The sequence below is a fragment of the Oncorhynchus mykiss genome, chromosome 18 (genome assembly GCF_013265735.2).
Source record: "Oncorhynchus mykiss isolate Arlee chromosome 18, USDA_OmykA_1.1, whole genome shotgun sequence".
Classification (NCBI taxonomy): domain Eukaryota; kingdom Metazoa; phylum Chordata; class Actinopteri; order Salmoniformes; family Salmonidae; genus Oncorhynchus; species Oncorhynchus mykiss.
In genome coordinates this window covers 19,319,954-19,448,325 of record NC_048582.1, presented here as the reverse complement: position 1 = coordinate 19,448,325, position 128,372 = coordinate 19,319,954, and the positions used below count along the sequence as shown (strand labels likewise).

At 41.7% G+C, this 128,372-nt stretch overlaps 6 protein-coding genes across 15 annotated transcripts in view; 2 read left to right on the top strand and 4 right to left on the bottom strand.

Annotated features, from left to right (window-relative positions):
- Positions 1-3,892: 3,892 nt before the first annotated feature.
- On the bottom strand, positions 3,893-11,627 carry LOC110495755 (transcription factor Sp3). Of its 3 annotated transcripts, none has more exons than XM_021571165.2 (9): positions 11,446-11,627; positions 11,088-11,185; positions 9,362-9,595; positions 7,534-8,100; positions 7,106-7,267; positions 6,807-7,008; positions 6,501-6,690; positions 6,097-6,293; positions 3,893-5,984 (listed from the first exon to the last, which is right to left on the bottom strand). In XM_021571165.2, the coding sequence occupies exons 2-9, from the start codon at positions 11,154-11,156 to the stop codon at positions 5,728-5,730; spliced, it is 1,878 nt and encodes a 625-aa protein (XP_021426840.2). In that variant the 5' UTR covers positions 11,157-11,185; positions 11,446-11,627; the 3' UTR covers positions 3,893-5,727. The 3 variants fall into 3 exon arrangements, with proteins under 3 accessions (XP_021426840.2, XP_021426839.2, XP_036808083.1); XM_021571164.2 differs by having other exon boundaries at positions 7,106-7,300; positions 11,446-11,625; XM_036952188.1 differs by lacking the exons at positions 11,088-11,185; positions 11,446-11,627 and adding an exon at positions 10,819-10,930 and having other exon boundaries at positions 7,106-7,300.
- A 1,842-nt stretch (positions 11,628-13,469) lies between these two features.
- LOC110495754 (obg-like ATPase 1) lies at positions 13,470-24,077 on the bottom strand. The gene is made up of 11 exons (XM_021571163.2): positions 23,732-24,077; positions 22,899-22,996; positions 17,621-17,764; positions 17,350-17,477; positions 16,933-17,108; positions 16,575-16,655; positions 16,367-16,464; positions 15,961-16,101; positions 15,778-15,874; positions 15,565-15,687; positions 13,470-14,323 (listed from the first exon to the last, which is right to left on the bottom strand). Exons 2-11 carry the CDS (start codon positions 22,994-22,996, stop codon positions 14,216-14,218), a joined length of 1,194 nt encoding a protein of 397 aa, XP_021426838.1. The 5' UTR covers positions 23,732-24,077; the 3' UTR covers positions 13,470-14,215.
- A 10,206-nt stretch (positions 24,078-34,283) lies between these two features.
- LOC110495753 (zinc finger protein 708) lies at positions 34,284-40,682 on the bottom strand. Of its 2 annotated transcripts, none has more exons than XM_021571161.2 (5): positions 40,250-40,682; positions 37,871-38,105; positions 37,584-37,690; positions 37,398-37,485; positions 34,284-36,343 (listed from the first exon to the last, which is right to left on the bottom strand). In XM_021571161.2, exons 1-5 carry the CDS (start codon positions 40,421-40,423, stop codon positions 34,758-34,760), a joined length of 2,190 nt encoding a protein of 729 aa, XP_021426836.2. In that variant the 5' UTR covers positions 40,424-40,682; the 3' UTR covers positions 34,284-34,757. The 2 variants fall into 2 exon arrangements, with proteins under 2 accessions (XP_021426836.2, XP_021426837.2); XM_021571162.2 differs by having other exon boundaries at positions 37,871-38,099.
- Positions 40,683-63,824: 23,142 nt separating this feature from the next.
- On the top strand, positions 63,825-125,670 carry LOC110495751 (gastrula zinc finger protein XlCGF26.1). Of its 6 annotated transcripts, XM_021571154.2 has the most exons (3): positions 108,472-108,729; positions 108,878-109,313; positions 120,218-125,670. In XM_021571154.2, exons 2-3 carry the CDS (start codon positions 108,894-108,896, stop codon positions 122,828-122,830), a joined length of 3,033 nt encoding a protein of 1,010 aa, XP_021426829.2. In that variant the 5' UTR covers positions 108,472-108,729; positions 108,878-108,893; the 3' UTR covers positions 122,831-125,670. The 6 variants fall into 6 exon arrangements, 5 of the variants coding, with proteins under 5 accessions (XP_021426830.2, XP_021426834.1, XP_021426829.2 ...); XM_021571155.2 differs by lacking the exons at positions 108,472-108,729; positions 108,878-109,313 and adding an exon at positions 63,825-64,106; XM_021571159.2 differs by lacking the exons at positions 108,472-108,729; positions 108,878-109,313; positions 120,218-125,670 and adding exons at positions 63,825-64,106; positions 67,128-71,651.
- On the top strand, positions 74,993-94,450 carry LOC118936284 (zinc finger protein 436-like). Its single transcript, XM_021571158.2, has 2 exons — positions 74,993-75,400; positions 92,335-94,450. The coding sequence occupies exons 1-2, from the start codon at positions 75,323-75,325 to the stop codon at positions 94,357-94,359; spliced, it is 2,103 nt and encodes a 700-aa protein (XP_021426833.2). The 5' UTR covers positions 74,993-75,322; the 3' UTR covers positions 94,360-94,450.
- Positions 125,671-127,154: 1,484 nt separating the features above from the next.
- LOC110495750 (UDP-glucose:glycoprotein glucosyltransferase 1) overlaps positions 127,155-128,372 on the bottom strand; it is a 25,653-nt gene continuing 24,435 nt past the window's right edge. For both annotated transcript variants that reach the window (XM_036952184.1, XM_036952185.1), the window contains one exon: positions 127,155-128,312. In XM_036952184.1, coding sequence (XP_036808079.1) covers positions 128,290-128,312 — 23 coding nt within the window. In that variant the 3' untranslated portion in view covers positions 127,155-128,289. The remainder of the gene's footprint in view (positions 128,313-128,372) is intronic.

The following is a 128,372-nucleotide window of genomic DNA, read 5'->3' as shown; positions in this document are numbered from 1 at the left end:
GCCTGTACATTGTGCTGTTGCCCTGCTCAGTGTGTCTCTGGTCCTGGCTGGTAGACGACCTTCAGGCTGTAGTTTTGCAGCATCAGGAGCATGCTTTGAAGCCTCGTGGGCACATTGAGTAGAGGTTTACTGAATATGGCAATGAGTGGTTTGTGGTCAGTTTCAGCCGTGACCAGCTCTCAACCATTTTTATTGATCCTTTATTTTACCAGGTAAGTTGACTGAGAACACATTCTCATTTGCAGCAACAACCTGGGGAATAGTTACAGGGGAGAGGAGGGGGATGAATGAGCCAATTGTAAACTGGGGATTATTAGGTGACCGTGATGGTTTGAGGGCCAGATTGGGAATTTAGCCAGGACACCGGGGTTAACACCCCTACTCTTAGGATAAGTGCCATGAGATATTTAATGACCTCAGAGAGTCAGGACACCGGTTTAACATCCCATCCGAAGGACAGCACCCTACACAGGGCAGTTTCCCCAATCACTGCCCTGGGGAATTGGGATATTTTTGTAGACCAGAGGAAAGAGTGCCTCCTATTGGCACTCCAACACCATTTCCAGCAGCATCTGGTCTCCCATCCAAGAACTGACCAGGACCAACCCTGCTTAGCTTCAGAAGCAAGCCAGCAGTGGTATGCAGGGTAGTATGCTGCTGGCCACAATATAGGTAGTGATGAAAGTGCTGGCAGGAGAAGATGATGCTGAGGCACTCTTTCTCTTTAAAACATTTTTTTTAATAATATGTTTATTCTTTTCCAATAAAAAAATAAATAAAAAAAAGACAGCAATACAAACAATGACATTCATTGTACTGTTGAATGGGACGGCCAATTTAGAGGACAAAACAAAACTGTATGTAGCCTACTGTAAGTAGTGCAACATAAAAACTATAGTAAACACAGCTACACAGTAGTGTAATAGAGCTGTCAGTTTCAAATGAAGGAATAGTTACTTATGTACTGTAAAGTAGTGCAACAGAACTATAGTAAACACAGCTACAAACTGAACCCCTCAGTGTAATTGAGCTGAGATGTGTTTCCACGGGAAACTACATTGGACAAAAATATTAACACAACATGTAGTGTTGGTCCCATGTTGATATAAAAGATCCCAGAAGAAATGTTCACTAACAGGGACACAACATTTGAGAGAAATAAGCTTTTTGTGCATATGGAAAATTCTTGGGATATTTTATTTCAGCACATGACACATGGGAACAACACTGTACATGTTGCGTTTATATTTTTGTTCAGTATTATTAAGCCAACGCGTGTTAACTGCCTGACGGTGAAGGGCATTCTACCTCACACACGTGTATAGTTTATTTCTTGCTTTATGCGTGTAGGTCGAATGTAACTCACGCCATGTTTATAGCTTATCTCGTTATAAGCGTGTGAGTTCAAGTTGGCAGGATTTAAGGGAATGTGCTTTGTCATCATGCATGGTCACCTCTCGTTAAATTAGCTACTTTGCATAGCTCGTTCACCGTTGAACACACGATAGTTTCGGCAAGATGGCTGCGCCCTGTGAGATGAAACCACAGATAGAACAATGAGATTTCAATTTCATTGGATGTACATGTATAAATGTTTAGCATCCGCTTGATATGGTAGTGAGAGGAAGCTCACTGGTGTGCAGTGGGAGAACATGGATGTTGGAAAACATTCTGCAAAATTTCTCATCGATGAAACATTTGATCTCAATACAGTTTTCTGTCCCCAAACTAGAATATGTTATGAACAGTGGACTAAGATTTGAACACTTTACCCTTTGCAAAAGTTTCTAAAAATCGCGTTGTTTAGGAGTGCAAAGGCGAAATTAGTTATTAAAACAAGGAAGAACCCCAAACGAGATGGCACAAACCAAACCGAATGGGGTGACAGCAGAGCACCCTGTTGAAGAGGCTAGTTAGCTGCTTTAAACTATTGGAAAGCTGCGGGACTGCGTGTATACACTCAGAGATTTTACAAAGCGAATCCGCTCTGGATTGAGCCGATAAAAGGACGAAGTGGTGCGGCGGCAGCTACGGAATGTATCCTGCCGCGTGGAATGATACCATTATTGGAGAGATCCTGTATAGTGCTACATAACACTCTATGGGGACACCTATAGGCCTACATCTGGCAACCGAGCACGAGTTATCAGTGTTGCCTATTATCGTCTGGATATGGCGTTGCAATATATCCACGACCTCAATAAAAACATCCAGGCTTCCATCATAAATAAATTCAACTAAAAATATAGAAATAAATTAGAATTACAGGGAGCAGTTTGGAGAAACTAATCATTTGTGAATCGACCACTGGAACAAAGCACATGTTTGGATAATGATGACAAAACCAACGGTTTTAATAATACCCGTCCGAATAGGGCAATAGCATAGTAAATAATAGGCGTGAGGCTCCCGAGTGGCGCAGCGGTCTAAGGCACTGCATCTCAGTGCTACAGACACCCTGGTTCGTATCCAGGCTGTATCACATTAAGCTGCGCACAATTGGCCGTAATTGTAAATAATCATTTGTTCTTAACTAACTTGCCTAGTTAAATAAAAGTTCAAATTTAAAAAAATGTTAAAACATCTGTAGAGTGCGCCGCATCATCTCATGGGATCCGTGAAGTCTGAACACAGCACACATCACCTATTTTCAAACTAAATAAGCCTTTCATAGTAAAAAAAAAAAAAAAAAAAAGCCTTTCATAGTGGGCAGCATCATACTCATGTCAGTCCTCTAGAACGGAAATGTAGTCTTCCTAGTAGGACTCTAATAATGAAGCGGTATGTACGTATCTGACGGTAGGCTGTCATTGTAAATAAGAATTTGTTATTAACTGACTTGCCTATTTTTAAATAAAGGTTAAATAAAATAAATACAATCTGTTTCAGTGTTTTGAGAGCCCGATATTGCATGGGTGCTAGATCTGCACTATCGTCTACCTAGGCCATCGAAAAGCGAAATGCGAACTGAACGATTTTCAGCCCAGTCTTGAAATCAATTATTCGATTTTAACCAACTCGGGGGAAAAAAAAAGACGACACTACTACTAGGTAGCAACTTGGAAAAAAACAATAGTCAAAGATTATGATAACTAAACCCCTTCCATCGGTTGTTCTGTCACAGACAGAACAATGAGACAGATATTTAACCGGATGTATAAAAAGTGAAGCCCAAATGCCAGCAGTGGGAGATTTTGACCGGAATTCAGCTAATTATGTAATTCATCTCCATACAGTTTTCTGTTTCCAAAACTATAATCTCTAACAGAGTGGAGTTTTTGTAGACTTTGCCCTTTGCCTGTTTAGAACAAAGGCAAATTGAGTTATTGCACACGCGCACTTCAGAGTAGGTGTTTTCTAACGGAAATATGCAAATATATGCGACAACATTTAGCACACTAGCTCGTGCTTGGCTCTGCCCCCCTTCATGCTTGTTCTGTCCTCTATGATTCATTTGCTACCATTGGAAACGACAGGCTCTGGTCTATCTTGGGTTAGTTATAAAAATATGTGGTTTAGTCATATACATGGCTAGGATACTTACTAACTCTTACTATTGCAATGAAGTGACAGATGTTTCAGTTTTCTAAATTTACTGTCTTTGCCTCTTATTTAAATTTCCTATCAAGAACATAATGCAACGAACAGCTAAAGACACAATAACATAATTATTACAACAAACCTGCAGTTTCTTCTTCGTAAAAACCATTGTTGAAAACAAACCGTTCTTCTTCGTGGATGTCAATTAACGTAATCCTGCCACACATGGCTTTGCTGCCACCTATTGTTTTCAGAAGTTCTGCAACCAAAGATTGCTGTAACCAGAGAGGAAACATCTTTGCTGTTATCATACAATAACTAGTATGACACAAACAGGCACGCACGCACAGTCTGTCATTGGAAGGATTCAGGCTTTAATTATGATCCATTTGAAAAAAGGTTTTACAAAAAGTAACATTAAAATTTGACACTTTCTTAAAAAAAAAAAAATTAAAATAAGCTTTTGATACAAGAAAATTATTTATCTAAAGAAAATGGCTTCTATAAACAATGTGAATAGAAGATAATATACAGGTAAGTGGACGCTAAGACATGCACATACTGACAAGGAAAGATTACAATAACAGTTAGAAATAATAATGGCATGATTGTTTCCTTTACAATGAGTAGCAACTAGCAAGAGAGTGGGAACATTATAGAATTCGAATGAGTAGAATTGAATATTGCGATTCAGATTCTACACCTCACCCAGATGTGTGCATTGGATTGGTAGAAAAATGTCTGGAGGAAGTTTCCACCCTAATCCACTCCCAATAAGTTCCATTTAAATCCATGAGGGTGAGTGAACGAGTACACACTTCAGGAGAAGGGTAGAAAATTGGACTCCACTAAATGTCTTGCAGTGGGTGCGTGCTCCAGCAGCCATATTTGATGTACCATTTGAAATGTTAAATATACTGGTCAGTGAACCTCAGCTGTTCCAGAAATGCAAAAATGGCAAGTTCAAAATGTTGCCACCATTTTGGGTGGGCGATTGAGAAATCGAGTTGATTTTCAGACCTGTGTCATTTTAACTCATTTTAATTCCATGGGTAAAAACCGATATGAGACGCTTCCTTCTGACAAGTCCCAGACTAAGCTAGTCATAGAAACAGAATATAAAATGTGACTATACAACACAAATGTGAAAAAAAACCGTTCAAACATTCTGCTGTGGGTCAAAGTTTCCTTCAGGCAGATCTAGGATCAGGTTACCCTCTCCAAATCCTAACCTCAAACATTAAGGGGGTAAACGCTAAACTGACCCTAGATCAGCATGTCAGGCCAACTTATCACCAAATCAATCCAACCACTAATAACGCTTCACCTGAAACTACAGGGCATGCCACAAGCTTTAATAGCATGAGGTCACATCACTTTCATGGGGTACAGGGCTGGAAAAAAATCTACATGGAAATAAAATATATATATAAAATAAAAAGTGTCCACACAGACATAACTTTATTGGTTAGCAAAGTTTCAATCAATCCAAACATTAATTGATCAGAACATTGTTAACAAATAAAAGGTATGTGTTGGAGAATCAATGTGCAAGCCCAACTCTACCACTACATTAAAGGTCTAACATTATGCAGATATTGGTTGTTATAAACTCCGTCAGTGTTTTATAATTTAAAGAAAGAAAGTGTTATATCATGGCTATGACAGCGTTCACAAGGTCTTAAAAGGGTGTTATGCCTGTCGTTTCAGGTGAAGAGTTAATGAAGCCACATGTAGTCTCTCAATACACAAACACCCACTCTAGAGAAAGCGATTGATGATTCAATATAGTCAATCGCTCTAGAGAGAGGGCTACTACACTTTTCCTATTCCTTGCGTCCTAACACAATTACATGATCTGCAAAAGCTTAAAAAACACATGCATCTCCAGCATTTTATACAACAGTATGATACAAAATAAGGCATTTCGTAGTGAGTATTCATGTTTGCGAGAGTGTGTGTGCATCTTTGTTTGTGTGTACATAGAGACAACATTGAATGTCATTTGTTTGCCTGCCTATAAAAAGACTGCAAATAAAAAACATAAAGTCATGATAACTCTTACTTAAAATATATATATATTTGTCATATATATTTACGTATATATATATATTCATATATAAAAAAAAAATGGGAGAGAAAAGCCCACACGGTCCCTGTTTATTGGCCAGTCTATAAGCCACGCCCTCATTCCATGACCTCACCGGGCGCCACGGTGACCAGCTGCAGTGGGATCTCCTGATTGCCTAGGAGGTCATGGGCACCAGCAGCTGATTGAAGGATGAGGGTGGTTCCGTCTGCGGTGATGATGGTGTCGCTGGGGGGCGGAGACAATGAGGAGGAAGCCACACCTTTTTTATTCTGGTGAGTCTTTATATGTTTGGCCAGATGGTCGCTACGCATGAATCTCTTTGAACACTGTGCGCACACAAACTTCTTCTCTCCTGGACAGAGAAATGAAAGGGAGAAAAAGAGGTAGAGAGTGATGAAAGAATAAGTGTGGTGAGCGTTAAGCTGGTGTTATGTAGTGAAGATGGTGTTCGTGTGTATTCCTACCCGTGTGTGTCCGTCTGTGTCTCTGTAGCTCGTCACTCCGGGTAAACCGCTTGCCACAGAACATCCAGTTGCAGACGAAGGGCCGTTCTCCGCTGTGCCATCTGAGGTGAGCCCTGAGGTGAGAAGTCTTACCGTACACCTTCCCACAGCCCACGATGTGACAGATATGCTGCTTCTTCTTACCAAGACTCAACCCTCTGGGGAAGGGGTGACAAGAGAGAGGGTTGGGGTCAACACAAAGTCAACTTCTTGCAGTCATTTGAATTTCAATTGTCTTGGTAGAAACGGAACCTACTGAGTATGGAATGCGGTTTGACCACATTAACCCACTGAGCTAAAAGCTAGGATCCACCTTTTTATATATATATTTGTGTTAATATGTTGTGTGTGTCTTTCTAACCCACCTCCCTCCAGCCTCTTTACAGTTGGGACAGGTGCAGGCGACTCTCCTCAACCTCTTGCCCTCCCCAGTGGACATGTCCATGTCTTCGTCATCCATCTGGACACGCAGGTTGTTGATGTCACTGGGGTTGAGGGTGGAGTCACCACTCAGCTGCCACTCTTCAGAGTCTGGCTCCTCCTTTATCTGGATGTCTGTGGGGAGAGATAGTTGTGTGTGTGTGAGAGAGAGACAAAGGAAGAAAGAAATAGAAAGATGGAGAGTTTGTATGTATGTGTGTGTGTGTGTGTATACATATGCATGTTCCTACCTGCAGGACTGCCGGCCTCCTCTCCCTGTGTGTATTGTATCCCTGGCTGTCCTATAGAGTTGACTGTAACAGTCTGGAGGTTAGGCAGGGTGATGGATCCTCCCTGACCCATAGAGAGGCCCTGGACTGGGGCCAGAGTCAGCTGCTGGCCCCCCTGGACCTGGGGGAGCTGGAGGCCCTGCAGAGACTGGACCCCTTGGACCTGAGAGGGAGTGCGTTAGAAAGAGTTACACACATGCATGATCCCACACACCTACGTACGGTAGTGAAACAGATAAACACACACCCACACAACCTACCTGGAAGGTCTGCCACTGTATCTGTCCCGAAGCAGTGACTGTCTGGGCCTGGATGAGGAAGGTTCCAGGGTTGACGAGCTGGACACTCTGGAGCGTCTGCCCAGACTGGGATAGATCCTGTCCCTGAGCCCCCTGGTTGTCCCCCGACAGCTGTAGGATGGGCTGCGAGAGGGACGAGGCATGAGAGGTGGACACCTGGATGAAACAGACTTAATTCAGTCATGGTATTTTTTTTCAGCCATGCTCTTAGAACAGTGTCCCGAGGAGGACCTACAGCAACATACATAGTAATATGATATGACCTGCTGAAGACAAGTTAAACAAGACTAGTAACTTTTTTCCTGTATGATGGCTCACTGTAATATGACTGTTATATGTGGTGTAGGGCACTGGGAATAAAGCCTAGGGAATTATGTCATATGACTGACCTGTATTTGCTGCAGGTGGTTGTGTGAGTTGTAGTTCTCTGAGGATGGGTCTGAAACCCCGGCAGACACGGCAGTAGCTTGGGTCAGAACCCCGGTCCCGTCGATGGTCTCAGGCAGCTGGGATGATGAGGTTGTTGGCACATAGAGGTCTGTGTTACCGTTAGCTTCACTAACTAGGGTCGCTAGCTGTTTGGCTGCACCTTCCTGCCCCTCCAGCGCTTGGGAGCCCATGATCAGCTGACCGTCGGTCGTCGTTGCTATGGGAACCGTCTGAGCGCCGGCAAGCCCTAGTGATTCGAGGTCTATGCTGTTGATAGGGAGGAAAGTTATGTTACCCCCCGACAGCCCCATGGGAACCGCGCCGCTATAGGTCGTGCCCCCGGCCAATGACACGCCCTGAATCTGCTGCATATGCCCGGCCTGCGTTAGGAGGTCAGAGGTTGTCGTCGTGGCGATGCTGATTCCGATATTGCCGTGGCTACCGTCCTGGATGAGCTGGATTTGGCCCGAGCCATCGTCCAATCCCTGCGCAGAGAAGCCTGCCAGAGTTCCATCTGAGTTGTGGATCTGAGGGATGACATGGGAGAGTTCGGCATTTGTCTGTAGAGAATATTGTGTGTAAGGGCTAACATGATAATCGACCTGGTACTGGACATTCTGCTAACAGAGGTGCGTGTGTGCAAGTGCATGTGTGTGTATGTATGTATATACACACACTACCTGGCCAAAGGTATGTGGACACCTGCTCGTCAAACATCTCATTCCAAAATCATGGGCATTAATATGGAGTGGGTTCCCCCTTTCTGCTACAACAGCCTCCACTCTTCTGGAAAGGCTTTCTACTAGATTTTGTAACTTTGCTGCAGTTTCAGCCATAAGACCATTAGTGAGTTCGGGCACTGATGTTAGGCGATTAGGCCTGGCTCGCAGTCGGCGTTCCAATTCATCCCAAAGGTGTTTGTGGGGGGGTTGAGGTCAGGGCTCTGTGCAGGCCAGTCAAGTTCTTCCACACCAATCTCGACAAACCATTTCTGTATGGACCTCGCTTTGTGCACGGGGGCTTTGTCATGCTGAAACAGGAAAGGGCCTTCCCCAAACTTACCGCAAAGCTGGAAGCACAGAATTGTCTAGAATGTCATCATATGCTGCAGCGTTGATTTCCCTTCACTGGAACTAAGGGGCCTAGTCCGAACCATGAAAAACAGCCCCAGACCATTATTCCTCCTCCAAACTTTACAGTTGGCACTATGTATTTGGGCAGGTAACGCTCTCCTGGCATCAGTCAAACCCTGATTCGTCCGTCAGACTGCCAGATGGTGAAGCGTGATTCATCACTCCAGAGAACCCGCTTCCATTGCTCCAAGGTCCAACAGCGGCGAGCTTTACACCACTCCAGCAGACGCTTGGCATTGCGCATGGTGATCTTAGGCATGTGTGCGGCTGCTCGGACATGGAAACCCATTTCATGAAGCTCCCGACGAACAGATCTTGTGCCGACGTTGCTTCCAAAGGTAGTTAGGAACTCGGTAGTGGGTGTTGCAACCGAAGACAGACGACTTTTACAGTTGACTGGGGCAACTCTAGCAGGGCAGAAATTTGACAAACTGACTTGTTGGAAAGATGGCATCCTATGACGGTGCCACGTTAAAAGTCACTGAGCTCTTCAGTACGGGCCAATGTTTGTCTATGGAGATTGCATGGCCGTGTGCTCGATTTTATACACCTGTCAGCGACGGGTGTGGCTGAAATAGCCAAATTCACTCATTTGAAGGCATGTCCACATACTTTTGGCCCTGTAGTGTATATGCATGTGTGTACAGTACACTACCTGGTATTGTATGCTGGACACTCCGTTGGCTGAGCCGTCGTTGCCAGATGCTGTGACGTAGATGGGCTGACTGTCCATGTTCCCGATAGGGAGAACATACTGGCCGTTAGAGGTCATCATGCCAGAGTTAGGAATGTGGACGACTCCCTGCTGCGCATCCTTCCCGGTCGAGACCGGGGTTAACAACTCCCAACGGTCTGAACTTGTTAGCTGGATGGCGGTCATGTCTGTGGTCTGACAGAGAGAAGACACACATTCATAAATTGTTACTCAGATTCAATGTTGCGGAATGCAAAAAAGTTGGTCTAGTTACAGACGGCATTGGCCATAAGTCTTACGCCGTTGCATTGTAGTTCACAAAGAATATGAAGCAAAAATATTGATTTGGAAATGACATTTCTGTACTATCTGAGATGAGAGCTAGAGGTACAGAGATAGATACCAGAGTGCAGGCTCCACGCTGTGAATAGGGCAAAATGACATGCAGTATGGTTTGATATCACAATACAGTGTCAGCAGACAAGACAATTATTGTGGATATTGTTAAAATAGATATCCAATCCTATATTATAGGTATCTACAACATTGGACTAGTAATAATACAGTAGTATCAAGACATTTCCCTTTGGCAAAAATGAGAAATCAACCATGAACCTAAATATTTCTGAATCCGCTATACAGGCTATGGCGTAGCTAAGTGGTTTGATAAGAAAGGATCCAAACTTCCTCAAGCATGTAATATCTATCCAATTGAGCGCCTATTGACGAGTACATTATATTCTGACAGGAGAGTTTTGGTAAGAGCCCCGACGATAGTCTAAACATTAACACGCATCGCTTGCTGTACGTTTTTTCATATCAGGAATACTTTTAAAATGTTTTTAAACAAATGGTTAAAATTACTACACAACTTTTATAGGATTTGTGTTCCACACGGCCATATCTCCATGTTACATCGCTTATTTACAAAGACAGAAGAGACATAGGCGGCCACGAACACGTGTGTATGCAAGACTGGAGATGAAGTGTAGTTCATCAACTGGAGACACACAGCTTGTCGATCTGTGCAAAACTGCTACAGTTAGTATATTTTTTTATTTTAAATACAATTTCTCGCTGATATGAAAGATAAGGCGGATATTAGCATATGTTTTGAAAACCACTTTGAACGCAATGATTGGCGTTTCTAAATGTTATAACACAGCTTCGGAATTGTAATTCACATGGAGCCAAATGTGGGCGAAAGTAACAGCTGAACAGTCTACATAGGGAGAATCGTTTTCGAGAGCTAGTCACCACAACTAGACAAAAAACATCTAAGAGTCCCTTATTTCATCCAACGAATAGAACTAGAATGGCTAGACAAAATACGTAATCGCTACAACATGGGCGTGGGGGAGATATTTTGTAGTCCGGTGCACAGATTCCCACGTTCTCTGTTCGGTTTCCCCACTCACCCCTCCTTTCCCCACTGTACCCCTTTAGCCCCAGGTAGGCGAGCTAAATATCAGCGACCTGACCAAGTGACGGGCTGTGTCCTACCCACTATGGGCGGGTTCTAGAGGGGTAAAGTGGGTGGCCGTTATAGCGGGGAACACAGCGGCGGAAGTATACTAGCTTTACACCCCCTGCAACATTTAAAACGTGTGAACTTCTAGCTAGCTAAAAACACCACACAGTAGTAGCTCGGAGGAGTCGAAATACGAGATAGAAAACGTTGGGGTACCTGGTTTTCCGAGGCTCCGCCGTGCTGTAGGAATTCGCTTTGACTGCCTTCCACGTCCGCGGTAGCCATTTCCTCTTGTTTCAAACGTTGCTCTGGCGCTAGCATGGAGAGATAGGAAAATTGAGCAAAACACTACATTTCTCACAGCTTGCCGCTCCTAAAATGCTGCAAAGAGACAACAAACTTCAGTCGATGAAGAATAAACTGCAAACCCTAACTTTGCGACAATGTTTCAATGCGGATTTCGACACAGATTGAATGTTTACTTTTGTTAACTAGCTAACTACCTAGCATAGGTCTCCTGCAAAAGATTAAAAGCCGTAGCTAGCCTGCTATCGGTTGTAACGTACAAACTCACCGGTTGGTTGTATGCTTCGATGGGTTAAATGTTATGTACCAGTCATATCGTGAATTGTAATAATCGAAAGATTATCTGATCAACTAAACTCCGAACATTATTATCTTTTATCAAAGGCGGGCTTGTGTTGATCGGTGAATTCGGGTCGATTTTTTTCTATTTTGATTGACAGTGAGGGAAACACAAAAAAGGGGGGGCGCTAACAAGAACGTAACAGGAAGTCCCGCCGTTCTTCTCAAAATTGATTGGTTAGCTTTGGGGTTTGGTGAGACTTCTATGGCCAAGCGATATGTCCGTCATTTTTATGGGATATCGGCTTCCTGTTTGTTTTTAAAGAACCTCAAATATCTGGGAATCTATGGTTGAACTTAAGGAGCAGGAAGTGTTGGGAAAATGGCCAAAATGTAATTGCAACACCGTTTAAGTTCCAATATTTTTCGTATTAATGTATCCGTATATTCACCTTGTTACACTACTAGGTTAGCTGGCTAACATTGCAACTAAGCTCCGCTATCTTTAAGTCCAGTGATCGTGAACATCTTGGCTACAATGTTCTGTGAGGCTGCCAGCCAGATGTTGCTCATTGCCTCTGCTTTTTGTAAGGAACTGCTTCAGTTATGCTGAAAATGTTCAAGAATATGTGCTGGAAAATAGTCATTGCAACAAGGCATATTTTTTGCATGAACCAAGACTCGTATGCACAGAACCTGTCACTGTGCATATAATCTATTTTGCAGTATCAACATGTTCCCCCCCCAGCCTGTTACAAGCATTTTTTTTATTTTTTTCACCAGGTAGGCTAGTTGAGAAGTTCTCATTTGCAACTGCGACCTGGCCAAGATAAAGCGTTGCAATTCGACACAGAGTTACACATGGAATAAACAAAACATAGTCAATAATACAGTAGAACAAAAGAAAGTCTATATACAGTGAGTGCAAATGAGGTAAGTTAAGGAAATAAATAGGCCATGGTGGCAAAGTAATTACAATATAGCAATTAAACACTGGAATGGTAGATCGGCAGAAGATGAATGTGCAGGTAGAGAGATACTGGGGTGCAAAGGAGCAAAATAAATACCAGTATGGGGATGAGGTAGGATGGGCTGTTTACAGATAGGCTAAGTACAGGTGCAGTGATCTGTAAACTGCTCTGACAGCTGGTGCTTAAAGCTAGTGAGGGAGATGTGAGTCTCCAGCTTCAGAAATGTTTGCAATTCGATCCAGTCATGGGCAGCAGAGAACTGGAAGGAAAGACGACGAAAGGAGGAATTGGCTTTGGGGGTGACCAGTGAGATATACCTGCTGGAGCACGTGCTACGAGTGGGTGCTGCTATGGTGACCAGTGAGCTGAGATAAAGCGGGGCTTTACCTAGCAGAGACTTGTAGATAACCTGTAGCCAGTGGGTTTGGCGACGAGTATGAAGCGAGGGCCAACCAACGAGAGCGTACAGGTCGCAATGGTGGGTAGTGTATGGGGCTTTGGTGACAAAACGGATGGCACTGTGGTAGACTGCATCCAGTTTGTTGAGTAGTGTTGGAGGCTATTTTATAGATGACATCACTGAAGTCGAGGATTGGTAGGATGGTCAAGCATCCCCATCCACTTCAAAATACAACACAGCACATACACCCTGGTTCAACACGCACCTGAACATCCATCAATTAAGACACATTTGAACATAAACTGAATCTGTAGTCTTGTTTTAGTGTATTGTTGATCTATATTGTGGTTGCAGTGCATGCGTTTCCATGAAAATGCTTGTGTCAGGCCCGGGCCCAGTTGCACAAAACATCTTATAATTTCTCCTTAACTAAGGGAATTGGAGTGTTGCATAAGAGTCCCTCAAACGTTTTCCTTAGGTAAGGGCATACTTAAAGGGGTTTTATGGTAGTTTGAAGGAATGTACTGTATGGCAGAAAGTGTCTGGTTACCATGGATACCTGATTCACTGACAGTCTCAGAGATTGCATTTTTGGGAGGGAGATCAAACTAGAACTTCTACATTCAAGACAGGAAAAACGAATTGATTCAGAAGATAAAACATTTATTTTAGTAACTTGCTTCTATTAATTTCTAGCATGTCAAGCTAACTTACAGAGTAGGTAGCTAGTTCGCCAGCTAGCTTTGTAGCCATGGATTGTGCACCTTCCATTGTTTAGCTAAGTAGCTAGCTAGTTGATGTTTTCCTTTCAGGAACCAGAACAAATTAAAGCAATATTCACCTCCAAATATGAACGTGGCCAGGGGTGTCAGAAGACTGATTTATATCTTCCTCTTATTCACAATGTTGCAGCAATGTCTTGTGTGAGGTGGGCAAAGATATACATTTCATATAGTGTATGGGTAGGTGCAATAATCAGGGTCCCATGCCAACAAAAAAAAGGCACCAGGGCAGATTTTGTATGGTGGGGCAAATACGGAAGTCACGTTGGTGGTTTCTGGTCAGGCACGGTCAGAGATGCCTACTTTACTTAAAATAATAATAATGGTCCCTCCTTGTTCCAATCAGTCCTGACTAGGGCCAGGAGTTTTTCCTGACCAAATAAACTGACCAGGAAATACTTCAGGACCTGGTACTGACCTCAATGGTTGCAGTGTGCACTCGATTTTCATCCTACCATACATAGAATTAATCAATCATTCTAATTCTACCCTCACATTCATAATACCAGGAAGAGGGGAGAAAATCAGCAGACACTGCGGCCCTCGAGGACAAAATGAGACGGGACACAAGAACCCTGTGTTAATGTACTGGTCGCGTTGGTCCCATCACTTCTTCGCTGCCTTGGGTGCATTGGGTGTGTTGAATTTGAAAAATATAATGTCTCCGTCCTCCACGATGTAGTTCCTGCCCAGCTGCCTGTACTTCCCAGCAGCCTACGGGACAAATCAAACCAGAAAAACTTTATTGACATTATACAAAGTAATTTAGCAAGTTTCAAGTTAATATCACATGCACAACAATGCAGTGATCAATATCAATGTAGTACAAAAAAATAACAAGGTAGAACAAACACACACAAATAAAAATAAGAACACAAGAAAGTAAGGAGCTATATACAGGTAAGTTCCAATACCATATTTACAATATGCAGGGATACTGGAACGATAGATGTAGATATGTATATGGGTAAGGTGACTAGGCATCAGGAAGTATGATAGAGTAGCAGCAGCATAAATTAAGATTGTATGTGAGTGTGTGTGTGTAGAGTCAGCATAAATGTTGTGTGTGTTGGAGTGTCAGTATGCATAGGAAAAAATACAAGGGTCAACTCAGTCTGTGTAGCCATTTTGTTAGCTATTTAGCAGTCTTATGGCTTGGGGATAGAAGCTGTTCATGACTGCGCATGTGTGTGTGGACCATTAAGTCCTTAGTAATTTGGAACGTGAAGCTCTCAACCCGCTACACTGCAGCCCTGTCGATGTGGATGGGGGCGTGCTTGCGCTCAAGTCAGAATACCATTTGTTGTTGATAGAGGCACACCCCTCCCCCTCTCCATTTCCATGAATCTACTGTCCTATCTACTCGGTGAATGGAGAATTCATTGAGTTGGATAGCCAAGGGGTGGTATCTTGTCCAAAAGCAATGTTTCAGAAAAGTAGAGAATATTGCAGTTTACAAGAGACTCGTTGGTTGCAAATCCGCAGTCAAAATGTAATTCAAGTGACTGTACATTGGCCAACGGAATGGAGGGAAATGGTGGCCAGTTTTCCCTTCGCCTTAATCTCACCAGGATTCCCCTCTGTAAAGCCAACGTTTCCCCTTGGGTACCAGGAAAATTGGGGCGAAATTACAGAAAGAGCCTACGGCAGATGAGTCAAAGTTGAAGCCGGATTTGGGATAAGTAACTGCTGATATGGTGTTATTGTTGGTTATAAGAAATTATAATGGATACACTTTGAAAATAAAGGAAAAATAAACAGCAATAGTCCCAAAATAGTCCCAAAATAGCAAAGTTGGGTCAGAGCTCGCAAAACAGAGGTCATCCACATCCAGGTTATCAGATGGTCTTATCCAGAGAAGATTAGACAAAACTTTTGACAAGTACTTATGGCATGCCATCTACACCCATGACACAGTACATCTTTCTCTCAGCCTCACACAAGTACACACACACCTTGACAGCATTCTCAGTGCCCTCTTCTTTGAAGTCCTGGAACTTCATGACCTCTGCCATGATGAAACCTTTCTCAAAGTCAGTGTGGATCTTCCCTGCCGCCTGGGGCGCCTTGCTGCCTTTCTGTAGGACAGAGAGGAGTAATACATAACACTTTGATAGTCACACCCACACCTCATTGTGGGAGAGAGATAACCAAACTGTGTCTCTTACCCTGACAGTCCACGCTCTAACCTCGTCTGGTCCCGCTGTAAAGAAATATTCCAACTGCAGAGCTGCATAGCCCGTCTTAATGATCTTAGTCAGTACACTGCAATACACACACAGTTATTAAGGTAACGGTTTGCAATATCGTAAAATGTGTTCATTGTGTATTTGATCTGTCCGTGTGTGTACCTCTGAGTCTTTGCCTCCTCACAGTATTTGTCCTTCTCCTCGTCAGTCATGTCCTGTAATTTGGCCTCAAGACCTCCACTCACTGGTATGACCATAGCTCCTGGGTCATGGGCATCGACCCACTCCTTAATCTTAATCAGCCTGGGAGAGAATGTATATTTAAGAGAAGACAATCCTATGTATATAGATAGAGAGAAACTCTATTAGAAAAACAAAGTTGAATTTTGATTTGATTTTTTGCACAAAATGCCACAATCATAAAATAAACCCCTACTGCAAGCAAAGTGCAGACCCTCAACAAGTAGCATTTCAGCTCCTCAGATAATGGTTGCCAGGCATCACAACCCATATCACGTAAGATTCAGAAAGACAGGAAATAAGGAATTAAGAAAGAGAACCCACTGACCACTTGTTCTTTTTCCTGATGTAGTCCTTCTCTGAGAGGTTGACCAGGTAGATCATGGGCTTGGACGTGAGGAACAGGTATTTGTTCAGCACATCAATCTGCATACACAGACAACACACTGGGTTATGTGCGTGTTCTGGTATACAGGCCCCTGCAACTAATGGTACTCTGCTCCCTCTCTTTTGTGAGCACACACACATAGTCATACCTCCTTCTCGTTCCAGTCATTGTAGAAGCGGACATGTTTCTTCTCCTCTGAAATCCAGTTCTTTACCTTCAACATGATGTCCTGAGTGAGGGATGAGGGAAGAAGGGAACAAGAGAAGGGAATGAAAGGAGAGAACACGAGTAAACAAATGCTGAATTCTGATTTTATCTGTGGCCCCTTCTCCCTAGGCACGCCTGTGGGTCTCAAACAATCTATGAGAGGACATGGAAAAGTGTTTCAAGCGCTTGAATCAAGCACGCACACGCAGCTTCGGACCTCAGTCTCAGACCCAATAGGCCACTCATCAACCACCCCACACACACACACACACACACACACACACACACACTCTACTCACGTATTCAGGTTTGAGTTTCTTGTCTCCTCCTCTGACAGCGGTCTTCTCCAACTTATCTATGATTGGTCCAAGAGACTCCTCATCCTTCAGCCGTAGCTCCTCATGGATGATCTCAATGTCCCTCACTGGGTCCACATTACCCTCCACATGGATGATGTCCTCATCCTCAAACGCACCTACACACATTTATGTCCAGGTTACGCAATGGTGCTGGACGTCACAAAGCTGCTAAAATAGGAATTGAGTATATTGTTCATGCACATCTGAACTGTGCTAGCATCGAGTAGGTGTGAGTGCCCCATTGATTAGAATGGAAGCTGAAAACACGCTTGCGGTTTTAATGCGGATTTGGCATTACAAATGTACACCAGGATTACAGTGTATGTGTGAGAGTTTCTGTGAGTGTGTTAAACTCACGTGTCATGTGGAAGATGCCGTCGCAGGCACTAATGTGAGACAGGAAGGCATTGCCCAGTCCTTGTCCAGCGTGAGCTCCTTTCACCAGCCCAGCTATGTCCACCACATTCAGAAACGCTGGGACTTTACTGTCCAATGAGAAAGAGATGGAGAAGTTACACACACAAACTTGATGTACAGAGTGTTTACTCATACATACATTTCCAAGGCTTGTGGAAGGTGCAGAAGTAGTAACATTCTACATGAATGTGCACTCTAAACACAACCCTACCTGAGGGGCTTGTGGAAGGTGCAGAGGTAGTCATAGCGTTCGTCAGGGATAGGTACTCTGCTCTCGTTGGGGTCGATAGTGCAGAAGGGAAAATTCTCTGCTGCGGCTTGGCTCTTGGTCAGCACATTGAAGAATGTTGACTTCCTGTAGACAAAAATGACAAGACAAAGTTTGTCACTATTCTACAGCCCAAGACATCTGCATGGTAAGGTCTTCTGAACAACCAAAGCAGATACTGTTGTCTGATTCGCACTGTACTGACATGCAGCCAGCACAGTACAGGTTGTGTTGGCCCTAGGGTTGCAAAGGGTCAGAAACTTTCCGGTAAATTTACAGGATTCTTCCATGGGAAGTTAAGCCCGAGAATTTTGGAAATTTTGCTTAAATTCATAAAAAAAAAGGTTAGCTTACAACATTGAACCTTTTTTTTGTGGGATACACAAGGCAATTATAGGTTTTGTGGCTTATTTTGGTTAAACTATCCCCAATTCAATGGAATTTCAACCCTCTGCATGCACAGTGCATTCTTCCATCACATGTACAGCTGATCTCAAGATCTTGCACACTAATGAGACGCTATTGAGCCCACACTACTACACTGTCTGAGCCAAGGACTACATGCTTTCTGGTAAGTTTTGATTACAATACTGGGTGGGGTGAATATATTTTATATGACATACATTATTTTTTTGTTAACTAGTAAATTGTAGCCTACAGCAAAGTGTGTTTAAATCATTTCTAACTATTTCTGCTAGTTAGTTTCTGCTACCATGTGGGTTTTTAGCTTGCTTGAGCCTGCTGAGGAGTGTAAATTCACCGGTTTCCATACATGTTTAATCTTAAAATATTTATCTTACAATGGAGTTGCTTAATCTAACTGCTTAACTATTGATCTGTACATGGAACTGTATTTTTTTAACTATTTTTTTCCTAATCTTTACAGGAAAATACCACGGGCAGTATCTGATGTGTGGAGACATTTCACTGCAGCTAATGTAGAAGAAAAAGCTGTGTACATTTGCAAATACTGTGCTAAATCATATGTGAAGAATGCAACAAAGATGCCAAGTGCATAAAGTTCCCTCAGCGCTCACAACAAGCAACCTCTGACAAAAGTCCCTCTACTTCTATTCGAGGTGAAAATGATGAATCAGACACTTTATCGATAGCAACAGCTCATGGTCCTCCTGGAATCAGAAGTGTTTTTGACTCAATGGAGGAACGTAGTCAGAGAAATGCTGATGAATGTCTTGCTCGAGCTGTGTATACAACTGGTTCACCTCTGATGCTCACAGGCAATGTGTATTGGAAGAGATTTCTGAATGATCTTCGCCCAGCATACACCCCTCCAAAATGACATACTTGAACTACTAATTTTCTAGATGCAGAGTTCAAGTGAAAGTCAAGCAAATCATAGAGAAAGCAGACTGTATTGTAATCATCTCTGATGGGTGGTCGAATGTTCGTGGGCAAGGAATAATTAACAACATCTCCACCCCTCAACCAGTATTCTACAAGAGTACAGACACAAGGGACAACATACACAACGGTCTCTACATTGCAGATGAGCTGAAGGCAGTCATCAACGACCTTGGACCACAGAAGGTATTTGCACTGGTGACAGACAATGCTACGAACATGAAGGCTGCTTGGTCTAAAGTGGAGGAGTCCTACCCTCATCACACCCTTTGGCTGTGCTGCTCATGCATTGACTCTGCTCCTTAAGAACATTGTGGCACTGAAAACAATGGATACACTCTACAAGAGAGCCAAGGAAATGGTTAGGTATGTGAAGGGTCATCAAGTTATAGCAGCAATCTACCTCATCAAGCAAAGTGAAAAGAATAAGAGCACCACATTGAAGCTGCCCAGCAACATCCGTTGAGGTGGTGTCGTCATTATGTTTGACAGTCTCCTAGAGGGGAAGGAGTCTCTCCAAGAAATGTCAATATCACAGTCTGCAGATATGGACAGCCCCATCAAGAGGATCCTCCTGGATGATGTATTTTGGGAGAGAGTGGTAAGCAGCCTGAAACCTACAGCAGTAACCATTGCACAGATTGAGGGAGACAATGCCATCCTGTCTGATGTTCAGACTCTGCATGCAGATGTAAGAGAATACATCTGTACTGCCCTGCCCACTTCACTGTTCCTCCATGCAGAGTGAAACTGCAGTTCTGAAATATATCAAAAAGTGTGAAGACTTCTGCCAAGTATGATGGGAAGAGCATCCTGTCTGGTGCAGAGATAAATGAGGCCTATGGTGTCATCACTACCGTGCCTTGCCACCTTGGTCTGGATGATAGCAAAGTTCTTGGCAGTCTGGCGAAGTACATTTCCAAGCAAAGGCTTTGGGATGAAGATGCAATATGGCAGTCGTGCCAACATATCTCATCAACCACCTGGTGGATGGGACTTTGTGGATCTGAGGCTCTTTCCCCTGTTGCTTCCATCATCATCATCATCCTCCTCAATCCCACCAACATCAGCCGCCTCAGAGTGCAAATGGTCCTTGTTTGGGAACACACATTAAAGCACGCAACAGGCTGACCAATACACGGGTTGAAAAATTGGTGGCCATCCAGGCAAATTTTTGGCTTTTTGAGCCTGACAACGAGCCATCCTCAACAAGGTTGGAAAGTGACAGTGAAGATGAGGCCTCAGAGTAATGTTCAAGAGGTGGACATTGAGGAGGTCCAGGGAGAAGACATGGAAGCTTGAGAGGAAGACAACCAAAGCTTTAGTTTCTAGACTATAATTTTACAGATGTATGTTGAAAATGTTTTCGGGAGATACGATGGATCATTGGGGATCATTCAATATTCTCTTCCTTTTGTTGTTCAGCGAAAACGCCCCATGTGAAGAGTCAACTCATTTAAATAAAGTTCAATTCGTAACTAAATTGTTTTTTGTTTTTTTTTCTATTGGAAGGATTTAATCATTTGCAATTAAGTATTTTTTTTTTTTTTTTTTTACATTTGACCGTTATTTAACCATGTAGGCCTGTTGAGAACAAGCTCTCATTTACAACTGCGACCTGGCCAAGATAAAGCAAAGCAGTGTGACAAAAACCACAAACAAGAAAAATCTATTTACAGTGTGTGCAAATATAGAGGAGTAGGGCAATAAATAGGCCATGAAGGCGACAATTACAATTTAGCATTAACACTGGAGTGATAGATGTGCAGATGATGTGCAAGTAGACCCCCATCAGCCCCCAGCTGTGCCCTCGATACCATATGTGAATTGATCACCCAACTTCTATCTTCAGAGTTCGCACTGTTAGGTGACCTAAACTGGGACATGCTTAACACCCCGGCCGTAAACTAGATGCCCTCAATCTCACACAAATTATCAAGGAACCTACCAGGTACAAACCTAAATCTGTTATCAGGCACCCTCTCAGATATCACCCTGATCAACTTGCCCTCAAGTCTTCAACCAGGATCTCAGCGATCACTGCCTGCGTGCGTAATGGATCCCCGGTCAAATGACCACCCCTCATCACTGTCAAACCCTCCAGCGAGCAGGCCTTTCTAACTAAAAACAGATATAGCCATTGTTTCACCCCAGACCAGCACGAAAACATCATGAGGCTTTCTGCATTAGCATCGAATATATGCATTTTTTAAGGTAAGTCAGGAATCAATATACTCAGAAATGATCGATTATCATAGATTTATCGGTGGTGACAGTGTTTCCTAGCCTCAGTGCAGTGGACAGCTGTGAAGAGGCACTCTTATTCTCCATGGACTTTAGTGTCCCTAAACTTTTGGAATTAGTGCTACAGGATGCAAATGTCTGTCTGAAAAAGCTAACCTTAGCTTTCCTGACTGACTGTGTATATTGGTTCCTGACTTCCCTGAAAAGTTGCATATCACTAGTTGATGCTAATGCAGAACGCCACAGGATGTTTTTGTGCTGGTCAAGGACAGTCAAGTCTGTTCTTAGTTTTAAAAAAATGTTTAATGGGGCATGCTTATTTAAGATGGTGAGGAAAGCACTTTTAAAAGAGCAACCAGGCATCCTCTACTGACAGGATGAGGTCAATATCCTTCCAGGACACCCACGCCAAGTCGATTAGAAAGGCCTGCTCACTGAAGTGTTTTAGGGAGCGTTTGACAGTGAGGGGTGGTTGTTTGACCGTGGACCCATTACGGACCCAGGCAATGAGGCAGTGATCGCTGAGATCCTGGTTGAAGACAGCAGAGGTGTTTTTAGAGGGCAAGTTGGTCAGGATGATATCTATTAGGGTGCCCATGGTTTCAGATTTAGGGTTGTACCTGGTAGGTTCCTTGATCATTTGTGTGAGACTGAGGGCATCTAAGTTAGATTGTAGGATGGCCGGCGTGTTAAGCATATCCCAGTTTAGGTCACCTAACTGTACGAACTCTGAAGATAGATAGGGGGCAATCAATTCACATTTGGTGTCCAGGGCACAGCTGGGGGCTGAGGGGGGTCTATAACAAGCAACAATCTTTTTAAGTAGAAGGTCGAATTGTTTGGGCACAGACCTGGATAGTATGACAAAACTCTGCAGGCTAACTCAGCCCCTTTTGACAGTTCTATCTTGTTGGGAAATGTTGTAGCTGGGGACGGAAATTTCAGGATTTTTGGTAGTCTTCCTAAGCCAGGATTCAGACACGGCTAGCGGATTGTGCTAAAGCAGTGAATAAAACAAACTTAGGGAGGAGGCTTCTGATGTTAACATGCATGAAACCAATGCTTTTACGGTTACACAAGTCAACAAATGAGAGCGCCTGGGGAATAGGATTGGTGCTGGGAGCTGCAGGGCCTGGATTAACCTCTACATCACCAGAGTAACAGAGGAGGATAAGGGTACGGCTAAAGGCTATAAGAACTGGTCGTCTAGTGCGTTCGGAATAGAGAGTAAAAGGAGCAGATTTCTGGGAGTGGAAAAATAGATTCAAGGCATAATGTACAGACAAAGATATGGTAGGATGTGAGTACAGTGGAGGTTAACCTAGGCATTGAGTGACGATGTCTACTTATGAGAAGGTAAAATATTTATGTTTCTGTCTCCATATGATAAATATATCCAATGCAAAAAGCATCTACATTTAAATGGTATTAATATTAATTTGCATATATTCCCGTTAATTCCCATATATTCCCACGTAAAGTTTCCTCCTTCCTCCTCTGAATATTCCCCAAAATATGCAACCCTGGTTGGCGCTATAGTGTGAATCATGCTAATGATTCTCCAAACCCTACTTTACAACTATGGGCAACTACTAAATTGTAGTCATGTCCATACCCAACATTCGGCAATCCCACAATCCCAATCTTCAAAGAAGTCCCGAAACGTCCAATCAGTGGTGGTTGTTTTGGTCCTTCTCCCTTCTTTGGAGGCATCTGCAACAGCAACAAAGCATTTAGCAACAGAAATTAAACAATGCACAGCTCTTGAACCAAACAACGAAATTATGGGACATGCTTAATATTAACATTATATTTGTACATGGCAGACAATTCTACCAGGCTCTCACAGCCCAGGGGTCAATTTCGGAAATCGTGTGCATATTGTTCCCTTTCACTCTGACATCAACCTGTCACTAGTTTTTGTACTTATTACAATGGCTTACTACATTAGCAAGGCTGGGTTCGCAATGCCACAACATTACCTTGAATTAGACCCCAACCTGTATTGTTGCTGGCAAAGAATACAGACAGCAATCTATACCCTGCGATGACTTGTCACATAGATACCTAGCTAATAGTAATTTATCTTGGATAGCTTCGCTGTTTCATATCGCTGGCTCAACACCTAGCTAGCTAGCTACTCAAATTGACACAAACGACAACCTAATTTGAAAAGACAGACGTGCCAGTTGGCGCAGCTAACCAACTGTATAGCTAGCTGACAGCTAACTAGCAAACAGGCTAAAACACATGTGGAGAAGCTAGCTAGCTAGTACGGAATGGTCCGGAGTCCCATTCATTATGCTTGTCAGCATGCTAACTTACCAGGCCAACTAGCTAGCTATGTCAAGTAACGTTGTTGTTTATTAAAATACAACGGACCATTTTCGCAAGGTCGAATATATAACCAAACAAGCATGTATTTAACGAGCAATAAGTTCATATTACCTTGATTTCGGTCTCTTTTTGGGCAGCTATCTACGAAAATAGATTCGTTCGGAATTTGTTCACACTGCTCACAGCTAGCGAAACTAGAAAGGGGTCGTCACTAGTTACCACAGCCACAAAGTATTTAATTTAATTTCCTTAAAATGTAATTTTCAAACTAACCTTATGCATAAACTTAAATTAAAATCCAAAATATATTTTTTGTTTTCACAATTTTTTTACGATATGTCCAATTTTTACTTTGTGCCTGTGCTATATAGTGGAAACCCTATAAAAGAGACAGCATATCGGAAGTGTTTTGTGTCTCCGCATTCTCAATGGACGAAACCTTATTAACACGTAAAGCGAAAAACGTTTGCAGTGTGACGTTTGATTCAACATCGATCAGCCCACGCGGTGGCGGTAAATGTAATATAATATTGGATGCCACCCGCAGTTAAACCCCAACGAAGAAGATCAGCCCGCGAGGTTTCCTTCATTGACACCTAAACGAGGCCAGATATACCTAACCTGTTACACTTGCTTTGGCAACGTAAACATGTTTCCAATGCCAAGAAAGCCCTTTGAATTGAGTCGATCCCTTTGAGGAGATGGGGAAATGGGACTGTTAATTTTTGTTGTTTTTCACTTTATATGTTCACTTTGTATGTTGTCTACCTCACTTGCTTTGGCAATGTTAACACATGTTTCCCATGCCAATAAAGCCATTGAATTGAAATGAAATGGGAGTGAATGGCGCTAGCTCAGAAACCCAATATTGGGTGACGTAGCATGACAACGTGAACGCGATTGGTCAATAGTCTGCTGGGTGGGGCGTTACACGTTCCCTCATGCATTGACCAATGTCTTTCCTGTCTCTTCCTTTCTCAAATATAATTTTAAATTAAATTCTAATGGCTTTATTGGCATGGGAAACATATGTTCACATTGCCAAAGCAAGTGAACTAGATAAACAAAAGTGAAATAAACAATACAAAATTAACAGTAAAAACATTATTCACAGAAGTTTAAAAGGAATATAGACATTTCAAATGTCATATTATGGCTATGTACAGTGTTGTAACGATGTGCAAATAGTTATATTTACAAAAGGGAAAATAAATCAACATATCTCTGACAAGGGTGAACAGCAAGTATTCTCTTTTCACAATGCCTGTTATTCTTGTATGTGCATTCTGAGATGAAGACCCCCCAAAAATGTCTCAATGATTTTCTTTGAACTTGGAGACCTAATTATATTGAGCCTGAGAAATCTCCCCCTCAACCCCTAAGCTGTGCCCCTTTTATAGCCATGGTTAAGGGTAAGGGTACCCTAGGTCCCTTCTAGTAATTATAATTCAAAGGTCTCTGCAATATCTGTACATACCTTTTACATTGTTGAAAAGCAACAATGAGTCAACATCAAAAGCACCCAACCGCAGCACTCTTGTAATCGCAGTGAAACTGTTTGCCTGATTGCATGGCCGCCTTCCAGATGTTCTTTGGGACCATAACATTTGAGCCTGAGTGAATTTAAAATCTTCAAAACATGAAAAATACAGCCAGATGCTGTAAAAGACTAGAAAGTACTGTAAATACATCCTCTGTATTTAAAATATTCATACTAGCTAATACAATGCCTCGTATTTAAATCTTCTCAGTATTTTATCTTAACCTCAGATGAGATAGAAGTTAACATCCACGCACTGTTTAAATAAAAAAATAAACACAAAGGAAGCTTGTTTTAAACTTTAAATGGCTAAATTAGCCAGTACAGCTGAATCAGTATCTGAGATGTCGACCGAATATGACCTGTCTCCTAGCCAAGGCCCAGGAAGCTCCGATTCAAAATCACATTAGGGATGGATTGAAATGTACATAATTGGTACCTGGAGGAAAATGGGAAGGGCTTTTTCAATTTCAGTCAAGGGGACGATTTAGTATATATTTATTTTTTAAATCTAGTCCAGGGGATGGTCATGTAATTTGTAATGGATGACATTTTCCTATTTCTCAGTGTTTTGGAATGAGTTGCTTATTAGGCTATGTATTGATGGTGTAGAACAATGGTGTAAAACAAGGCTGCATTACACACTGAAATTCATATTCCAACCCTGAGCCCCAGCCTGCTCAGCTCTTGCTGATCGAAAACTTTTTTTGTGTGCTGCCTAGACAATAGCTGTGTTGTGTAGGCCTGCGGTGGCAGTTCAGGTGGAGAGTCAGAGGCCTCTTCCCGAAAATAAACCTATGTTCTGTTCAGTTTGAGAAGGAGAGAGCGAAGATCAGGAGTACCGGAGGTTGATAGCATGATATTAAAAACTTTGTTTCTTGCTCATCTTGTATTTCAGAGTTATTGACCTCACAATAAGACAGATTTTAGTAACTTGCATAGTGGTGCTGAAACTTGAAGCAGCAGCCGCCGCACAATCAATTGGAAATGGACAGCTCATGGTGCTGAAAGTAGGCAAATTCAAGTGGGCATAATTCATTTAAGCCACGAAAGAAGAGTAGCCAGCAGTCAAAGTTGACATTTTTCTGCGTAGATAGGTCTACTCTGTCCGGGGTGGGAAGGTAGTCTTCATTTTTTAAAGTATCATCCTCAGATTCCTAATGACGTCTCAGATTGAATTATTTGCATACAGGGACAGTTTAATTGCAAACGACACATACTGATTTGGCATTGGAAAAATATGATACGATGAATACATATGTCTATCTTTCTGTCCATTCTTACCTTGTAATTTGTGTAATTTGTGTGGTATTAAAAAAGGATTCTGCTAATATGTAAAAGGAAGTACAACTGCATGAAATGTTTATATAAAAGCAATTTTTTATTCTATTTTTTAACATACAAAGCATTACATGGGCTTGCTCCTACCTATCTCTCTGATTTGGTTCTGCCGTACATACCTACACGTAGACCTCCTAATTGTCCCTAGAATTTCTAAGCAAACAGCTGGAGGCAGGGCTTTCTCCTATAGAGCTCCATTTTTATGGAACGGTCTGCCTACCCATGTCAGAGACGCAAACTCGGTCTCAACCTTTAAGTCTTTACTGAAGACTCATTTCTTCAGTGGGTCATATGATTGAGTGTAGTCTGGCCCAGGAGTGGGAAGGTGAACAGAAAGGCTCTGGAGCAACGAACCGCCCTTGCTGTCTCTGCCTGGCCGGTTCCCCTCTTTCCACTGGGATTCTCTGCCTCTAACCCTATTACAGGGGCTGAGTCACTGGCTTACTGGGGCTCTCTAATGCCGTCCCTGGAAGGGGTGCGTCACCTGAGTGGGTTGATTCACTGATGTGGTCATCCTGTCTGGGTTGGCGCCCCCCCTTGGGTTGTGCCATGGCGGAGATCTTTGTGGGCTATACTCAGCCTTGTCTCAGGATGGTAAGTTGGTGGTTGAAGATATCCCTATAGTGGTGTGGGGGCTGTGCTTTGGCAAAGTGGGTGGGGTTATATCCTTCCTGTTTGGCCCAGTCCGGGGGTGTCCTCGGATGGGGCCACAGTGTCTCCTGACCCCTCCTGTCTCAGCCTCCAGTATTTATGCTGCAGTAGTTTATGTGTCGGGGGGCTAGGGTCAGTTTGTTATATCTGGAGTACTTCTCCTGTCCTATTCGGTGTCCTGTGTGAATCTAAGTGTGCGTTCTCTAATTCTCTCCTTCTCTCTTTCTTTCTCTCTCTCGGAGGACCTGAGCCCTAGGACCATGCCCCAGGACTACCTGACATGATGACTCCTTGCTGTCCCCAGTCCACCTGACCGTGCTGCTGCTCCAGTTTCAACTGTTCAGCCTTATTATTATTCGACCATGCTGGTAATTTATGAACATTTAAACATCTTGGCCATGTTCTGTTATAATCTCCACCCGGCACAGCCAGAAGAGGACTGGCCACCCCATATAGCCTGGTTCCTCTCTAGGTTTTGGCCTTTCTAGGGAGTTTTTCCTAGCCACCGTGCTTCTACACCTGCATTGCTTGCTGTTTGGGGTTTTAGGCTGGGTTTCTGTACAGCACTTTGAGATATCAGCTGATGTACGAAGGGCTATATAAATACATTTGATTTGATATTCGGCACAGCAAATAAGACGATAGATTAATTCCACCCCTACTCTTGTCCACGTTAGTCTGCAAACTCACAACCTTCAGTATTCCTGCGTTGCCATATAATGCTTACAGGATGAAGAACAGTTTCTAAAACTGCATATCTAACTAAGGCTCTGGTCTGTCCAGGAAGTAAGGGTAAACGGTAGACATGTTCTCTGCTATCCACTTCGTTTTTTATTATTATTTGGGGTATAGGGTAGGGTCAGGGAGGGTTTAGGTAAAATATATTTTTCCGAAGGGAGAGCCAGCCATTTTCCATGTAATTCTTATTATAAATAACGTTCACTCCCTTAGACAGCTCTGAAAACGTTATCAAAATACATTTGTTTCTGACAAAATATGGATTTGCTCAGCGAAACTCTTAATTTATTCCCGTTACAGCCATAACTATGAGTTTACACAAATATTAGCGTCTTGTCCTTTATTGCAGAGCTTTGACTGAGGGAAAATCACCTTTCCAGTCACTCTATTACGTGAATTGAAGTGGGATGGTGCCCCCAATACAATTCTGAATTCAAATACATCCACAGTGCGATTTCAACAGACTTGTACTTGTTTTTGTCAAGATGACCTAATAATTGTATTTTGTTCAATTTATACAACATTCCAGGATTGTTTTGTGGGTATCACGGAGTCGGCTGATACCTCATTTCATGGGTACACAATTCATAGGTCAGGCTGTACAGTGCGATATGCATGCACAATATACTGACTGGGAAGGTGATTTCCCACAGTCAGAGTCCTGTAATAAGAGGTAGGATGCTAATATTTGTGTAAACTATACATAGTTGTGTTCAGTGGGTGTCACTGAGTTGGCTGATACCCCATTTCATGGGTGCACATTACATACCTTAGGGTGCACAGTGCATATATGTATGCCCCCAAAGCAATTCTGAATTCAAATACATTGAATACAGTAATTTCACCTCATTCAAATTAACCAATTAAATGTGTATTGAGCATTTATATGACATTTCAACCTTGTTTAGTATTATGTAGTCCAATTGTGAAATGTTTTCAAAATGTTTATCAGTTTGCATCGGTTTCAATGAGGGACTGATATTTTGAAAGCGAACCGCAGATGACACTATTGTTGCTCACGCTAATGTTGTTCACGACACACACGTGGAGAGGAATAGCTAACCAGACAGCGGATACACACGTGCAGCATCAATGCTCTTGTGAGATAGGTTTTTTTTCTCACTTTGAATACAAATCTAACCAAAAGCTTAAATTACTACCAGCAAAAACTTTTTTGTATAGATTAGCATAGCAGACTTCGGTGGTTTGCAGCCTCTGGTTTTACCCGAACCCCTTCTGTTGTCATTCAAAACACGTCAGAGAAAATGGCGGAACTTGAAAAAGACGCAGGACTACCCCAACCAATGCAGGAGAACCGAAATGAAGAGGAGTCGGGCAAATTCCATAGTAACAGAATGACGCGGAGACTTATATTTTTCACTTTAAAAGTATGCCAAACAATAACCATCGATTGCAAAGTTAAACAAACCACACAGCTCTATGGACAAAGCCTACTTTAAATCATTTCCACAAAAAATATACAAAAGCACATTTACTTGAAGAACAGTGCAGATGTAAATGTTGGTAACAAAATGGTAAAATCTCCCTGCGTTTTTTAATGTAACAACATTTCCCAAAAACTGAAATATCTACTCCAAAGTAAGATTCAAACATGTCTACAGAAAGAATACGTGTCAGCAATGATATAACACATTGAGTTTGAAAAAAAATCTATTTTGGTATTTGAACAACAGTAAGTGAAGGCGATTAACACCCAGGAACATAATGATGTCATTTGCTCCCTTTCCCTGATCTGTACTGTACAGAAATGCTGAATAGACACAAAGGTAGACAAATGTAATATCCTCCATTGCATGTTTGGGTATTATTCTACAGGCTGGGTATTATTTTAATGAGCTCGCAAACAAAACCACATTTGGTTGGTCGGGACCAAATCAATCAATTGTATTTTATAAAGTGCTTTTAAAAAAATCTGTACCAATCATAGACATCTATGTTTCACACGTATAGCACAGAAGAGTAAAATACAGTACATTTTAAATGTACTCTACTCTAGTGCAAGCTACTGTACTTAATTATTGTAGTGTACCATACCATACTGTACTGTCCTATACTTTACTTTTATTTACTGTACTGTGCTGTCCAAACTTGTGAAACAGAGTCTATGATTGGTTCAGATTTGGACTGACCAAATTTAACTACTTTTCAAATGTCCATGGACGTCCGGTGTTGGTTGGTGCTCAGTGGGTGACAGGGCTGGTTACAGTGAATTGAAAGAGGGGGCTCATGGGTAGGTGTCATTAAGAACCGGGAGCTGTGACATTAACTGGAGAGAGAAGAGAGAGGGAGAGGTTGTCCAGATTCTCACACTCTTGCTTTGACCACCAGGTGACAGAAAGAGAAAGTAAACAGTTATGAGCTGAACTTAACAGTATGTCAGCGGAAGAAAGGACAGTTTGTGGCTACTATGAATTCCCATTGTAGCTATTTCAGTCATTCTGTTCCAGATTTGGCAACAGAATGATGCACTTTAAATAACTTCATAAATTGTATAATATACAGTGCCTTGCGAAAGTATTCGGCCCCCTTGAACTTTGCGACCTTTTGCCACATTTCAGGCTTCAAACATAAAGATATAAAACTGTATTTTTTTGTGAAGAATCAACAACAAGTGGGACACAATCATGAAGTGGAACGACATTTATTGGATATTTCAAACTTTTTTAACAAATCAAAAACTGAAAAATTGGGCGTGCAAAATTATTCAGCCCCTTTACTTTCAGTGCAGCAAACTCTCTCCAGAAGTTCAGTGAGGATCTCTGAATGATCCAATGTTGACCTAAATGACTAATGATGATAAATACAATCCACCTGTGTGTAATCAAGTCTCCGTATAAATGCACCTGCACTGTGATAGTCTCAGAGGTCCGTTAAAAGCGCAGAGAGCATCATGAAGAACAAGGAACACACCAGGCAGGTCCGAGATACTGTTGTGAAGAAGTTTAAAGCCGGATTTGGATACAAAAAGATTTCCCAAGCTTTAAACATCCCAAGGAGCACTGTGCAAGCGATAATATTGAAACGGGAGGAGTATCAGACCACTGCAAATCTACCAAGACCTGGCCGTCCCTCTAAACTTTCAGCTCATACAAGGAGAAGACTGATCAGAGATGCAGCCAAGAGGCCCATGATCACTCTGGATGAACTGTAGAGATCTACAGCTGAGGTGGGAGACTCTGTCCATAGGACAACAATCAGTCGTATATTGCACAAATCTGGCCTTTATGGAAGAGTGGCAAGAAGAAAGCCATTTCTTAAAGATATCCATAAAAAGTGTTGTTTAAAGTTTGCCACAAGCCACCTGGGAGACACACCAAACATGTGGAAGAAGGTGCTCTGGTCAGATGAAACCAAAATTGAAATTTTTGGCAAGAATGCAAAACGTTATGTTTGGCGTAAAAGCAACACAGCTGAACACACCATCCCCACTGTCAAACATGGTGGTGGCAGCATCATGGTTTGGGCCTGCTTTTATTCAGCAGGGACAGGGAAGATGGTTAAAATTGAAGGGAAGATGGATGGAGCCAAATACAGGACCATTCTGGAAGAAAACCTGATGGAGTCTGCAAAAGACCTGAGACTGGGACGGAGATTTGTCTTCCAAAAAGACAATGATCTAAAACATAAAGCAAAATCTACAATGGAATGGTTAAAAAAATAAACATATCCAGGTGTTAGAATGGCCAAGTCAAAGTTCAGACCTGAATCCAATCGAGAATCTGTGGAAAGAACTGAAAACTGCTGTTCACAAATGCTCTCCATCCAACCTCACTGAGCTCGAGCTGTTTTGCAAGGAGGAATGGGAAAAAATGTCAGTCTCTCGATGTGCAAAACTGATAGAGACATACCCCAAGCGACTTACAGCTGTAATCGCAGCAAAAGGTGGCGCTACAAAGTATTAACTTAAGGGGGCTGAATAATTTTGCACGCCCAATTTTTCAGTTTTTGATTTGTTAAAAAAGTTTGAAATATCCAATAAATGTTGTTCCACTTCATGATTGTGTCCCACTTGTTGTTGATTCTTCACAAAAAAATACAGTTTTATATCTTTATGTTTGAAGCCTGAAATGTGGCAAAAGGTCGCAAAGTTCAAGGGGGCCGAATACTTTCGCAAGGCACTGTATATATATTTTTAAAGTTGGGTTTTTGGTAACAGAATGCCAAGACATTAGGCAATATTTCTTAAACTTACAGAAGGGAAATCGTTTCTGCAAGTCTAAATGTTGATATTAGTTGGCAGGGGTCTTTACTTCAACATTATTGTTTGGATGTACAGTTCCAGTCAAAAAGGTTTGGACACACCTACTTATTCAAGGTTTTCTCTTTATTTTTGACTATTTTCTACATTGTAGAATAATAGTGAAGACATCAAAACTATGAAACAACCCATATGGAATCATGTAGTAACCAAAAAATGTTAAACAAAATACATTTTATATTCTTCAAAGTAGCACCCTTTGCCTTGATGACAGCTTTGCACACTCTTGGCATTCTCTTAACCAACTTCATGAGGTAGTCATCTGGAATGCATTTCAATTAACAGGTGTGCCTTGTTTCAGGTTAATTTGTGGAATTTATTTCCTTCTTAATGCGTTTGAGTAAATCAGGTGTGTTGTGACAAGGTATGGGGGTATACAGAAGATAGCCCTATTTGTTAAAAGACCATGTTCATATTATGGCAAGAACAGCTCAAATAAGCAAAGAGAAACGATAGTCCATCATTACTTTAAAAACATGATGGTCAGTATATCCGGAAAATGTCAAGAACTTTGAAAGTTTCTTCAGGGGCAGTCACAAAAACCATCAAGCGCTATGATGAAACTGGCTCTCATGAGGACCGCCACAGGAAAGGAAGACCCAGAGTTACCTCTGCTGCAGAGGATACGTTCATTACATCCTCAGAAATTGCAGCCCAAATAAATGCTTCAGAGTTCAAGTAACAGACACATCTCAACAACTTTTCAGAGGAGACTGCATGAATCAGACCTTCATGGTCGAATTGCTGCAAAGAAACCACTACTAAAGGACATAATAAGAAGACACTTGCTTTGGCCCAAGAAACACAAGCAACGGACATTAGATCGGTGGAATCTGTACTTTGGTCTGATGAGTCCAAATTGGAAATGTTTGGTTACTCTGAGACGCATAGTAGGTGAATGGATGATCTCCGCATGTGTGGTTCCAACCGTAAAGCATGGAGGAGGAGGTGTGATGGTATTTTGCTAGTGACACAGTCTGTGATTTATTTAGAATTCAAGGCACACTTAACCAGCATGGCTACAACAGCATTCTGCAGCGATACCCCATCCCATCTGTTTTTTTTCCTTGTGGGACTATCTTTTGTTTTTCAACAGGACAATGACCCCAGGCTGTGTAAGGGCTATTTGACCAAGAATGATGGAGGGCTGCATCAGATGACTTGGCCTCCACAATGATGGAGGGCTGCATCAGATGACTTGGCCTCCACAATCACCCGACCTCAACCAATTGAGATGGTTTGGGATGAGTTGGACCGTAGAGTGAAGGAAAAGCAGCCAAAAAGTGATCAGCATATGAGGGAACTCCCTCAAGACTGTTGAAAAAGCATTCCACATGAAGCTAGTTGAGAGAATACCAAGAGTGTGCAAAGCTGTCATCAAGGCAAAGGGTGGCTATTTTGAAGAATCTAAAATATATTTTGATATGTTTTACACTATTTTGGTTACTACATGATTCTATATGTGTTATTTCAGTTTGTCTTCACTATTATTCTACAATGTAGAAAATAGTAAAAGTAAAGAAAAACCCTTGAATGAGTAAGTGTGTCCAAACTTGACTGGTACTGTATTTAAGACCCCTTTTTCTTCTGTTTGACCAGAAATCAAAGCCTTGGCTTATTCCAAATTTTAGGATGGAAAAATGGTCGAAAAATGTATATATTGGGAGAGCACCAGCGAATACACACTGTAGAGAAACCGTACTACTGCATTGATTGCGGGAAGAGTTTTGCTCTTGAAAAAACATTTAAGTGTCACAAGCAAGCACACAAGTTCAAACTCTCTGGATAAAGAGCAGCCTATCCTTGCTCAGAATGTGGAAATACTTTTTCTCGTTCATGTGATGACTCATGTGAGAAGGGTGCATAATAAAGAGAGACCTTTCCAGTGCTCCTGCTGTGGAAAAATATTTTTCCAAAAGAACTCTCACAATACACATGAGAATGCAACTGGAGAGAAACCGTACCACTGATCAGAATGTGGACAAAGCTTCTCCCAAATGAACGACAGAAAACGCCACCAGAAGAGGCAACACTCTGGAGAGGAGACTTGATCTCTGTACTACAGTATGGAAGGCACAGTCAGAGACACTCAATAAGAAAGGACTACAACAAAATACAATATTGTAATATTGTCTTTATTCCAGGTTTATTTTGGTAAAATCCTTGAAATATCTTGTTTCAACAGTAAAGTTTATTTCACAAATGACTGCAGTTTTTTGTTGTTGTCATCATCACCCTCCTAGTTTCTACCCTGCATAAATGGTATTTGTTAACCCTTCCCTGCACCGAAAGAATCCCATAAGGCCATCCAACCTAATAGTGTAGTTAATATATGGACTTGTCTATTAGAATAAAAGTCTCACTGGACAATTAATATTAGGGATGTGATCATCACAGTAAAGAAATCATTTACATGCCAAGATTATGGAATCTTTTGGGAAATCCACACAACAAAACCCAATGTCTTTCACTATTCAGACTCATACACATTTGACTCAAGTTATTTGATATCCAAGTTATTGAGATTGTAGCATCATGGCATGTAATCCTCATTTCTTACTTCTGAAAGTGCGATCAGAAGATTTGCGTTAGCTACTGACACAGTTGTGCTTTTTGAAGTGTCTTGAATCAGAAAAGCCTTTTCCACATCTCTTGCAGGAGTATGGCCTGACTCCTGTGTGCACTTGCATGTGGGTTTTGACATGATTGGCTTGTCTGAATCGTGTCCCACAGACATCACAGCTGAAAGGCTTCTCTCCCGTGTGGACTCGCTCATGCCTTTTAAGATTACCGATAAATCCGAAAGTCTTCCCACAATCACTGCACTTGTGTGGTTTCTCACCTGTATGGATCAGCTCATGTATCTTAAGAGATTGTTTTGTAATAAATCTCTTTCCACAACAACCACAAGCATTGGGCTTCTCTCCAGTGTGTAATTTCTGGTGATAGTCAAAAGTAACTTTATGGAGAAAAGTCTTTCCGCATGTGGAACAAGTGTATATGTTTTCTCCTGTGTGAATTCTTCCATGTGTTTTTAGAGAACCGATGGAGCTGAAGCCCTTCAAACATATCTCACAGCTGAAGGGTTTTGGTTGGTCGGTTTGTTTTTGTTGGTTGGCCTTGTTCTTTCTGGTTCTTGAGTGCCCCTCTCCATCAGCCACGTGTGATAGCTTGTGAATTCTCAGTTGATAATTGTAAAGGTAAGTCTTTCCACAAACGTCACACATAAATGGCTTTAATGCCCCATGAACTAGCATGTGAGCTTTTAAGTTGGTGGACTGAATGAATGTCTTTCCACACGCCTCACATGTGTGCGGCCTCTTCTTCGTGTGGATTCGATGGTGTCTCGTAAGGTTCTCCTTAAAGCTGAAAGTAGCTTGACATATTTCACATCTAAATGGCTTCTCCCCTGTGTGAACTACCTGGTGCTCCTGCAATTCGACGGGACGCCAGAAGGTCTTGTCACACTGGGAGCATGGGTGTGGCCGTTCTGTACGTTCTGTATGTACAGATCTAATATGCGTTTTCAGGTTTTGAGATATACTGAAATTCTTTCCACATGTAGTACAGCTGTATGGTTTCTCACCTGTGTGAACTCGCTGGTGTACGTCAAGCATGTACTTTGATGCGAAACCTCGTCCACAAGTGAGGCAGGTGAACGGTTTCACCTCTGCATGAACAAACTCATGTGATTTCAGATTTGTCTTACTACGGAACTTCTTTCCGCAAACTTTGCAACTGAAAGGTTTCTCTTTTGAGTGAGTTTGCATGTGTTGAGTCAGCATACAGTTCAGGCGGAAGGTTTTCGCACAAATGTCACACTTAAAGGGCCCCTTCGGTTTATTGTGAACTGCTATATGGCGTTTCAACAGACAGTTCGCGTGGAAGGTCTTCTCACATATGTCACACTTGAAGGGTTTCCTCGGCTTGGAAATGCTCTGCTGTATTCCGTGGCTGTTTTCTGTGGATTCTGTGCCATTAGCAGTACGGCTGCTTGTTTCTCTTGCATGACTGCCTCTCCCGCTGCCTGTTTCCTCTGGAACAACAGCTCTCATAGGTTCACCCTTGAATTCAGTGTCTCTAAATGAGGGCTTTGTATTCAGTCCACGTGAGTCTCCCACAGAGAGAAGAAGAGAAGAAGTCTCTGTCGGTTTACTGTAAGCCTCTGCAGCACCTACAGATGAGAGGAATATACAGGCATTATGCTACTGGTTTGACAGCCATCTTTCAATACAATCCAAAATTGTACCAGCAACAACTATACGGCTGTGTCCCAAATGGCACCCCTATATAGTGAATAGGGTGAAGGGCTCGACTTACAGGGCTGCCCACTGGTTCAGGGAGGTTTTGGAAACCCTCCGGGCCAGTCAATCATCCATATTATATAATAATGATGCCAATAATTTTCAATCTAGGCTAATTGATTAAAAAAAATATATATATATATATATATATATATATATTTTTTTTTTTTTAAGTCGAGCCCTTCACCCTATTCACGCGAGAGCGTGCAGCTTTCAAACAACTGGTTGTGGAGCAGCTCACAGAAGAGCGGTAGGCATAGGAAAGCAGTAGAAAATACATTTCAAGTTATGATATCTAGCCTACCAGTGAATGTGAAGGCAAGAATTGGTGGATATGCATACCTGGTATTTAAAATGTTTGGTCTGAAGTCTTGACTGAATGGTCCGAAATGGACAGATACAATTTTTAAAAATGTATTGAATTTAATTTTAAAAATGTGTTTAATTGCACTAGTTTCTCATAATTCATGAAAAGAAAAGAATGCATCAGTGATTTGTATTTCCTGGAACTTTCTGAAGAAGTAATGCCTGTATGTTCTTTTGCCAGTTAGCATGCCGAAACTGTCCTTTAAAGGCTTTCCCAAAAAACATTCCCAACATTCCCAATTAAATGTTGACTACAATGTTGACTACAAAGTAGGCCTACCTGGTATCAATCAGGTGGGCATTTGTTTAGCAAACTTTGCAATCACATGCACACCACAGGATGCACACTATACATTATACAGTAGGCTACAGAAACACCGCTTGCCAAACACAAAGGTCTCTTGCCAGGGTGCACAATTGAATTAAAGGGAAACTACACCCTCCCACTATAAAATATCAAATAAAAAATAAATCTGAGACCTCAAAAGTGGTCTATTGTTGTGGTTTAAGCATAGTTGTGTACTTGGAACATCCAGTTTTGTTTCTTTGGGATATTACCTTCAATGAGTGACGTTTTAGTTCCTGATTTCACCTCACTCCTCTCCTTCACAGGGTCGGTGCTAGAGCCTGTATTTCTCGCAGTAGTCTGGAATAGAGGAAAGTCATTAATTTAATATAAAACAGACATTTGTCAGATTTGCTAAAATCATACACAGAAGATGATCAGAAGTTACAAGAACATACCTCTTCCCGTACGATGACAGTGTTTACTTGACTGACATCTCCCATGCTGAGCAATGCTGAGGCCACTGTGTTTGTCTTCACATTGTTAACAGGCATCATTGGGAGATCTTAAATAACAAGCAAATAAAACTTTACATTTCCTTTGCGTTGAACGACATTGTGCTGTTGTGCATCACATCCCTTTACAAACAGGTGGAAGACAAACTATCAGTACAAGCAAACCATACAAACAAGCTTTCCTTTGCTATATTCAATAGACAGTGATGAGTTGCTGGGCCCACACTCACCAACTGGCTTAATTTTAAAGATCGTTCCATTGTGCAGAATATGGGTTGGTCTTTTCAGTTCTTCTCGCCCCTCACCCTTCTCAACCATCGCCTTCAGATCTTTATCCATCTGCTCCACCTTGATCTTCAGCTTCTCATTTTCATTTTGTAAAGCCGCAGAGACCTCTAGGAATAGTCTACAGATTTTACGAACAGCCTCCTTTGTCAAAAGGTGCATAATGGTGCCAACCTGTTTCTAGAGAGAGATTGAAGTATATTAGAACGAAGCCAACAAAGTTACACTAAATTTTTTATTTTTTTACTTTGCTACTTTCCTTAGTTATACTTCACTGGCCCAGATACTAGACTTTAAATACGACAAACATGTGTGAAACAGACAGGTGCATGTGCAAAGTGAGAACATAACATGTAAAACATTTTTGATTTTGGGAGGGGTTAGCATCTAACAACTGGATTTAATACTTTATTGTGCACTGTTCGTCACTACAAACCCTGGTTCGATCCTAGGCTGTATCACAACCGACCATGATTGGGAGTCCCGCACAATTGGCCCAACGTTGTCCAGGTTAGGGTTTGACTGGGGTAGGCCATCATTGTAAATAAGAATTTATTCTTAACTTACTGGCCTAGTTAAATAAAGGTTCATTAAAAAATGTGTTATTTCATAGTTTTGATTTATTCACTATTATCCTACAATGTAGAAAATAAATAAAATCAAATTTTATTTGTCACATACACATGGTTAGCAGATGTTAATGCGAGTGTAGCGAAATGCTTGTGCTTCTAGTTCCGACAATGCAGTAATAACCAACGAGTAATCTAGCTAACAATTCCAAAACTACTACCTTATACACACAAGTGTAAAGGGATAAAGAATATGTACATAAATAGTACAAATAAAGAAAAACCCTGGAATGAGTCCAAACTTTTGACTGGTACTGTATGTTCGTTACAACTAGAAGGAGAGAATTCCTTCTAAACTTAATGTTATGGCTTGGTTGATGGCTGACCCATTGGTCTGACCAGGTAATGCCAAGGGGTGTATTCATTAGTCGCAGACCGTAGCAACAAACGGTTTGTAATGGAAATGGTTTACCACCAGCAGTCGTGCAACAAAAACAACAGTTTCGATTGATCAAATTTGGGTAGGTCCCTCCCCGTTTGGTTATATTTGCTTCGGTTTGGCTCCTAGAGTAAACGATTTCCGACATGCTGCCGCTATGTCTTGGCCAATAGAGCGTTTGAAGTGAATCTGGGAAAAACAATATCCCTACGTTAAAATTTCAAATTAGTCAACAATGCCACGATGTGTGGATATGGATATAGCCAGCACCAATTCAAGGGATGTGGGAAGACATTTCATATGTTGTATCTAATTTATTTGTGTAGAAAATGTACTTTTTGGTTCATTTTGACAGCTTGTGGTACTGTGCAACCGCAGCAACGCATGTACGCAAATGTCTGCTTATACTAGCTGGCTTACAAAACGATAACCCATTGTTGTGGATGTTATTAAGCATGGATGAAGTGGTGATACATGTATCAAATTTAACTGCTGTTCTTATGGATTTTCTAATAGGCCTTTCACAACTGTTGAACAAATATTGTGCATTGACAATGAATGTAGTTTACATTAGCAGCCACCTAGTACTACATATACAAAAAGGCCACCACTGAACCCAGAGATTTTAACAGTCTGAGTGAACCCACTCCTAGGTTTATTGTACTAAGATACATTTACATCAGATGTAACTTAAACTGGTTAGCAATATTGAAAACATTATGGGATCATGCATTAACTACTCCAGCTTTACATTATAGTCATCAACGCTGTTTCTTTGTCCTGTAGAGAGGCGAGGTACATGTTTTCATTTCAACAGCTACATGTTGTGGAAGATAAATACGTCTTTTTTTTTCTCCATTACAGACACTGTAATACATACGTCTAAAAAAAACAAAACATAGTATTGTATGAACTGAAGAGAAGCCAATAATTCCTCAATAACAATTTAAAATATAAAAACATGATTTTTAAAATTATTTTTAAATATGTATAGTTCTTATGTTGCACTCCCCAATAAATAAATCGTTCAATGAATGTATATGTCCTTGAAACATTACATTGAAATACTGTATCATAATGGCGGACGGTGACTTCAGAACAGCACCCACTATAATATACTATTGGGCGGGACTAACCTGAATTTGTCCAATAAAAACTAGTTTTAGTCGCAAAACGTTTTCCGTTTGGAAAAATTGTAACCCCGGTTATAAGAATAATAGTCAATATTTTGCCACGGTCTTGGTCTAATGACCAACAAGATCCAAACTAACACTTGCTTATTAAACAATGACAATCTTTGTAACAACGTTGCTCACCTTTTTTCCCAGGTTACTTGGTATTGGCGCCGCGATTGATTCGTTGTCCAAAAACAGTTGGCTAATTTCTGCTACTGCCGTCTCAACGATAAAAGTCATAATCGACGTTGTTTCTTTCTCGAAAATATTGCGACTGTTAAGGCTAGACATGTTGTCCCTGTTAAGTAACTTCATGCAGTAACTTTATGCAGACATTTGGCTTCGTAATCTAGCTAACGTTAGCTACTAGCTATAATCGTACACAATCGTCGCGCGACCTTTTTTTTCGTAAATCCTTAATTAACAAAAAACCGTCTTCTGTGTGGATTCAACGGATAAACACGATACCAGTTGTCCTGTGTAAAGTTGTTTAATAAGCTTTAGCGTTTTGTAGGACAATGCTATCTGACGTGACCACGATAACAACGCGTGTGTCATGAACAACATTATTTGCGTGAGCAACACTAGTGGAATCGGCGGTTCGCCTTCAAAATAAAAGCCCTCCATTGAAACTGATAATTGTGAAAGCATGCCACAATTGGACTAGATAATGCTTAATAAGGTTGGAATGTTGTCATATAAATTCGTCGAAAGATTCATTTTATTACATTTAAATCGCACTGTGGGTGTATTATAATTCAGAACTTCATTGGGGTGGCAGGTAACCTAGTGATTAGAGTGTTTGACTAGTAACCGAAAGGTTGCAAGATTGAATCCCCGAGCTGACAAATCTGTCGTTCTGCCCCGGAACAAGGAAGTTCCTAGGCTGTTGTTGAAAATAACAGTTTGTCCTTAACTGACTTGCCTAGAATATAATGGAATATAACTAGGAAAAGAGAAGATGGTTTTTGATAGACAGTGAGCGGGAATCAGAGGTTGGGGGCATAATTATATGCATAGCCTAGCCTATGAAATGGGGTACCAGCCTACTCTCTCTCAGTGACCCCTAGAGAAAACAACTATGTGAAGTTTACACAGATATTAGCATCGTAGCTCTTTTTGCAGGACTTTGACTGTCCCCTTCCCAGTCGGTCGATTGTGTTTTGAACATTCATATTGTACTGCCTAGCTATGGATTGTGTACCCATGACATGGGGCATCAACCTACTCAATGACACCTACAGAGCACAACTATGTGGAGTTTACACATTATCTGGATTGGCACTTATGATTTCTAGCTAACATTACACAAATCAAAGCAGTGGAGCATGTAGTGAAGCAAAACTTTTGTGGTCAAAACCATTTATCTTGGTTCGACAGGGGAGCGGGTTTGCAAAATGCTTTCATATCACGCAATTATACTATTTATAATATATTTTTTATACAGACTAGCTCAAAAATAAGTTAACATTAAAAAAATTATCCAATGGATTATGAAACTTTTTTGGTAAAAAAAAAAGTGGAGGTGCAAAATCGACCTAGCCCCGGCTTTCGACTTTGACAATCACCACATTCTTATCGGCACACTCAATAGCCTTGGTTTCCCAAATGACTGCCTAGCCTGGTTTACCAACTACTTCTCAGATAGAGTTCAGTGTGTCAAATCGGAGGGCCTGTTGTCCGGACCTCTGGCAGACTCTATGGGGGTGCCACAGGGTTCAATTCTCGGGCCGACTCTTTTCTCTGTATATATTAATGATGTCGCTCTTGCTGCTGGTGATTCTCAGATCCACCTCTACACAGACGGCACCATTCTGTATACATCTGGCCCTTCTTTGGACGCTGTGTTAACAAACCTAAACTTTCCTTCCAGACTCACATTAAGCATCTCCAATCCCCCCAAAATCTAGAATTGGTTTCCTATTTCGCAACAAAGCCTCCTTCACTCATGCTGCCAAACATACCCTCGTAAAACTGACTCTCCTACTGATCCTTGACTTCGGCGATGTCATTTACAAATTAGCCTCCAACACTCTACTCAGCAAATTGGATGTAGTCTATCACAGTGCCATCCGTTTTGTCACCAATGCCCCATATATGTACTACCCACCTGCGACCTGTATGCTCTCGTTGGCTGGCCCTAACCTACATATTCATTGCCAAACCCACTGGCTCCAGTTCATCTATAAGTCTTTGCTAGCTAAAGCCCCGCCTTATTTCAGCTCACTGGTCACCATAGCAACACCCACCCATACGACACGCTCCAACTAGGTATATTTCACTGGTCATCCCCAAATCCAACACCTCCTTTGGCCGCCTTTCCTTCCAGTTCTCTGCTGCCAATGACTGAAACGAATTGCAAAAATTACTGAAGCTGGAGACTTATATCTCCCTCTCTAACTTTAAGCATCAGCTGTCAGAGCAGCTTTACCTATCACTGTACCTGTACACAGCCCATCTGTAAATCGCACACCCAACTATCTCATCCCCATATTGTTATTTATTTATTTTTGCTCTTTTGCACCCCAGTATCTCTACTTGCACATCATCTTCTGCACATCTATCACTCCAGTGTTAATGCTAAATTGTAGTTATTTCGCCTCTATGGACTATTAATTGCCTTACCTCCCTAGTTTTACTACATTTGCACACGCCGTACATACATTTTTCTATTGTGTTATTGACTGTACGTTTCTTTATCCCGTGTGTAACTCTGTGTTGTTGGTTTTGTCGCACTGCTTTGCTTTATCTTGGCCAGATCGCAGTTGTGAGAACTTGTTCTCAACTGGCCTACCTGGTTAAATTGTTGTGTTGTCTTTATTGTCGTGATATCTGTTTGTCCTATATTTCAATTTGATTTATTTATTTTTAATCCCAGCCCCCACCCAGAAAGCCTTTTGCTTTTTTGGTAGGCCGTCATTGTAAATAAGAATTTGTTCTGAACTGACTTGCCGAGTTAAATTAAATAAAATAAATAAAATAAAATATCATATTCCTCTGTATCATATTCCCATCCATCATATTCCTCTCTATCATGTTCCTCTCCACCCTCCATCCACTCCCCTCCCCTCCCTCTTTATCCTCCTCATCTCATCTCAGCGCAGCCCCTCTCCATCGGGTCGATTTGGAATTCAACATTTGAACACTCCCCAGATTTGTGAAACGTTAACATGTTGTGTTAATACAGTGTTGTACAGTATGCCTTAACAAAAATCAAACAGAGAAAACATTTTTTATTTTATTTTTAAATGCTTAGTTTTTTAATTGCATGCAAAAATACCATATCCGTCCCTCACTACTCTCTATTACCCAGTCTACTCATCCATCTTCAAGCTTTCATCCCTTCCCTGCTCTTCTATCACCGTCTCAGTTCCACCTCCAGCTGGCTCCCTCTTTTTCTTCTTCTCCAGTCTCTTCCTCTCCTCTCTCCTCATCTTTTCTCTCTTTTTCTCCTCCTTTTCTTGAATCTTTCTCTCCATTTCCAGGAACTCAGCTTGAGCTTTCTCTCTCTTTTTCAGCTCCTCAGAACACTTCTTCTCTTTCTTAATTCTGTCTTTCATCATGTCATTATGTATCTTCATCAGCCCCTCTAACCTCTTTTTCTCTGCCTTTTCCTTCTCTTTTCTTTCCTTCTCTCTCTTTTTCTGTTCGAACTTCTCCCTCTGCTTTTCAGCCTTCATGACTTTCTTCTGCTCTTTCATCTCTTTCTTCTCCCTCTTTTTTTGTTCCTCCTCCTTGTGTTTCATCTCCTTTCTCTCTTTCTCGTCATCTTTCAACTTCTTATTCAGTTTCTTATTTTTATCTTTTTCCTTCATCTTCAAAGATGGGATTTTCTGCATGTGGTTCATGAGCAGAAAGCCCACTCTTCCCAGGATGGTCTCTGCTCTCTCTGATGAAACCGTCACATTGGAGCACTTGGAATGGGCACAGTCTGCCTCTCTCTTCAATCCCTCCCTCGGGCTCACCTCCTCAGTGACGCTTCTCTCTTCACTCTCATTTTCAATGCCTATCCAATAATCCTAACAGGAAGACATTGACTCTAGATGTAAAATCGTTCCAATGTGGCACATTCAATACACAATTGAGTGATCAACATACAATGATGGCCTCATGGGGCACCCCATTAGATTTTACAATACCTATAGATGTTCCTGGGTCCATACTAAAAGTAATACAAATGCTAACCCTAGTGAGGGGTGATGTTTTATACTATGAGCAAAGAGCAGCAGGGTTGGGGTCAATTCCATTTAAATTCTGGTCAATTCAGGAAGTAGTCTAAAATTCCAATTCTCTTCAACACATTGAATTGAAATGGAACTGACCACCATCCCTGTAAAGTAGTAGGGTGAAATACGACACCTACCTTTGCCTCTTCCAGGGTCCTGGGCCTGGGTTCCTCATCCTCTGTCCTGCATATGGAGGCTCCCACTCTAACAGGCGTCTTAGTGACAACGCAGATCAGAGGGGTGGGCGGCTCATCATTGCGGGTTGCCAGAGTTAAGTTAGCATCTGAGACCAGCTGGTGAGTGTGAGAGCAGATATCCACCTCCACAGTAGTGCCCCTCCCTTTCTGATCTGGCTGCTTGTGGTCATTGTCATGGATGCATGCCAGGCTTGGAGGAAGTGCATGGACAGGGCTTTTATCACCCATCAGTTCCTCTCTCTTGACAGTGGATGCAACTGCACATGCCTCTATGTCAACTGAGCACTCTGTGGTGTTCTCAACGGTCTCCTCTGGCTGTTTGTGGTCAATGTTGTGGGTGCGGGGCAGCATTAGAGGCAGTGCTGCAGGTGCAGGAGGACTATTATCAGTCAAAAACTCCTCTTGGAGGACAGTAGACACGGAAGCGGCTGCTTCACTGGCAACTGGACACTTGTTGGTTCCCTCTACTGCCGCCCCTGGCAGTTTGTAGTCATTGTCAAAGACTGGTGGCAGGCATGGAGGCAGCACTGAAGGAAGAATTCTAGCTGCCCATCGGTTCTCTCTCTTGACAGTGGCTGTACCTGCAGTGGCCTCTTTGGCAACTCGGTACTCAGTGGCTGAAACTGCAAGCTGGGAGGTTTCCGGGACATTGAATGAATTGCCAATGAACCGCTGAGCCAGTGGTGGGAGGGAGAAAGGATAGAATCTGTCCTCTTCCTTGATATTAGATATTGCCACTGGAGCAACTGAGACCTCAGTGGTTCCCTCTACTGTCTGCTGTGGTGGAATGGAGTCATCGTTAAAGAAGTGTGGTAGGTATCGATGCAGCATTGAGGATAGATGTGTATCTGGCGACAAGTCCTCTCTTTTACCAGCAGATACATCTGCAGTGGCCTCTGTGGAAACTGGGCACTCAGCAGGGACAAAGTAGGAGAATACAATGAACCGCTGTGCATCCTGAGCGCATATGGCCAATGGAGAGGGGGGATGCAACATGGTTGGTATAGGCCTCCGATTGGTGAAAGCCAGTGGTGGGAGGGAGTCAATACAGGGAGCCATGAACTCAGTAAGTGGACGGTTGGTCACATCTCTCACATCCTGCGGGAGAAAAGAAACAGACCTGATGAAAGTGATCACATTCAGTACATACATACTTTATGAGTGAACACTATTTACTTATACATCACATATACAGTGCCTTCGGAAAGTATTCAGACCCCTTCACTTTTTCCACATTTTCTTACCTCACAGCCTTATTCTAAAATTGATTAAATCGTTTTTTTCGCTCATCAATCTACACACAATACTCCATATGGACAAAGCAAAAACAGAATAGTTTCAAATTCATTTCAAATAAAATTAATGGAAATTTACATAAGTACTTTGTTGAAGCACCTTTGGCAGTGATTACAGCATAGAATATTATTGGGTATTACTCTACAAGCTTGGCATACTTGTGTTTGGGGAGTTTCTCCCATTGTTCTCTGCAGATTCTCTCAAGCTCTGTTAGGTTGGATGGGGAGAGTTGCGGCACAACTATTTTCAGGTCTCTCCAGAGATGTTCGATCCTGTTCAAGTCCGGGCTCTGGCTGGGCCACTCAAGGACATTCAGAGACTTGTCCCAAAGTCAAGCCTGCGTTGTCTTGGCTTTGTGCTTAGGGTCGTTGTTCTGTTGTAAGGTGACCCATCGCCCCCAGTCTGAGGTCCTGAGCGCTCTGGAGCAGGTTTTCATCAAGGATCTCTCTGTGCTCCGTTCATCTTTGCCTCCTGACTAGTCTCCTAGTCCACGCCGCTGAAAAACATCCCCACCGCATGATGGTGCCACCACCGTGCTTCACCGTGCCGTAGGTGCCAGATTTCCTCCAGACGTGACGCTTGGCAATCAGGCCAAAGAGTCCAATCTTGGTTTCATCAGACCAGAGCATCTTGTTGCTCATGGTCTGAGAGTCTTTAGGTGCCTTTTAGCAAACTCCAAATGTGCCTTTTACTGAGGAGTGGCTTCCATCTGGCCACTCTACCACAAAGGCCTCATTGGTGAAGTGCTGCAGAGATGGTTGTCCTTCTGGAAGGTTCTCCTACCTCCACAGAGGAACTCTTGAGCTCTGTCAGAGTCACCATCGGGTTCTTGGTCACCTCCCTGACCAAGGCCCTTCTCCTCCGAATGCTCAGCTTGGCCGGGTGGCCAGCTCTAGGAAGAGTCTTGGTGGTTCCAAACTTCTTCAATTTAAGACTGATGGAGGCCACTGTGTTCTTGGGTACCTTCAATGCTGTAGAGATGTTTTGGTGCCCTTCCCTACATCTGTTTCTCGACACAATCCTGTCTCGGAACTCTACGGACAATTCCTTCTAACTAATGGTTTGGTATTTGCTCTGACATGCACTGTCAACTGTGGGACCTTATATAGACAGGTGTGTGCCTTTCCAAATCATATCATATCAATTTCATTTACCACCAATCAAGTTGTAGAAACATATCAAAGATGATCAATGGAAACAGGATGCACCTGAGATAAATTTCGAGACTCATAGCAAAGGGTCTGAATACTTATGTAAATAAGGTATTTCTGTTTTTAAGTTTAATACATTTTCCCCCAAAAATGTACAACAGTTTTTTTCGATTTGTCATTATGGGGTATTGTGTGTAAATTTTTTGGGATTACATTTTATTTAATCCATTTTAGAATGAGGATGTAACGTAACAACAGATGGAATAAGTAAAGGTGTCTGAATACTTTCCTAAGACACTGTATATATCTAGTGTCCTCTCAGATGCTCTTCACCAGTCTGTACCAACCCTGGGTCTTCTAGCTAACGGGTAAACTAAGTGTAAAAATAAATGCACTACACCCAGCATAACATTTGATATTTTAGACATTTAGCAGACGCTTTTGTCCAGAACGACTTACAATTAATGCATTCAACTTAAGGTAGCTAGGTGGGACAACTACATAATCCTGATATGAAGGTCTATGAGAGATCGCTTGGTCTTGTTATTTTTTTACATTTTTAAGACAAGGCAACCATAAGAACTGAGGACTATGTACATAACAATACTCAGAGACATACACAATACAACACAAGAAAAGTTACCAGACAAAATACTGTTAGCTTACGTTCAATGGCATATGGCACATTTTGCCAGTATATTGACATATATTTGATTTAATCAATATTGTTCAACAGAACTCTAGTCGAGTTTGTTAAAGTTGGTCTTGTTACCTCCTCAATTAGGCTTGGCATTTTCCTCGTCTCAAACCAAATCCTCTTCATCTCCTTCTCCTGCTCCCTCTGGATCTGTCTCACCAGAACCAACCTGGCTCCCAGCTCCATCATGTAGTCTGTCTGGATCTCCCTTTCCTTCAACTGACTCTCAGCCCTCCTCTGTGTCAGCGTTAAACCCTCCATGTCTTCCTCCTAGCTAACAATAACTCTGGAAAATACATAACGTTGTAGTAAGTGGTGTGTTACTAACCAAAGTATAATACATCTCTTTACGATGTGCTCACATTTCTTCCCCTTAACTTACAATTAAGCAAGTGACAATCCCAATCCAGAGCTGAATACGCAATAGGCCTATCTGAATTACTAGTAAATTGTTGGCTACTAGAAAAGCGACCAAGTTCAAATGAATCGATTTTGGTTGTTCCTATCATTATGTGCACAATATCCTTTATGACATCTTCATTGTGATGCAAGGCGTTGCCATTGGAGATGACAAAGCACAACATAGACTTTAAAAAATCTAACTTCATACTCTCTCTGTACCTTACTATTGAGCCTTATTCAACCCCCTCACGTAACGCCACTCCATATTGGTCCTGGTTCTCACAAACCACACTAATCACTTATATAATATCAGTCAAAAAGGTTTTTGGGGAAGAAAGTGACTCTATTTCCATCATGGACCAAACTTGTTGTACAGTTTCATCTATTTGAATCACTCCAGTCTTCTCTTTGAGTGCCTCTGAGTGCAACTCAATTTAAAAGAGGTACATATTTGGTACATATTTATTGAGATAATTGATTGCAATGTATGTTGGGGATTAACACAGAGATGGGGTTTTCTTTCATCAATAGAATGTATTTGCCATTAGGCTGGCTGACTACAACAACTGTAACATGCCATCTCAGTTGTCAGGATGAACATTTTTCTCACAAAAAATTGATTTAAGCAAACTGTCTCTCGTCAATAGTTTCACTTGTCACCATGATTGCATGTCAGGCCTACTTAAAGGGTCATGTTAGTACACAAGTCATTTGATAAGTAGTTATTTTACAGAAACATAGTTATACAGTAAGTTATATTACAACCTACCTCTCAAGTAAGCAGCGTGTTCTCTTGCTAATGAAATAGGACATTAATAATATATCAGTGGTTAATTGAATCAGTCTCTTAGCACTGTTCTGTTTGTCTGTGCAACAGCTAACCTCCCAGAATCAGAATCTTGTGATGTCACAATGAAGGCCCCATTGCCATGACTACCCACAGAAGCTCTCATGTGTAATCAAATGCTGGAAACATTCATTTTTTTAGGTTTTTTTACCCATTGAGCACAGTCATACCTAATATTTATATTGAATCCATGTAACCACATTTTTAATAAAAATAAAATGCTCTACCTCATATCTGTCACGGATCCTCTGGTACTGCTGCTCATTCCGTTCACCAGCTCCGGAGGTCTACGTCGCCTTCTAGGTGTCACTGAATTGGATTCATTACCACCAACCCCGGACTGTCTTGTCGTCCAAATGGCGGCCAAATGAAGGATTGGCTTTGGGGGTGACCAGTGAGATATACCTGCTGGAGCGAGTGCTACGGGTGGGTACTGCTATGGTGACCAGTGAGCTGAGTTTAGGCTGGGCTTTACCTAGCAGAGACTTGTAGATGACCTGGAGCCAGTAGGTTTGGTGACGAGTATGAAGCGAGGGCCAGCCAACGAGAGCATACGGGTCACAGTGGTGGGTAGTGTATGAGGCTTTGGTGGCAAAATGGATGGCACTGTGACAGACTGCATCCATTTTGTTGAGTAGAGTGTGGGAGGCTATTTTGTAAATGACACCGCCGAAGTTGAGGATCGGTAGGATATTCAGTTTTACGAGGGTATGTTTGGCAGCATGAGTGAAGGGTGCTTTTGATGCGAAATAGGAAGCCGATTCTAGATTTAAATTTGGATTGGAGATGCTTAATGTGAGTCTGGAAGGAGAGTTTACAGTATAACAAGACACCTAGGTATTTGTAGTTGTACACCTATTCTAAGTCAGAACCGTTCAGAGAAGTGACGCTGGATGGGCGGGCAGGTGCGGGCAGCAATCGGTTGAAGAGCATGCATTAAGATTTACTTGCATTTATGAGCCGTTGGAGGCCACGAAAGGAGAGTTGTATGGCATTGAAACTTGTCTGGAGGTTAGTTAACACAGTGTCCAAAGAAGGGTCAGAGGTATACGGAATGGTGTCGTCTGCGTAGAGGTGGATCAAAGAATCACCAGCAGCAAGAGCGACATCATTGATATATACAGAGGAGAGACTCTGCCTGAGAATTTAACCCTGTGGCACTCCCATAGAGACTGCCAGAGGTCCGGACAACAGGTCCTCCAATTTGACACACTCCATAAAATAACTAGTTGGTGATCCAGGCGAGGAAATCGTTTGAGAAACCAAGGCCGTTGAGTCTGCCAATAAGAATGTTGTGATTAACGGAGTCAAAAGCCTTAGCCAGGTCAATGAATACAGCTGCACAGTATTGTCTCTTATCGATGGTGGTTATGATATCATTTAGGACCTTGAGCGTGGCTGAGGTGCACCTATGGCCAGCTCGGAAACCAGATTGCATAGCGGAGAAGATACGGTGGGATTCGAAATGGTCAGTGATCTGTTAACTTGGCTTTCGAAAACCTTAGAAAGGCAGGGTAGGCGCAGTGGTTAAGGGTGCGGTACTGCAGCGCCAGCTGTGCCACCAGAGACTCTGGGTTCGCGCCCAGGCTCTGTCGTAACCGGCCGTGACCGGGAGGTCCGTGGGGCGACGCACAATTGGCCTAGCGTCGTCCGGTTTAGGGAGGGTTTGGCCGGTAGGGAAATCCTTGTCTCATCGCGCACCAGCAACTCCTGTGGCGGGCCGGGCGCAGTGTGCGCTAACCAAGGTTGCCAGGTGCACGGTGTTTCCTCCGACACATTGGTGCGGCTGGCTTCCGGGTTGGATGGTGCTGTGTTAAGAAGCAGTGCGGCTTGGTTGGGTTGTGTATCGGAGGACGCATGACTTTCAACCTTCGTCTCTCCCGAGCCGGTACGGGAGTTGTAGCGATGAGACAAGATAGTAGCTACTAAACAATTCCTCCTGGCTCGATGCCCACTCTAGCCTGGCCGATACGAGGAGCTGCGATGTAGCGCACCGGGCTATGCGTGCGCACTAGGGACACTGTGAGCCTCACCGCATAACACGGTGCCTGCCCGGTCAACCTCTCTCCACGGTAAGCACGGGGAGTTGGCTGAGGTCTCCTACCTGACTTAGCCACCCCGTGTGCCCCCCCAATAATTTTTCTGGGCTGCCTCTCGTCCCTGTTGCGCTGCCGTGCTAACTCCTCATATCGCCGCCGCTCGGCTCTAGCTGCCTCCAGCTTTTCCCTGGGGCGGCGATATTCCCCAGCCTGTGCCCAGGGACCCTTACCGTCCAAAATCCCCTCCCAAGTCCAGGAGTCCATAGTGGGAAAACAGGCTGCCTAAGTATGGTTCTCAATCAGAGACAACGATTGCCAGCTGCCTCTGATTGGGAACCATACCAGGCCAAACACATAGAAATACAAAACCTAGACTACAACGCCCTGACCAAACTAAAACAGAGACATAAAAAAGGAACTAAGGTCAGGACGTGACATAGTGATACATTTTTACATCAATTTTTCCATTATTAAAGTGGCTGGAGTTGAGTCAGTATGTTGGCAGCAGCCACTCGGCGTTAGTGGTGGCTGTTTAACAGTCTGATGGACTTAAGATAGAAGCTGTTTTTCAGTCTCTCGGTCCCTGCTTTGATGCACCTGTACTGACCTCGCCTTCTGGATGATAGCGGGGTGAACAGGCAGGGGCTCGGGTGGTTGTTGTCCTTGATGATCTTTATGGCCTTCCTGTGACATCGGGTGGTGTATGTGTCCTGGAGGGCAGGCAGTTTGCCCCCGGTGATGCGTTGTGCAGACCTCACTACCCTCTGGAGAGCTTTACAGTTGTGGGCGGAGCAGTTGCCGTACCAGGCGGTGATACAGCCCGACAGGATGCTCTCGATTGTGCATCTGTAAAATTGTGTGAATGCTTTTGGTGACAAGCCACATTTCTTCAGCCTCCTGAGGTTGAAGAGGCGCTTCTGCGCCTTCTTCACCACGCTGTCTGTGTGGGTGGACCAATTCAGTTTGTCCGTGATGTGTACGCCGAGGAACTTAAAACTTATTACCCTCTCCACTACTGTCCTGTCGATGTGGATAGGGGGTTCTCCCTCTGCTATTTCCTGAAGTCCACGATCATCTCCTTTATTTTGTTGACGTTGAGTGTGAGGTTATTTTCCTGACACCGCACTCCGAGGGTCCTCACCTCCTCCCTGTAGGCCGTCTCGTCATTGTTGGTAATCAAGCCTACCACAATAGTGTCGTCTGCAAACTTGATGATTGAGTTGGAGGCGTGCATGGCCACGCAGTCGTGGGTGAATAAGGAGTACAGGAGATGGCTCAGAACGCACCCTTGTGGGGCCCCAGTGTTGAGGATCAGCGGGGTCGAAATGTTGTTGCCTACCCTCACCACCTGGGGTGGCCCGTCAGGAAGTCCAGTACCCAGTTGCACAGGGCGGGGTCGAGACCCAGGGTCTCGAGCTTAATGATGAGTTTGGAGGGTACTATGGTGTTAAATGCTGAGCTGTAGTCGATGAACAGCATTCTCACATAGGTATTCCTCTTGTCCAGATGGGTTAGGGCAGTGTGCAGTGTGGTTGCGATTGCGTCGTCTGTGGACCTATTGGGGCGGTAAGCAAATTGGAGTGGGTCTAGGGTGTCAGGTAGGGTGGAGGTGATATGGTCATTGACTAGTCTCTCAAAGCACTTCATGATGATGGAAGTAGTCGTTTAGCTCAGTTACCATAGCGTTCTTGGGAACAGGAACAATGGTGGCCCTCTTGAAGCATGTGGGAACAGCAGACTGGGATAAGGTTTGATTGAATATGTCTGTAAACACACCAGCCAGCTGGTCTGCGCATGCTCTGAGGACGCGGCTGGGGATGCCGTCTGGACCTGCAGCCTTGCGAGGGTTAACATGTTTTAATGTTTTTCTCACGTCGGCTGCAGTGAAGGAGAGTCCACAGGTTTTGGTAGCGGGCCGTGTCAGTGGCACTGTATTGTCCTCAAAGTGAGCAACGAAGTTGTTTAGTCTGTCTGGGAGCAAGACATCCTTGTCCGCGACGGGGCTGGTTTTCTTTTTGTAATCCGTGATTGACTGTAGACCCTGCCACATACCTCTTGTGTCTTGAATTGCAACTCTACTTTGTCTCTATACTGACGCTTAGCTTGTTTGAATGCCTTGCAGAGGGAATAGCTACACTGTTTGTATTCGGTCATGTTTCCGGTCACCTTGCCCTGGTTAAAAGCAGGGGTTTGCGTTTTCAGTTTCGTGCAAATGCTGCCATCAATCCACGGTTTCTGGTTTGGGAATGTTTTAATAGTTTCTGTGGGTACAACATCGCTGATGCAGTTGCTAATAAACTCGCTTACCGAATCAGCGTATTTGTCAATGTTGTTGTTTGACGCAGTGCGGAACATATCCCAATCCACGTGATCGAAGCAATCTTGAAGCGTGGAATCAGATTGGTCGGACCAGCATTGAACAGACCTGAGCGCGGGAGCTTCCTGTTTTAGTCTCTGTCTGTAGGCTGGAAGCAACAAAATGGAGTCGTGGTCAGCTTTTCCGAAAGGAGGGCGGGAGAGGGCCTTATATGTGTCGCGGAGGTTAGAATAACAATGATCCAGGGTTTTACCAGCCCTGGTTGCACAATCGATGTGCTGATAGAATTTAGGGAGCCTTGTTTTCAGATTAGCCTTGTTAAAATCCCCAGCTACAATGAATGCAGCCTCAGGATATGTGGTTTCCAGTTTACATAGAGTCAAATAAAGTTTGTTCAGGGCCATCGATGTGTCTGCTTGGGGGGGAATATATACTGCTGTGATTATGATTGAAGCGAATTCTCTTGGTAGATAATGCGGTCAACATTTGATTGTGAGGAATTCTAAGTCAGGTGAACAGAAGGACTTGAGTTCCTGTATATTGTTATGATCACACCACGTCTCGTTAATCATAAGGCACACCCCCCCCTCTTCTTACCAGAAAGATGCTTGTTTCTGTCAGCGCGATGTGTGAAGAAACCAGCTGGCTGTACCGACTCCGATAGCGTGTCTCGAGTGAGCCCTGTTTCTGTGAAGCAAAGGACGTCACAGTCTCTGATGTCTCTCTGGAATGCTACCCTTGCTCATCAACCTTGTTGTCAAGAGACTGGACATTGGCAAGTACTATGCTAGGGAGTGGTGTGCCCGTCTACGGAGCCTGACCTGAAGACCGCTTCGTTTGCCCTTTTTACGGCGACGTTGTTTTGGTTCACCGGCCGGGATCCGATCCATTGTCCTGGCTGGTGGGCAAAACACAGGATCCGCTTCGGGAAAGTCGTATTCCTGGTCGGAATGATGGTGAGTTGACGTTGCTCTTATATTCAGTAGTTCCTCCCGACTGTATGTAATGAAACCTAAGATTACCTGGGGTACCAATGTAAGAAATAACACGTAACAAAACAAAATACTGCATAGTTTCCTAGGAACGCGAAGCAAGAAGGCCATCTCTGTCGGCCCCGGAAGTACCAGCGCAGGTGTGTAGCAGTTTGGGTCTAGAATGTCTCCCCCTTTGAAGAGGGGGATGACAGTGGCAGCTTTCCAATCTTTGGGGATCTCAGATGATACAAAAGAGATGTTGAACAGGCTAGTAATAGAGGTTGCAACAATTTCGGAGGATAATTTTAGAAAGAGTCTAGCCTGGCTGATTTGTCCAGACTTTGCAGCTCTTTCAGAACATCAGCTATCTGGATTTGGGTGAAGGAGAAATGGGGCATGCTTGGGCAAGTTGCTGTGGGGGGTGAGGGCTGTTGACCTGGGTAGGGGTAGCCAGGTAGAAAGCATGGCCAGCCGTAGAAAAATGCTTATTGAAATTCTCAATTATCGCGGATTTATCAGTGGTGACAGTGTTTCCTAGCCTCAGTGCAGTAGGCAGCTGGGAGGAGGTGCTCTTATTCGCCATGAACTTTACAGTGTCCCAGAACTTTTGGGAGTTTGTGCTACAAGATGCACATTTCTGTTTGTAAATGCTAGCCTTTGCTTTCCTAACTGCCTGTGCATATTGGTTCCTAACTTCCCTGAAAAGTTGCATATCGCGGGCACTATTCCATGCTAATGCAGTACGCCACAGTTTTTGTGCTGGTCAAGGGCAGTCAGGTCTGGAGTGAACCAAGGGTTATATGTATTCCTGGTCCTGCATTTTTTGAATGGGGCATGCTTATTTAAGATGGTGAGGAAAGTACTTTTAAAGAATAACCAGGCATCCTCTACTGACGGAATGAGGTCAATATCCTTCCAGGATACCCGGGCTAGGTCAATTAGAAAGGGCTGCTCGCTGAAGTGTTTTAGGGAGCGTTTGACAGAGATGTGGGGTGGTCGTTTGACTGCAGACCCATTACGGACGCAGGCAATTAGGCAGTGATCGCTTAGATCCTGGTTGAAGACAGCAGAGGTGTATGAGGGTGCCCGTGTTTACGGATTTGGGGTTGTACCTGGTAGGTTCATTGATCATTTGTGTGATATCGAGGGCATCAAGCATAGATTGTAGGATGGCCGGGGTGTTAAGCATGTCCCAGTTTAGGTCACCTAACAGCACGAGCTCTGAAGATAGATGGAGGGCAATCAATTCACATATGGTGTCCAGGGCACAGCTGGAGGCAGAAGGTGGTCTATAGCTAGCAGCAACGGTGAGAGACTTGTTTCTACACCACTAGTGGAGGTTCCTTAAAAGAGGTGTGATTTTTTGGTCTGATTACAGAATATGCCAGTCACAGGTGGTTGGTGGCACCTTAATTGGGGAAAACAGGCTCGTGGTAATCGCTGGAGCAGAATAAGTGGAATGGTATCAAATACATCAAACATGGTTTCCATGTGTTTGATGCCATTACATTCGCTTCGTTCCAGCCATTATTATGAACATTCCTCCCCTTAGCAGCCTCCTGTGATGCCAGTGCTTTTTCAGGATTGCTCTCATTTTCTCTGAACACTTGGTGTACTTCATGCAGAAGACTGTTGCGTTGGTTTTCTTCTTTGGTTTAGTTTGAGTAGTTCCTCTCTTAGTGTTTGGGATATTTTTATCATTGCATCATCAAGAGTTCGTTTTGAATTTGTCTGTAATTTTCTTAGCATTGGTGTCAAAATATGACAGTTGGGCACAGATTCATTTTATCTTCCACAACTGGCCATATGATAAACCATTCTTGAGGGGAAGGGGATGCATACTGTCCGCACGTAGCAGGCTGTTGCGGTCTCTGGGCTTTGTGTATAAGTCTGTGTGTAATGCATCATTCTCTTTAATGATCCAACTCTCTTGGCTAAGACTTGAGGAGAGACTGACTGCATTACTTCTTGTTTTTTCTAAGAAATATTAATGTGTTGAAAATCCCAAATCGTTTGCATAGTCAATTTACACACAGCTCTGACACACACACGTACTCCACCAGACATGCCACCAGGGGTCTTTTCACAGTCCCTAAATCTAGAACAAATTCAAGAAAGTGTACAGTATTATGTAGAGCCATTATTGCATGGAACTTGCTCAAATGAACAGCAAACCTGGTTTAAAAAAACAGACAAAGCAGCACCTCACAACACAATGCCTCTCCCCTATTTGACCTTGATCATTTGTGTGTATGTACTGATATGTAGGCTACATGTGCCTTTTAAAAAATGTATGCAGTTCTGTCCTTGAACTAATCTAGTCTATTAATGTTCTGTATTATGTCATGTTTCATGTTCTGTGTGAACCCCTGGAAGAGTAGCTGCTACTTCATCGGGATCCAAATAAAAATGTATTCAATAACTTCCTTCCCAGCTCACAAAGACATCTTTCTCTTCCATAGGAGGATTTTAGACAGGAGGGGTGTGTCTGTTTTGTAAATGAGTGCTTCCTCAAATTGTCCCACATACAGATTCACATAGTTAGGAGCAAAGGGAGAGCCCATGGCCACACCCCAAATTTGGAGGAAAAAGTCTGACTGAAAGACAAAGTAGTTGTTGGATAATATCCGTTCAGTCAGTTGCAGGATGCATTCATTGGATGGAGCAAGGGTAGGGTCTCTCTGCTGGAGAGGTGTTGCAGCTCCCACAAGCCTTCCATATGTAGGATGTTAGTGTACAAACTCTCTACATCAAAAGTGGCCAGCAGGGTGCCTTCCTGTATCCTACCTAGGCCATCTCTCAATGAGATCATGTGACTGGTGTCTTGGTCATAAGGTGGAAGATGCTCAACCATCGGTTTGATGTGGTGGTCCACAAAAATGCAATTCCTTCTCCTTTGTCACATATTTAATTCATAATAATCGAGCGATCTGATTCTAAATCCGAATCTAAGTCTACTCAGGTTATCATAGGATTTGTGATTCTGATTGTCTTTCAGGAGGTCACCGTTATCACTTTCAACAATCCTGCAGAAGGTTTCTATGATACTAACTGATGGTGTAGGGGTTTACTAACATCTGTCTGAGCTTACTGAACTAAAATCCACAAATAGCAGTTGAGCATAGGCCTTGGGGTTCTCCAGATGTTGCGGGATGAGATGCACTATAAGAGGATTGCATCATCAGTGCCACATCGGAGCTCGTTTTTTCACCGAGTTCCCAATTGACTTGAAAGCCCGGAAGTCAAACATCAGATTTTCATTGATGGGGTTTCAAGAGAAACTCGGATCCTCTGAATTAAAAATGGTGTACGTTTTTTTGCATAGAACGTCCTATAGGTTGATTTTGATACATTCCAATTTGGAAACTGGAGCTTATCTTTCTACGAGTTTCCATGTCAAAAATATCTGTGTTTCCGAGTTCCAAGTTGTCTTGAAAACGGCACAACTTCCGAGTTGTCTTGAACATATCATATACGCTATGCAAGTGACACATCATTTTCCAGGAAGAAGCCTTGTAGGTTTTATTCTATTGTAGGCTTTTTGAATGGTCTTCAGCGCAAAAAATAATAATAAAAGGCATCTGGCAGAAGTAAATTAATTCACAAACACAAATATAATTTTATATATACACTATGTATACAAAAGTATGTGGACACTACTTCATATTCGTGGATTTGGCTATTTCAGCCACACCTATTGCTGACAGGTGCATAAAATCGAGCATATACCCATACAATTTCCATAGACAAACTTTGGCAGAATATCCTTTGTGAAGAGCTCAGTGACTTTCAACGTGGCACCGTCATAGGATGCCACCTTTCCAAGAGGTCAGTTTGTAAAATGTCTGCCCTGTTAGCGCTGCTACTGTTAACTGTAAGTGCTCTTATTGTGGTTTGTCGAGATCGGTGTGGAAGAACTTGACTGGCCTGCAGAGAGCCCTGACCTCAACCCCATCGAACACCTTTGGGATGAATTGGAACACCGACTGCGAGCCAGGACTAATCGCCCAACATCAGTGTTCGACCTCACCAATGCTCTTGTGGCTGAGTGGAAGCAAGTCTCCGCAGCAATGTTCCAACATCTAGTGGAAAGCCTTCCCAGAAGAGTGCAGTCTGTTATAGCAGCAAAGGGGGTACCAACTCCATATTAATGCCCATGGTTTTGGAATGAGATGTTCGACGAGCAGCTGTCCACATACTTTTGGTGATGTTGTGTACACTCTATATACACACTCACACACACTACATTGACACGCCCACACAAAACCCACACACATTCACTACATACATACATACACACACACTCACACACACACACACACACACATAACACACACATGCATACCGACACAACATAAACACACACACACATACAAACACACACACTTTTACAGTCATTGTTTGCTGCTGCTACTCTGTTCTTTATTCTACTCTTATTATTTATCCTGATGCCTTTAAACGTTACCCTGCCTTCATATACATATCTATCTCAAATATCTCATACCACTGCACATTGATCTGGTACTGGTACTCCCTGTATATAGCTCCACATTGATCTGGTACTGGTATACCTGTATATAGCTCCACATTGATCTGGTACTCCCTGTATGTAGCTCCACGTTGTTCTGGTACTGGTACTCCCTGTATGTAGCTCCACGTTGTTCTGGTACTGGTACTCCCTGTATATAGCTCCACATTGATCTTGTACTAGTACGTTCTGTGTATAGCTCCATTCTTGTGTATTTTATTAAATTCCTCTTATATTGCTTTTTACTCTGCTTCATTGGGAAGTGCTCGTAAGCAAGCATTTCACAGTAAAGTGGCCTAACCAATCAGAGCGCTGATGTTATACCAGTTGTATTCGGCACATGTGACAAATAAGATTTGATTTGGGTGAATGGAAAGCGAATCAGCTAATTGGGCAAATTTGTTACCACTCAAGACCGTTTTGCGTGGCTCATTAGGCTGCACGATGAGTCGATTATTGACAACTAGCATTTTAGCAAGTGTTTTTTAGACCGCATATGTCAAGGTGTAGGGCATTCAAGGAGTTGGTATGATGGGAATCAGTGATGTCATCAGCTTCTCCCCTTGCTTGAGGAACAATAGAGGAGCAATAGAGAAGAAAAGAGGAAAGGCCCACCCCTCCCACTTGTGCAACGCCCACTTTCAGACACTCCTAGAAGAGTGAATTTAGAGCAGCCAAATTATTATAGACGACGTCACACATGCCGTAGCAGCCGGTTTGTCTTCTACCAAAACCATTGGGCGCGTTCGAGTGGATCACTTTATTGTCAAGACGTTGACCAACTTTGGTCACAGCCTTTCAAAGTGTGTTGTATTATGGATATCCAAATTGTCCGACTTGTGACTACTTGTTGACTGCGTGACCTTTACAACAAATCAAATCAAAGTTTATTTGTCACGTGTGCCGAATACAACAGGTGTAGACGTTACAGTGAAATGATTACATACAGGCTCTAACCAACAGTGCAAAAAAGTATTAGGTGGACAATAGCCATGTGATCAACAACAACGTGATCAAAGGTCATGAAGTTTTGACTGCAGTCGATTGGACATTCCTGCAGTTGCTCCTCACCAACTGCAACTTGAAGTCATGACCATAGAGATGGAAAGAGTCCTCATCGTTGTATCCGTGCCATTATGGCATCTGTGATAGCCTCAATGGTGCTGCCCATGCTATCTCCATTTTGAAGATGTCAGTTTTCTTCTTAACGATTGGCTAATCCCTCCTGATGACCCGGTTGGAAATGACTCCAACAGTTGGAAGTTGATTACATTAAAATGGTGGAAACCCTGAATGGCGATGCCCATACCAATATGGCCTTTTGGCCACTAGAGGCCTCTATTATTCTCTATGGTCGGAACCAAAGCATTGTGGAAGACAACCTTCTTCTGTTCTTTTGGAAGCGAAAGGCACTACATGTTCATAAATGGTTGATGTCCCACCTATCATTGGTTATTATCAATGCATGTGTACTATTTTTAGCTTAAATACATATTTATCCTTACAATCTAATTACATTCTGTATACATCTGGCCCTTCTTTGGACACTGTGTAACAAACCTCCAAACGAGCTTCAATGCCATACAACTCTTCTTCCGTGGCCTCCAACTGCTCTTAAATGCTAGTAAAACTAAATGCATGCTCCTCAACCGATCGCTGCCCACACCCGCCTGCTTGACTAGCATCACTACTCTGGACGGTTCTGACTTAGAATATGTGGACAACTACAAATACATATGTGTCTGGTTAGACTGTAAACTCTCCCTCCAGACTCATATTAAGCATCTCCAATCCAAAATTAAATCTAGAATTGGCTTCCTATTTCGCAACAAAGCCTCCTTCACTCATGCTGCCAAACATACCCTCGTAAAACTGATTATCCTACCGATCCTTGACTCGGTGATGTCATTTACAAAATAGCCTCCAACACTACTCAGCAAATTGGATGTAGTCTATCACAGTGCCATCCGTTTTGTCACCAAAGCCCCATATACTACCCACCACTGCAACCTGTATGCTCTCATTGGCTGGCCCTCGCTACACATTAGTCGCCAAACCCACTGGCTCCAGGTCATCTATGAGTCTTTGCTAGGTAAAGGCCCACCTTATCTCAGCTCACTGGTCACCATAGCAACACCCACCCGTAGCACGTGCTCCAGTAGGTATATTTCACTGGTCATCCCCAAAGCCAACATTTCCTTTGGCCGCCTTTCCTTCCAGTTCTTTGCTGCCAATGACTGTGTTGGGGTAGGTTCCTTGTTCCTTGTCAATCATTGGCTTATTGGTAAAATTAGCGATCAGACAATATCTTCTTTAAGTAAATCAATCAAACCTTTATTAATGCAATTGCAGACAGAAGTTGACAACGGAAACACAGCACGCATGTTTCAGAGTAAGTTCTGCAAAATAAAAAAGGTCAAAGTTGCTTTAATATGCTTGCAGTCAACCCCTAGTGATGCAACTGCCTACGTCAACACCTTCTACTCATGAGACCAAGCCCATGCATATACAGTTATACAAACTTGCAGGAGAAAACAATAGTACAGTGTTTTCTAAGGGCTCAGCGATAATTTTCCATTCCTGTGTGGTTTACAGCGGTGTGTCTGACTTGTCTCTTATCTATTTACTCCCCTGCAGGGTTCTGTGTCTATGTATCTCTTTTAGCCTTGAGGCGCTTTCTCACACACTCCCTATTCTGACTGCAATAGCTCACACATCTCTCAGACCATTTCTTATAAGAGGCAGAGCCTAGAAAAAAACTGTGGAACAGTATTAAACCTTATAATGCATATATTGCTAATCTGTGGTCCAGGACCCTATACCTGTAGTGGGGGAGGGTCTTATAGCCCTTCCCCTTCTATTAATACAACATAAGCATAATCAATTATTATAATACATCAATCATTTGGTGCAGCCCCTATCATGACCCCAAGGTGAACCCCATCAACTGGAACGAATTGCAAAAATCACTGACGCTGGAGACGTATATCTCTCTCACTAACTTTAAGCATCAGCTGTCAGAGCAGTTTACCGATCACTGCACCTGTACACAGCCCATCTGAATATAGCCCACACAACTCCCTCATCCCCATATTGTTATTTATTTTTGCGCTTTTGCACCTCAGTATATTTACTTGCACATCATAATCTGCACGTCTATCACGCCAGTGTTAATGCTAAATTGGAATTATTTCGCCACTATGGCCTATTTATTGCCTTACCTCCCTAATCTTACCACATTTGAACACATTGTATATAGATTTTTCTATTGTGTTATTGACTGTACGTCTGTTAATTCCATGTGTAACTCTGTGTTGTTTTTTTTAATCGCGCTGCTTTGCTTTATCTTGGCCAGGTCGCAGTTGTAAATTAGAACTTGTTCTCAACTGGCCAACATGGTTAAATAAAGGTGAAATAAATAAAATAAAATAGGCCTACATGTGATCCAAATTTCTAACATAAAAAATGTAATATCCTACTTGCGACAGTATAGCTAATGTATTTATCTAGATGTTCCTGTAATGTTGTGTCCCATGTTATAGCCTACAATTTGTCTTGTCTGTAATATTGTTGTTAACAAACAAACTCAAATTTGTTGATTGTCTATTAAGTGTGAAGAAAACTGAATACATATTGCAGGCTACACATGGGTTGTTGTAGGGGATTTCTACACGGGCAATTTTAAAGGCTTAATCTGTGTCTGGGAAACAGTCCCTTAATAAGTAAGTACCCTAGACACAAGTTGTGGGGTCAATACCAAGTGCATTTGACTGCTTGGCATATTGTTCACCCAATAACTTGTGTACTGATGTACATGTATAGTTAGTCTAAAGTGAGTGTTTTGTCCTTCCTGCAGTGCTTGACTTGGGCAGGAGCTCACCGGAACTGAGTACCGGTACCTCAAATGTTCTACTGCTTGAGCTCCTGTTCCTCTTATAGAACATTAGCTCAAAAGTATTGTGGAGCTCCTGCAACTAAATATAAAACAGTACTGGCACCCAAAATGAGTACCGGAACCTATTTCAGTCCAAGTCAAGCACTGCCTTCATGTCATTTAATCAAATGAAAGTGATTTGCATGCTTACTGACAAAGGCGACATAAAGGTTGAGAAGTAAAGAAATACACTGCAGGCATGCAATCAATTATCATACAGTAAGAATCTTTGTGGGCTCCATTTAATCACATCTGTTATAATTCCATGTTACACAATCACAAATAATAATGAGGATGGTACAACAAGGGGCAGCAGGTAGCCTAGTGGTTAGAGTGTTGGGCCAGTAACTGAAAGGTTGATAGATCGATATTCATTCCTTGCAACATGTTAATCATGTTCCGTTTTGTGTAGAAGTGGAATTTCAATAGCATCCACTTCATCAGCAATAACAAAGGCGAATGCCATGTCTGCCATTGTCGTGTTTCGACTTCCTGTCGGTGCATACGTACCTCGTCGACTTCCGGCTAGAGTCGGCTACTTTCGCCTTCGCCTCAAACGCGCCCATTACCAAACCAGTCAGATGGTTGTAGATTCGAAGATGTTGGAAATGTGCTGTAGAGCATGAGACAGAGGATTGTGTCGTTTCGGTGGAAAAAGTTGCGTGTCAACTGTGAGGGAGCCCATGTTGCTGGGGATCGGAAGTGTCCGGTGCAGGAAAACTCCTGATAAAATTGTGTTGCTGATATTCAGAGCTTAAATAGCCAAATTGATTAGCTACAGGAATCAGGACTAATAAAGCAAATGCAACAGCTTGTTTTGCAAACGTGGGCGTACCACATTGATGGGAATCCATAAAATTCCATTGCGGGCTGACACAGTAGGCTACACCCCCACAGGTTGAAACTCCTGGACAGCAGTTGTGGGTATCCTAATTGTCCATTCCATTTTGTCCTGTCTTGATTTTAGGATATATTGTTTGTTAAAAAAAACTAATTTGATTGGGCGCCATTTAAGTTAAGTCATTTGATCAAAAACCAGCATGATGTAAAATGTGTCGGTCTCATTATATGGTCATACATTTTATCTCAAGCCTACAGAAGGCTACAGAAGAAAAATAAGAAACTGCTTAGCGATTTCGATGAATGCCTCGGAGCTCGATATCAAACGCAACATCACTAATCAAATGTAGCGAAAAGCTTAAATTGCTAGCAGCAAAATAAGACAAACCTGTTGTGTATAGAATAGCACAAAATACTTCGTTGGTTTTACCCGCAACCCTTCTGGTGGGATACAAAACACACAGAGAAAATGGCGGAACTTCAGAAGGAGGCAGGACTGCCCGAAACCATTCCGGAGAACGGAGACGAAGAGGAGCCGGCTAATTCAAAGGTATCATAATGGCTCTGAGACTCCGATTTTCACTTTGAAAGAACAGAGTTGCTGGATCAGACTTTTTTTTCGGGATCTTTAGTCCGGTAATGGCTAGAAGGAATCCAACTTTTGTAAAATGAACGTCAGATTTGACTTTTCGTAGTAGGTAGGTTAGGATCATTAACGTAACAGGTTAGGGTTAGCTAAAATGACGAAAATTATACTTTTGATGTTCATTTGACTAGTCCCTTTAGTCCGGAAATTACAGATCCGAAGCTTCTGCGCATGTTGTATCACTTTCTACGCAGGTGTATATTTTCTATGCACAGATAACAGGCTACTCAGGCGAATGGTGCTTGTTTAATAACGTTCGATCAAAGCTGAACGTCTGCAAGATTACATAATGATCACAGTATTCTACCGAACGACTATAATAGGACAGAATAATGTTACTGGTCTTACATTAACATTACACTATGCTATTTGGTTCTGTTATGCAGAATTCCTGATTTATAATGTGATCTTGCAGACATTGATTGAACTTTGATCTAACTTTTATTAAATGAATACCATTCGCTTGAGTAGCCTGTTCTCTATGGGTGAAGGAGAATAATACACATGCGCAGACGAGCGGATTTACTGATTTGGAGGCCCCAGTCAGAGGCCAGTCTAAAGAAATGCTTATTGTATTCCCCTTGAGTCTAAGGTCCCAGGGCTGGATTTCTAATAAGATAACCTATGGAATTGTTTTACGATGGTCATACCAAGGATCATTTAGCTATTTGATTTAGAATTTTAGGACCCCAGTAGGTATAAACAAAAAAAAGTATTTGACAAAACATTGATTTTGTCCTTACTGCTACTAGACCATAGAAATGCATTGAATAACAGATTCATACATGTAAAAACATGTAATCAAAATTAAGTATGTTTTGGTGTCTGCCTTTTTCTGAGAGATATAAGAAAACTCAGGAAAAAATACAATTACATTGGAATTGCCTGTATACCTTTTTTACATGGAAATGCCCTATTCTCTTCCATTCAAGCATTCGTGAAAATACCGATTTTTCAGAATGTCTCTTGGTCGGACGAGTTTGTCAGGTATTTTCGGCCACCTTCCACCACAGTTGCGGAAGGCTGACAGGCAGTGCGCGCTAACCAAGGTTGCCAGGTGCACGGTGTTTCCTCCGACACATTGGTGCGGCGCGCTGTGTAAAGAAGCAGTGCGGCTTGGTTGGGTTGTGTATCGGAGGACGCATGACTTTCAACCTTCGTCTCTCCCGAGACCGTACGGGAGTTGTAGCGATGAGACAAGATAGTAGCTACTAAAACAATTGGATACCACGAAAAAGGGGTAAAAAAAAAAGGTATCTCTAGCTTATGTCCAGCTCATGAGGCCCCTTGATGACATGAGACCTGGGGAAATTGCCTCTTCTGCCTGATGGTAAGTCTGCCAGTGTGCGCAGAATGTGATCTGCACATGCGCAGAAGCTTCTGGAAGCTCCGGATCTTTTTCTTTTCACACTAAAGATCCCGAAAAAGTCGGATCCGCAGCCACAGCCTTAAAAGTATGCCAAACAAACGCCATTGATTGCAAAGTTAAACAAACCATACAACTCCATGCACAGCAAAATGATTACTTTTAACAATTTCCACAAAACACATTTACTCAAAGACAGTGCAGATGTAAAGTTTCAAAACAGAATGACGGTAAAAAGTACTTTTTCCAAAAACTCTCAAATATCTTCTCCGAATTAAGAACAAAATATTTCTGCAGAAAGAATTGGTTGTTGGCTATGATATTAGGCCTCGAGTTTAATTTATTTTATTTTGCTTATTGAATTACAGTAAGTAATTAACTCCCAGTAACATAATGATGGTGACAGAATGACGTCATGGGTCCCTGATCTGTACTATACAGAAATCCATAATTATGAATGTCATTCTCTTCATGATGATGCATCCTGAATAGACACAAAAGTAGAAAAATGTAATTTCTTCCTTTGCATGTTTGGGTATTATGCCTCTTCTACAGACTGGCTGTTATTCTAATGAGGTCCCCAAACAAGACCACATTTGGTTTGTCCGGACCTAACCTAATATGTACCAATCACAGACGCCTGTTTCACAAGTTTGGACATCACTGTACAGCACAGTAGAGTACACTTCAGTACATCATGAACATACAGTACAGTGTCGGTCGTTCCTCAGAGAGAGAGAGAGAGAGAGAGAGAGAGAGAGAGAGAGAGAGAGAGAGAGAGAGAGAGAGAGAGAGAGAGAGAGAGAGAGAGAGAGAGAGAGAGAGAGAGAGAGAGAGAGAGAGAGAGAGAGAGAGAGAGAGAGAGAGAGAGAGAGAGAGAGAGAGAGAGAGAGAGAGAGAGAGAGAGAGAGAGAGAGAGAGAGAGAGAGAGAGAGAGAGAGAGAGAGAGAGAGAGAGAGAGAGAGAGAGAGAGAGAGAGAGAGAGAGAGAGAGAGAGAGATTGTCCAGACGGTTTTCACATTTGCACCATGTGGCAGAAAGCGAATGAAAAACAGTATTCCAATGGATGGGAGGACAGTAGCAGGTGACCTAACTGTGGTTTGTGACTACCATGAATTCCCATCGCAGCCAGTTCAGTTGCAGTCATTCTGTTATAATTTTTGGGTCATTCTGTGCCTTAATTTAAAACAAATATAGACTCTTAGCTTTCATTTGACACCAAATTCAATGTGCTCCTGTGAAATTAACATGCTAGTGCACATGGGGCTTCAATATGATATAGCAATCAATATGCTATATCATGGGGATCTCTAGGCCGACAAACAAATCCTCATTATCATATTGGTACTGCTAGGTATTCAAATTAGAACTACCTACTACTGTAAAAATGTATAGACTTAATTTATTTGTTTGGCTATTTATTGTATATGCTTTCTATTCTAATTTGGACTTTAATCATAATGAAACGTAGGCTATGTTATCTATTACAAATTATGTTGTTTGAGAGAACAGAGACAATAGGCCTACTAGTAATTATGCCATTTTAAATGTATTTCCAGGAAGAGGAGATGGACACCTCAGAAGACCTGCAAGATGACAACCTGATCGAGGGGGACCACTTCCACAGTTCTAATAATGAGCAGCAAGATGGACATTTGGCAGTTAGGAGGAATGTAATATTAGAACGAACAAAATTCAACCAAAGACAACAAGAAGCAGGAGAGACTGCTGATGATTTTATCTCTGCGCTTCATTGTTTGTCAGAACATTGTGGTTATGGAGCTCTACTCAGTGAGGAAATAAGAAACAGGCTTGTCATGGGTTTACGTGACAGAAGACTGTCTGAGCAATTACAAATGGACCCAGAAATAACACTGGATGAAGCTGTCACATGCATTCGTCAAAAGCAACAGGACCTGCCGGAGAATACCTTCAAAGCTACCAGCAATGCTGCAAATGTAGAGGGTGTGCTTTCACATAGCAAACAGCAATGCCCAGCCAATTCCCAGTGCCAATCAGAGAAGAATCAAAACTCAGAAAGACCACAACAACCCCAAACAACGCAGGAGAATGAAGAGGAGCCTCTAGATACTGATGACTTCATTGAGGATTTCAGACCTGGAGGAGAAAAGCCTCACTACTGCGCCTACTGCGGTCAGAACTTTCAAAAAGTAAGGGATCTTATAAGACACCATCAAACACATACAGGAGTGAAAGAAATGTTCTGCCCTGATTGTGGGAAAGGTTTTACCCGCTCTGATAATCTGAAAAGGCACCAGAGGACACATAAGAAAGGGGGTGATTGTCTTTACTGTGATAAAAGCTTTTCTGAACCGGGAGAACTAAAAATACACATGGAAGTACATAGTCAAGAAAGGCCATACCTTTGCCCTGACTGTGGGAAGCAATTCAAACAGTTATGGGTGTTGAAAAATCACCAGCTAAAGCATACAGAGAAGATCTCACCACAGGAAAGGCATCACTACTGCTCCGACTGTGGAAAGAGCTTTACACGAAGGCATAGTCTTAGAAGACATCAGCAAGAAACGCATACAGATGAAAAGCCGTACCACTGCTCTAATTGCGACAAAAGTTTTGCGGGACGTGAGAGACTTAAAAAACATCAACTAACGCACAAGGAAAAGAAACATAAACATTACCGCTGTTCAAGGTGTGATAAAAGATTTCCTGACATGGCAAAACTAAGATCACACCTTCCAGTACATTCTGTAGACCTGGCACTCCACTGCTCGGACTGTGGAAAGTGTTTCTTAAACAAGACAAAGTTTGAAAGACACACAAGAATACACACTGCAAGTGGAAAAAAGCCATTCCTCTGCACTGACTGCGGGGATGGTTTTACAACTTTACGACGGTTGGAAGAGCACCAGCGAACACACACCGGAGAGAAACCGTACCACTGCACTGAATGCGGGAAGCGTTTTGCACGTGAATGGACATTAAAGAGTCACAAGCAAGTGCACAAGTTAAAACACTCTGGAGAAAGAGCTGCCTATCCTTGCTCTGAATGTGGAAAGTCCTTCTCCCGTTCACGTGATGTGATGACTCATGTGAGAAGGGTGCATAATAAAGAGCGACCTTTCCAGTGCTTCTGCTGTGAAAAACGTTTCTTCCAAAAGAACTTCCTTACAGTACACATGAGAATTCACACTGGAGAGAAACCATACCAGTGCTCAGACTGTGGACAAAGCTTCTCCCAAATTGGAGACCGAAAACGGCACCAGAAGAGGCAACACTCTGGAGAGGAGACTTGACCTCTATACAAGTGTGGATGGCCCCCTAATTTGGGAAAAAGTCGCTGACTCCGCCCTCCTCGTGAACTGGAAACCGATGAGTGGTCGCCATATGTAGGAGATTGCCTCCTTTGTCAGAGGAACATCAGGGAAGAATCTCAATTGCATACTCGCATCCCCTCTCCTCCTTCTCAAAACCCATTGGAGGAGAAGGTCATATGGGAGGGACCTCTGGCTTTCTCATCCAATGGGTTTGAGAAGAGAGGAGAGGGAACACGAGGAGTACTCGATTGACATTCTCCACCTGTGTATCCTACAGGCTCCCGATCACAAAACAAATCTTTTATCTATAAAATGTCTGGAACAACCAGCTAAACTTGTTTTTACCACTTTACACATTTTGGGATTCCTCCTATGTAAGCATCATTTGCTTGATGACGTGCAAGTGGAGTAGGAGAGTAATTTCATACATGCTATGGTTTGTTTTCACGTTTCCTTTCACTGATTACTTTTGATCTTTTTCAAAAGGAGGCGAGGAGAGTTTGCAAAACCAATTGAGAATCTCCCACAGACGCTCAATAAGAAAGGACTACAACAGTAAAACAAACATACAATATTGTCATAGCATCAGTCTTTATTGTAGTTTTTTTTTGTCAACTTTGTCAAACAATTATTTGAATATTTTGTATCAAAAGTTAACTCTTTATATACATTTTTATTTTATCACCCTCGTAGTTTCCACCCGGCAAATTTGTATTTGTTAATCCTCCAATGCACAAAGCATCCCATAAGGCCTGGCGGGTAGGGGCGTTGGGCCAGTAACCCGAAAGGTTGCTGGATCGAATCCCGAGCGGACAAGGTAAAAATCTGTCGTTCTGCCCCTGAGCAAAGCAGTTAACCCACTGTTCCCAGGGGCGACGAAGACATGGATGTCGATTTAAAGCAGCCCTCCGCACTGCTCTAATTCAGAGGGGTTGGGTTAAATGCGGAAGTCACATTTCAGTTGAATGCATTCAGTTGTACAACTGACTAGGTATTCCCCTTTCCCTATGTCCTGACTCCTGTGTGCACTTGCATGTGGGTTTTGACATGATTGGCTTGTCTGAATTGTGCCCCGCAGACATCACACCAGAGAGAACAGTCTATGACTAGGGTGGCTGGAGTCTTGGGCAATTTCTAGGGCTTTCTCTGACACCACCTGGTATAGAGGTCCTGGATGGCAGGAAGCTTGGCCCCAGAGATTTACTGGGCCGTACGCACTACCCTCTAGAGCACCTTGCCGTCGGAGGCCGAGCAGTTGCCATACCAGGTGGTGATGCAACCATGCTCTCGTTGGTGCATTCCTGCCACCTACTGTGCTGGAGTGTGGGCCAGAGACACTGCTAGCAGTCGCAATGGCAATGGGTGCGGTTTGTAGTAAATTATTTGTTGTGGGTGCGGCATGTAATAACCGTAGTCTGCAGATATACATTATTGAGGCATTTGGGTAGCCAGGCAATCCATATCAAAGATGATCTATTATATTGACAAGAAAACTGAGTTGACTGTTGATTCAATGATTGAGTCAGGTGAGATCAGGTGGGACCATTCCAATGAGACAGGGGGGTCACCATTGAGACCAGGGTCTCATTCTCAAGGGAGCCCTGTGAACATGAACACACAATTCAGTACAACATAAAGCAAAATAACAACATCAACACAATACAACAAATACAACAAGATTAATCAAAACAAACACAATGATCACATCTCCCTCAAAATTGATGGTGACCAGCGAGTCCTGCTTCAAGGTGGCCTGAAGGCTATTCCGCCCTATGGGATTCCCAATCACGGCCGGTTGTGATACAGCCTGGAATCGAACCAGGGTCTGTAATGATGCCTCTTGCCCTGAGATGCAGTGCCTTAGACTGCTGCGCCATTCGGGAGCCCTCTGCTGCATAAATGATGTAATAGGCCAGGGCGATATGTATACTGTAGCTAATAAAGTAATACTAAGTGTATGTTTTGAGGTAAGCTGTTAGTAGCCCATGTGCCTCAGCCTAATAATTTGGTCTGTTTTCACATCTTAATTTCGCCTAGTGTTCTGATTTGGTGATGCACATGTAACCTATAACCTATTTTTGCGAAATGTAATCATTGAATATTGTAAGAGCTTTCATTGTCTGCTTATATACCCCCTTTATTTATCCTACGGTTCTGACTTGATGTACAGGCAGAACACTGTAAGAACGGCCCATGTTCTGAATTCTGTCGCTGTACATTTCAAAAATGCTTAACAAATAGTTACATTAACAACGTCCGTCTTAGCTCGCTCATTAACGTCTTAATCGAAATGACGGATTGCCTCTTATCCGCTTGTCTTCCCCTTATGCCATAGTTTCTACATCGCAATTGTCAGTAGAAACCACATTTGTTAAAGCAAGTCAGCCATATCACCTATGTTTTTTTTAAAGGCAGTAAATGAGACTGAATGATATCTTTCCCTGCCAGACAAGGCTCTGCTGATAGCCAGGTGTAGCAGTGGTATAGTGCAATTCATGTATTGTTTAATGTTGTGTAGTGGCTTAGCTGGCATGCATCCCACTTAAAAAAAATAAAATAAAAATTTGTTGGGGGTCACACCAAGATTTACATGCTAAAATCGCCACTGCCCATATCAATAAAGCCACACTGCGGGTTTCCTGCTGTTCAATTGTTTTTTCAACCCAAATAAATGCCTGTATTATGCAATCATAACTCAAAATATAATACTGTATCAGTCCATTGTTTTTATTTTTATATTTGAGTATTTCTAGACAAACAATATAAACCACCATTGACATCCTTGTATCCACAGCCTTGTCCATGTGTGAGTGGGTGTGTGTTCCAGCCCTGTGTTTATCAGATAGGGGCAGGCTATAGAAAGTGAAACATATGTAGCTACAATCCTTAATTAAAACAATAACAAGGGGCTCACTCCGCTGTTATTTTACTTATACTGTGGTGTTATAGTTAAGTAATTACATTTTTCAGAGGATGCGTAACAATCAATGGAAGACCCTGATCAGAAAGTCAGCCAGACGACATGAAAAAGTGCAGAGATGCACAGCCATCTACAGATGGCCAAAAAGGGACATCTTGTACACCATTGAAACAAGCAAAACTACAACCAGGAGGATCACACACCTCACGAAGCCGGCTTAATCATCTTGTATTTGACTTCATAGAGGATGTGCAACCCTTTTCACTAGAAGAGGTGCCTTCCTTCCGCAAGCCAGTAGAAGGAATCAGTGGGGGGAGAAAGGTCATGTGTAGAAAGACCATTGATTCAATGAATTGCAGTGGCAATTTATATTGACTACATCCTTCCTAGCTTGCTCAGAAATTTCTTAATCGAAATTACGGATTGCCTCTTATCCGCTCATCGTTCCCTTATGCCATACTTTCTACATCTCAATTGTCAGTAGAAACCACATTTGTTTAATAACCTCTACAGGAACGGTGTCCACCCCACGGGACGGTTAAGCTAACGTAGGTTAATGTGATTAGCATGAGGTTGTAAGTAACATGAACATTTCCCAGGTTATAGATATATCTGATATAGGCAGAAAGCTTAAATTCTTGTTAATCTAACGGCACTGTCCAATTTACAGTAGCTATTACAGTAGAATAATATCATGCTATTGTTTGAGGAGAGTGCACAATTATGAACTTGAAAATGTGTTAATAAACCAATTAGGCACATTTTGGCAGTCTTGCGACAACATTTTGAACAGTTATGCAATGGTTCATTGGATTAACCTAAAACTTTGCACATGCACTGCTGCCATCTAGTGGCCAAAATCTTAATTGCGCCTGGGTTGTAATAATACATTATGGCCTTTCTTTTGTGTTTCAAAGATGATGATACAAAAAAAAAAAAACATTTTATCTTTTATGAGATCTAATGTGTTATTTTCCTACATTAATTTCACATTTCCACAAAGTTCAACGTGTTTCCTTTCAAATGGTATCAAGAATATCCATATCCTTGCTTCAGGTCCTGAGCTACAGGCAGTTAGATTTGGGATAAGTCATTTTAGGCGAAAATGTCAAAAAAGGGTCAGATCCTTCTACGCAAGTCAGCCATATATATATATATACACACACACACACACACACACAGACTCACACACACAGTGGGGCAAAAAAGTATTTAGTCAGCCACCAATTGTGCAAGTTCTCCCACTTAAAAATGATAGAGGCCTGTAATTTTCATCATAGGTACACTTCAACTATGACGGACAAAATGAGAAAAGAAAATCCAGAAAATCACATTGTAGGATTTTTAATGAATTTATTTGCAAATTATGGTGGAAAATAAGTATTTGGTCACCTACAAACAAGCAAGATTTCTGGCTCTCACAGACCTGTAACTTCTTCTTCCTCCACTCGTTACCTGTATTAATGGCACCTGTTTGAACTTGTTATCAGTATAAAAGACACCTGTCCGCAACCTCAAACAGTCACACTCCACTATGGCCAAGACCAAAGAGCTGTCAAAGGACACCAGAAACAAAATTGTAGACCTGCACCAGGCTGGGAAGACTGAATCTGCAATAGGTAAGCAGCTTGGTTTGAAGAAATAAACTGTGGGAGCAATTATTAGGAAATGGAAGACATACAAGACCACTGATAATCTCCCTCGATCTGGGGCTCCACGCAAGATCTCACCCCGTGGGGTCAAAATGATCACAAGAACGGTGAGCAAAATCCCAGAACCACACAGGGGGACCTAGTAAATGACCTGCAGAGAGCTGGACCAAAGTAACAAAGCCTACCATCAGTTACACACTACGCCGCCAGGGACTCAAATCCTGCAGTGCCAGACGTGTCCCCCTGCTTAAGCCAGTACATGTCCAGGCCTGTCTGAAGTTTGCTAGAGAGCATTTGGATGATCCAGAAGAAGATTGGGAGAATGTCATATGGTCAGATGAAACCAAAATATAACTTTTTGGTAAAAACTCAACTCGTCGTGTTTGGAGGACAAAGAACACCATACCTACTGTGAAGCATGGGGGTGGAAACATCATGCTTTGGGGCTGAATTTCTGCAAAGGGACCAGGACGACTGATCCGTGTAAAGGAAAGAATGAATGGGGCCATGTATCGTGAGATTTTGAGTGAAAACCTCCTTCCATCAGCAAGGGCATTGAAGATGAAACGTGGCTGGGTCAGCATGACAATGATCCCAAACACACTGCCCGGGCAACGAAGGAGTGGCTTCGTAAGAAGCATTTCAAGGTCCTGGAGTGGCCTAGCCAGTCTCCAGATCTCAACCCCATAGAAAATCTTTCGAGGGAGTTGAAAGTCTGTGTTGCCCAGCAACAGCCCCAAAACATCACTGCTCTAGAGGAGATCTGCATGGAGGAATGGACCAAAATACCAGCAACAGTGTGTGAAAACCTTGTGAAGACTTACAGAAAATGTTTGACCTCTGTCATTGCCAACAAAGGGTATATAACAACGTATTGAGATAAACTTTTGTTATTGACCAAATACTTATTTTCCTCCATTTCCAAATAAATTCATTAAAAATCCTACAATGTGATTTTCTGGATTTTTTTTCCCTCATTTTGTCTGTCATAGTTGAAGTGTACCTATGATGAAAATTACAGGCCTCTCTCATCTTTTTAAGTGGGAGAACTTGCACAATTGGTGGCTGACTAAATACTTTTTTGCCCCACTGTGTGTGTGTATATATATATATATATTTTTTTACAATTATTTAAAAAGTCAGTTAAGAACAAATTCTATCGGCAATGTTTTTTAACAAGGCAGCAAATTAGGCTGAATGAACTGTTTCGCTGATAGACAGGTGTTGTGGTGGTAATGATTCACTCCATGGTGCTGAAAAGAAAGCTCTGCTGTTGGGACAGATTTATGTAGGCCCTAACAGTTTGTGGGCACCTTTTGTCACCGTTATAATGCAATGAATGTATTGCTTGGTGTTGTGTAGTGGCTTTGGTGGCATGCATCAAAAACATGTTGGGGGGGTTTGCCCCACCAAAATGTACAAGCTAAAATCAACACTGTCTCTCATTGACTTCTCTAAACCCAACAAACCCCGGCCTTGTCAGCTTCGCAAGCTTTCCCGGAAATCTCGCGATGTTTCATCTCTGGTTTTAGAAAATCAATACTCTGCATTCAGACGTAAAGTGAAACGTATGCAAGCATTTTACGACACTTCGTTCTCAGTCGGTAGTTAGGCTTGCTGCATTTTCTTGTTCTTTTTTAACCGTAACACGTTCTGATGTGAGAGAGGAATACCAGACAGTGGATATACGTGCAGCAGCACAACAACGGTCGTGTGAGATATTTTTTCCCCCCACTTTGAATCAAATCTAATCGAAAGCTTCAATTTGCTACCTGCAAAAGCAGACACAGATATTGTGTATAGAATAGAACAGCAGACTTGGTTGGTTTGCAGCCTCTGGTTTTACCCGCAACCCTTCTGTTGGGATACAAAACACATAATAGAAAATGGCGGAACTTGAGGACGCAGGACTGCCCCAAACAATGCAGGAGACCCGAGCTGAAGAGGAGCCGGGCAATTCAAAGGTAACATAATGACGCTGAGACTCCAATTTTTCACTTCAAAAGTATGCCAAACAAAAACCATCGATTGCAAAGTTAAACAAACCATACAACTCTTTGCACCATAACTACTTTTAACAATTTCCACTGAAGATTGAACAAAAACACATTTACCCGGGAACAGTACAGATAACGTTTTTTAACTGAATGACAGTATAATCTCCATCAGTTTGTGACCACGTTTTTCAATATATATTTCCATATTGAACTACAGTAAGTGAATTGGATTAACTCCCAGTAACATAATGATGGTAACAGAATGACATAATGGGTCTCTGATCTGTACTATACAGAAATCCATAATTATGAATGTCATTCTCTTCACGTTGATGCAACCTGAGTACACAAAAGGTAGAAAAATGTAATTTCTTCCTTTGCATGTTTGGGTATTCTACACACTGGCTATTATTCTGAGTTCCGTCCCCAAACAAGACCAAGTTTGGTTGGTCTGGACCAGACCAAATCTGTACCTATCATAAACATCTAAGTTTCACAAGTTTGGACATTAAAGTACAGCACGGTAGTGTAGAGTACAGTATAGTTCAGGAGAGTACACAGTAAATTATACTGAACTTTAGTATACTAAACTCTACTGTACAGTACTTTATTGTACCGGACTATACTCTAACCTACTTTTATTTTACTGTACTGTCCAAACTTGTGAAACAGACATCTGATTAGTTCATATTTGAACTGACCACATTTCAACTATTTTTCAACGTCCAGGGTTGGTTGATGCTCAGTGGGGGAGGATGCTGATTACAGTAAATGGAAAGAGAGGGGGCTAATGTGTAGGTGTCAGTCAGCACAGGGTTAGTTAACATTAACTGGAGAGAGGGAGAGGGAGGGGTGTCCAGATGTCACAATCTTGCTTTGACCACCACCTGACAGAAAGAGAAAGTAGGTCTACTTTTACTTCTGTGAGCTTAGAAAATATCTTAAAGATATGTGAGTTTTTGGTGACAGACTTACTTGCATTTACAAGTAAGTCTAGATGTTTTCTAAGACCCCTTTTCCATCTGTTTGACCAGTGTTAGGTTCTGAACAAACAGAGTAGAAACTAAAATGGACAGCTAGAAAAAGCTCAAACCAAGTTTATTCCACCCTCTGGGTGCTTTAGCTGCAGACACAACATACAAATCACACAAGCATATATTTATACCTTCCGACTAGGCAAGTCATCTCCTTGCATGTCTAAGATTAAAAATCCTTCTCTGTTAGGCAGAAACAAAGTAGATTCCTCTTACTGGTATTGGCATGGCTTGCCTATGATCCTTATGGGTGTGGAAAGGTGGTCTTCAGGGTGGGCCCCTGTGGCCCCTCTCCCAGCCAGTGTCTTCTCTCTTCAACGGTTGACCTTATCTCGAGTTGAGTTCCACATCCCCCATGGTCCTAGTTCCAAAGCAACTGGCCTGCCTTATCAGGAACTGAAACTAGACTGTTTGTCTTTGCCTTCTTGCTCAGGAATATTCATTTTCAGCCACAAGTTTGAACAGAATATGAACTTTCTGAAAATGAACTTTCTGCACTTTCCCTTCTCACACTAACTTTCCATACACAGTGTTCCTATTCACACTTAATTGACTCCCAACATATACATTTCTTATACATGTAAAATAATAACTTCTAGTTTGGTAACATAAGTATATTTCAAGTATTGAATAGTATCTCCATACTGTTTAACATTTTATATAAACGTTGAGATTACTTATAAATGAACATAAAATAAAACATTCTTATTCATTTGTGTTATATGTTCACACCTCAGAGATTTATGGCCTCTGGTTAAATAATCTGATTCCATGGCATAAGGCCCTGTCCTCAATTCTAATCACACTCTTACTTCCCCCCCTATCTGCCACTACCCCTTTAATTTCTCTTCTTCCTTTTGTGTTCCTAAGAGAGTGATGGCAAAAGACCTGAAAAGAAAACACACAATGAGCTGCATTAGCAATGCTTTAAGCTATGCATAATCATATATGGCAAAACCCGAAGTTAGATTACATGACGTTTCCCACTCTCCCATAGCCTGGGTCAAAACCTTCGGGATACTGTTCTGCTTGGGACCACAAAAATGAAGGCTTTATACACCTCCTCATGCTTGTACCCAGACATTCCCCTCAGGCTGCAGGTTCACAGGAGATGTTCCCATGCCTGGCTGTTTGGAATGGTGGAAAGATAAGTGGTGTTGGGAGAGTGTCCAACTGTACAAAACTCTGACTGACATGTTTCTTAATCACACCCTGCAGGAGATGCGTTGCTACTAACACAGATAACTTCCCTTCTGGTGAGGTGGCTTCCTGTATACAGGGATCTGTGGCTAGTCTTTCAAGAATTTGCTTTCCTCGATGAACCCCTCACTAAATGTTGATAATAGCGTCTGAAATGACAACATTATCTCTGCTACTACAGTGGTTGCTCCACTAAAAGTTTTGTGATTATGCTGCGGCACTTTGTGGTAATTTGTGGTTTAGTACGGTGCCCTGCATCACCACTTCATTGCTCCAGACCAGCGCAAGGGGGAGTTAGACCACTGATTATGCTTTTGGGTCCTACTGTGTCTGACGATGAATGGGTGACATAAACCTAAATAGAAACTGATAATTGTGCACGACTAAAACTGTTACACTAAGGTTTTATTTTGTTAGGATTATTTTGCTCTTACTGTAGTACTGTAGGGCACTCCCGACCGGTCACGCTGTACGGTGCCTGAGTGGAGCAATGGTCTAAGATACTGCATAGCAGTGCAAGCTGTGTTGCTATAGATGTTGGTTCAATACCCATGCTGGTCTCAACTGGGAGACTCATGAGATGACTGAAGGTTTTTCTCCCTCTAAAAAACATAAATAAATAATTCTAAATAACAAACTGGCTTTATTTAAAAATTAGTAACAATGTCTCACCCCAGAATAGAATAGCCATTTTCTAACTCATTTTACGTTATTTGAAAACAAAATAATCTCCAAAATATATATTTTTAAACAAAGCGATTTATTAATTTAGAATGATATAAAAGCCCCTCGGATATTCTCACAGATATTATTAACCCTGTTATTAGCAGGTGAACGTTTATTGGTCATGGTTCCCAAGTGGAGCAAAATGGAATTGCTTTGCAGTTCTCCAGCTGTATCCACTGAAGCGTGCAAGGTTCAAGGCACGAGGGCAGGGGGCACGGGATGGGCCGCAGAGCTGCGCACAGAAGGTGGACCTAACCTATGGGGAGGGCTACCCAGTGGGGTTTAAGGGGCATTTGCAAGGGGCATTGCACTAATAATGGCGTTGACTAGGGAAACGTTCCCTCTGTTCTTAGTGCCAGTCTGCACGTTCAAACTAAAACAATAACTAATAATGGCATCTTTATGCTTTCGTTAATAAAATAATTTATAAAAATACTCTTTCAAAATGCCAATGTTTATTTAGTTATGTATCCATTGCGAATTACTGTGGGAATACATTTCTCTGAATTACAGAAATATTGGAACAAAGTTGTCTAATGAAGGTAAACAAATTGTTGCTTACTGGAAAATACTCTTAACTTTTTTGGGATATGGGGCAGTATTTTCACGTCCGGATGAAAAGCATGCCCAAAGTAAACTGCCTGTTTCTCAGGACCAGAAGCTAGGATATGCATATAATTGGTAGATTTAGATAGATAGAAAACACTCTAAACTTTAATTATACGCCCAAGTTCTCCCTATGGTTTCCACTAGATGTCAACAGTCTTTAGAAAGAGTTTCAAGCTGGTTTTTAGAAAAATGACCTGGACATTTTAGTTTTTCTAGGTGTCTCCCATTTTGGCTTTAGTGATTCCAAGCGCGTGGAGGAAAGCTGGTTCTTTGTTGTTTATCTCCGGTAAATACAATAACGATTCTCTGTCTTAAATTTGATTGTTTATTTGCTTATTAGGATACCTAAAGGATTGATTATAAATGTTGTTTGGAAAAGTTTATTAGTAACGTTTGGGGTTCATTTTGAATGCATTTTGACAGAGGGAAACTGAGTGGATTATTGATTGATGCGTGCCAGCTAAACTGAGTTTTTATGGATATAAAAAGGACATTATCGAACAAAAGGACCATTTGTGATGTTTATGGGACATTTTGGAGTGCCAACAGAAGAAGATCTTCAAAAGTAAGGCACGAATTATATCATTATTTCTGAGTTTTGTGTCGTGCCTGGCGGGTTGAAATATGATTGTCGTGTTTGTTTGATGGGGTGCTGTCCTCAGATAATCGCATGGTATGCTTTCGCCGTAAAACCCTTTTGAAATCTGACACCTTGGCTGGATTAACAAGAAGTTAAGCTTTATTTTGACATATTGCATGTGTATTTTCAAGAATGTTAAATATTTACTATTCTGTAGTTTGAATTTGGCGCCCTGCACTTTCACTGGATGTTGGTCAGGTGGAACGGTAGCGTCCCATCTAGCCTATAGAGGTTAAACACACACGGTCACGTTGTACAGCGCCATTATGGCTATTAGCAGGTAGCTGGACAATAGACTTGCCTAGACGGAGGGTAGTGGGAGAATTCTATCGTCAAATGCATTTCTTAGTTAGGTTGACTGTATCACAACCGGACGTGATTGGTTGCAATTTCAGTTGAATCCATCAGAAAAGACAAAACAAATAATACAACAAAAATTATTCTTATTATTATTATTCTGTATCACATCTGACAGTGATTGGGAGTCCCATAGGGCGGTGCACAATTGGCCCAGCGTTTCTCTCCCTCTAAAAACAGAAATACATTTTATTTTGACCTTTATTCAGATTACAATCGTTTACTTTTTTTTTGGATAACGAAATAACCTCCAAAATACCATTACATATTATCAGGTTGATGGCACAGTCATATAGCGGTACCTACATAAAGCTGAGTGTCTCACTCGTTCATGGCTTTGGATCAAAATAAATAAGTACCAACATTCTTTCTGATAGTCTTTAATAAAGAAATGTTTTGGTTATCCTGACCTGGACACCATGTGCAGTTTTATAATAGCCCATTATGGGCTATTAGCAGGACAATATACCTTTACCAACACCTCTCTGTATTTTGATACTTTGTGGATGGGGCCTCCCCAGTGGCAAAGCTGTCTGTCACCACATTGCAATGCAAAATAAGTTGCTACAGATACCCGTGCCGGCAACCACCGGGAGACCCATGAGGCGGATTTTGGTATTAATTTAGAATCCATCCTATCCTCTGTTTGTAAATATAGCGTAGTCACGTCATATTTTTCGTTATACTGTAGGCCTACCATAGGTGAAATGAGTCTCACTAGTGTTGAGTAAAATGCTGTTAAAAGTGGTGTAGGTCTTATTTATTTAAAGAGCATATTGAAGTTAGAAGCAATAGGATTTGAAGCAATAGCCTACTATTTTTATTTAATTTTTATTTTTTTTATTTTACCCCCTTTTCTCCCCAATTTTGTGGTATCCAATTGTTAGTAATTACTATCTTGTCTCATCGCTACAAGTCCCGTACGGGGCTCGGGAGAGACGAAGGTCGAAAGCCATGCGTCCTCCGAAAACACAACCCAACCATGCCGCACTGCTTCTTAACACAGCGCGCATACAACCCGGAAGCCAGCCGCACCAATGAGGAAACACCGTGCACCTGGCGACCTTGGTTAGCGTGCACTGCGCCCTGCCCGCCACAGGAGTCGCTGGTGCGCGATGAGACCAGGATATCCCTACCGGCCAAGCCCTCACTAACCCGGACGATGCTAGAGAGATGAACACAGGCGCATACACACACGATAACATGAGCGCTATACACATATGTGCACATGGATTTTGTGTTTTAGAGTAGTGGCCTGGGGGCACACACTTAATGTGTTATGAAATCTGTTGTGAATGTAATGTTTTTAAAATGGTCTAACACACTTAATTTTGCTGCACCCCATAATAAATACATGGTCCTGGTATGCATGACATTCAACTTATCCTCATAATAGTCTCAATATTGTGCTCAGTTAGCGGTCTTTTCTCTACTGTGAGCTCTCCCCTGTACCACTACACAAAGAGGAGTGGTATCATACCCCAGACTTTATTACCTACTAACTTAATCTGAGCCATGCAGATCTTTGCCATTGTCACATTCAATTATTCTTTCCCAATAACATTAATGCCTTGGTTTTTGGGACTCCATAGTAGAGGTCGACCGATTTCTGATTTTCCGATACCGATTATTGGAAGACCAAAAAAGCCGATGCCGATTTTAAATTTAAAAAAATGTATTTGTAATGATGATAATTACAACAATACTGAATTAACTCTTATTTTAACTTAATATAATACATCAATAAAATCAATTTGGCCTCAAGTAAATAATGAAACATGTTCAATTTGGTGTAAATAATGCAAAAACAAAGTGTTGGAGAAGAAAGTAAAAGTGCAATATGTGCTATGTAAGAAAGCTAACGTTTCAGTTCCTTGCTCAGAACATGAGAACATATGAAAGCTGGTGGTTCCTTTTAACATGAGTCTTCAATATTCCCAGGTAAGAAGTTTTAGGTTGTAGTTATTATAGGAATTATAGGACTATTTCCCTCTATACCATTTGTATTTCATTAACCTTTGACTATTGGATGTTCTTATAGGCACTTTAGTATTGCCAGTGTAACAGTATAGCTTCCCTCCCTCTCCTCGCGCCTACCTGGGCTCGAACCAGCAACACAAAGACATCAGCCACCATCGAAGCAGCGTTACCCATGCAGAGCAAGGGAAACAACCCCCCCAAGGCTCAGAGCGAGTGAAGTTTGAAACGCTATTAGCGCACGCTAACTAGCTAGCCATTTCACTTCGGTTACACCAGCCTCATCTCGGGAGTTGATAGGCTTGAAGTCATAAACAGCGCAATGCTTGACGCACAACGAAGAGCTGCTACACTAGTTCATTTAGTAGACAATATTTGCTTAGAATTCCATGACATTATATTTTATAGTTTGAATAATACAATTGAACTAACGATTTCAGGTAGCGCACACGTGACTATTCTGTGTTGAGCGGTTAACAAAGAAATAGGTACTCCTATATGCTTAATTTAGAGTTATTAATGGAACTTTAGTTTTCTACAAACGTAGGGCTATATGTTTGATTTTTAATACATTGTAAAGTTGTGTGATGCGACTAATGATGATTTGACAAAAGTCGCTTAAAAGGCATGATCTCTGCTTTGTTTTCTTGTGCAGGCTGTACACACTTCATTAGTCTCTCACAATTTTACAAGCACTTCTTAATGCCTTGAATTTCACAGGGGCACCCCCTTTGTGGTTGTTATGCACCCTAAAAATATCCTTGCCTTTTGTGGCCGTTGTGCCCTTGGCCCGGAGTGCTGCGCAATCCGAAGTGCATCTCACTCACATGGCTCACCATCACGTGATCGGGTCTTTCTCACAGGCTACAAGTGAAGACGGATACATCGGGGACGCAACTGTGCGCGTCCTTATCTATTTCCGATGTACATTTTGAAGATATTGTAAGAACTGTCCACATTTACTTTTCGTCAGCCAACAAGATGAGCAGTCCTAACAAACCGCAAAAGCACTAGCCTATGTCCATCTACTGTCCTCCATAGTAAAAAAGTCAACCTATTCTATGCTACAAATAAATATTCCAAACATAGTCAGGGACAGTTGTGTGATGCGATAGATCCCAAACTAATACAACCACTAGCATAAAATAAAACGTTTTTACGCAGTGTGGCTGACGCAACCGATCAGAACGTTTAGCTTAAAATGTTGATAAACTATTAGGCTATTTCTTCACATTATAAGTAGAGGTCAACCGATTATGATTTTTCAATGCCGATTACCGATTATTGGAGGACCAAAAAAAGCCTATACCGAATAATCGGACGATTTATAAAAAAATATATATATTTTTACATATATTTGTAATAATGACAATTACAACAATACTGAATTAACTCTTAAAAACAAAGTGTTGGAGAAGAAAGCAAGTGCAATATTTGCTGTAAAAAAAAAGCTAATGTTTAAATCCCTTGCTCAGAACATGAGAACATATGAAAGCTGGTGGTTCCTTTTAACATGAGTCTTCAATATTCCCAGGTAAGAAGTTTTAGGTTGTGGTTATTAAAGGGCTCTTTCTCTCTATACATTTGTATTTCATGTTCCTTTGACTATTGGATGTTCTTATAGGCACTATAGTAATGCCAGCCTAATCTCGGGAGTTGATAGGCTTGAAGTCATAAACAGCACAATGCATGAAGCACAGCGAAGATCTGCTGGCAAATGCAGGAAAGTGCTGTTTGAATGAATGCTTACGAGCCTGCTGCTGCCTACCATTGCTCAGTTAGATTGCTCTATCAAATATCAAATCATAGACTTAATTATAATATTATAACACACAGAAATACGAGCCGTAGGTCATTAATATGGTCAAATCCGGAAACTATCATTTAAAAAACAAACCGTTTATTCTTTTCAGTGAAATACAGAACCATTCTGTATTTTATCTAACGTGTGGCATCCCTAAGTCTAAATATTGCTGTTATATTGCACAACCTTCAATGTTATGTCATAATTATGTACAATTCTGGCAATTATTTTTGTTTAGGTACACATTGGTGCTTTTTTCGCGAATGCTCATGTTAAATCATCACCCGTTTGGCGAAGTAGGCTGTGATTCGATGATAAATTAACAGGCAGCGCATCGATAATTTGCAACGCAGAACAAGCTAGTTAAACTAGTAATATCATCAACTATGTGTAGTTAACTAGTGATTATGTTAAGATTGATTGTTTTTTATTAGATACGTTTAATGCTTGCTTGCAACTTAACTTGGTTCCTTGCTGCACTCACGTAACAGGTAGTCAGCCTGCCATGCAGTCTCCTCATGGAGTGCAATGTAATCGGCCATAATCGGTGTCCAAAAATGCAGATTACCGATTGTTATGAAAAACTTGAAAATCGGCCCAAATTAATCGGCCATTCCGATTAATCGGTCGACCTCTAATTATAAGAGCAGAAATGCACACATGGCAGTAGGCTATAAGCACAAATGTTCCATTAGCGGGAAAACACCATTTATCAAAAGTGACAGCAAATGCGATAACGCATGTAATGCTTTATTATAAAGATGCACTCCCCCAGAGAGTAGTAACAGTGTAGGCACTTAATAATTATTTGTCCCTCGTCAGAACAGTTTTGGTGTTGGACGACACTGTGTTGTATTGTATGACAATTCACCACAGACTATTGTGGATGACTCACCATGGATGGGGCTGCCCTCCAGAATTTACAGGCAACCTACCATCCACATTCCCACTCACTGACAATGTTTCATCTTTAAGCACAGATATCTGCTATTCTCCACCGTGTGCACTTTGTGCTTTTCTCCTCCTACATGGACTACTTCTCTACATCTTACTGTACTAGTATACAAGAATGACAATTTATCCATACACACACTTTATGGCCACCCCGGCTGGGGCTTTCAACCCCTGGGACCTTCGTCCCACTTACGGATCTCTCAGGGAACCAACCCCACCCGGGACCTATCCGACACGGAATCTACCCTTCACCGTGGGGTCGCCCACGGATCTCGCAGGGACCCAACTCCACTCTGGACTAGAGGTCGACCGATTATGATTTTTCAACGCCGATACCGATTATTGGAGGACAAAAAAACGCTGATACCGATTAATCGGCCGATTTAAAAAAATGTTTTTTTTAAATTTACAAAAAAAATAAAATAATAATAAATAAATAAAAAGTTTGTGTGTGTATGTATGTATGTGTGTGTATGTGTATATATATATATATGTATATATATATATGTATATATATATATGTATATATATATATATATGTATATATATATATATATGTATGTATGTGTATATATATATATATATATATATGTATATATATATATATGTATATATATATATGTATATATATATATATATGTATATATATATATATGTATGTATGTGTATATATATATATATATATATGTATATATATATATATGTATATATGTATATATATATATATGTATATATATATATATATATATATATATATATGTATATATATATATATATGTGTATATATATATATATGTATATATATATATATATATATATATATATGTATATATATGTATATGTATATATATATATATATATATGTATGTATATATATATATATATATATATATATATATATATATATATATGTATGTGTATATATGTATATATATATATATATATATATGTATATGTATATGTATATGTATATATATATATATATATATATATATATATATATATATATATATATATATATATGTATGTGTGTATATATATATATATATATTACAGTGCCTTGCGAAAGTATTCGGCCCCCTTGAACTTTGCGACCTTTTGCCACATTTCAGGCTTCAAACATAAAGATATAAAACTGTATTTTTTTGTGAAGAATCAACAACAAGTGGGACACAATCATGAAGTGGAACGACATTTATTGGATATTTCAAACTTTTTTAACAAATCAAAAACTGAGAAATTGGGCGTGCAAAATTATTCAGCCCCCTTAAGTTAATACTTTGTAGCGCCACCTTTTGCTGCGATTACATCTGTAAGTCGCTTGGGGTATGTCTATCAGTTTTGCACATCGAGAGACTGACATTTTTTCCCATTCCTCCTTGCAAAACAGCTCGAGCTCAGTGAGGTTGGATGGAGAGCATTTGTGAACAGCAGTTTTCAGTTCTTTCCACAGATTCTTGATTGGATTCAGGTCTGGACTTTGACTTGGCCATTCTAACACCTGGATATGTTTATTTTTGAACCATTCCATTGTAGATTTTGCTTTATGTTTTGGATCATTGTCTTGTTGGAAGACAAATCTCCGTCCCAGTCTCAGGTCTTTTGCAGACTCCATCAGGTTTTCTTCCTGAATGGTCCTGTATTTGGCCCCATCCATCTTCCCATCAATTTTAACCATCTTCCCTGTCCCTGCTGAAGAAAAGCAGGCCCAAACCATGATGCTGCCACCACCATGTTTGACAGTGGGGATGGTGTGTTCAGCTGTGTTGCTTTTACGCCAAACATAACGATTTGCATTGTTGCCAAAAAGTTCAATTTTGGTTTCATCTGACCAGAGCACCTTCTTCCACATGTTTGGTGTGTCTCCCAGGTGGCATGTGGCAAACTTTAAACAACACTTTTTATGGATATCTTTAAGAAATGGCTTTCTTCTTGCCACTCTTCCATAAAGGCCAGATTTGTGCAATATACAACTGATTGTTGTCCTATGGACAGAGTCTCCCACCTCAGCTGTAGATCTCTGCAGTTCATCCAGAGTGATCATGGGCCTCTTGGCTGCATCTCTGATCAGTCTTCTCCTTGTATGAGCTGAAAGTTTAGAGGGACGGCCAGGTCTTGGTAGATTTGCAGTGGTCTGATACTCCTTCCATTTCAATATTATCGCTTGCACAGTGCTCCTTGGGATGTTTAAAGCTTGGGAAATCTTTTTGTATCCAAATCCGGCTTTAAACTTCTTCACAACAGTATCTCGGACCTGCCTTGTGTGTTACTTGTTCTTCATGATGCTCTCTGCGCTTTTAACGGACCTCTGAGACTATCACAGTGCAGGTGCATTTATACGGAGACTTGATTACACACAGGTGGATTGTATTTATCATCATTAGTCATTTAGGTCAACATTGGATCATTCAGAGATCCTCACTGAACTTCTGGAGAGAGTTTGCTGCACTGAAAGTAAAGGGGCTGAATAATTTTGCACGCCCAATTTTTCAGTTTTTGATTTGTTAAAAAAGTTTGAAATATCCAATAAATGTCGTTCCACTTCATGATTGTGTCCCACTTGTTGTTGATTCTTCACAAAAAAATACAGTTTTATATCTTTATGTTTGAAGCCTGAAATGTGGCAAAAGGTCGCAAAGTTCAAGGGGGCCGAATACTTTCGCAAGGCACTGTACATGTTCCTCCTTTGCATGTAGTTTTGTCTCAGGTTTAGTTTTTTGGTTATTCATTGTCGAGCTTAAAAAAAACGAAGCCAGACTGCAAAATGTTTGGAGCCTAGCTAGAACTGTGTTATTTGTCTGTACACCTCTGCTGCTCACAGTAAACGGAACGAAAGCAATGCAATTGATGTTGAATTTACAGATGTGAGCGCATCAGGCTGTGATTTCATAAAGTAGATGACTCAACTGTTTATTCATTTATACTCGCTTGTGTGTCCTATTGTCCTTTATAGTAGTAACGTTCAGTATACCCACTTCTGAATCCTTTAGTAGTAACGTTCAGTATACCCACTTCTGAATCCTTTAGTAGTAACGTTCAGTAAACCCACTTCTGAATCCTTTAGTAGTAACGTTCAGTATACCCACTTCTGAATCCTTTAGTAGTAACATTCAGTATACCCACTTCTGAATCCTTTAGTAGTAACGTTCAGTATACCCACTTCTGAATCCTTTAGTAGTAACGTTCAGTATACCCACTTCTGAATCCTTTAGTTGTAACGTTCAGTAAACCCACTTCTGAATCCTTTAGTAGTAACGTTCAGTATACCCACTTCTGAATCCTTTAGTAGTAACGTTCAGTATACCCACTTCTGAATCCTTTAGTAGTAACGTTCAGTATACCCACTTCTGAATCCTTTAGTAGTAACGTTCAGTAAACCCACTTCTGAATCCTTTAGTTGTAACGTTCAGTATACCCACTTCTGAATCCTTTAGTTGTAACGTTCAGTAAACCAACTTCTGAATCCTTTAGTAGTAACGTTCAGTATACCCACTTCTGAATCCTTTAGTTGTAACGTTCAGTATACCCACTTCTGAATCCTTTATTAGTAACTTCTGAATCCTTTAGTAGTAACGTTCAGTAAACCCACTTCTGAATCCTTTAGTAGTAACGTTCAGTATACCCACTTCTGAATCCTTTAGTAGTAACGTTCAGTATACCCACTTCTGAATCCTTTAGTAGTAACGTTCAGTAAACCAACTTCTGAATCCTTTAGTTGTAACGTTCAGTAAACCAACTTCTGAATCCTTTAGTGGTAACGTTCAGTATACCCACTTCTGAATCCTTTAGTGGTAACGTTCAGTATACCCACTTCTGAATCCTTTAGTTGTAACGTTCAGTATACCCACTTCTGAATCCTTTAGTAGTAACGTTCAGTATACCCACTTCTGAATCCTTTAGTTGTAACGTTCAGTAAACCAACTTCTGAATCCTTTAGTAGTAACGTTCAGTATACCCACTTCTGAATCCTTTAGTTGTAACGTTCAGTATATCCACTTCTGAATCCTTTAGTAGTAACGTTCAGTAAACCCACTTCTGAATCCTTTAGTGGTAATGCCTGGTGTGTTCCTTGTTCTTCATGATGCTCTCTGCGCTTTTAACAGACCTCTGAGACTATCACAGTGCAGGTGCATTTATACGGAGACTTGATTACACACAGGTGGATTGTATTTATCATCATTAGTCATTTAGGTCAACATTGGATCATTCAGAGATCCTCACTGAACTTCTGGAGAGAGTTTGCTGCACTGAAAGTAAAGGAGCTGAATAATTTTGCACGCCCAATTTTTCAGTTTTTGATTTGTTAAAAAAGTTTGAAATATCCAATAAATGTCGTTCCACTTCATGATTGTGTCCCACTTGTTGTTGATTCTTCACAAAAAAATACAGTTTTATATCTTTATGTTTGAAGCCTGAAATGTGGCAAAAGGTCGCAAAGTTCAAGGGGGCCGAATACTTTCGCAAGGCACTGTACACACACACATTTTTGTAATAATGTCAATATATATACACACACATTTGTAATAATGTCAATTGCAACAATACTCAATGAACACTTATTTTAACTTAATATAATACATATTATGGGCTTTTGGATGGGTGTTCTTAAGGTGATTCCACAGGTTGGTGGTATTTTTTGATTAAGCCGTTGCTGACCCCATGCTTACATCTTTATCACAAATAAGACACCTTGCTTTCCCTGGTGCCAATTCCATGTAATAGTCCCACACTGGTGCTCTGCTTTTCTCTGCCATCTGTAAAACACACACACACAGCTCTGAAGTGTCAATGATACTGAAGAGTCTGCTTAGGAGATAAATACTCTCAACTGTTTGAATAAAAATAGATCTTAAGTTATCTGTGATGAATGTTGAATGTAATTTCTATATGCAGGAAATCCTATTTTAATAATGGGCATGGTAAGAATTGACTACCAAAGTGCAAGTCATAATCCCCATGACACCTTCCAGCAAAATCTGAAAAGCGGTTCCTTCATTCATTTATTCCATCGGATATTTTTATATTGACTTCAAATAAGGTCTGTGTTTCGTGTCGGCTTACACCACCTTGACAATTTGATAACTGTGTAGATATCCATAGAACAAGGTATCTCTGATCAATATTGGCTAAATATAAGCGAAGATAAAACATTTTGTAGAGTGGCTTTATGAAAATACGTTACCTTATCCTAGTGAGATTTACACGAGTATCAAAACGCTGAGGCGGTTTAAGCACGAAACAGACCTTATTTGAAGTAGATCAAGACATTCTCTATGGAAGACATGAACGGTAAAATAACGAAGGAATCCCTTTCAAGTTCAGCCGCAAGTTATTACAGGAATTATAACGCGTCGACTATTTCTCTCTAAACCATATACCTTTGACTATTACGAGCCTGCTGCTGCCTATCACTCCTCAGTCAGACTGCTCTATCAAATATCAAATCATAGACTTAACTATAATAAACACACAGAAATACAAGCCTTAGGTCAAGTCCGGAAACTATCACCTCGAAAACAAAACGTTTATTCCGTTCCGTATTTAATCTAACGGGTGAGTTTAAATGAGTCTAAATATTCCTGTTACATTGCACAACCTTCAATGTTATGTCATAATTACGTAAAATTCTGGCAAATTAGGCGGCCCAAACTGTTGCATATACACTGACTCTGCGTGCAATGAACGCAAGAGAAGTGACACAATTTCACCTGGTTAATATTGCCTGCTAACCTGGACTTCTTTTAGCTAAATATGCAGGTTTAAAAATATATACTTGTGTATTGATTTTAAGAAAGGCATTGATGTTTATGGTTAAATTCACATTGGAGCAATGATAGTCATTGATTGTTTTTTATAAGATAAGTTTAATGCTAGCTAGCAACTTACCTTGGCTTACTGCATTTGCGTAACAGGCAGGCTCCTTGTGGAGTGCAATGTAATCAGGTGGTTAGAGCGTTGGACTAGTTAACTGTAAGGTTGCAAGATTGGATTCCCCGAGCTGACAAGGTAAAAATCTGTCGTTCTGCCCCTGAACGAGGCAGTTAACCCACTGTTCCTAGGCCATCATTGAAAATAAGAATGTGTTCTAAACTGACTTGCCTCGTTAAATAAAGGTGTATAAAAAAAAAAAATCTGTGCCCAAAAATCCAGATTTCCGATTGTTATGAGAACTTGAAATCGGCCCTAATTAATCGTCCATTCCGATTAATCGGTCAACCTCTACTCTGGACCTATCCTTGCAAAACATACCCTACCCCTATGACTGTTCGTAACACAATGGGACTACTGAAGAAAGGTTTCCTAGGTCTGTATCCTATAATATGTGTTCAGCCTACGACTCTCATCTCCCCAAGATGTCAGAATGAGTGGAAACAGATATAGGAACTGTGCCTGCCTTGTTGTTGGTGTCGGCTCCTGCTCCACTGATTCGGACTCTCCAGTTTGACTTTAAATCGCGGTGAATCACTAGCAACATCAACTGTTAAATTCTGAAACTCAAATGGGTGACTAGAAAAAGCTCAAACCAAGTTTATTCCACCCTCTGGGTGCTTTAGCTGCAGACACAACATACAAGTCACACAAGCATATATTTATACCTTCCGACTAGGCAAGTCATCTCCTTGCATGTCTAAGATTAAAAATCCTTCTCTGTTAGGCAGAAACAAAGTAGATTCCTCTTACTGGTATTGGCATGGCTTGCCTATGATCCTTATGGGTGTGGAAATGTGTGTGGGGACTGTAATCAGGTGGTCTTCAGGGTGGGCCCCTGTAGCCCCCCTCCCAGCCAGTGTCTTCTCTCTTCAACGGTTGACCTTATCTCGAGTTGAGTTACACATCCCCCATGGTCCTAGTTCCAAAGCAACTGGCCTGCCTTATCAGGAACTGAAACTAGACTGTTTGTCTTTGCCTTCTTGCTCAGGAATATTCATATTCAGCCACAAGTTTGAACAGAATATGAACTTTCTGCACTTCTACTTGTCACAATGTAACTTTCCATACACAGTGTTCCTATTCACCATTAATTGACCCCCAACATATAAATTTCCTATACATGTAAAGTAATAAATACATTCTAGTATGGTAATAAGTATATTTCAAGCTAGAATCCAACACCAAAAATCAAAGCCTTTCCTTATTCCATATTTTTTGGATGGAAAATGGTTGGACATTTGATATGCCTTAATTTCTGAACTATAGGCTCTTAACTTTCATTTGACACTTCATGTGCTAGTGCTCTTGGGGCTTTTTACATGGAAAGGTCCACTACTACTACTGTCAATGAACCTTCTCTAGCCTAGATCACAAGCCAATGCAATCGATATGCTATATCATGGTGATCTCTAAGCCTAATGTCAAACAACAAATCAGCATTATCATGTTGATACTGCTAGGTATTTCAAATGATTTGACTTAGCTTCTAGTCTAAAGATGTATAGACATAAGTCATTTGTTTAGCTATTTATTGTATATGCTATCTATTCTAATTTGGACTTTAATCATAATGAAACGTAGGCTATATTATCTATTACAAATTATGTTATTTGAGAGAACAGAGACAATAGGCCTACTAGTAATTATGCAATTTTAAATGTATTTCCAGGCGGAGGAGATGGACACCTCAGAAGACCTGCAAGATGACAACCTGATCGAGGGGGAACACTTCCACAGTTCTAATAATGAGCAGCAAGATGGACATTTGGCAGTTAGAAGGAATGTAATATTAGAACGAACAAAATTCAACCAAAGACAACAAGAAGCAGGAGAGACAGCTGATGATTTTATCACTGCACTTCATTGTTTGTCAGAACATTGTGGTTATGGAGCTCTGCTCAGTGAGATGATAAGAGACAGACTAGTCATGGGCTTACATGACAGAAGACTGTCTGAGCAATTACAAATGGACCCAGAAATAACACTGGATGAAGCTGTCACATGCATTCGTCAAACTGAACTTTTGGAAAAGCAACATGACCTGCCAGAGAATAACTTCAAAGCTGCCAGCAGTGCGGCAAATGTAGACCGTGTGCGTTCACATAGCAAACATCAATGCCCAGCCAATGTCCAGTGTCAATCGGAGAAGAATCAAAACTCAGAAAGACCACAACAACCCCAAACAACGCAGGAGAATGGAGAGGAGCCCCAAGATACAGGTGGCACTGATGAGTGGATTGAGGGTTTCAGTCCTGGAGGAGAAAAGCCTCACTACTGCTCCGACTGCAGTAAGAGCTTTAGAAAAGTGAGGGATCTTATAAGACACCAGCGAACACATACAGGAGAGAAGCCTCACCACTGCCCTGATTGTGAACAAAGTTTTGCTCGATTAGATCGTCTTAAGTCACACCAACTAACACATACAGGAGTGAAGGCTCACCAATGCCCTGATTGTGACAAAAGTTATTCTCAATCGTATCATTTGAAAAGACACCACCAGCGAAAGCATATGAAAGGGAAATACTTCCACTGCAATCATTGTGAGGAACTTTTCTCCAGACCTAAAGATCTAAAGACGCACATGCATGTACATGCTGGAGAAAAGGCATACCTTCAGCAAGAAACTCATACAGGTAAGAAGCCTTATCACTGCTCCGAAATAAACCAGTGCTCCGACTGTGGGAAGAGCTTTCGACAAGTGGGGGATCTTAAAAGACACCAACGAACACATACTGGAGAGAAGCCTTACCACTGCCCTGATTGCGACAGAGGTTTCGGTCGATTAGATCGCCTTAAGTCACACCAGCTAACACATACAGGAGTGAAGGCTCACCAATGCCCTGACTGTGACAAAAGTTATTCTCAATCGTATCATTTGAAAAGACACCACCAGCGAAAGCATATGAAAGGGACATTCTTCCACTGCAATATTTGTGATGAACTTTTCTCCAAACCAGAAGATCTAAAAACACACATGTATGTACATGCTGGAGAAAATGCAAACCTTCCACAAGACACTCATGCAGGAAAGAAACCTTACCACTGTTCAAGGTGTGATAAACGATTTCCTGACATGGCAAAACTAAGATCACACCTTCCAGTACATACTGGAGACCTTGCACTCCACTGTTCTGACTGTGGAAAGTGTTTCTTAAACAAGGCAAAGTTTGAAAGACATCAAAGAACACACACTGGAAGTGTACTATACCTTTGCACTGACTGTGGGGAGGGTTTTACAAACATGCAACAGTTGGAAAGGCACCAGCGAATGCACACTGGAGAGAAACCATACCACTGCACTGATTGTGGGAAGAGTTTTGCTCTTGAAAAAACATTTAAGTGTCACAAGCAAGCACACAAGTTCAAACTCTCTGGAGAAAGAGCAGCCTATCCTTGCTCAGAATGTGGAAATACTTTTTCTCGTTCATGTGACGTGATGACTCATGTGAGAAGGGTGCATAATAAAGAGAGACCTTTCCAGTGCTCCTGCTGTGGAAAAAGATTTTTCCAAAAGAACTCTCTTACAATACACATGAGAAGTCACACTGGAGAGAAACCGTACCACTGCTCAGACTGTGGACAAAGCTTCTCCCAAATTAATGACAGAAAACGGCACCAGAAGAGGCAACACTCTGGAGAGGAGACGACCTCTATTCTGCAGTCTGAAAAGAAATGTCACAGAGACACTCAATAAGAAAGGACTACTACAACAAAGACACAAAAATGCAATATAGTAACAGTATCACTGTTATTGCTTTATTTATTTTATACTTTTTCGAACACTTTTTTTTTTTTTAATTAACAGTAAACTTTATTTTATAAATCACTGTTTTTAAAATCTCTTATCACTCTCCTAGTTTACACCCTGCATAAATAGTATTTATCAATCCTCCCCTGTGCCTAAAGCATTCCATAAGGCCAAACAACCAAATGGGTAATTATTTGCCCAGTTGAACTACCCAAAATACTATTACAAAGATTATAACTGTTGTAAATATGGGCTTTTAAGAAATAAGGTGAATATCAGTATAAATCATTTACAAGCCAAGATGTATGGAATAATTTGTGAAATCCAATTTTAAAAACTAAAAACAACAATTTGTTAGTATTCAAACTGGGGAACAGTTATTAGATGTCCATGTTATGCAGGTTGGCATGTACTCTCTTATTTCTTACCTCTGAAAGAGCGGTCAGATGATAACGGTAGCTACCGACAGTTTTTAATTTTTTATTTGAAGTGTCTTGAATCGTAAAAGCCTTTTCCACATCTCTTGCATGAGTATGGTCTGACTCCTGTGTGCACTTGCATGTTGGCTGCGACATGAATGGCTTGGCTGAATCTTCTCCCGCTGACATCACAGCTTGAAAGGCTTCTCTCATGGACTCGCATTTTGGGATCACTGATGAGTTGAAAGTCTCCCACAACCACTCCGCTTGTGTGGTTTTCTCACCTGTATTGATCAGCTCATGTATTTTAAGAGATTAATTTGTAACAAGTCTCTTTCCACAGCAGTCGTAAGCATTGGGCTTCACTCAAGTGTGTAATTTCTGGTGATATTCAAAAGTAGCTTTATGGAGAGTTTTTTCCGCATTTGAAACAAATGTATGTTTTCTCCTGTGTGAATTCTTCCGTGTGTTTTCAGAGAACCGATGGAGCTGAAGCCCTTCAAACATATCTCACAGCTGAAGGGTTTTGGTTGTCTCATTCCTTGTGTGTTAACCATTACCTGTGTGTGAGAGCTTGTGTATTCTCAGTTGATAATTGTAATAAATTCTTTACACATACAGTGGGGTCTGTAATAATAACTGTATAAAATAAATAACTCAAATACTGAGCTGTATTTTATGCAAAAAAAAAACGTGAAATTATTTTATACTAATACAATCGCTCAGAAAAAGATTTTGTTTAACAAATAATACTTTCTCTCAAAGGTAGGGGTCAACATTTTTTACACCCCTAAACATACTTAGAAATAAAGTAGTTAAAAGTTTTGTATTTGGCCCCATATTCCAAGCACGCAATGATCAAAGCTTGTGACTCTACAAACTTGTCGGATAGATTTGCAGTTTGTTTTATGACATGTTTTATTTAACCTTTATTTAACTCGGCAAGTCAGTTAAAGAACAAATTCTTATTTACAATGACGGCCTAACAAAAGGCAAAAGGCCTCCTGCTGGGACAGTGGCTGGGATTTAAAAAATAAAGCTAAATATTGGACAAAATGCACATCACAACAAGAGAGACAACACTACATAAAGAGAGACCTAAGACAACAACATAGCAAGGCAGCAACGTTTTAGTTGTGTTTCGGGTTATTTTGTGTCCAATAGAATTGAATGGTAAATGATGTAATGACAATCACGGATGACAAAGGGAAAACCAGCCACGTTGCGGACACGTCTCGCTTCCGGACAAGCTAAACACCACCTTCACCCGCTTTGAGGATAACACAGTGCCACCGATGCGGCCCGCGGGCTCTCCTTCTCTGTTAACCCTTGCAGGGCTGCCGGTTCAGAAAGTTCTTTGTTTCTTTTACAACATTAACAATGTCTACACTATTTCTGACCAATTTTGATGTGTTTTAATCCGCAAACAAGGACATTTCTAAGTGGCCCCAAACTTTTGAAAGGTAGTGTATATACTGTGTTATATTCTACTGTATTTTAGTCAATGCCACTCCGACATTGCTCAATCTAATATTTATACATTTCTTAACTCCATTATTTTTCTTTTAGATTTGTGTGCATTGTTGTGAATTGTAAGATACTACTACACTGTTGGAGCTAGGAACTCAAGCATTTCGCTACACCTGCAATAACATCTGCTAAATACGTGTATGTGACCAATAAAATTTGATTTGATGATTATGGATAATCTTGAATGAATTGTGAATAATTATGAGTTATAAAGTTATAGGGTCAAAGATCATACCCCCAAGACATGCTAACCTCCCCTGTTATTGGTAATGGTGAGAGGTTAGCATGTCACGCATCACAACAGTACAGCCTCTTCTTTGTGTGAATTTGATGGTGTCTTGCAAGGCTTTCTTTAAAGCTGAAATTATCTCCACAAATCTCACGTTAATTGCGTCTCCCGTGTGAATTACCTGGTGCTCATTCAACTTGGCTGGCTGTAGAAATGTCTTGCCACACTGGGAGCATCAGTGTGTGCGTTCTGTACATTCGGTATCTGTATGTACAGCTCTAATATGTGTTTTCAGGTTGAGATGTACTGAAATTCTTTCCACACATCCCACTGAGCAAAGACCAGTGGAGGCTCCTCAGAGGAAGAAGGGGAGGACCATCCTCAGTGAATTTAATGAAAATGTATTTTGGGACACAAGTTGTCCTTTTTAGATAAAACTATACTAAATATACTCACCTCACCAATGAATTAAAACACTGTTTTCCGATAGATCTACAGTAGCCTCAGCAGCACTCTGTAGGGTAGCACCATGGTGTAGGCGGAGGACAGCTAGTTTCTATCCTCCTCTGGGTACATTGACTTTAATACATAACCTAGGAGGCTCATGGTTCTCATCCCCTTCCATAAACTTACACAGTAATTTTGACAATATCCAGAGGACATCATCCATTCTCTTGCAGCGTGAACTGACATGTTGTCCACTCAAAGGATCAGAGAACATATCTAGTACTGAAAGCATAAAATACAGCTATCTAGCACTGCAGTGCATAAATTGTGGTCGTTGACTCGAGTGAGAAAGACAATAGTTCAACAGTTTTGAACAAATGAATTTCTTCCAAAATCAAGGAGAAGCGAGAGAACTATATTTGGTTGTACTTTTTTTACATTTATTTTTTTACTTTCACTTTCACTAACAAATGCAGCCAGCTAGTTCAGCCTACTCAAACACCTGGCTCAAACAGAGGGGGATGCTATGTTACCCAGCCATAGCCAGCTATCAAACACTGGAACTCTTCCAAGTCAAGGTAAGCTTTTGGTTTTATTAATTTATTCCCACGGGCCCGCCGGTGTAACTGCTAAACTGCTTTCTGACTGTATACTGTACTGCATCATTGTAGCGGGTTTACTAATGTGTTAGTTCTAGTTGACGATGATGTGACAAAGATGTAGGCTGTGTGTAAAGGCCATGATATGGTTTGGCTTGGAAAGTTTTTTTTCACCTGGTCACGACAGCTTGTGTGTTGTGCAAGGAAGTCCACGAGAAGGGAAAATGTGAGAGGAGAGCATGTAGATAGTTGCAACAAGGAATTCAATCAACAACAAGCAAAGTGATCATGCTGTTTTTATTTGGTTGCTATGAAAATGAACTGTGTGTGATCGGGGTGTATTCATTCCGCAGTTTCTGTTAAAAAGTTTCTAAAACGGAAGCAAATGAAACATCGATAAACATACCTGAATTTGTCCAACTGAATCTCTCATTTGAAACTGTTGGACAAATGATTACATTCTAGATCAGATAGTTGCAGGCAAGAGTGCAAGGTGGTATTGAATGTGTTACTCACTGTCTGTCACCTTGATTACTCAAAATTCTCTCTCAGTTGCACCTACGCTGTCAACTTTAAATCATAGACTAGGTTGTAACAACCTCATGATGGGTACAGGGAAAATTCAAGTACCATGTAGTAGCCTAAACCTATCAATGTTACATTGAGCTGGATGAATGGAATATGAATGAGAGTCATCCAATATGCTGTAATAGAAATAAGGCCATGCTCATAAAAAAATTATCATCCTCCCTCATCTTAAATGGCACCGACCGCCACTGGCACAGACATCAGTTTAATGTCTAGTTTTGATTTACATTTAATTGAGTTGTCAACTAATGTAAATTCAATGTGAAATCAACAAAACATTTCACCATGTCATTGGATTTAGGTTAAAAGCCAGCAGCATACCACCCTGCATCCCACTGCTGGCTTGCTTCTGAAGCTAAGCAGGGTTGGTCCTGGATGGAAGACCAGATGCTGCTGGAAGTGGTGTTGGAGGGCCAGTAGGAGGCACTCTTTCCTCTGGTCTAAAAAAATATTCCAATGACCCAGGGCAGGGATTGGGGACACTGCCCTGTGTAGGGTGCTGTCTTTTGGATGGGATGTTAAACGGGTGTCCTGAGAGGTCATAAAGATCCCATGGCACTTATCGTTAGAGTAGGGCTGTTAACCCCGGTGTCCTGGCTAAATTCCCAAGCTGTCCCTCATACCATCATGGCCACCTAATCATCCCCAGCTTACAATTGGCTCAATCGTCCCCCTCCTCTCCCCTGTAACTATTTTTAGACAGGTGGGGACACCATTGAGACCAGGGTCTCATTCAAGGGAGCCCTCTGAGCCTGAACACACAACTCAGTACAACATAAAGCAAAATAACAACATCAATAAGATTAATCAAAACAAACACAATTATCACATCTCCCTCAAAATTGATCTAAACTGTCCAATGGTGACCAGCGACTCCAGCTTCAAGGTGGCCTGAAAGTTATTCCACGAGCTGGGGGCATAAAAACTCAAAGCATTTCCCCCCCAGCTCAGTGGAGACCCGCGGGACCTCCAGAACCAGCCAGTCCAGAGACCTTGTCTGAACATTTCTGGATCTCCAATTAATATGTGAGCTGAGGAAGTAGGGGAGTCTCTGAAGAACTGCTTTATATACAAAATGTAGCCAATGCTGGCCCCTTCTGGTAGTCAGAGACTCCCAGCCAACAGAACTATACAAAATGCTGTGATATGTATGAAAATGGTCCCCAGTGATAAAAAGCAGTGCTGAGTCATTGACTGAGTCTAAAGGTTTTAAAACGGAGGCTGCCGCATGCATGCATGCAGAATATATCACCATAATCAAGTACTGGGAGAAGTGTTGCTTGAACAATCTTCCTTCTACTTTCCAAAGTGAGTCAGGATGTATTTCTACAAAAGAAACCAATATTAATTATCTGCTTTTTTTTTCTCCGTTTTTCAATGTGTGTTTTAAAAGAGAGTTTATCGTCAATCAAAAACCCAAGTACTTATAATGGGGAACATGCTCAATTTGGGCTCCCTTTAAATAAATCAGATTTGACCTTTCAGACACAAGTCACATGATATGTATCTGATTTCAACCCACCTACAAAGGTGTTTTGAAATAGCCGATTCGAATCGGATATGCAAAAAAATAGGATGAGTCACTTCACACTGCCAATGTAAACAAGGCTTGAGTCGTTTGAGGAATGCCATCTGCATCCACATATAAATTCATTTGTAATAGACTAACGAATGATCAAATAAGCATCATACACCTCCATACAAAAAAGGCTTTCTCGGACATATTTAGGACGGAGTAAGTCCTCTCGCTTTGCCTCTTTCTCTCTGTCCATACAATATTTTTCTCTCATTCAGACGTGAAGTGAAAAGTATGGAAGCATTTTATGTCATTTCGATGTGCATGTTATTTGTATCCGGTCATGTAAAATTGTAATTCTAGAGTGGCTATGACTGCAGAAAATAGTCAGATTCGTCCTCAACCAGCAGTTTAGCTAGCTAACCAGTTAAGCTTGTTTTAAAAACCTCAACACACTGCGTCTGGGTTCGAATAGCTAATCATAGTGGGATAGATGTGCAGTAGCAACAAGGATCGTGTGAGATGGACTTTAAATGAATAACATTATTTAACTTTGAATCAAATCTAAGTAAAAGACGAGCAGACAAACGGAGGTGTAAACAATAGCACAGCAGACTTCGTTGGTTTTCAGCTTCTGATTTCACCCGCACCCCTTTCGTTTGGGATACAAAACACAGAGAAAATGGCATTTGAGGACCAAGCACTGCTCCAAACAATGCAGTAGAACCGAGATGACGAGGAGCCCCAAGATACTGATGACTACGCCAATCAAGATGTAAGACAACGCACGTTTCGAGGAAAAGCTCATTGAAGAGGGAAGAAGGTACATAAAGAAGACTACTTCTACGAGGAATGTCGAACGATAAGGCAGCTGCACACTGGTAGTAGTGGGGAGTCGACTCAAATAATCAATTATTCGACTCCTAGCCTGTCGACTCCAATTTCTGCGTGTCAAGCTTTGATTCCGCTAGGCATCACGCCTTAACATTAATTATTTTTGCTATGCAGGTAACGATTCTATAAGAACACCATTTCTTCGTATCTTTCACAGCAAATAAATAAAAAGATGGTGGAGAGAGAGATGGGAGGGGCATAAGTAGTCAGAATTTAATCAAAAGATGTAGGCTATAGGCTATCGCAATGCTGTATTTCGCTGAGCTATTCTACACGCTACAGACCGAAGACCCAAACACACACTAGAGAGAGGATCGGGGCAGGCAGAGAGACACCCAGACCTGTGGATATAGGCTATATCTTGGTAATCTGTATCTATCAATGCCCTGTAAATTCACCAAAAGTATATTAAAGTATATATTAGGCTATCAATGAGTACGGCTAAACTATTCTTCATAGTGCCAGTGAATTGAAGTTGAACATTGCCAAATGCATCAGTTTAATTAGGTCTAAATGTGCAATAAAAATAATTGCCTAAAGCTTATGTAATGAAACCCTGTCTGGTGGTTGATGCCCTATGTCAGGGCTCTCCAACCCAGCAAGCAATGCAGGTGTAGAAGCACGGTGGCTAGGAAAAACTCCCTAGAAATGCCAAAACCTAGGAAGAAGCTTAGAGAGGAACCAGGCTATGAGGGGTGTCCAGTCCACTTCTGGCTGTGCTGGGTGGAGATTAAAACAGAACATGGCCAAGATGTTCAAATGTTCATAAATGACCAGCATGGTCAAATAATAATAATCACAGTAGTTGTCGAGGGTGCAGCAAGTCAGCACCTCAGGAGTAAATGTCAGTTAGCTTTTCATAGCCGATCATTAAGAGTATCTCTACCACTCCTGCTGTCTCTAAAGAGTTGAAAACAGCAGGTCTGGGACAGGTAGCACGTCTGGTGAACAGGTCAGGGTTCCATAGCCGCAGGCAGAACAGTTGAAACTGGAGCAGCAGCGCGGTCAGGTGGACTGGGGACAGCAAGAAATCATGCCAGGTAGTCCTGAGGCATGGTCCTAGGGCTCAGGTCCTCCGAGAGAGAGAGTTAGAGAGAGCATACTTAAATTCACACCGGATAAGATAGGAGACGTACTCCAGATATAACACACTGAACCTAGCCCCCCGACACAAACTACTGCAGCATAAATACTGGAGGGGTCAGCCCCACAAAAGGGCTTTATTACAGACAAAATACTCAACACCCCGCGCCCCCTACCCTCAGACATTTCCGCAGGTGAAGAAGCCGGATGTGGAGGTCTTGGGCTGGCGTGGTTACACGTGGTCTGTGGTTGTTAGATTACTTGTGGAATTGTTAGATTACTTGTTACATATTACTGCACTGTCAGAACTATCTACACTCGCATTAACATCTGCTCACCATGTATGTGTATGTGACCAATCACCGTGTATGTGTATGTGTATGTGACCAGTCACCATGTATGTGTATGTGATTTGATTTGAGGCTGGATGGACATACTGCTAAATGTGCTAAAATTACGTTGTATGTGGCTTATGGTAGAGAAATGAACATTGAATTCTCTAACAGCTCTGGTGGACATTCCTGCAGTCATCATTCATCTCTCTGTGGGTCTAACTCCCAAGAAGTTCTGGAAAAAGGTTAAAGACCTGGAGAATAAACACTCCTCACAGCTGCCCATGTCCCTTAATATTGATGATGTGGTTGTTACTGAAAAGAAGTACATGGCTGAGCTCTAACTAGCAAGCACATGGTGTCGCTAACTATCAAGCTAGTTAGTACACGTGTCGCCCCAGCCACCCACTTGTTGTGCTAGCGGGAGGCAGGGACAACCTATAGACAGTGTCCTTCACCTCCACCTGTTCTGTTAACGACGGTGCCAATCAAATTTCTGTTGGTTTCTGTTAAAGACAGTGAGGGCAGGCGGGAGCGAAGGACACCGTTTACTGGTGTAGATACTAGTACAGGTGTCGCTGCAGCCTCCCACCTGCTATGCTAGCGGTAGGCTGGGACAACGACCATGGGACAACGACCATTTCAACGTGCATGACATTTGCATATCCGATAATGTTTATTTTACCTTGGTCACCACCACACAGTTGCGCACACACACCATAGAAGTATTTTTGTGCATAGGATAGACTTGTGGTTCTGAAAGGTAAGAACAAATAAACAACGTAAGCTATGCAATAGGAATATCTACACAGGAAAGAATGGCATAGCATCTATACAAGGATATTCACATAACAGCATACATACAGTATTTACAGCAGTATACATGTAAACATCTCGCAGAGAGCAAGATAACTAATTACTTCGACAGGCGAGATTTGTGGCACACTGGTGGAGCGCTGATCTGTGTCTGGTGCCACGGAGTAATACATTTTACTGTGCATGCGGGAGTGATGAGGACAGTCTAAAACTTCTAGAATCTCTGGCCATTGCTTAACAGTAGTGTGAACTATGAAAACGCAGCAGTAAAGTGTGCATACAGGCTACAGGAATGAACCATCTCTAAACAACATCTACTGCAAAACACATGCAATCAATGAAACATAGGCACTTATAAACGACATGGAGTATCTGAAGTGTACATAAGCTGCAGCAGTACTATACAGCTAGAAATGTAACTACACAGGAGGATGGTGGCACCTTAATTGGGGAGGACAGGCTTTTGGTAATGGCTGGAGCGGAATTAGTGGAATGGTATCAAATAAATCAAACACCCAAGCTGTGTTCGAATACCCGTACTAACATACTGTATACTACATATTTAATGAGTATATACTACATACTATTAGTTAATTTTAGTATACTGTAAAGGAACGGTATCGTTTCAATTGAGCGTACTAGAACTTCTCCTGTCTACCAGAGGTTGATGCTGTTGCTATGCAACTACTTGCTAGCTTGTTAGCATAACAAATGACTAGCTAACATTTTAGGAATCGGAGTAGAAAGGCAGAATGTACAATGTCCATTGAAACGCACAACGACTATACCACGTAGCTAAGAATGATGTGAATAATCAAGTCAATAAACGTTGGGTAGTTAGTTAGATAGCAGATAGTTAATAATACTGTCTAGCAAGCCCGATGTATTAGTAGCCAACTAACGTTTGGTTGCTAGCTAACATACCAGTACCTACTGCTGTAATCCTATGCGGTTTGTAAGGATAACGTAGCTAACAAATTGTCAGCCAAAATAATGTGTAACGTAACTTATTTGAAAAGTCCTTACTTTATCACATTGCTCAACATTTTCTTAACATTTTTCATAATTAGTTAAAGCAATGAATTTGTATCTGCTTTCCTCAGACTTCAGCTGTATATTTTCCACCATTTTCTTCAAATCTGAAAACGTTGTGAAGCCACTCCCATTTTCGAAAGAATTGCATTATGGGCCCTAAAAGCACGGAAATAATGTCCACTGCATGTATACTTCATATTTCGACGTATTTAGTACGACATCCGGGCATACTAAATATATCCATACTATGACCAATAAGCATACTAAACTCAGCAAAAAAAGACATGTCCTCTCACTGTTAACTGTGTTTATTTTCAGCAAACTTAACATGTGTAAATATTTGTTTGAACATAACATAAGATTCAACAACTGAGACAAACTGAACAAGTTCCACAGACACGTGACTAACAGAAATTGAATAATGTGTCCCGGAACAAAGGGGGGGTCAAAATCAAAAGTAACAGTCAGTATCTGGTGTGGCCACCAGCTGCATTAAGTACTGCAGTGCATCTCCTCCTCATGGACTGCACCAGATTTGCCAGTTCTTGCTGTGAAATGTTACCCCACTCTTCCACCAAGGTTCCTAAGTTCCCGGACATTTCTAGGGGGAATGGCCCTAGCCCTCACCCTCCGATCCAATAGGTCCCAGACGTGCTCAATAAGATTGAGATCCAGGCTCTTCGCTGGCCATGGCAGAACACTGACATTCCTGTCTTGCAGGAAATCATGCATAGAACGAGCAGTATTGGTGGCTGGTGGCATTGTCATGCTGGAGGGTCATGTCAGGATGGCCCTGCAGGAAGGGTACCGCATGATGGAGGAGGATGTCTTCCCTGCAACACACAGCATTGAGATTGCCTGCAATGACAACAAGCTCAGTCCGATGATGCTGTGACACACCGCCCCAGACCATGATGGACCCTCCACCTCCAAATCGATCCTGCTCCGAGGTACAGGCCTCGGTGTAATGCTCATTCCTTCGACGATAAACGCGAATCCGACCATCACCCCTGATGAGACAAAACCGCGACTCGTCAGTGAAGAGCACTTTTTACCAGTCCTCTGGTCCAGCGACGGTGGGTTTGTGCCCATAGGCGACGTTTTTGCAGGTGATGTCTGGTGAGGACCTGCCTTACAACAGGCCTACAAGTCCTCAGTCCAGCCTCTCTCAGCCTATTGCGGACAGGCTTAGCACTGATGGAGGGATTGTGCTTTCCTGGTGTAACTCGGGCAGTTGTTGTTGCCATCCTGTACCTGTCCCGCAGGTGTGATGTTTGGATGTACCGATCCTGTGCAGGTGTTGTTACACGTGGTCTGCCACTGCGAAGGCAATCAGCTATCCGTCCTGTCTCCCTGTAGCTCTGTCTTTAGGCGTCTCACAGTACGGACATTGCAATTTATTGCCCTGGCCACATCTGCAGTCCTCATGCCTCCTTGCAGCATGCCTAAGGCACATTCACGCAGATGAGCAGGAACCCTGGGCATCTTTCTTTTGGTCTTTTTCAGAGTCAGTAGAAAGGCCTCTTTAGTGTCCTAAGTTTTAATAACTGTGACCTTAATTGCCTACCGTCTGTAAGCTGTTAGTGTCTTAACGACCGTTCCACAGGTGCATGTTCATTAATTGTTTATGGTTCATTGAACAAGCATGGGAAACAGTGTTTAAACCCTTTAACAATGAAGATCTGAGAAGTTATTTGGATTTTTACAAATTATCTTTGAAAGACAGGGTCCTGAAAAAGGGAAATTTTTGTTGTTGTTGCTGAGTTTAGTTCATGTAGTAGCAAGTTTTATGTATTAGTAGCCAAGTAACGTTATACTACCAGTACATACTGCTGCAATTATATGCTGTGTGGTTCATAAGGATAGCGTAACTAACAAATTGTCAGCCAACATAATGTATAACTTATTTGAAAATTAGATTTATTTTTTTATTTTTTTGCAATGGGGAAAGTCTACTTAATTTAGTCCACTCTATGTATAACATTGGCTATTTTTTTGGAACAGAAAAGAGTATTGAGATCAAATATTTAATTGATGAAAAATCCAAAATAAGCCAAAATCCATCTGGTTCCATCTTCTCCCACTGCCCGGCAGTGGGCTTCCACTCACTACCATAAATGCCAGGGGAATGCTAAAAATAACATTAGGCAAATCAACAACTGAAAATCATTTAGTTGAAGTTGGCACAGCAGATAGAATGGTAATGGGGTTCGGCACAACAGCAGTCCTTGCATAAACTGCATCATTAACACCAATCACCTGAGGCTTGTCGGACAGGAAGAATGGAGGTATTACAGGGAGAGTCTGGACAAGGCCCAATAGCATCTCTTTCTACATCTGTCTTAGCTACCGAAACATGTGGCAACCTCAACTAAATAAATTCAACAAACTGTTCTTTAGTCAATTTAATACTGAGTGAGTGCAAAATTTGTGGAGGCATATCAGTTCCCAGCTTGGATTTGTCACGTTCTGACCTTAGTTCCTTTGTAATGTCTTTGTTTTAGTATGGGTTTGGGCGTGAGTTGGGTGGGTTGTCTATGTTCCGTTTTCTATGTTGTGTTTTTGCGTTTGGCCTGGTATGGTTCTCAATCAGAGGCAGGTGTCGTTTGTTGTCTCTGATTGAGAATCATACTTAGGTAGCCTTTTCCCACTTGGTGTTTATTTTCTGTTTAGTGTTGTGTTGGTCGTTTGTTGTTTTTTTTCTCCAGTGTTCATTAAAATATTTAAAATATGAACACTTACCACGCTGCGCATTGGTCCGATCCTTGCGACTCCTCGTCAGAAGAAGAGGACGAGCGTTACAGGATTGGAATTTGTGACTTGCAAGCAGTAATAGATCTCTGCATGCAGGCAGCCTGCTTGCTGGAGTGCATCAGTCAACATTCCATACAGCAGTTGGAACAGATCACAGGTAGTTGACACAACAATACTGCTGGAAAACAAAGACAGTTTCTCAAAATGTACACAAAAAACGAAGAAAAGATTTGACTGCTGTGATAGTCCCTGTTCTCCTGCAATCTTGTTTTACATTTGTAAGTAAAGCAGCGTCATGTTGGGGAGAAGAACATCAAGGGAAGATGTTCTAAACAGATATCGAAATGGATTATGGTCATTGTAGTTAATTACCACGTTTGAGTTAGACTAGATTGAATATTTGCTTAATAAAAACTACAACTCAGCATCCCAAAGTTCCTGACTTGATTTCTGACTTGAATTATTTGATTTCTTTAGAGAAACAGTGCGTTGGGCTCACATACACAAAAAAACTAACTGCTTGTAGTGTATATCCATTAGGTGGCTTGGTGAGCCAGAGTAGCTTACCAAGCAAGAGGGGACGAGGCACTATGTTTTTACTCTAGCTAGCGACAATATTTGAACCTCTGGATCCGGTGTTATATACTTTTTTTATACAACGGGTGGTTCTAATCCTGAATGCTGATTGGTTAAAACCGCATTCCAGCCAGTGTCTATTCCACAACATGATCTTCTCTGCAGATCTGACTCTTCAAGAGGGCCACTATGCTCCAGATCGCCTTCTGTGCTCAGAGGTCCTTGATGACGATCTACCCCATCACACCACTCCTATTAATCAACTAAAACAATGGGCATTTATATACTGTGTCCCAGTATTTCTCTGCATGTAATGTCTGTGAGTGAATTATGAAACATTTACTATATGCAGATGTGCAAAAAATGGTGATGTAGATTTGTTCTTGCCATTGCTTGATATATTTTGAATAAGAATATGTTGCAGACTATGGTTGCTATGGAAACACATAGAAATGTAACGAACAATGTTGTCAATATCCAAATATCATCTGCAATACTTTTTACAGTACACTCTTAGAAAAAAAGGTGTCATCTAGAACCTAAAGGGGTTTTTCGGCTGTCCCCATAGGAGAACCCTTTGAATAACCATTTTTGGTTCCAGGTAGAATCCCTTCCACAGAGATTTCTACATGGAACACAAAGGGTTTACGTGGAACCGAAAAGGGTTCTCTTATGAGGACAGCCAAAGAACCCTTTTGGAACCCTTTTTTTCTAAGAATGTTGATAATAGGTTGTAGTCAGGTGGTCATTACCAGATTATGATTATGTATTTACTATGATGACGTCTTATCTATGACCAGTAAGCTACATAATATAGTGGTCAGAATTATCACAAACTGGTGGTCGTAAAAAATTAAATGTAGTTTTCAACCAGAATAAGACATAGTAAAAAAAACATCATACTGAGGTCTTTTTAACCAGTTTTTACCCACTGGGTCGTTCTCCCCTGTTTTCTCTTCTGCACACTTTTTGGGGTTGCCACTAGTTACCACAGCCACAAATTCAAATTGTCTAGAGTTAAAATTCATAAAACAAAATGTACTTTTTGGTCCTATTTTATGGTTAGGTTTAAGCAAAATGTTATAAGTGTGGTTAAGTTTAGGTATAAAATCAGATTTTAAACATATAAATGTTTTAAATAGGCGGGGTTTAGACATCATTTTGACTTTGGGTGTGGTAACTAGTGATGACACACTTATTGGCCCCTTTGACTTTCCATACTCGGCATTGAGACGTAAAGTGAAACGTCTGCATGCCTTTTACGACATTTCGCCGTGCATGTGATTTGCATATCGGATCATGTAAAATGCCAACTCTCAAGTGCCAACGATTGCAGAAAATAGTTAGCTAGAGTCGTTATCGTTTTTTTTTTTTTAGGTGCTTGTGTTTGTCTTGTTCCTTTCTAAACCTGATCACACTGCGTCTGGTGTGGAGAGAGGAATAGCAGACCGTAGACAGTGGGATAGGTGTGCAGTTGCAACAACAAGCTTTGGATCGTGTGAGATGTTTTTTTTCTCTTTATATCAAATCAAACCAACAGCTTCAATTGCTACCTGCAGAAGCAAACAAAACTGTTGTTCATAGAATAACATAACAGACTTCGTTGGTTTGCATCCTCTGGTTTACACCGCACCCTTTCTGTTCAGATACAGTTCAGAGAAAATGGCGGAACTTGAGAAGGAAGGACTGAACCAAACAATGCATGAGAACCGAGATGAAGATGAGCCCCATTATACTGATGACTCTAAAACAAGCAAGATTCAGGACGACGCAAGTTTCGAGGAAAAGCTAATTGAAGAGGTCAGAAGGTACAATCATTTGTACAACACCTCATTGAAAGACTATAAAGACTTCACAATAACCAGCAACAGCTGGAAGGAGATAGCCCAAACTCTGAGAGTAGAAGAACAGGTTTGCAGGACGAAATGGAAGAAATTGAGAGACAGATATGTCAGACTGAGGAGGAAAATTAAGGGGAAGAGTGGGGGTGCAGCATCAGGAATACAAACACAAATACTCACCACACTGTCCTGGCTGTCTGGCTTCATAAAACACAAGGAGACGAAGTCAGACTATCCACAGGTAAAAATACTACTTCTATTGTCAATTAACCTTTTCTAGCCTAGATCACTACCCAGTGGGCCAAACCTGGATGAAAAGACTATGACGTCTTATTCTGGTCGCAAACTGAATGTTTTTTTTGTTACGTCTTTTTGCTGACCATAGTATGACGTATTTTACTGACCACCATAGGACCAGTTGGTCATAAATATGACCACTATATTATGTGCTATAGTTAAAACCATCAACCTGGTAATGACCACTTGACTACATTTTATTACCTACTGTAAAAAGTATTTCTGAGGATAAAGTTGGATTATTTTTTTTGTTCATTACATTTCTATTTGTTTCCATAGGCACCAATTAAAGTTAAATTCTGCAACATATTCTTGCATTTTAAATTAGATCAAGAAATGGCGAAAACAAATCTATTTTTTTGCAAATCTGCATACAGTAGTTGTATCATAATTCACCCACAGACATGAGTAGAACGACTGGGACACAGTATATAAAGGCCCATTGTTTTATCTTCTTAATGATTAATAAGAGCTGTGTGATGGGGAAGATCCTCATCAAGGACCTCTGAGCACAGAAGGCGATCTGGAGCGTAGTGGTCCTCTTGAAGAATCGTGTGATGGGTCAGATCTGCAGTGAAGAGAATCAGCACATTACAACTTTATCCATTTGAGATTTAAAAATAACTAGAAAAGGACCTTTCTGAATAAACTTTGTAAACTCAGCTGGCTAAAACTATTTCCATGGGACTAGTTAAAGACGTTTGTGGCTGTTATAGCTTAGTGAGAAAGAAAATAGCAACTTTGCGTCCTACTCCACCACGGAGGTCAGTGGCACATTTTAGGACTTTCCAGAGGGCCGGCAACACATCAACCTTGTGAGTTTTCTGGCTTTTCATGACACTTACTGTAAGCATTAAACGAGATGAAAATAAATGAACGATTGGCATAATGTGGGCATGCAGGACAGAACAGTAACACCCAGTAAAATATCTTTAACAGGCAGAATCTGCTAAACCTGTCGTGTTGTCAATGTCTCAACTGCTCACATTTTCTTACCAACTACAATGGAACACACACAAGTGGTAGAAAAGGCTTGTTTTCTCCTCTGTCCATTCATATTGAAGTGGGACGTTCATTCATTGGTCATCAGTCTGAAACATTTTAAAAGAGGATATCAAAATTAGACAGTAGTTGGATAATAAATGTGTACCTCATCTCTAAAGGATGAAATTGTGCTTAATCCTCATACATGTTGTAATATTCAAACAACTTTTTCTAAACACAGCGCTCCATTAATCCTGAGGACATTGTCCCGGGCGGAGGTTCCCCCCAATTGTGGACAGCTTGGCAGTCTTAAAAAAAAAGAAGGGTAAATGCAAAACTTTAAGTATGTGTAAAGAGACAATAAAATGTTGTTTTTTTAATATTTCAGTGAAGTTTATTCTCACAGTGTCAATACACACAAATCCGCATACATTCCTTCTCACTGAGGGATCCACAAACAAAACACTACTGAAAACATTTAATCCCAAAACAAACTGCTATTCAGAAACAACAACACAGAAACATAACACCCACTATGCAGCACATTTTCTAAGATGGTCAACATACGGTTTCCAAATTCGGTCATATGTCTGGTTTATGTTTTTGATTTTATAATATATAGCCTAGTCTAATGGGATGTAGCTAAATAGTTCAGTCCTCCAGTTTGTTACTGAGGGTGGATGTGAGGCTTTCCAATTCATGGCTCTAAATTTTCAGACCTAGATGACAAAACTTTCTGATATTGATCACCAATATTAAAATTTACCAACACACTTAATGGAGATTATGAGACCTGATGCAGAGAAAAAAACGTTCATGATCATCAGCATAGCTAGTACAAGAGGTGGGACCAAGTCACTATTATTCAAGTCACAAGCGAGTGACAAGGTCCGAGTCCCAAGTTTAACAAGTTTTTTTCAAGTCAAGTAAAAAAGTCGGAAGTTTACATACACCTTAGCCAAATACTCAGTTTTTCACAATTCCTGACATTTAATCGCCCAAAACATTCCTTGTCTTAGGTCAGTTAGGATCACCACTTTATTTTAAGAATGTGAATGTGAAATGTCAGAGTAATAGTAGAGAGAATGATTTATTTCAGCTTTTGTTTTTTTCTTTCATCACATTCTTAGTGGGTCAGAAGTTTATATACACTTAATTAGTATTTGAGATTCTGAAAGATTGGAAAGCTGCCTCTTCAAAGGGGGTGACACTCTAGACCCAAACTGCTACAGACCTATCTATCCTACCCTGTCTTTCTAGGGTATTCGAAAGCCAAGTTAACAAACAGATTACCGGCCATTTTGAATCCCACCGTACCTTCTCCGCTATGCAATCTGGTTTCAGAGCTGGTCATGGGTGCACCTCAGCCACGCTCAGACATCATAACCGCCATTGATAAGAGACATTACTGTGCAGCCGTGTTCATTGACAGAGTCGAAAGCCTTGGCCAGGTCGATCACCACATCCTCATCGGCAGACTCGATAGCCTTGGTTTCTCAAATGATTGCCTCGCCTGGTTCACCAACTACTTCAGTGTTCAGTGTGTCAAATCGGAGGGCCTGTTGTCCGGACCTCTGGCAGTCTCTATGGGGGTGCCACAGGGTTCAATTCTTGGGCCGACTCTCTTCTCTGTATACATCAATGATGTCGCTATTGCTGCTGGTGAGTCTCTGATCCACCTGTAGGCAGACGACACCATTCTGTATACTTCTGGCCCTTCTTTGGACACTGTGTTAACAACCCCCCAGACGAGATTCAATGCCATACAGCTCTCCTTCTATGGGCTCCAACTGCTCTTAAATACAAGTAAAACTAAATGCATGCTTTTCAACCGATCACTGCATCACTACTCTGGACGGTTCTGACTTAGAATATGTGGACAACTACAAATACCTAGGTGTCTGGTTAGACTGTAAACTCTCCTTCCATAATCACATCTAACATCTCCAGTCCAAAGTTAAATCTAGAATTGGCTTCCTATTTCGCAACAAAGCATCCTTCACTCATGCTGTCAAACATACCCTCGTAAAACTGACCATTCTACCGACCCTCGACTTCGGCGATGTCATCTACAAAATAGCCAATACCCTACTCAATGAGTTGGATGCAGTCTATCACAGTACCATCTGTTTTGTCACCAAAGCCCCATATACTACCCATCACTGCGACCTGTACGCTCTCGTTGGCTGGCCCTCGCTTCATACTCGTCGCCAAACCCACTGGCTCCAGGTCATCTACAAGACCCTGCTAGGTAAAGTCCCCCCTTATCTCAGCTCGCTGGTCACCATAGCAGCACCCACCTGTAGCACGCGCTCCAACAGGTATATCTCTCTGGTCACCCCCAAAACCAATTCCTACTTTGGCCGCCTCTCCTCCCAGTTCTCTGCTGCCAATGACTGGAACGAACTACAAAAATCTCTGAAACTGGAAACACTTATCTCCCTCACTAGCTTTAAGCACCAGCTGTCAGAGCAGCTCACAGATTACTGCACCTGTACATAACCCATCTATAATTTAGCCCAAACAACTACCTCTTCCCCTACTGTATTTATTTATTTTGCTCCTTTTCACCCCATTATTTATATTTCTACTTTGCACATTCTTCCACTGCAAATCTACCATTCCAGTGATTTACTTGCTACTTTGCCACCATGGCCTTTTTTTTGCCCCTACCTCCCTTCTCACCTCATTTGCTCATATTGTATATAGACTTATTTTTATATTGTATTATTGACTGTATGTTTGTTTTACTCCATGTGTAACAACTCTGTGTTGTTGTGTGTGTTGAACTGCTTTGCTTTATCTTGGCCAGGTCGCATTTGTAAACGAGAACTTGTTCTCAACTTGACTACCTCTTTAAATAAAGGTGAAATAAAATAAATAAATACATTTGGTAGCATTGCCTTTAAATTGTTTAACTTGGGTCAAATGTTTCGGGTAGCCTTCCACAAGCTTCCCACAATAAGTTGGGGGAATTTTGTCCCATTCCTCCTGACAGAGCTGGAGTAACTGAGTGTAACAATCGTTTGTTGGTTGTCCTTCTGGAAGATTCTCTCATCTCCACAGAGGAACTCTGGAGCTCTGTCAGGGTGACCATCGGGTTCTTGGTCACCTCCCTGACCAAGGCCCTTCTCCCCCACGATTGCCCAGCCAGCTCTTGGAAGACTCTTGGTGATTCCAAACTTCTTCCATTTAAGAATGATGGAGGCCGCTGTGTTCTTGGGGACCTACAATCCTGCATAATTTTTTTGGTACCCTTCTCCAGATCTGTGCCTCAACAAAATCCTGTCTTGGAGCTCAACGTACAATTCCTTCAACCTCATGGCTTGGTTTTTGTTCTGACATGCACTGTCAAAAGTGGGACCTTATATAGACCGGTGTGTGCCTTTCCAAATCATGTCCAATCAATTTAATTTACAACAGGTGGACTCCAATTAAGTTGTAGAAAGATCTAAAGAATGGTCAATTGAAACAGGATGCACCTGAGCTCAATTTCGAGTCTCATAGCAAAGGGTCTGAAAATCTGTTTTTCGCTTTGTCATTATGGGCTAGTGTGTGTAGATTGAATAAGGCTGTAATGTAACAGAATGTGGAAAAAATCAAGGGGTCTGAATACTTTCTGAATTCACTGTATATGCACTTCCCAGCAAACATGACCCCATTCGGTGGGCAAGGTGGCCAACGGCTAGCCCACACCAAGCCTACCCGACACAGGCTAGCTCACAACAAGCCCAACTCCGGTTATCCCGCACCAAGCAGATCGCGGGCCGGCCCGCACCAAGCCCGCCACGGGCCGGGCCGCACCAAGTCCAGCATGGGCTAAAGGCATCCGCATGCTTCCCAGGCGATACAGTTCAGTAGAGTTTGTGCATATATTATTTTGTGACGTTTTGGACTTCGGTGAGGTTTCATTCGGCTGTTTGGGCACACAAATGTTTTTCTAGAGGCAAGCTGAAGCTCTGAGCCGACGTCTACGCCCTTTCGTCTGCGATTGGTCAACAGTGGGGATTCTTCAATAAAGTCTTTGTTGTCATTCAACGAGAGACTACTTGTTTTCATGCTCATTTTTTAATTGCAAAATACTGCACCAAACATCTTAGATGTAAAACTGCATGACTAAGATCTCTGACTATTTTTGGGTGTCTGAAAATGGACAAACAGTACTATTGTCGCTTTTTTTCTTGTTTTTCAAGCGAATGTCTTTTTAAGGGAGTATGCAAGCACACTGGTTCGGCTAGCCGGGTTCGGCTAGGTGCCAGCCGAACTGAAGCTGACGTCTTAGCCCACGCCCAGCTAGAGGCGGGGGCTCATTTATAATATTTGGGGATAGGGTTTGCGCACAGTTATTTTTGGGCAACTGTTACTGAGGGTTGTTCCAGTTTAAGTATTATGTTGTGTGATAGCCAAAAATTTGGTATCTTGTACACGGCAAATGATAGTCTTTTTAAAAAGACTTAAATAAGTGCATGTGACACATCTGAAACCTAACAGTTTCTCACTTAAAAATATATGTAAGCTAGTAACAACTTGGTTGTCTTTCTGATGCAATATATCATGTTCCCTAAATACCTATAAGGCTTTATGCATTGAATTAAATTGTAATAAATACATTCTAATTTAAAGAGCAAGGTGCACCTCCCGATTGGTGCAGCGCTCTAAGGCACTGCATCACAGAGTTGTGGTGTCACTACAGCCTGGGGTTACAACCGGCCGTGACCAGGAGTCCCATAGGGTGGCGCACAATGTAGAAAATAGTCAAAATAAAGAAAAACCCTTGAATGAGTAGGTGTGTCCAAACTTTGTGTGTGTGTGGCGCTCTGCCAAAACGGGTGAGTCTCTGCCAAAACTTAAGAATGCGAAGCATGGAAATGGCGCACATAGAACATATCTACCTCTTTTTTTAGACTTGCTTTGAATGAGAATTACAGATCTATAACTCACATTTCTATGTGAATTTGGTTGGGTTGACCAAAAAGTGACACACAGCAGCTTTTACAAAAAATACAAAATGCAAGCTTCATAAGTAAATAATCAATTTCAAGCAATTTTCGCCTACCATGCTAGTAGGCCTAACTGTTGCTTGATGCCACATTGCTGGTGAGCTTGCAAAGTAAACAGTTAATATTCTTGATCACCAAACCATTTTTGGAGCTGTATATTTATTTATGGCAATCCTCTCTCCCTACAAATTGACGTTTGACTGCCCCCGATCCAATAGCTGTACAGCAATCTGTTCACTAGCTCACCGGACCTGTGCTGACCTGTGCTAAGTTTGCTGGTCCAATCAGAGGACCAAGTGTGCGTTTCAATAGCCAATATGTTGCACTTTTTGTTGCTAGGGGAATCCATGGAGACTCTGCCACAAAATTAGTGACAAAATGTTACAAAACCTGGCCAGATAATTTCAAGTCATCAGTCTCAAGCCAAGGTCCCAGGTCTTGAGCCTCCAAGTCTAGTTATTTTATATCAAGTTGAGTCTCAAGTCATCAAATTTGTGACTCAAGTCTGACTCGAGTCCAAGTCATGTCACTAGAGTCCTCAACTCTGACTAGTACAAACCTAGCTCTTACCAAGCTGGTTAGTAGGAATCATTACACATTGAAGATCAGAGTATCAGAGAAAAAAACATTTGAAACTTACTGTCAATGACTATGGATTTAAGGAGGGGTGGTTCTGTTCTCTCCTTTCGCTGGGATGTGGCTGAAAAGGTCACCGGTAACTGAGTGGGTGGCCAAGCACTGGAAAACATCTCCACTTCGCTGACCCTCAACACTGGGGCCCCACAAGGGTGCGTGCTCAGCCCCCTCCTATACTCCTTGTTCACCCATGACTGCGTGGCCATGCACACCTCCAACTCAATCGTCAAGTTTACAGATGACACAACAGTAGTGGGCTTGATTACCAACAATGACGAGACAGCCTACAGGGAGGAGGTGAGAGCATTCGGAGCGTGGTGTCAGGAAAACAACCTCTCACTCAACGTTAACAAAACGAGATGATCGTGGGCTTCAGGAAACCGCAGAGGGAGCACCCCCCCTATCCACATCGAAGGGACAGAAGTGAAGGTGGAAAGTAAAAAATGTAGAAGTTTTTTTAAGTTCTTCGGCATACACGCATCACAAACAAACTGAAATGGTCCACTCACACAAACAGTGTGGTGAAAAACCTCAGGAGCCTGAATAGATTTGGCTTGTCACCTAAAACCCTTACAAACTTTTACAAATGACACAATTGAGAGCATCCTGTCGGGCTGTATCACAGCTTGAAGGTGCGGTGGGATTCGAAATGGTCGATAATCTGTTTGTTGACTTGGCTTTCAAATACCTTAGAAAGGCAGGGTAGGATGGAAATAGGTCTGTAGCAGTTTGGGTCAAGAGTGTCCCCCCCCTTTTGAAGAGGGATGACCGCAGCTGCTTTCCAGTCTTTGGGAATCTCAGACGACACGAAAGAGAGGTTGAACAGGCTAGTAATAGGGGTTGCAACAATTTCGGCAGATCATTTTAGAAAGAAAGGGTCCAGATTGTCTAGCCCGGCTGATTTGTAGGGGTCCAGATTTTGCAGCTCTTTCAGAACATCAGCTGACTGGATTTGGGAGAAGGAGAAATGGGGAAGGCTTGGACGAGTTGCTGTGGGGGGTGCAGTGCTGTTGACCGGGGTAGGGGTAGCCAGGTGGAAAGCATGGCCAGCCGTAGAAAAATGCGTATTGAAATTCTCAATTATAGTGGACTTATCGGTGGTGACAGAGTTTCCTATCCTCAGTGCAGTGGGCAGCTGGAAGGAGGTGCTCTTATTCTCCATGGACTTTAGTGTCCCAGAACTTTTTTGAGTTTGTGTTGCAGGAAGCAAATTTCTGCTTGAAAAAGCTAGCCTTGGCTTTTCTAACTGCCTGTGTATATTGGTTTCTAACTTCCCTGAAAAGTTGCATATCACGGGGCTGTTCGATGCTAATGCAGAACGCCACAGGATGTTTTTGTGTTGTTTAAGGGCAGTCAGGTCTGGAGAGAACCAAGGGCTATATCTGTTCCTAGTTCAAAATGTATTGAATGAGGCATGCTTATTTAAGAAGGTGAGGAAGGCATTTCTTTAAATAACCAGGCATCCTCTACTGACGGGCAATGAGGCAGTGATCGCTGAGGTCTTGGTTGAAAACAACAGAGGTGTATTTAGAGGGCAAGTTGGTTAGGATGATATCTATGAGGGTGCCAGTGTTTACGGCTTTGGGGTGGTACCTGGTAGGTTCATTGATCATTTGTGTGAGATTGAGGGCATCAAGCTTAGATTGAAGGATGGCTGGGGTCTTAAGCATGTCCCAGTTTAGGTCACCTAGCAGCACGAGCTCTAAAGATAGATGGGGGCAATCAGTTCACATATGGTGTCCAGAGCACAGCTGGGGGCTGTGGGCGGTCTATAGCAGACGGCAACGGTGAGAGACTTGTTTTTTATAGGTGGATTTTTAAAAGTAGAAGTTCAAATTGTTTGGGTACAGACCTGGATAGTAGGACAGAACTTTGCAGGCTATCTCTGCAGTAGATTGCAACACCGCCTCCTTTGGCCGTTCTATCTTGTCTGAAAATATTGTAGTTAGGGATGGAGATTTGAGTTTTTGGTGGTCTTCCTAAGCCAGGATTCAGACACGGCTAGGACATCCGGGTTGGCAGAGTGTGCTAAAGCAGTGAATAAAACCAACTTAGGGAGGAGGCTTCTGATGTTAACATACAGGAAACCAAGGCTATTACGGTTATAGAAGTCATCAAAAGAGAGCGCCTGGGGAATAGTAGTGGAGCTAGGCACTGCAGGGCCTGGATTCACCTCTACATCACCAGAGGAGGAGTAGGATAAGGGTACGGCTAAAAGCTCTGAGAATTGGTCGTCTAGGACGCCCGGAAGAGAGAGTAATAGGAGCAGGTTTCTGGGGGCTATAAAATAGCTACAAGGTATAATGTACAGACAAATGTCGGTAGTCCAGTCGTGATGGTCCGGATAGGTGATTGTAGCCCAGGAGTGACTGATGGAACTATTCAGCTGGCTAGCTCCGGAATAGTTGATGTTTGCTCCGGGACCGACGTTAGCCAATAGTCACTCGGATAGCAGCTAGCTAAGCTGCAAGATCCAGGTGTAAATGTCCAGAGCTTGCGGTAGAAATCAGGATATGGAGAGAAAATAGGTCCCGTATGCTCTAGTCTTGAGTCGCGTTATACCATCTATTGTACCTGCCTATGCCGCTTGGCCATCGCTCATCCATATACTTACATGTACATATTCTCATTCACCCCTTTAGATTTGTGTATTAGGTGGTTGTTGGGGAATTGTTAGATTACTTGTTAGATATTACTGCACTGTCGGAACTAGAAGCACAAGCATTTCGCTACACTCGCATTAACATCTGCTAACCATGTGTATATGGGAAATAAAATTTGATTAGATGTTTAACCTACAATTTCTATCGACTCCACAGATTGCGAGTTGAAGATAAATACTTTTACTAAGAGTATTAGTAATTGACTGACCCGGTCTCTCCAAATCTCCCAAGAGTACTATTTCTATGGTCAATTTTAGAACAATATTATGCATTTTAGCCATTCCTGAGACGAGAAACAGGCTACCAGAGGGCAGAGCTTCAATGATTGTATGCCCCAAATATTCAACTTTTTGTTGGTGGCAAGAATACTATATAATAATTTTAGCTGGAAAGCACGAAGTCTTGAATCTTGCGTGGTTTTATATATTAACTCATACACCCTGTACCATGGAATCGGTACCTCAAAAATCTCTTCCCAGCTATTTTGTCATCTGTATGGCACAGCCGTCAACATCCTGTAATTAACAGGCTGCTCCGTGAACTCTCGTGTCAACAAAGCTTTGGTTTTCTATAGTATGTAAAGTTGGCTAGTTAGCTGATAAGCAGCTCATTCTACTCCGCACCTACTGGACCGCTGCATCAGAGAGTCAGACAACTCTATTCTTTCAAACACACGGTTCTTTCTAAACAAGTCTGCTCTGGGCTTGATATATACTGACCACGAATAGGAGATTTGATGTGTAATGTAATAAGCAGTGGTGTCTGTGCACTTAGCTAGCTACCATCCCATAGCATACATTGCATTTGAAGCGTGACTGGCTCATGCGTGGATGTACGGAGACAATTTCCTATTTTCCCTTTTTGTTCTCAGTCCTGTTGGTCCCCCAAGTGGGGATTCATGCTCTCCGATTGGGTTAAAGTCAAGTTGTTGGCCACTGACAAGTATTGCGATTCTACAAGTAGAAACGATAGGTTTGTCGCTACCGGGATGGCACGCAGCAGGTGCCGCTTTTGTTCTTGCAAGAGAAGGCCTCCCTCAGTGATAAATATCTATCGGCAGTGAGATTCTCAGTTTGTTTCATGCTTTAGATAACTGGTCAGTAGATCAGTCAGATTTCAACCCAAATAAGAATAATTTTTCATGACGTCAAAAAAGATGCCATGAAAAATACGTCCTGACCAAATTTCAAACAGGAAAAAGACGTCTTTATCATGTCATATGCCCACTGGGTAGCCTATGCTATGGTGAGCTCTAGACCTAATGAAAAACAATACATTATAATGTTGATGCCCACTGGGTAGCCTATGCTATGGTGAGCTCTAGACCTAATGAAAAACAATACATTATAATGTTGATACTGCTAGGTATTACAAATGATTAGAACTAGCTACTACTGTAAAAATGTATAGACCAAAGTTATTTGTTTAGCTATTTATTGAATGCTATCTATTCTAATTTGGACCGTATTGAAAAGTAGACTACATCTATTACAAAATGATGTTTTAGAGAACACAGATGATACTAGGCCTACTGGTAATTATGCCATTTTAAAATGTATTTCCAGGCAGAGGAGATGGACACCTCAGAAGACCTGCAAGATGACAACCTGATCGAGGGGGAACACTTCCACAGTTCTAATAATGAGCAGCAAGATGGACATTTGGCAGTTAGAAGGAATGTAATATTAGAACGAACAAAATTCAACCAAAGACAACAAGAAGCAGGAGAGACAGCTGATGATTTTATCTCTGCACTTCATTGTTTGTCAGAACATTGTGGTTATGGAGCTCTGCTCAGTGAGATGATAAGAGACAGACTAGTCGCAGGCTTACTTGACAGGAGACTGTCCAAGCAATTACAAATGGACCCAGAACTCACACTGGATAAAGCTGTCACACGCATTCGTCAAACTGAAATTGTGGAAAAGCAACAGGACCTGCAGGAGAATATCTTCAAAGCTGCCAGCAGCACGGAAAATGAAGACCGTGTGCTTTCACATAGCAAACATCAATGCCCAGCCAATGTCCAGTGCCAATCAGAGAAGAATCAAAACTCAGAAAGACCACAACAACACCAAACAATGCAGAAGAATGCAGAAGATCCCCTAGATACTGATGACACTGATGGCTTCAGTACTGGAGGAGAAAAGCCTCACTACTGCGCCTACTGCGGTAGGAGCTTTCAAAAAGTGAGGGATCTTATAAGACACCAGCGAACGCATACCGGAGAGAAGCCTCACCACTGCCCTGATTGCGACAGAAGTTTTGCTCGATTAGATAAGCTTAAATTACATCAGCGAACACATACTGGAGAGAAGCCTCACCACTGCCCTGATTGCGACAGAAGTTTTGCTCGATTAGATAAGCTAAAGATCCACCAAGAAATACATATAGGAGTGAAGCCTCACAACTGCCCTGATTGCAACAGAAGATTTGCTCGATTAGATAAGCTTAAGTCACACCAAAAAATACATGCAAAAGACAAACACATATTTCACTCCTCTGACTGTGCGAAAAGCTTTGTCTTATTGGAGAAGCTTGAAAAACACCAGCTGGACAATACCTTCAAAGCTTCCAGCAGTGCATCCAATGTAGATTGTGTGCTCACACAGCAGAGAACATTCAGCAAAGTCAGAGAGAGTAAAAGGCAGCAGAGTAAAATACGAGCTAGAGCTCCAGGAAAGAGAACACCAACACATAGCAAAAAAATGCAGGAGAAGGAAGAGGAGCCCCTAGATACTGATGACTCTGATGAGTGGATCGAAGGTTTCAGTCCTGGAGGAGAGAAGCCTCACTACTGCTTTGACTGCGGTAAGAGCTTTAGAAAAGTGAGGGATCTTATAAGACACCAGCGAACACATACAGGAGAGAAGCCTCACCACTGCCCTGTTTGTGACAGAACTTTCGCTAGATTAGACAAACTTAAATTACACCAAGAAATACATACAGGAGTGAAGCCTCACCACTGCCCTGATTGTGAGAGAAGTTTTGCTCGATTAGATAATCTTAAATTACACCAAAAAATACATATAAAAGAGGAACATAATGTTACACTGAACCATCAAACTGAAATGAATGTAGACTGTGTGCACACACAGCAGGGAACAGCCAGCAGAGGCAGGCAGAAGAGTAAAATGCGAGCTAGTGCACCAGGGGAAAAAATGGGCCAGTCACATCCAGGCAAAGACTCCCCTTACGAAAGTTCAGTTCGAAAGAATCGACACTCAGAAAAACAGCGACTACCCCAAACAACGCAGGTGAATGAAGAGGATCCTGAAGATACTTCTGATAACTGGACAGAGAGTTTCAGTACTGTAGAGAAGCCATACATCTGCTCCGACTGCGGTAAGAGCTTCAGACTAGAGAATCGTCTTATAAGACATCAGCGAACACATACAGGAGAGAAGCCTTACGACTGCCCTGACTGTGACAAAAGTTTTGCACGATTAGATCATGTTAAGTCACACCAAAAAACACATATGAAGGAGGAACGTAATTTCCGCTGCTCTGACTGTGTGAAAAGCTTTGTCCGATTGGAACAGCTTGAAAAACATCAGTTAACACACAAGAAAAGTTACCGCTGTTCAAAGTGTGATGAAAGGTTTTCAGACCTGGTTGACTGGAAAGCACACTTTTTAGTACACCGAGAGATCCTCCACTGTCCTGACTGTAACAAGCAGTTCTTGTACAAGGGACTTTTTGAAAGACACAGGAGAACACATTTGAGAAAAAGAGAGAAATTTCTCTGCACAATATGTGGAAAGGAGATTCACAACTTTAAAATACACATGCGAGTACACACGGGAGAGAAACCATATCACTGCACTGAGTGTGGGAAGAGTTTTGCATATACAAAATCGTACAAATCACATATACTAACACATACCTCTGGTGAAAGAGCAACCTTTCCTTGTTTGGAATGTGGAAAGACTTTTACTCGCATAGATGGCATGGTGAGACACGTGAGGAGGGTTCATACTGGAGAGAGAAATCATCAGTGCGGAGACTGTGGAAAACGATTCTTTCGAAAAGAGTCACTGAAGAGACACAGTCTTGTTCACACTGGAGAGAAACCATACCAATGCTCTATCTGTGGGCAACGCTTCTCCCAAGATGGCGACAGAAAACGGCACGAGAAGAGGCACTACTCTGGTGTCTCAGAGTTCCTCGATCTATAATGCAGAAGTGGTGTTTGGTATTGCAGGACCCACCCAGTCAATGTGATTTCTAACCAGGTGGACTGGAATTGCCACCACAGACTAGAAAATACACATAGACAGACTTTTGCTGATACACAAGTCTGAGTATTACTGTTTTCATTGAAGTATTTCTTTTTTTCAAAAGTCTTATTTTAAATGTGTTTTAATATTTTGTTTCAACAAGTATACTATCAATAGCGGTCATTGTTAAATTATGGGCCTTCCCCATTGGAGATTTTTAGTCAGCTATATTGTATTAAAGATGCACAATGCAGAAATCTCTCCACCATTTTCCTGGTTGCTGAAATTCAAATAGTTTACCTAATTTCAATTTATGTGACAAAACAAGCAAGTATAGTGTACAATGGTACCATCTATACCGTTATGAAATATATTTTCCAGAACAAAAAATATTGTACTTTCTGCCGGTGTACAAAAGTGAAAGACAGAACAGGAAGCATAGAAATGGCGCACATAGAACATATCTACTGCTTCTTAGACTTGCTTTTGATGAGTGACAGATCTATAACACACATTTATATGTGAATTTGGTCAGGTCGCTCAAAAAGTTATATTGCAGCTTTAATGTTGATATTTTGTTTATCAGCTACTTTGAAAAGATGCCAATGAAAGGTTCCCAACTACAACCTTCGGGTGAATACATTTGTCTGAAATTTGCTCTTAAGCTGCAGAGGTCAAACAAATTCTCCAGCTGGCTGCCACCTATGAGGGATCAGCGACCCGGAGTTAGGACAAGGCAGGGTGGGCATCTACAGATCAGATACACCACTGAACTCTACAGACAAAGCCCAATACCTTGCCTGGCTACCCATTTACATCGATCCAGCCAACTGACGTTTCTTCTCCACAATGAGTCTGGATTTGCCTTAGAATGTGAACACATTCTGACCTTTCTGATTGGTCCCAGAAATTGATAGGTTGGGCCAGCGCCGGCCTGCATGATGACGTTATCAACTTTTATACTTTGCGTGGTTAAGATTTGTTAGACTATCCAATCACTGATGAATTAGTTTGTACAATTCTTCTAATTTTGAAGTCACACAAATAACTTCTAGGATGGCAACGCCTTCAGAAAGTTCATACCCCTTGACTTATTCCACAATCTGTTGTTACAACCTGAATTCTAAATAGATTTTTTTTCTCATCCATCTACACACATTACCCCATAATGACAATGTGAAAACATGTTTTTTGAAATGTTATCAAATTTACTTAAGTATTCACACTCCAAATTGAGTTCATGTGCATCCGATTTCCTTCGATCATCCTTGAGGTGTCACTGCAACTTAATTGGAATCCACCTGTGGCCAATTAAATAGTTTGGACATGATTTAGAAAGAAACACACCTGTCTATATAAGGTCCCACAGTTGACGGTGCTTGTCAGAGCAGAAACTATACAATAAAGTCCAAGAAACTGTCTGTAGATCTCCGAGAGAGAATTGTGATCAGGCATATATCTGGGAAAAGGTACCGTATAAAACTATTTCTAGAGTGTTGAAAGTTTAAGAGCACAGTGGTTTCCCTCATTGGGAAATTTAAAAAATGTGGAACTACCCAGACTGCCGAGAGCTGGCCATCCGACCAAACTGAGCAACCGGGCAAAAAGGACCTTGGTCAGGGAGGTGACCAAGAACCCAATGACCACTCTGACAGAACTACACAGTTCCTTGACTGAGATGGAAAAACCTGTCAGAAAGACCAACGGTCTCTACAGACTTTACCAACCTGGGATTTACGGGAGTGGTCAGACGGAAGCCACTCCTGAGAAAAAGGCACATAACAGCACCCCTGGAGTTTGCAAAAAAGCACGTGATCGACTGAGAGAATAAGTCAAAAGATGCTCTGGTCTGATGAGACAATTTTTACTCTTTGACCTCAAATGCAAAGCGCTATGTCTGGAGAAAACCAGGCACAACTCATCACCCATCTCTACCGTGAAGCATGAATGGCAGCATCATGCTGCTGTGGGGATGCTATTCAGCGGCAGGGATTGGGTGGCTTGAAAGGATGGGGGAGCAATGAATGGAGCCAAATACAGGCAAATCCTTGATGAGAAGCTGTGCAAATAACCTTAGACTGGGGGCGAAGATTTATGTTCCAACAGGACAATGACCCCAAGCATACAGCCAAAGCAATGCTGGAATGGCTTCAGAACAAGACTGAAAGTCCTTGAGTGGCCCAGACTTGAATCCCATTGAAAATCTGTGGAAAGACTTTAAGATTGCTGTTCAATGCCACTCCCCATCTAACTTGAGGTTGAGAAAGTCTGCAAGGAAGAATGGGAGAAAATCACCAAATCCAGATGTGCCACGCTAATACATACATACCCAACACGACTCAAAGATGTAATCACCGCCGAAGGTGCTTCTACAAAGTATTAACTCGGGGGTGTGAATTATTATGTAAATTAGGTATTTCATTTAATACATTTTCTAAAAACATGTTATCACTTTTGTCATTATGGTGTATTTTGTGTAAATGGGGGTGAATTTTTTGGGGGGGGAATTCAGGCTGAAACACAATGTGGTCAAAGTGGTATCAATACTTTCTGAAGCCAATGTATGTATCGATGAATAGAGCAGTGGAATTAGGTTCAGGGTGTCGTCAGGCAACCCAATACCTTCATTAGTTAGGCTTTTAAATGTCACTAGATGGGGGATATGTTCACATAAAAAAAAAATGTTTTGTGTGTTTTTGCTTTTAATCATGTTCATGTTATTTGTATATTGTTGTTCCCCCTGTGTTATACAATCTGCCTTGCAAACTATCATTTTTAATAAAAGATAAGTGGGCATAGTTCAAATGTTGGGGAGACTCTCTTTGGCTGTGTTTACACAGGCAGCCCATTTCTGGGGTGCATTCAGTTATTTCAACAGTTTGTGCTGAATGACATGTTTTCCCAAAACGGTGCACACCGTTCAACAGCAATTCAGTACAGTACTGTTGGAGTTTAACCTCTGGGATCGGTGCCCCTGAGCGGGACGGTTAGGCTAACGTAGGCTAATGTGATTAGCATGAGGTTGTAAGTAACAAACAAAAAAATCCCAGGACATATCTGATATGGGCAGAAAGCTTAAATTCTTGTTAATCTAACTGCACTGTCCAATTTACAGTAGCTATTACAGTAGAATAATATAATGCCATTGTTTGAGGAGAGCGCACAATTATGAACTTCAAAATGTATTAATAAACCAATTAGGCACAGTTGGGCAGTCTTGATACAACATTTTGAACAGTAATGCATTGGATCAGTCTAAAACTTTGCACATACTCTACTGCCATCTAGTGGCTAAAATCTAAAATGCGCCTGGGCTGGAATAGTACATTATGGCCTTTCTCTTGCATTTCAAAGCTGATGGTACAAAACTTTTTTCCTTTCCCTGATGGTACAAAACTGTTTCCTTTCAAATGGTACCAAGAAAATGCATATCCTTGCTTCAGGTCCTGAGCTACAGGCAGTTAGATTTGGGTATGTCATTTTAGACAAATTAAAAAAATGGTCAGATCCTTACGAGGTTTTAATTAAACCACAGATTATCAGTTATATTGACAAGATACTCAAGTGACCGCTCTAACAATTAAAATAAATGTCTTCAAAAATAGAAGGCTCCTGAGTCACACAGCTGTCTAAGGCATTGCGTCTTAGTGCCAGAGGCATCACTACAGACACCCTGGTTCGAATCCAGGCTGTGTCACAACTGGCTGTGATTGGGAGTCCCATAGGGCGGCGCACAATAGGCCCAGCGTCATCTGGGTTTAGCCTTTGTAGGCCGTCATTGTAAATAAGAATTTGTTCTTAACTGACTTGCCTAGTTATATAAAATAAAAGGCATTTTGGGAGGAGGCAAAATCAGGTGGACCATTCTAGCCAATGAGAGGACAGATAAGCATGTCAACAGGCACAACCGATGTGTTTTTTCTAAAAGTTCCTGGGATGTCACATGTCCTACTTATATCAGTACATTTGTAACAACTAGGGACCTAAGCATTACAAAAATTAGACCAAATAAGCTTTTACATTTTTATGTTTGACCGCTATACAAAAACTCACCTGCTGGAGAACACCGATTTTGGGCCCAGTTATCCCTCTCGCTTTGTCTCTTCCTCTCCATACTGAACACACCCCAGAATTGGTCTGCCTATGTAAGTCCAGCCTTTTAATAGTACAGCTGTAGTCATTCACCAGCCATTACTGTATTCTTATAGATGGCACGGTATATAAGAGAATAATCCAAATGTCTTACCAGTAAAACAAACAAAGGAAACAAGAACATGTAGAAGAGGGATCAGTGTCACTAAATGACAAGTGTTGGGTTCCTTGGTTTTTATTACAAAATAATGATTTCCCACAATTAACAGTACATATTTAGCCAAAACAAAGAACGGAAACAGCCAGCGGTTGGCAATGGATGACTAACAGTGTTTACTCCAGAACAGACCACAGCGGAGAAAACAGGAGTTAACTACAGCAGGGGTGGCCAATCTAACCCTAGGCTTTGTTCCAGTCAAGCAGTCTGATTCAACAAGCCCATGAATCATGATCTTCATTAAAGACTGACTAGATGAAATGGGTGTATTGCTAGAAAAAAAAAACTGCACCCACAGACCTTTTGTGGATAAGATTGGCCACCCTGAACTACAACATTCTAGTCATATGCCTGCTGCCTTTCAAGTCGCTGTTACAATCAATTTGAGTGATCACGGAACTCCCAGTGCCGTCTGTCGCTGAGACGTCCCCACCAGTCCTCACCCACACATCCCTTAACTCCACATCACGCTCACAAGGATGCAACGTTCTGAATGTTGCAGGTAAATTGTAGAGATATGAATCCCTATTTTACTACATGACAGAACTAATGTCTGTTTCACATTAAAGAAAATGTCGCTCCAGTCCTCTTTGTATTGTCATTAGGAGATTGAATCAGATCGATTGGCCAAAACCACCTTTCCCTGAGTTTGACACAGGCCATGGACAACTGAAGTCTAAAGCACAGAAACAGAAGGCATAGAACAGGACAAAACTCTCATAACTTAAGCTGCTATTTATCAGTGTGGTTTAACTCCTAAGCCCAAACCTCTACCCACAGACAGTTGTTTAATAAGGTGTCCTAATCAGTACAAACATGGATGGATCAAAAATATTGGAGGTGGGAACTGTTGGAATAGTCCGATTTTTTCAGACCCACACCATCCACTAACAGTCACCCCATATCATCCCTACCCAGCACCCCTACCCTATCCCGTATCCTCGCCACTCTCACAACAGAGAAAATACAAATAAATGGAAAATGAATGATTGAATGGTTATTGGTTTGCAGTCCGTCTATCATTGCTGTTCCAAAGGAGAACAGCATTGTCTATTAACATGGTTCCATCTTTTGTTGCTGCTCCAGCCACATCTTCCATCCACTGGCCTCACAACTCTGTATGTGTATCATCTGGGAGAGAGAGGGGAGGAAGAAGAGGGATTAGTCAACTGTATATGTTTGCCAATCAGT

Excerpts from the sequence above, each read along its gene's own strand:
- LOC110495753 (XM_021571161.2), bottom strand. The coding sequence starts at position 40,423 with ATGAAGTTACTTAACAGGGACAACATGTCTAGCCTTAACAGTCGCAAT. Across the intron at positions 38,106-40,249 it reads CAAGTAACCTGGGAAAAAAG|AAACAGGTTGGCACCATTAT; the intron begins GTGAGCAACGTT and ends ATCTCTCTCTAG. Across the intron at positions 37,691-37,870 it reads CTTTAAAATTAAGCCAGTTG|ATCTCCCAATGATGCCTGTT; the intron begins GTGAGTGTGGGC and ends TTGTTATTTAAG.
- LOC110495755 (XM_021571164.2), bottom strand. The coding sequence starts at position 11,156 with ATGGCTACCGCGGACGTGGAAGGCAGTCAAAGCGAATTCCTACAGCAC. Across the intron at positions 7,009-7,105 it reads TACAGTGGCAGACCTTCCAG|GTCCAAGGGGTCCAGTCTCT; the intron begins GTAGGTTGTGTG and ends ACTCCCTCTCAG. Across the intron at positions 6,294-6,500 it reads TGTAAAGAGGCTGGAGGGAG|AGGGTTGAGTCTTGGTAAGA; the intron begins GTGGGTTAGAAA and ends CCCCTTCCCCAG.
- LOC118936284 (XM_021571158.2), top strand. The coding sequence starts at position 75,323 with ATGGCGGAACTTGAGGACGCAGGACTGCCCCAAACAATGCAGGAGACC. Across the intron at positions 75,401-92,334 it reads AGGAGCCGGGCAATTCAAAG|GCGGAGGAGATGGACACCTC; the intron begins GTAACATAATGA and ends ATGTATTTCCAG.
- LOC110495751 (XM_021571154.2), top strand. The coding sequence starts at position 108,894 with ATGGCGGAACTTGAGAAGGAAGGACTGAACCAAACAATGCATGAGAAC. Across the intron at positions 109,314-120,217 it reads CGAAGTCAGACTATCCACAG|GCAGAGGAGATGGACACCTC; the intron begins GTAAAAATACTA and ends ATGTATTTCCAG.
- LOC110495754 (XM_021571163.2), bottom strand. The coding sequence starts at position 22,996 with ATGCCTCCAAAGAAGGGAGAAGGACCAAAACAACCACCACTGATTGGA. Across the intron at positions 16,102-16,366 it reads ATCAGGAAAAAGAACAAGTG|GCTGATTAAGATTAAGGAGT; the intron begins GTCAGTGGGTTC and ends ATTCTCTCCCAG. Across the intron at positions 15,875-15,960 it reads GAGGAGGCAAAGACTCAGAG|TGTACTGACTAAGATCATTA; the intron begins GTACACACACGG and ends TGTGTATTGCAG.